General features: G+C 47.2%; 2 protein-coding genes across 9 annotated transcripts; one reads left to right on the top strand and one right to left on the bottom strand.

Annotated features, from left to right (window-relative positions):
• The first annotated feature begins 27,546 nt into the window (after nt 1–27,546).
• CCNI (cyclin I) lies at nt 27,547–46,781 on the top strand. Its single transcript, XM_004617861.2, has 7 exons — nt 27,547–28,024; nt 33,642–33,798; nt 41,465–41,593; nt 42,808–42,882; nt 43,018–43,158; nt 43,421–43,651; nt 45,256–46,781. The coding sequence occupies exons 2-7, from the start codon at nt 33,685–33,687 to the stop codon at nt 45,700–45,702; spliced, it is 1,137 nt and encodes a 378-aa protein (XP_004617918.1). The 5' UTR covers nt 27,547–28,024; nt 33,642–33,684; the 3' UTR covers nt 45,703–46,781.
• Nucleotides 46,782–49,211: 2,430 nt separating this feature from the next.
• On the bottom strand, nt 49,212–138,905 carry SEPTIN11 (septin 11). Of its 8 annotated transcripts, none has more exons than XM_055139539.1 (11): nt 138,781–138,905; nt 87,741–87,855; nt 79,359–79,554; nt 70,379–70,565; nt 67,803–67,964; nt 65,700–65,796; nt 65,053–65,221; nt 62,478–62,610; nt 59,028–59,215; nt 52,859–52,926; nt 49,212–50,156 (listed from the first exon to the last, which is right to left on the bottom strand). In XM_055139539.1, exons 1-10 carry the CDS (start codon nt 138,805–138,807, stop codon nt 52,902–52,904), a joined length of 1,299 nt encoding a protein of 432 aa, XP_054995514.1. In that variant the 5' UTR covers nt 138,808–138,905; the 3' UTR covers nt 49,212–50,156; nt 52,859–52,901. The 8 variants fall into 8 exon arrangements, with proteins under 8 accessions (XP_054995514.1, XP_054995517.1, XP_054995516.1 ...); XM_055139542.1 differs by having other exon boundaries at nt 52,859–52,923; XM_055139541.1 differs by lacking the exon at nt 49,212–50,156 and adding an exon at nt 50,166–50,813 and having other exon boundaries at nt 52,859–52,923.
• Nucleotides 138,906–144,179: the final 5,274 nt, after the last annotated feature.

The following is a 144,179-nucleotide window of genomic DNA, read 5'->3' as shown; positions in this document are numbered from 1 at the left end:
AAAAAGGAAAAAGCAGTGGGGCTACATATCTCTTCATTCTCAGCAATGGAAAATTAATTATCAAATGCTTCCTTGGTAGTAGGGCTGTCTTTCTTGGGTGGAAACTCCAACAACAATAGTGAGTTCTGTGTTGAAATATGGAACGTAATCAAGGTAAAGAGAAAATGAAATGAAATTCATCAGTTATACAGTCGAGGGTGGGGGGTGGGGGCAGGGAATATACTGGGTTTTTTGGTGGTGGAATATGGGCACTGGTGAAGGGATGGGTGTTTGAATATTGTATAACTGAGACATAAACTTGAGAACTTTGTAACTTTCCACATGGTGATTCAATAAAAAGTTTGAATTAAAAACTTTTTACACATGTCTTTATATATTTTAAATGTCTTTTTAAATTTGTTAGCCCTAATTTATTGTGGTATTCATAAAATCATTAAACATTCAAAGTATATGATATGAGTATTTGACTTATACATGCATTGTCACAAATTCCCACAATTGAGTTCACAACACACACAATTACCTTTCTGTGTGTGCATGTAAACAATTAAGTTCCATGCTTAGAAAATTCCAATTACACAGTACAGTATTACTCAATGTATTAAGCATTATGTCCTCAAACTTATTCTATTTTGTTTTGTTATGTTTTGAGGTGACATCCAGCAGTGCTCAGGGTTTACTCCTGGCTGTCCGCTCAGGGGTCACTCCTGGTGGTGCTTGGGGGACCATATGAGATGACAAGGAACAAGCCACTACCTGCTCTGGATACTATACTTATTCATCCTAAATACTATACTTATTCATCCTAAATGTAAAAGTTTTTACCTTTTCACAGACTTCTTCCCATTCCCCTCCCCCACCACATACACACAAACACATACAAACATCATCCAGACTCCAGAAATCATCAACTTTTATTCTATTTTTTGTTTGTTTGTTTAACTTTTTTAGGATTCTATATATAAGTGACACCATTTGTTCATTTGTTTGTTTATTTCTTTGGCCGGCCATACCTGGTGATGCTCAGGGGTTACTCCTGGTTCTGCACTCAGGTATTACTTCAGGGTTGGGGGTGGGGCCATGAGGGTTGGGGGTGGGGCCATGTGGGATGCAAGGATGGAGCTCATGTGGACCATGCACAAGGCAAGTGTCCTTCCAGCTATACTATGTTTCCCTCCCCAAAGTGATGCCATTCTTATTCTGGCTTTATTTCACTTAGCACTTTATTCTTCGCGTTTGTCCATTTGTTATAAAGGACAGGATATTCTTCCATTTCAAGGCTGATGATATTTCTTTTTTTTTTCTTTTTGGGTCACACCCAACAATGCACAGGGGTTACTCCTGGCTCTGCACTCAGGAATTACTCCTGGCAGTGATGGTGCTCAGGGGACCATATAGGATTCTGGGAATCAAACCTGGGTCGGCCACATGCAAGGCAAACGCCCTACCCGCTGTACTATCCTCCAGCCCCTGAATAATATTTCAATGTGTACTATTTGGACTACATTTTATTTGTCTGTTAATAGACACTTAGTTTCCATATGACTGTGAATAAAATTGCTACAAATACGGGAGTACACAATCTTGTTTATTTTTTTCAGAGAATCAGCCTTTTGGTTTCATTGATCATTTGAATTATTTTTTGGGATTCCAGAAAATTCCTTCCTTCCTTCCTTCCTTCCTTCCTTCCTTCCTTCCTTCCTTCCTTCCTTCCTTCCTTCCTTCCTTCCTTCCTTCCTTCCTTCCTTCCTTCTTTCCTTCCTTCCTTCCTTCCTTCTTTCCTTCCTTCCTTCCTATCACTGTGAGATACACAATTACAAAGCTTTCATGATCAGGTTTCAGTCATACAATGTTCCAACACCCATCCCTCCATCAGTGTACATTTCCTACCACCAATGTCCCCAGTATCCCTCCCACTGTCAGCCCTGCCCCAGCCTGCCTCTATGGCAGACACTTTCCTTCTTTCTCTCTCCTCTCCCCACCACCCCACCATCCTTTTGGGCGTTATGGTTTGCAGTACAGATGCTGAGAGGCCATCATGTCTGGCTCTTTACCCACGTTCAGCACACACCTCCCATTCTGAGTGATCCCTTCCAACCATCATTGTCACAGTGGTGCCATTTCTATCCCAAGGGTCCCTTCTCCCTAGCCCTTGAGGCAAGCTTCCAACCATGAACCAATTCTCCTGGCCCTTGTTTTTATTGTCCTTGGGCCTTAGGTTCATACTATGTTTTTTATATATCCCACAAATGAGTTCAGTCATTCTATGTCTGTCCCTCTCCTTCTGACTCATTTCACTGTCCATCCAAGACCGCTTACAATGAAAGAGAGAGAGAACCCTAATAAATTGAATCAGAAACGAAAGAGAGGACATCACAACAGAAACCACAGAAATTCAAAGGCTCTTCAGAGATTGCTTTGAGAATCTTTACGTGACAAAACAAGAGAACCTGGAAGAAATGGATAAATTCTCTGATTCCTATAATCTTTTAAGGGTGAACCAAGACTTGGAATACCTGAACAGAAGGAAAGGAGAGAGAGAGAGAGAGAGAGAGAGAGAGAGAGAGAGAGAGAGAGAGAGAGAGAGAGAGAACCTGCCCCAGAGGCAGGGAGGGGGTGGGTGAGGGGACATCGGTGGTTTGTGAAGGGATGGGTGTTGGAAAAATAAATAAATAAAATAAATTTGAAAAAAATAAATGGGAGTATATGGATCTGTTAGAAGCAATGATTTCTTTTCTATTTTTTTTATTAATACCCCAGAAGTGGTACTGCTGTATCATACAACAGATCTATTTTGGTTTTTTGGGTCACACCTGGTGATGCACAGGGGTTACTCCTGGCTCATGCACTCAGGAATTACCCCTGGCGGTGCTCAGGGAACCATATGGAATGCTGGGAATAGAACCCGGGTCGGACGCATGCAAGGCAAACGCCCTCCCCACTGTGCTATCGCTCCAGTCCCCCAACAGATCTATTTTAATTTCTTTTTTTTTAAATTTTTTTCTGGGGCTGGAGTGATAGCACAGTGGGTAGGGCGTTTGCCTTGTACACGGCCGACCTGGGTTCGATTCCCAGCATCCCATATGGACCCCTGAGCACTGCCAGGGGTGGTTCCTGAGTGCAGAGACAGGAGTGACCCCTGTGCATCGCCAGGTGTGACCCAAAAAGCAAAAAAACAAACAAACATTTTTTTACTAAAATACAGAAATCCAAAACTATGCTGCTGCTAGTGCGGCCTCCTGACTTCATATCTCTTCATTCTCAGCCATGGAAAACAAATTACCAAATGCTTTCTTTTCAGCAGATCGACTTTAGGGGGGAGAAACTCCAAATCAATAATAGTTAATTTTTTGTTGAAATATTGAATGTAATCAAAGTAAAGTGAAAGTAGAGTGAAATTTACCAGTTACACATGCGGGGTGGGGGGCTGGGGAGGTGGGGGGAAGCAGGGAGGTATATCATGATTCTTGGTGGTGGAATATGTGCACTGGTGAAGGGATGGGTGTTTGAGCATTGTATAACTGAGACTTAAACCTGAAAGCTTTGTAACTTTCCACATGGTGAATCAATAAAAGAATTAAAAAATAAAATAAAATAAAATAAAATAAAATAAAATCATCGATAATCACCTTGAAAAAAAAACATTTTTTTTCTTCACTCCCTCCACTTCATGCCACTCTTGCCAGGGGTAGAACCCAGAGCCTCATACATACAAGGCGATTGCCCAGTTGCTGAGTCACATGCCTAAGCCCTGTTTTCATGTCTTGAGGAAACTCAACAAACACTACTGTTTTCAATAGTGGCTGAGCCAGTCTACATTCCACCAACAGGCTACTGGGATTCCTTTTTCTCTGCTTCTTACCGGCATGTTGTTTCACTTTTTAGATAACAGATATCCTATCGAGTGAGAGGTAGTATCTCATTGTGATGTTTGATTTGCATGTCGCTGCTGATAGCAAGGTTGAACATTAATCATATACTTTTCATGTACCCGTTGGCCAACGGGGGGAGACGGTTATTTAAAGCCTCTGCTCAATTTAATTTATTTTTAATTTTTTAATTATAGTTTAGGCTATGTGCTTACAATAAATCTTGAAATTTATGGCCTAGTGTACACAGTTCTACCTCATAATTACTTCAGCACCACCAAAGTGCCCAAGACACGCCCCCCCAGCCCACCTCAATGCTCCAGAATCCCATCCCAACCACCTACTCCTCTTAATCTGCTATTCAAAAACTTCACTCTAAATGGCACACATCCAAAAGAACAAAAGCAACGCTGTTGGAGAGGATGTGGGGAGAAAGGGACCCTTCTATACGGCTGGTGGGAATGCCGACTGGTCCAGCCCCTTTGGAAAACAATATGGAAGCTTCTCAAAAAATTAGAAATTGAGCTTCCATTTGATCCAGCAATAGCACTTCTGGAAATATGTCCTGGAGAAACAAAAAAGGATAGTCAAAATGACATCTGCACTTACATGTTCATCGAGGCACTGTTTACAATAGCCAGAACCTGGAAAACACCGGAGTGCCCCAGAACAGATGACTGGTTAAAGAAACTTTGGTACATCTATATAATGGAATGCTATGCAGCTGTTAGAAAAGATGAAGTCATGAACTTTGCATATTAGTGGATCAACATGGAAAGTATCATGCTAAATGAAATGAGCCAGAAAGAGAGGGACAGACATAGAAAGATTGCACTCATCTGTGGAATATAAAATAACAGAGTAGGAGACTAACACCCAAGAATAGTAGTATATAATACCAGGAGGTTGACTCCATGGCTTGGAAGCTGGCCTAACATGCTGGGGGAAAGACATCCCAGATAGAGAAGGGAACACCAAGTAAAATGTTATTGGAGATCCCGCTCGGGAAGGGAGATGCGTGCTGAAAGTAGACTAGAGACTGAACATGATGGCCACTCAATACCCCTATTGCAAACCACAACACCCAAAAGGTGAGAGAGAGAGAACAAATTGGAATGCCCTGCCACAGAGGCGGGGTGGGGTGGGGGCATGGGATTGGGGGGTGGGAGGGATACTGGGTTCATTGGTGGTGGAGAATGGACACTGGTGGAGGGATGGGCTCTCGAACATTGCATGAGGGAAATACAAGCATGAAAATATGTAACTGTACCCTCACAGTGACTCACTAATTAAAAAATAAATAATTTTTTTAAAAAACCACTCTAGAATCCTAGGTTAGTTTTCAGTATGTATTGTCTTTAACCTTGTTTTGTGTCCCTAACCACTACAGTTATGTGACGTCATCGGTGTTTGTCCCCTGACTCGTTTCACTTCACACAATGCCCTCCAGTCCCATCCAAATTCCAGTAAAATGCATGATTTCGTTTTCCTTGTGGCCACATAGTATTCAACTGCATGATATTACCACAAGTTCTTTCTCCATTCTGTTGTCGAAATTCGGTGTTTCCATATTCTGGCTTATAGCACTGAGAGCGGCAGTGGGCACCAGTTTTGTGCCGATATCTTTTCTGATCAGTGTTTAAAGGTAGATGGCAAGCAGTTAGTAGATGGGTCATAAAGAAGCTTTATACTTGCTTTTTTGAGAAACTTCCATATTGCTTTCCATAAAAGGCTGAACCAGACAACATTCCTACTATCAGTGAACAAAAATTCCTTTTTTGTTTGTCTGGGATTTTTTTGGTTTTGAGCCACACCCAGTGGTGCAAAGGGTTACTCCCGGCTCTGTGCTAAGGGATCACTCTAGGCAAGCTCAGGGAACCTCATGGGATGCCAAACTAAGGTTGGCCGTGTGCAAGGCAAATGCCCTATCTGCTGTACTATCGCTCTGGCTCCAAGAATAGCTTTTTCATCTCATCGCACTAACACTATTATTTCCAGTATCTTTGATGTAAGCCATTCTCACTGGTGTAAGATGATACCTTGTTGTTTTGAATTACATTTCCCTGATAATAAATAATGATCAACTCTGCCCATTTTTATATTGGGATATTTGTTGTGTTTTTATTTGCTACAGAGTTGTTTAAATACCTTGTATGCTGTACATACAAGCTCCTTATTGCATATGTGTTTTGAAAATGTTCTCTTCCATGTCATACATAAGGTAATTCTGTTTTTAATATTTATATTTGAAAAGTTTACATACTATATTTATAGAGACTGAATCAGACAGCATTCCTACCAACAGTGAATATGGGTTCATTTCTTATCACATTTTTAAAATACTCTGAACTTTTTGATATATGCCATTCTCATTGGTATGAGGTGATATCTCATAGTTGAGAAAAGTTTTGGAGGACTTTGTTTTTGTATTATTATTTTGAGCCTGAGTATCAGGAATCAAACCCAGGACCTCACACCTGTCAGAAAAGTATTCTACTTCTGTGCTATATCCCTAGCATTTCTTTTGCTGTATAGTTTTTTAGTTTGATGTATTCTCATTTGTTTATTTTTGCTTTTGTACCTTTACTTATGGTGTTAAGTTGGAAAAATCATCTCCTAGACCAATGCCAAGAAATTTCTGCCTAGGGTCATCAGTACAGCAGGTAGGTAGAGCATTAGCCTTACATGTGACCTGCCTGAGTTTGATACCTGGGAGATAGTTTCCCAGGAGAGACCTCTGAGTGCAGAGCTAGGAATAAGCGCTAAGTACTGCCACCAGGGGTTCCCCAAAAACAAACGAAAAATGCCAACAACAGCAACAAAAGAAGTTTCTGCCTTATGCTTTCTTGTTACTACTTTTTTTTATTTCTGGGCTAAGATTCAGATCCTTAACTCATTTTGAGTTCATTATTATGTATGGAATAGGATAGTGATCTAGTTTTATTCTTTTGAAGATGGCTATTCAGTTTTTATTTATTGACAAGACTATCTTCTCCCCACTGACATTCTTGGTTCTCTTATCAAATATTAATTAATTAGGTAGAAAATGTCTATTTCTTTTTTTTTTTTTTTGCTTTTTGGGTCACACCCGGCAATGCACAGAGCTTACTCCTGGCTCTGCACTCAGGAATCACCCAGGCAGTGCTCAGGGGACCATATGGGATGCTGGGAATCGAACCCGGATCGGCCGCGTGCAAGGCAAACGCCCTACTTGCTGTGCTATTGCTCCAGCCCCAGAAAATGTCTATTTCTGAGCTTTCTATTTTGTTCTATTCAGCCATGAGTCTGAATGGGGGTATGAGGACAGGGGACCTAGGCTATATTTAGCAGTGCTCATTGATTACTCCTGGCTCTGTGCTCAGGGATCACTCCTGGCAGGGCTTGGGGGACCATATGTGGTACTGTGGCTAGAATCCAGATTCATGGCTTACAAGGCAATTGCTTTATGCCCTGTAGCCTACAGGGCACATCTCTCTGTACCATCTCTCTGACCCACCGTGAGTCTTTGTATCAATACCATACTGTTTTGATTATAATAGCTAAATAATTCAGTTTAAAGTCAGGAGATGTGTGATGCCTCTAAAATTGTTTTTGTTACTTATGGTCTTTTGGAGTTCCATAGATATTTCAGAATATGTTTTTTCTGTGAAAAAAAAAAGCTACTGGAATTTTGATAGGGCCTACATTAAATTTGCATATCACTTTGAGCAGTTTGGACATCTGATTTTATTTATTTTGGAGGTTTCTGAACCACAATCGGTAATTCTCAGGTGTTGCTCCTGGCTCTGAACTCAGGAATCACTCCTGGTAAGCTCTGGGTACCATATGGGATGTCAGGGATTGAACCCGGGTTGGCTGCATGGCATCAGGCAAGCATCTTACCTGCTGTACTATCTCCTCTGCCCTGTTTGGACATTTTAACAATATTAACTCCTCCTAGAGAATATCTTTTCACCTATTTGTGATTTCTTCTATTTATCACATTAATATCTTACAGTTTTAGTGTACAGATCGTTTACTTTCTTCACTGTATCACTGTATCGCTGTCACCCGATTTGCTCAAGCAGGTGCCAGTAATGTCTCCATTCGTCCCAGCCCTGAGATTTTTACCTTACTCGTTACTCTCCTTACTCATTCTTACAAAAGGTCCAGTATTGGAGGCTCTTTCAGGGTCAGGAGAATGAGACCCATTATTGTTACTGTATTTGGCATATCGAATACGCCATGGGGAGCTTGCCAGGCTCTCCCGTGCGGGTGGGATACTCTCAGTAGCTTGCCAGGCTTTCCCAGAGGGACGGAGAATGTATATAAGAGAATAGTTTACTTCCTTAGTTTATTTTATTTCTAAGCATTTCGTTGTTTTCTTTGGAAGGGTGGTGTCGTGCACAACTAGCTGCACTCTGGGGTTACCACCTGCTCAGTGCTTGGAGCTTTGCTTTTGGTGGTGTTTGAGGACCTTGTGTTGAGGATCAAATCCAGAAGCGTGTTCTTCGACGCCTTAGGCTAGCTCTCTAAATTTTCCTTCATGGCAATTCATTGCTCAGATATAAAAATAAATTATATATCTGTTTCACTCAAATACAATATATTTGTATGTTATTTTTTTTCTAGTTTACCACGTTTATGAATTCTAACAGGTTTTTTTTTTGGGGGGGGAAGGAGGGTCTTTAGAATTTTCTATATGTGTATTGTGCACACAGGCCATTTTCTATCTTTCTAATCTGAGTGCCTGCCTTTCTTTCTTTCTTTCTTTCTTTCTTTCTTTCTTTCTTTCTTTCTTTCTTTCTTTCTTTCTTTCTTTCTTTCTTTCTTTCTTTCTTTCTTTCATTTCTTTCTTCGTTTCTTCCTTTCTCTACTTGCCTATGTTGAATAAACATGTAAGGAAGGGCATTTTTGACCAGGAACCCCTACTTTATTAAGAAGTGCTTATTACTTTTATGTCTCACAAAGTTTCAAAACCAAATATTAAAAATAATAACTTGTAATTCTTTTACTTCAGTCTAAAGTATTTTGTGTTCTGTTTTAGTTAACTTAGAAGCACAGCTTCTCCCATTCCCTACCCTTCCCTCTGTTGCTGTGTGCGTGGTTGATTACACACACACACTTGATGGGCTGCTCCCACATTTGCCTGTGGTTTTGCTAGCAATCCAACCTTTACCTATGCTACTGAGCACATGTGGTGCTGGTGTGGCTGGAAATAACTTGCAGCAATGCGGATGGTAAAAGCAGGGTTGTCAGAGCACGTTCAGCTCATTTATGGGGCACTGGGAATTAAACTCATGGCCTCATGCCTGCAAGACAATGATTTAGTCAATGATCCATGTCCCAGGTAACTGAGCTTCTTTTCTATGCGAAGTCATCCCGTTATTCATTGATTTGCTCGAGCAGGCACCAGTAACATCTCCATTGTGAGATTTGTTGCTACTGTAGAGAATTCCTTTCATACCTAATTCAGTCTTTATGATTATATGTATGTGTGTCTATATATATATGATATACATATCATATATATATATATATATATATATATATATTTGGGCCACATCCAGCATTGCTCAGGTTTTATTCTTGCCACTCCTGGAGCCTCAAGGGACCATACATGGCATCAGGGATCAAACCCAGATCACCACTTGCAAAGCAAGCGCATTGCCACTATATTATTTCTCCCCTCCCTCCTAAAAATAGTCAATATCCTCCCTGTGCAGAGCTGAGCTGAGAGGGGTTTCTGTTCCCATCAGCAGAGATCTCTCCTCAAGACAATGGCGTACTTATCAGCCACAGTTTTCAGAGGCGTTCAGGAAGGAAGCACACATCCTGTGGAATGTGCTAAGTCTGCAGGGCTTCCTGTGGGAAACATACAAGCAGGCTGCTGAAGTTCAGCTTAGTGGACATCAAAGACACAGGAGGCTAAGGGGTCAACGGGCAGGCAGCGAGGTCATTGATGCCCAAGCAGGTAAGTTCGCTCCCTCCTAAGAGAAAAGTGTTGGGCATTCACAAGTACTGTGATTTTTAGCAGCATAGGAAATGGGTACATTCTGCTTCCTTTAGGCTTACATGCATGGCTATATCACAATATGTTTCTTTAACAAGCAGTGATCTAAGGATCTAACTCTGCCTCTGAGTGCAGAGGGCACATTTCTTGTGGTCAGCAGGGGGACACTGCTGCACGCTTCACTAAGAGCAGATCAGAAAAGGTTTCTTGACTGCTTCTTACCAGCTCTACCCCCTGTTCTAAACACGAGTCAGGATGTTTGGAAGGGAGCTAGAAGGGATGCATTTGCCAAAGCACCAGCTGCTAGGGGTAGTGTTCTTATTTTTTGCTTTTTAAGAGATCTGGATCATTTCAATGTCTGTCAGACCTTCATCTCCCGGATAAAGGAGATCAACCTGAATCTGACCTTTATCTCCTATGCTAATAACCGATTACACTAAATCCAAGTATTGCTAAGGACTTGGAATAGGTGGATATGAGCAGCCATAATATAAGCAAATTACATCTGGGGCAGGTGCTTCCTTCACCCTTTTCCCATACAGTGGGCTTGAATTAGCATGTGGTGGTTGAGTCATGTTTAGGCAGAAACCTAGGATGGAAAAACAAGGAGATGGACAGAGCTGAATTCTCCATTACAGAGTCACCTTGGTATTTTAAGTCTCTAGCCAGCTGTAAAGAAAGTCACCCTTGGGCTGACACTTTGGATGATTCTTCCCACATATACTGGCATCTGACAGGAATTTAGAGCAGAAAACATATTTAGAAAAATGATAGGTCTATTGATGCACAGGAAACCTAGATCAGGGGAAATAAGACAAATTCTGGGAAATGAGACATTCCCACTAAGATTTTTATAGGGACGGAAGGATTGGCGAGTGCTCAGTAAGTGTGAGGTCACGAGTTCAGTCCCTGGTACCACCCCACATGGCGAGGGCAATCTCTTTGGCACTGCCATCTGGGGTCCCTGGAGTATGTGATCTCTGGCAACCGCAACCAAGTGTGTCTGAGCGCTAAGTATACAAGTGCTCCAACTAAGTGTGCAAACCCTAGCAAGCACTGCAACCAATCGCTATAACCCCACACCAGTACTGAATCCAAAAGTGGGCAAGCACTGCAGTTGACTGTTTGTGACCCTGGCTGGGTCAGTACAACAATATCAGCAAAAAGTGGGATGCGGGGGGGTTGGGAGGGAGAAGAAGGGGGAGAAGAGATGAGGAGAAAAGGTCTTAAAAGGATTTTAGAATAAACAATAGTTCTTTAGACTATTTGGGAAGGTAGCAACTCTAAGTATACCCTAAATATACTTAGGAATGTGTGAGACGTACAGTTGTAAGTAGGTCCTCTGTAAGTGGAAATAAAGAGAATAAAAGATAAAAGGAGGGGCTGGAGCAATAGCACAGCGGGTAGGGTGTTTGCCTTGCACGTGGCTGACCCGGGTTCGATTCCCAGCATTCCATATGGTCCTCTGAGCACCGCCAGGAATAATTCCTGAGTGCAGAGCCAGGAGTAACCCCTGTGCATCTCCAGGTGTGACCCAAAAAGCAAAAAAAAAAAAAAAAAGATAAAAGGAAACGGTGGTGGTGTTTTGATTTTTCTCTTGGGGAAGAACAAAATTGGAGTCTCTAAATAATGTGAAGCCTAATAAACCCTAAAGGTCAAGGTGCAAGCTACTAGGAAAGCAGGAGGAAGTATTTGTTCTGTCCATGCCAATGAATCTGGGGGCCATTTGCTTCCTTCCTATGGCCTCGTCAGGCCGAGAGAATATTAAGTCTAAGTTCCACCCAACATTGGAATAGACCAAAATGTCCTCTGGATTAAGAGCTCTATGACTTCACAGATAATTTTATTCCACAAATAGTTCACAGAAATTTCTAGATTTGTTACACAAAATATTTTCATCATTGTTCCAAATTTTCCTTTGAAATTATGATCACTGTGTGTATCGCAGCTTGCAGACCAGCTCCTGTTTGTAACATAGGTCCTGGTTTCGTAGTCAGCTTGATATTTTAATTTAGTCCAAGGTCTTGATCTTTCTATTTAGTCAAAGCTGGAATCACAGTCTCACATAATTCCCACATTCACTAGTAAATGTGGCTTGCAAGATCAACTGATATTAGCATCAGACAGCACCACACAAAGTATAATGTTATGTTTTTATGTGCCTTGGAGAGAAATTTAGAGTGCCTTGAGTTTTAAATAAATTGAAAAGCAGTTAAAATTACTTCTTAAAATATCAACTATTGAAATAAAAAGAAAAAGAACTGTACTATTAAACCATTACATCATCAGTGTACTGACAAATACCAACTTGGAATGATGTTGCACTCTTCAGGAAACTTCACCCCAGGAAATAACTCCTCCAGCAACTTCTCAGAGACTCCTGAAAAGATCTGATTTTTTTTTAATTTTTTTTGGGGGGGTCACAACCAGCGATGCTCAGGAGTTACTCCTGACTTTGCACTCAGGAATTCAGGAATTACTCTGGCTTGGGGGAGCATATGGGATGCTGGGGATCGAACCCGGGTCGACCATGTGCAAGGCAAATGCCCTACCCGCTGTGCTATCACTCCAGCCCAAGATCTGATTTTTAAAAGCCCTTGAATGATGGTGAATAATAGTCACAAAAACCAGTTAACTCTAAAGAACTGAGTTGGTATGTATGTATGTGTATATATACATACATACATACAAATACATACATACCAATATATATACACACACACACATATATATACATATATATATATATATATATAGGCTTTTGGGGTCATACTTGGCAATGCTTGGGGGTTACTCCTGGCTCTGCACTCAGGAATCACTCCTGGCATTGCTCAGGAGACCATATGGGGATGGTGGGGATCCCGGCTTGGCTACGTGCTTGGCTACATGCAAGACAAATGCCCTCCCCGCTGTCACTCCAGCACCCCTCCCCAAAATTTCTGATACAAAAAGTAAAACTTAGAAAGTGATTTCTTCTGTAATAACATGTTAGTAATCTCTTACACAAGAACTTAATGTCTCCAGGGTGAGACCCAACAATCTTCACACACTTTTTTCCAAGGGAACTTTTTGGGAAATTTTTTAGCAGATTGTTCATACCAAGCAATACAAAATAAATTATTTAGGGGGCTGGAGTAATAGCACAGCAGGTAGGATGTTTGCCTTGCACGTGGCCGACCTGGGTCCGATTCCCAGCATCCCACATGGTCCCCCGAGCACTGCCAGGAGTAATTCCTGAGGGCAGAGCCAGGAGTAAACTCTGTGCATCGCCGGGTGTGACCCCCCAAAAAATTATTTAGGATCTGCTTTTAGGGTAGGTTTGGGTGGTGGTAAGAAAATTCAAAATAATGCTGGTAGGAAGGTGTAATGGTGGTGGGAATTGTGTTGGAACATTGAAATGTAATAAATTATTATAAAGAACTTTATCATCATCGTCATCATCATCATCATCATATCCCGTTGATCATCGAATTTCTCGAGCGGTCTCAGTAACGTCTCCATTCGTACTAACCCTGAGATTTTAGAAGCCTCTCTCTACTCGTCCTTCCCAACGATGCTGCATTGGAGGCTCTTTCAGGGTCAGGGGAATGAGTCCCAGCTTGTTATTGGTTTGGCATATTAATACACCATGGGGACCTTTCGAGGCTCTCCCATGTGGGCAGGAAACTCCTGGTAGTTTGCCAGGTTCTCCCAGAGGGAGAAGTAGACTAAAGAACTTTATAAAATTAAAAAAATTTAAATGTAGTATATCTATTTTTTAATTAACCAATATTAAAATATATTCGTCCTTATTTTTAAAGTGGTGCTTAGAGATTCCCAGGAGTACAGCACAGCAGTTGGCTGGTGGTTTGCTAGCAGTTAGTTCAGTGTGAGGGCTGTGGGGAACTGGGGTTACCAGGGAAATTACTGCAGTGCTTTCTGTAGCCCCTGTGCTAACTTCTCCATCTTATTGGATACTTAATTTTGATAATGATTAACTTCAATAAAATCCTAACTGCAAAAAAAAAAACGTGGTTTATAACATATTTCTGATTTCAAATATAACTTTCAGTTTTAATGTTTTTCCTTATCTTTTAACTAACCACAAAATCAGAAAAGCATCATATTATTATGTATATAACTAATTCTATTAATAAAAAGTGTCAGCCATTGTAAGCAGAATTTTCTATTTATACTTCTTTATTGACAGAAAGTAAATTTTTTTCCCTTAAAGAAGTAAAAATTTCAGGGGCTGGAGTGATAATACAGTTGGTAGGGCATTTGCCTTGCACACAGCTGAACTGTGAACCGGGTTTTATTCGTAGCATCCCATCTGGTCTCCCAAGTGCCACCTGGAGTCATTCTTGAATACAAAGAGCATCATCATGTGTGGCTCCCAAATAAAAAACAAAACAAAACAAGGAAAAATTTGAGAGCAAGGAGAAGTAGTACAGCACCTGCGTCCCATCCCTGATCTGGGTTCAATCCTGGCACCACATATGGAGCTCTGAATCCAGGGCAGAGAATGAATGAACCCAGAACAGAGAGCCAGGAGGAAGCCCTGAGCATCTCCAGGTGCCTCCCCCCTCTTCCCCCCACTCCATCTCCAAAAAAGGGTTCATTTAGCATGAGGCTTTACTATGTGTTTTTAGAAAGTAGAGGCAATAGACACAGGACACCAGAAGTTCAAATGGGTTCTTCAGAGAGAGGGGGCGGAGGACTCCTGGGTAGAGGGAGCACTGTCCTGCTGAGTCACAGCAGTTTTCATAGGAGTGGGGCTGCCCCTTAATTTAGAGGGAATGGCCGGGAGCCTTGCATATATATCAAACTTAGGAAGAAACCTCAAACTGAGGCCGGGAACTGTGCTCAGTGACAGAGAGCAGGGTTTACATGTGAGGCCCTGGGTTCAAGCCCTGGCACGAAAACACAAACAAAACAAAATAAACTACAATGTGCTTTGCAATATTTTACAAATTCAACTTGAATCCGGTGGCCCATTTGGAATATAGATAAGTAGTTCAAGTCTGTAGGAGCTAGAAAGTAGTATAGGAGTTAAGGTGTTTGCCTTGCATACACCCCACCTGTTTTGATCCCTGGCAAACATGGTCCCTTGAGCACTGTAGTCCTGGGGACCGCAAGGCCTGGACATGGAACTGCCAAGTTGGCTGAGAATCTCTGGGAGGCATCCAACTTGGCCTCGTGAGCACCAAGCATCTCCCGGGAGACAGAGAAGTTGACTAGAGCATGAGTTAAGCACCCAAAGGTGGGGCTGGAACCATAGTATAGAGAGAAGGGTGTTTGCCTTGTATGCGGCCAACCCAGGTTCGATCCCTGGCATCCCATATGGTCCCCTGAGCACCGCCAACACTAATTCCTGAGTGTATGAGCCAGGAGTGACCCCTGAGCAACGCTGGGTGTGATCCCCCAAAAAAAAGAACCCAAAGGAAACGTGACCCTGCAGAGGCAAATGCTGTGAGCTCTCTACGAATAGCAAGCAAGAGCAGCGTGTGTAGAAATCCACTGAAAGCTCCGCCACGCCAGCAGGACGTCGCTGCCACTCCACTGCACCTCGAAGACAACACAGACATTTCTACCAGGGGCCTAAAGCAACCTTGGCAGCAGGGAGCTGTGTGATGACTGGTGGGTGCTTGCTGTGAGGTGGTGTCACCAAAGTGCCATGTCTGGGCCAGGAAACTCTGAAGAGTGCCAGCCACCAGTGCCACCAGGTTCTTGTAATAGCCCACCAGGGCTTTTCAGAGATCAAGGAAAGACAGAACAAAGGACTGGGTCAAAAGGGCCAACACTGTCCCAGATGGGTGCAGAGCCAGGAACGTCCTAATATTTACCTCTTGGTTTGAATCCCGCCCTCGAGTTGCAGTAAGAAGAGGCGATGGATTGGTTATCGCAAACCTAGCACTGCGTTTTTAAAAAATTTAAATCGGCCCTCAAAATTTGCTCATTTAATTTTGAGGGGTTGCTCTTTTTTGCTTTGGGGGAGAACCACTTAGGGCTCAGGGGCTTTTCCTGGCTTTGTGTTCCAGGTGGTGCTCAGGGGACCTGTGGAACCCAGCCTCCAGCGTGCACTGTCTACACTCAATCCGCTGAGTTATATCTCTGGCTGCCTTTCGCGTTTATTTTTAAAGATTTTATTTGGTGTCACTACATATGTTTCCCCCCTCCCCTCCCTTTTGTTTTGCTATTGTTGCGATGACTGGGGGTTGGGGGGAGGGTCATGTACACATGACTGTGCTGCTCAGACTATGGTGCTCACCAGGGGACACACATTTCCCTGGTGGCACTTGAGCCTCTGTGCTCTGCTCGGGCGCTCATTCTGGGATGGTACTTGTGCACATTCTGTTTGAAAAGGTCTCAGGGCTCAGGGGGGTGCGGCCTTTGTACACATGCGTTTGTATACATGCACACCAGAGGTCGTATTCTTGGCGGAGGGGCTGGCACATCTTTCAGCTGCAGAGCTTGCTGGGGTGTGCACGAGTTGCACATTTGAGTTCGGGGCTCTGTGCCAGCCCACACTTCCTGTGGCAGCGCCAGGGTCCCGGATGACGAAACCGGCAGTGCATGTGGGCAGCATGGAGGAGTCGACTCTCAGCCCTCCTGCTTGCAAGCTGCTCAGTTTTAGCTCCCGAGCCGTCTAGGACTCTCAAGTTTCGTTTTTTAAACATTTTTTGAGGAGGGTCTGATTTGGACCATCCCCGGCAGTGCTCTGGGCTTATTCCTGCCTCTGCGCTCAGGGAGCACTCCTGGCAGTGCTCAGGGACCATATGTGGTGCCAGGGATATGATCAAATCTGGGCCATTTTTGTGCAACCCTACACTATCTCTGCGTCCCTCTTTGCTTTCTTTGTTTTAAACTGTAGGTCAGGTAGCATGATTATAAACTTTCCTGGTTTTGATGCACAAAGTTACTGCACCTTCATCACTGTTCTTAGTTCCCTCTGGGCTGGGTCCACACGTCCTCTGCCCTCCCCGCAACTCCTTGGTAACCTCAGTTCTTCAAAGTCTGAGGGTTTGTCATCTTTCAGTCCTCTTTTGCTTATTTTGTCTCTCTCTAAACCACCACTGACTGAGATCACCTGGAATTTGTCTTTCCCCCTCCCACTTGCTTCACCTTTCTATGATGATGGTTCTTCAGTTTTAAGAAGTCCCTCTGCTCAATTCCTTCTAAAAAAAAAAAATCTAGCCTAGTGTTAACTTTTACTCTACTGTAACTACTAACATTAGGAACAATTTTAGTATCATGATAAATGAGCCTAGCTATGTAGCATAGGAAATTACATTTTGTCTTGGGTCTTTTGTTTAATACACATAAACTGTTTTGTTTGGTTTAGTTTTTCTTTTAGGCCATGCTCAGCAGTGCTCAGGAAGTCCTGCAGTGCCGGGCACAACCACCAACGCTACCCACTGCACTATCTCTCCAGGTCCTCTCAGACTTTTTTTTTTAATTGTATGCCTTACCTTCACAGGTTTTATTTTTTTAATTTTTATTTTATAAGATAGTTCACAATATTTGATTATACCTAGTGTTTTTACAGAGAAGCAGTTCAACTCTCTCTAGCGTGCACTGTCTCTCCCTGTCTCAACTCTCTTTCGCACGCGCTGTCTCTCTCTGTCTCTCTCCTCTCTCTCCTTGATACATCTACAGTCAGCACCAAGTCAAACACCAATCCCACCATCATTACACCTTCCCACCACTATATTTGGGATGCTTCTATCCCAAACTCCAACCCCTGTCCCAAAGCAGGGGTTGTATTGTTTGTATTATTTTGTTTGTTATGAAAAACCGCTGAAAATGCTACAAAAAAGTATCCATAGAGGAAAGACTGTGAAAATTGCTCTATTTTGGCAGGGCCATTAAGACAGTCTAGAAGATATCACTAACATGTTGTTAAAGGTTGAGCCTTGTGAACTTACGTCTATATATCTGTAAATATATAGCACTGTAGTACTGTTGTCCTGCTGTTCATTGATTTGCTCGAGTAGGCACCAGTAATGTCTCCATTGTGAGACTTGTTGTTCCTGTTTTTGGCATATCAAATATGTCACAGTAGTTGCCAGGCTCTGCCGTGCAGGCGGGATACTCTCAGTAGCTTGCCAGGCTCCCTGACAGGGATGGAGGAATCAAACCTGGGTTGGCCACATGCAAGCAAACGCCCTACCCTCTATGCTATCACTCCAGTCCTCTATGATTGGTTGGTTGCCTACTATTTGAACCCCATCAAATGTGATGCAGTACTCTCGGGGTATGGGTAGGGTGTGTCTTATGATGTGTCTCTCAACCAGGAATAGGTTCATTCATGCCTAGCAGAGGGGTTCTCGGCCGGGTCCTTGAGGAAGCAGCCCCCGTTCCTCACCTGATCTGTGCTGGGCTGGCAACTTGTTTCTGTTCATTCTACGCATACCTGCATCCACAATCCACACTCTCACATCCGAGCCACACTCCCTGGGGGTCGCTGCCAGACCAGGGGGTACCTCTCAGCTTCTGCCCCCTACTAGAGCTTTGGGGCCTGGCGTACTCGATATGCCAAAAACAGTAACGACAGGTCTCATTCCCCTGACCCTGAAAGAGCCTCCAATCATTGCGAAAGACGAATAAGGAGAGGCTGCTATAATCTCAGGGCTGAGAGGAATAGAGACATTACTGGTGCCCGCTTTAGTAAATCGATGAACAACGGGATGACAGTGATACAGTGATACGTGATATTTTTTTAATTCATCTATTGTCGAGACCACTAATTGTCATAAGCGTCGTTATGAGCGCTAGAGAGATAGCACAGTGGGTAGGGCACTTGTCTTTCACACAGCTGGCCTCAGTTCAATCCCTGGTACTTCATACGGTCCCAGAGCCCTGCCACATGTGATCCCCTGAGCACATGAGCACCTGCAGGTGTGACCAAAACGCAAAACCAAATAAAGCCTTGGTGTGAGGGAAATCGTATCTCCCATAGAACTTTCGGAAGCTTCCTCACAAACACACTGCTGGTATTGTTGTGTTGGACGCCTCTGGATCCCCTGGGGGGGGGTGTGCCACGGAGGCCACAAATGGTGGTGCCACCGATGGCAGTCCCTCGCTGGGGCTGCACGCAGCATGTGCGAGATTGGGGCTCAGTCTCCTGGTCTCAGCCTCTGTAGCGGGTGCCCCGCCACCGAGCTGTTCCTGAGCCTGTGACGGGTAGGTCGAAACTCAAAACTTTTGTCATGCTGCTCTTGAGAGGAAAGCCGGGGTTGGCTCACACCTGCCCAACAGGGCCTGCGCTGGCCTGAACTTGACTCTACATCTAGTTCCGCTTTCCCTTCTAGCCTTTTGCATCCTCTGCTCTATTGTTTTCTAGAGGGTTTATTATTATTATTATTATTATTATTATTATTATTTCTTTCATTGCTCTCTCCCGGCAGGGCACATCGATAGATCTCTAACCCAGGTCCTTTTCAAGTGGGCTCACAACACTCTCTAGCCTACAATCTATCTGCACTGACCTTAAATGGGGATCCATGTGAAAAAAGAGGGGGGGGCTGGAGCAATAGCACAGTGGGTAGGGTGTTTGCCTTGCACGCGGCTGACCTGGGTTCGATTCCCAGCATCCCATATGGTCCCCTGAGCACCGCCAGGAGTGATTCCTGAGTGCAGAGCCAGGAGCAACCCCTGTGCATCGCCAGGTGTGACTCAAAAAGCAAAAAAAGAAAGGGGATCCTTGTGGAGTGGGGCAAAAGAGGAGGCTGAGGCCCACTGTAACTTGACAATTCTGAGACCTCGAGAAAAATGTCTTTTCCTGCTCTATTGTGGCTATAAAGAAATATCTCCCGCAGCAAAACCGAAGCAGCTTTTCTTTTGTGGGCTGTCTGCAAAGTGATTTTTGGATACCCATGGAATCACCTGTCTTCTTGGCCTATAAACGGGATTCTTGCATTTCCACCCGCATTTCAGTTTCCCTAATTTCACATTTCACTCTGGTAGGGGACAGGATTAGAAAGGAGTCTTGGGCTAAGGCATCAGAGAAAAGTGAAAAGTTCAAATAGGGCAGTATAACTAATAACAATATTTTTGAAATAAAAGTCTTTGTTCTGAGATGTTTATTCATGCTAATATTATATATTAAAAGCAAATTATTAAAAATATGTACACTAAAAAGGGAAAGTAGTAAAAAGAGAAAAAACAATGTTAACAAATTAGACTTGCCACTTGACAAAACAGAAGTGGAGACTGATATGCCAAGCTGTATTTCCTAAGAGAATGATGATATTCTATGGGACTGTCTCTGCCCACCCCAAAGTGCTTCCACTTTTGTCAAATGATCATAAGAGAGTCACTGTTTAATTTCCACAAGTTCAACCAACTGCCAAGGGACCTCTGCAATCTGAACTCCCTCTGACTTGTCACTGCTAGATAGAGTAGCCTGATGGTTGATTTTATGCCCTCTCGGTCAGGCCACAGTACCCAGATAGTTGGTCGGTAAAATTTTGGGTGTCCACATCAAGGTGTTTTTTGAATAGGATCATAATGAAAATTGTGGACTCTGAGTAAAGCACAGGGTGGGTCTCAGACCATCAGCTGAAGGCCTGGATAGAACAACACCTGAGCTCCTCTAAGCAAGAAGAGGTATGCCTACACATGCTTTTGCTGCTGAACTGAAACTCACCTCTGAGGCTGCTGTAGGCCAGTCTACCATGCAGACTGTGGATGTGGATGTATCAAGGAGAGAGAGAGACAGAGACAGAGACAGAGACAGAGAGAGACAGAGAGACAGACAGAGACAGAGAGAGACAGACAGAGAGACAGACAGACAGAGAGAGTTGAATCTGCTTCTCTGTAAAAACACGAATTAATGCAATTAATGATTAGATCATTAACTGTCTGATATAACATATGGGTTCAGGGCCTGACCTTGACATTTATTAACCATGAAGTATATTGCGCATAAGGGGCTCCCAAGCGCTGCTTAGGGCACCCGGGTCATTCCCAGCAATACTCAGCTCACTGGGATGATGGCTCAGTGCTAAGGTCCAAGGATGTGGTGTTGCTCAGGCGAGGCCCTGGGGACCACCAGGATCTCCCCACTGGTGCTCAGGGGTCTACACCCGGAGATGCTCTGGAGGCCGTGTGGTGCCAGGGAGTGAAGCTGGGTTGGGCACATATATTATCTCCCAGGCCCAACCTTTCAAGCCCGTCTGTCATCTTTAAAAGGAATAACAATAACCCCCCTCAATTCCCCAGCCATGCTAGACTGTATGTGACGCCGTCTGATGTCTTTCTTTCTTTGCTTCTGTACTTCTTGCTGTGATATAATTTGTTCCTGCTGACTAAGCTAAACCTCGTTTTTTCTTCTACCTACCATATAGGCTACACTTGGTGAGTTGCTTCTAGTGGATAAAATAAAGCAGGAATAATAGCAGTTACTTGGCAGGGTAAGTCGATCCTCCCCTCTCCTCCCCTCGCTTTCCCTCCTCTCCCCGTCGTCCCTCTCTTCGTCTCCCACTCCCTACCCGCACAATGCAGGTGCTCTACCGCGGAGCTGCATCCCGGCCTGGCCCAGTGTGTGGGACAGAAGCCTGCTGCCCACCGCTCAAGGACGCATCTGGGAGCAGATTCTCCAGTCCCTTGTTACACTCAGCCCCGGCCGAGGGCTCGCTGCCTCCTCCTGTGAGACCCTGAAGTAGAAACACTCAGCTAAGTTCCCTCACTGTTCTTGACCTTCAGGAACTGAGAGAGAATACTTGTTTTCCACAGCACGGCTTTGAGATGATTTGTTACAAGGCAAATAATACCAATTCAACTCAAGTATAAAAGAAAGCCTTCCCGGCCCAACCTACAGGATTTCTCTTTTCTAAGGCACTCTGGACACAGCTATTATACCTTTCCTGTGAGAGTAACAAGGTTTGTTTTTGCGTTTGTCCCTTGCAAGGCTGGTTGCTGCTTGAACCAAACCGAGTGAGAAAATCATATTTAAGCCTGGTTCATAAAAGAGTCCACTCACAATAGTTAAGTTGACAATTAGAGTTTTTTATGTGTCATATGCTGGTCTAAGCCTTTGCAAATCTTATCCCATTTAATCCTTATAAAAACCTATGAGATATATTATTATCCTCATTTATAGATGAACATATGGAGGTCAACTTTTAGAGAAGTTGAGCAACTTGCTTAAGGTCACAAAACTAGGGATTGTAATTGAATTCAAGAATAAATTTCTCAAGGCTGGAGCAATAGCGCAGCGGGTAGGGCGTTTGCATTGCACGCGGCTGACCCGGGTTCAATTCCCAGCATCCCATAGGGTCCCCTGAGCACCGAGAGGAGTAATTCCTGAGTGCAAAGCCAGGAAGTAACCCCTGTGCATTGACAGTGTGACCCAAAAAGAAAAAAAAAAAAGAATGAATTTCTTGGGCCAGGGTGATATACAGCAGGTAAGGCTCTTGCCTTGCATGCAGCTGACCCAGTTTTGATCCCCCACACCCCATATGGTCCCCCTAGCACTGCCAGGAGTAATTCCTGAGCGCAGAATCAGGAGTACCATTGCCAGGTGTGGTCCCATAACAAAACACAAACAAACCAAGAAAACAGAATCGTATTTAAGAAAACCTAAAATCTCCTAGTGTCTAACTATCTCACTGTCAATGTGGGACTCCCGTATTTGCTAAAGCACTGTGTGATAATAAAAGCAGTTCAGGTATGCGAGAAACACTGATTGTGAGCAATTTAAAGTGATTCCCCAAATGCCTTTTCTTTACTGCTATGAAAAAGAGAATTACAGTAAACATATGTTGCGATGAGACCAAAAATAAACACTGGAAGATGTTCTTCCCTCAACACCTCCTCCATAAAACAAGGGGGGGGGAAAGTGTTGGTAGTTTGATTACATAAGTTAGATTTTAAAAGCTTTTTCCCCCAAATATATTAAATTTGGTGGTTACGGATTCAAAAAAGTTTATGAAGGAGAAAAATATTATTTTAATGATGCATTTTTAAAATTTAACATGCTTGGGTTTTGTTATTTATTGTTGTATTTCTGGGGTCTATTTGTTTGTTTGTTTGGTTTTGGGGTATTTTGGGGTCACACTAGGCGGTGCTCAGTGGTTACTCCTGACTGTGCTCAGGAGTCACTCCTGGTTGTGCTTGGGGAACCATCTGAGACACCAGGGATCAAGCCGGGGTCGGCGGCACACAGGGCAAACACCCGACCCACTGTGCTCCAGCTAGTGTTGACTTCTATTAGAGTTTTCCCAACAATAAAAGTAAATTCTATTGAAGCCTTTTTGCTTTACAAATTTCAAATAGGTGGGTATTGTCTGAACTTTGGGGCAACCTGTGATTCTCTTGGTGAAATCTTCCTAAATCAGAGGTTCCCAAATTTATCTGGTCTGTCACTCCATTTGAAGAACAAAAGTCACAAAGTGCTAGCTGGGAGCCGCATTCCTTAAGAGAGCAAACAGAAAGCTCCCTCTAGCTTCACACAGGATGGCTCTGCTTTAGCCTGACTCTGTTCAGTATCTAGCAGTGAAGGGTGCAGGGGGTGGGATGAGGTGTTTGGGGTTCTGAATTAATTCCAAACTATGAAAAACCTGAAGCAGTTTATATTCAGGGTCGGTGGAAGCATCTTCAGGCTTCCTATTTTAGAACTGATGACTTCTCTCTGAGCCCTTCCTTCCCATTAATCACAAGTAGGTCTTTATATTATTTGGTGAATAGGGACTCTTTCTTCATGTAATTTGGAAGGTTTACTTTCTTACACTCTGTCTCAATAGAGAATTAGGAAAACAGATATTTTGGAAGAATCCTTAACTTGAGGCAGATGCTAAAAATAAGTGACTTTAATGACATTAAATCACTTCCTTTATTCCTGTAGGCCTTCGTATTTCCCCTACCAGATAGTTATCTTCATTGTCTGCTTAGATCATTACCCTAAAACTCTCATTTAAGGCAAATGAGACTAGAAATTTCTGTCATTAAAAGATTAAATAGCCTTCTGTACTCCTGACAATACAAAGAGTGTGTTTCTGTTTGTCTTGCTGGATGAAATAGGGCCGGCCACTTTGTTTAGTCAACTCAGTAACTCCCTTCAGTTGTCCTAGAGGCTGGTGGGGGTCTGCCCTTCTCCTGCTTCGCATTTCAGAACAGCCTTTATTATGACACAGTTTCCCAGGTGCCTCCTTCCCCGACTCCTCTACACTTGAAATAAGACATGTTCATTTCAAGACTCAATATGCCAAATAAAGCCAGTTTAAGAAAAATGGAATAACACCTATTCAAGGGAACCTGAGCTCCACAGAAAGTGCTTAATATTTTTGTTCTCAGATTAATGGCAATCCCCAAATAACCATAAGGTGAGAAGTTTTGTTTGAAGGTTTAATGCAAGTCAGAAAGAGCCACCCCGGGGGGCAAGGTGGTCAGCTGAAAGGCTGTGGCTCAAAGCACGAAGGTCTCTAGAATCAGAGCTGGGCTTGAATCCTGCTCCTGTCTCTTCAGACTGTAGGGATTTACTTTCCCTCTTTATCTCTTTTGATAATCTTTCTGCAGAAGAGGATGACAGAAATAACTACAGGGGGGCGCGGGGAGGTGTAAAAATGAGAGAATGCATGGCTTAGTGCGGCGTCTGGGACACAGTAACCAACATATCTCAGTTATTATTAATCTCACATATGGTTCAGTGGGAGTCTATTTTTACAAAAGCCAAATAGTCCTAAAACTTTTTAAAATTAAAAATAGGAATTCCTTACAATACATTTATATTAACTTTTTTTTTTTAAATGTAGGAGTACTGCTATTTATTCAGCCACTGAAAAGCTGACTGGAGATGGCACAACATGTTTTCTTTATAGTCTTATTTTCTCAGGGAATTTCCAAGGCTTTCTATTTCTTACAATTGCATTTTACTATAAAAAAAATCTTAGACTTGTAAATAAAACTTGCAATATCCCTGTCATCTGAGATTGACAGAGACAAAGGGAATAGGCTGGGCCAGATTAGGAGTCCAGCCCCAAGCAATGGAATTATCAGCAGGGACGGTCAGAGGGTGGGCCTTGGTCATCCGATAACCTGGACGACCACCCCACAAGATAATCATTTCAACTCCCACCCCTGTTTTACCAGCCCACCTACTTGAAATTCAGTGAAAAAATGCTCACCATCTACCCTCTGCTAAAAAGGTATAATAAACTGTCACTGTCATCCCGTTACTCATCGATTTGTTCGAGCGGGCACCAGTAAGGGCTCTCAATGTGAGACTTATTGTTACTGTTTTTGGCATATCGAATACACCATGGGTAGCTTGCCAGGCTCTGCCATGCGCGCGATACTCTCGGTAGCTCGCCAGGCTCTCCAAGAGGGGTGGAGGAATCGAACACAGGTCGGCCGCGTGAAAGGCGAATGCCCTACCGCTGTGCTATCACTCCAGCCCCAAAAGGTCTAAAACTGTCATGAATTCAGTAAGCCAGGCAAAATATACACTATCGTACACAATTTCATATTATACCTTAAGAATAGGGTTTTTTTTTTGGTTGCATTTGTATTTTGTTAAGTTGATTGAAATGGTCTATAATGAAATGTTCTCAACTATGCGCAGTGTGCAAATGGCTGCACATCCTCCTACAGGTTTCATAAATTAAGGGGGAAATCTCCCTGTAGATTAACTACAGATGGGGCATCTGAAAAGTAATGATTTGAAATGTCAGGTACTGACATCTATCTGTTTGCATATGTGCACCTAAAAACATTGCAACAGGCCATCTTAAATAATTCTATAAAAATTTTTAAATGTAAAAATTTTTAAATAATAATAATTTTTAAAAAAGGTATAAAAGGATAAAAGTTTCTGCCTTTCTCAGGAATCCTGTGTAAGGAGACCCCTCCCATAACCCTGGAGCTTCCTTACCTTCTTCCCTATACATCTTTCCTGAATCCACCCTATCTCTGGTCTTTTTCTTTTTTCTTTTCTTTTCTTTTCTTTTTTGTTTCGTTTTGTTTTTGCTTTTTGGGGGTCACACCCGGCACTGCTCAGGGGGTTATTCCTGGTGGTGCTCGCGGGACCATATGATGCTGGGGATTGAACCACGGTGAGCCGCATGCAAGGCAAACGCCCTCCCCACTGTACTATTGCTCTGGCCTGCTTGCTTTCTATTTATTTATTGATTGATTGATTGATTGATTGATTGCTTTTTGGGTCACACCTGGCGATGCACAAGGGTTACTCCTGGCGGTGCTCAGGGGACCATATGGGATGCTGGGAATCGAACCCCGGGTGGGCCGCGTGCAAGGCAAACGCCCTACCCGCTGCGCTATCGCTCCAGCCCCTTTGCTTTCTATTTTTGACTGCTTGAAGACAAGAAATTGAGATTCCTGTGCACTGTATACCAAGACTTGATAGCCTGGGGAAGGAATACAAAGTAAAAATGAAGAAATCCATCACTGGGCAATTTTCCTGTGATAACTTCGCTCCAAGAGATCCTCTGTCTTTGCACTGCAAACTTAGATGAGGGCAAGAGCTAGCTAGTTCCACCAGGGTAGCACCAGTTTGTCAAGGTTCTGCATCGGATCGGACCTGCACAGGAAGCTCAACACAAACATTTTAATGGTCTTTACAGCTAGGAATATAAAAGAAAAACAAAAACTACTTCGGTAAATAGATGGTTGAGGGTTTTTCTTTTTTCTTTTTCTTTCCAAATATTCTGTAAGTCTCCACATTCTTTTAATTCCTTTTAGGATAATACTGATCAAAAACATCACCAGGAATGAATAAAATAACCCCACACAAAACATTTATCTATATGTCATCACAACTCTCTAAGGATTTGATGCCAAAACTTATTCTGAAATGATCAAATGTCAGCGAAGTGCATAGAATTCTCTCGGCGAATTAGGTGGGCACCAAAAGTATCGAGTTTTAAAAGGGGTGTTTAAGGATGTCATCTTGCAAATTTCCAAAGGACTTGAGAATTTCCCTTCATCTCTAACGTGACAGCGGGGTATGAGGTGGTGGGGGGGGGGGAAGGAAGGGAACAGCAATCATATTTAGACGTCAATGTCATTAGCACGATATATAATGTTTTTTATTAAGTTATTTTTCGAAGTCAACAAAGAACGTAGGCTCTTTGAGCAGCAGCAGATCTGCACCGCCTTCCTAACAGATCCTTGCACAGTCCACGGAGACCAATCAGGTGAGACAAAACCAGGTAGCTCCAGGTCCAGGCAGAGGAACGAGCACACAGCACCCGATCCGCAGGCACAGCGCCCGCTGCCGCTCGGCGCTCTCCTTTCTTCCGCGGGGCGCATGCGCAGCGCGCTCTCTCTCGCCTCCTCCCGCGAGGCGGCGCTTACGTCACCGTGCGGGCGGCAGGGGCCTGGCCGGGCAGCTGCGCTCTGTACAAAAAAGGAGTCCGGCACCTTTGCTGTTTCGTAGCCCAGGAGAAAACAGCTACCTTCTTTCCGCCATGATACCAAAGGCTACCCCAAATCCTTTCGAGAGACCCAGCTTTGGGGCGCATCTCTCTGCCCGTTTAGTCGGAATTGGGGGGGGGGGCACACCGGCAGAGGGAAGGGGGCGGGGAAGCAGGTCCGTGTTGTTTACCGGGAGCGAGCGCGCGTCGGGATCCGTCCGCGGGGGCGGAGCCGGTGAGCCGGCACTTCTTGCGCTCCTCCCCTCCCTCCCCTGCCTTTCCCGCGGGCGGACGCGGCAGCGCCTGTGTCTCGCCTTTTCTTATTTTTCCCCCCCTCCCCCCCTTTTTTAATTTTTTTTCTTTTTTTTCTCCCTTCCCCCCCCTCACCATTTCCCCTCGGAGGCGCTTCCCCCGGGCAGGGGCAGAGCCGGTCTCCACCCCCGCCTCTCCCCGGCCCCCGCCGCCCTATGGCGATTGGGAGCCCCCTCCCCACCCGGGCACTCGCGGCGGCGGCGGTGGCGGCGGCGGCGGCGGCCTCAGGTCCGGGGGCATCATGGAACTAGTTCGCTGAGCTGCCCCGGGTGGCGGCCGTGCGACCCCCGCCGAGCGCCAGCTCCCGCTCCCGGCGGCCGGGCGCCCCCTCTTCTCCCTCCCCGTCGGGCCCCCGCCTCGTCCCGCGCGCCCCGCCGCCGCGCGCCGAGCAGGATGAGGTGGTAACGGGCCCCCGGATGACCCGGCGTCGCCACTTGGAAGCCTACAGCTCTGCCGGGGAGGAGGAGGAGGAGGAGGAGGAAGAGGAGGAGGAGAAGGTGAGGGGCTGGGGGGCTCCCCCTGCAGGACCCCCTCGCCGCTGCGGGGCGCGAATGCAGGTGCCAGGCGCCGCCGCGCGCCCTCCCGCCCTGCAGGACCGCCAGGCGCGCTCGGGACCCGTTTGAGCCAGTTTTTCTGGCCCCGAGTAACTTTTTCTACTCCCCTTTCACGGTCACCGCGGCCAACAGCCTGCTCCCGTGCGGTTCTCAGCCGGCCGAGCTGAGCGACACAAAGAAGGGGACCCCCCACCCCCACCCCCTGCCTCCCGGGCTCCACCGCGCCTGCAGGAGCCCGGCTCGGAGCGATCCTGTGCGTGGCAAAGCAGAGCGAGCCTCGACGTCGGGGTGGGCAGGGCACCACGGCACCGCGGGTCCAGGGGGGCGGCGGCTCTGAAGTTGCGGCGAGGTTTTTGCAAAGCCCGGCCTGCGGGACTCGAGCCGAGTTGCAACCCCTTCGGCCGGGCCTGAACCGGGCGCGGAGTGCGTGCAAGGTGCCCCCCGGGAAGCAGGGTGGAACGAGGCGGAGTAGCTAGCACCGCCCCGGCCGGGAGTTAGTTGAGCTTTTCCCACTTGATGAGGTGCCCGTTGGAAGCGGCAGTGGTGGAAGTTTAAAATGTTGATGCCAGCGGGCACTTGTTGCCGCCGCTCCCCCCCCTCCCCCGTTCCCAGCAGAGCGATAGAGCCTCATTTTACAGAGCAGGGAAACTGAGGTCTCCCCTCCAGGGTCCCAGGAACCGGGGGCCAAGTTCTGCTTCTGCTCTTGAGTCTCGTCTATAAAAGCGTTGCTTTTCGGATGCACAAGAGTGCGCGGTGCGCTTGGCTTACTCGCCTGGTCGGCTCTCTTGGGACAGAAGGAGGAAAGGGACAAATGGAATAAGGAGGAATGGGCGGAATTGAGAACCGCTGGTCCCCGGGGCCACGAGTGGGCCGAGCTTCGCGCAGTGCACAGCAGGCAGGCAGCGGGGCAGGCAGCGGGGCACGGGTGTAGGGACGGTGCTGTATGATTTGCGGTTACAGGTGTGTTCTGAGGCTGCCCTAGTGGAGAAAGAACGGAAATGTTTGTGTGCGCTCAGGTTTCGTTCTGATTGTGATAACGTTTTTGTTTTTTTCTGGTTTGGGGGGATTGGGGGCCACACCTGGCAGTGCTCTGGGATTCCTGGAGAAGTGTGCAGGAGGGGTCATGCCGGGCACGGGGTCCCTCATGCCGCAGCCCTTGGAGCGCTCTCCATCCCCCTGGCATAGACTTTCGTCTTGGTTTGGGGCCACACCCGGTGATGCTCAGGGGTTACTTTCTGGCTCTGCACTCAGAAATCACCCGTGGTGGTGCCCAGGTACCCCATGGGATGCGAGGGATCAAACCCCTGTCAGCTGCGGGCAAGACAAACCCACTGTATTTTCGCTCTGTCCCTGTCATACGCTTTTAAGTGGAAAGCATTCACTTCTCTGTCCGTGTTTTTACTTTAGAATGGTCATAATCACAGTGTCAGTTTATTACAGGTGGGGTCTAGTACTGTTGTTTCATCGATGAGAGAGCTCATGGAGAGTGTGCGCTCTCAAGGAACCGGGGTTAGTAGAGGGAGGAGGCAGTCTGCAGGTAATTATCAGAGATCTCATAAAAATGGAGCAGAACGGGGTCCACAATACAGATGGAGAAGGAAGGTGTTCTGTTCACAGGTGATGCAAGTGACAACTGTCGGAGGGTGGGGTATGAACTAGAGGAGGGTGTTGATAGAGACTCTCATTCCAGAAAAAAACAAACAAACAACTTTTTGGTTTGGAATTACAAAGTACCTGTAGTTCTTTTTATGTTGGCATAAAGTCCAGGCAGTGACAGTGTAAATGAGAATCTTGTGTGATCCTGTGATGCATTCCCTCTGTTTAGAAGAGGAACCGGAATCCAGAAGTCAGCCAGCACCAGCGCAGTATTAATGAACTTGGTGTTTTGAAGAAAATATTCCATAACTAGTGAATTTGTTTCTGTTGTGTACCCAAAGTGTACTGCACTGCTTTTCCTCAGAAGAACAGGACTACCTGTATACAAAACAGATACAGTTTATGCTGCCCAATAAGCATTTTATCAACTTCCCGCAGATGTTAAGCTGTTTGATAAGTCTGGAGGAAGAAGCTGAAGAGATAGTTTGAAAGAGGAGAAATGTGAAACAATCAGAAGTGTGCGGAATTTGCCAGTTGAAATACTTACAATCTTGGTCTTTACTCCTGGTGTGTTTGTCTGAGCTTTCAGAATTCTGGATATACACATTACAAATAATTTATGACGTTCTGTTCACTTGAAACGGTAAAGTTGCTAACTTAAGTATTTGTGCCTGACTCCTTAGCAGGGCTGTTAATGTCCCTCTGTCTCTTACACACACTGGAAAACGGGCTTGTGTGCTCTCTCTCTCAGTAAACGTAGTAACCCTCCAGCCAGTACACTCCACATCCAGTGCATGAGTCACGAAAAGGGATTTTTAAAAATATCCTAGTAGCATAGCATTTTCATAGATTGTCTTGTTTTTCTGCATTCTTAGTTTCAGCACTGTAGCACTGTCGCACTGTCGTCGTTCATTGATTTGCTCGAGTGGGCACCAGTAATGTCTCCATTGTGAGACTTGTTACTGTTTTTGACATACCGAATACGCCACGGGGAGCTTGCCAGGCCCTGCCGGGCTGGCGGGATATTCTCCGTAGCTTTCTGAGAGGGATGAAAAAATTGAACCCGGGTCGGCCGTGTGCAAGGCAAACACCCTACCTGCTGTGCTATTGCTCCAGTCCTATTTTTTCCTATCTAGTAATATTTTTTTTTAGTAATAATTATTGTTATAATTTTTTCCTGTCTAATAAGAACAAGACTTTTACTGATTTCTGGGTGATTTTCTTTTCTTTTAAATGGATTTATAGTATCTAGTGTTAATTGACTAGATACTGTAATAATCTTACCAGTTTATTATTTAGAATTTATTTATTTAGTGTGGGCAGACTTTTTGAGGAATTCGGCATGTCTTTAGAAAAAGTGATATTGGTCAGTTATTTTTTTAATTCTGTCTTTGGTTTTGGTAGCAGAGTAATTGGCTCATTAAATGAGTTGAAATGTGCTGATGTTTGCATTTCGAAAGTTTGTGAAGAATATGTATTTTTCTATAAATGTAGAATTCACTGTTGTATTATTTGAACATCAGCTTGCCTTTGACTATAGATTATTTACTAATTCAGCCTTTAAAACATGGCTCTTAAGGTTTTCTGTTTCTAGGCGTTTGTTTCATATGTTACTGGCTTTACTGGTGTATAGTTTATAATATTTCTTTATAATTTTTTTCATTCCCATAACTTTATTTCTGATTTCAGTTTATTGGGGTTTTTTTTTTGGTATGGTTTTTGAGTCTAAAAATTTGCCAAGTTGTCAGTCGTTTAAAGATCTAACTTTGTTCCTTTCTTCAACTCTTCTCTAGTCTTTGGTTTGTCAGTGTTCCCTCTAAGAGCGTTTTCTTCACTGACTCTGCTCTTCCCCGCTCCTGTCCTTTTTTCCTGGGGTGGTGTTGGAGCCGGAACCCAGGTGCTCACACTTGCTGGCCAGTGCTGTGCCACTGAGCTGTATCCCCAGTCCCTCCAGTAATTTTCTCTGGGCTCTGCACCCAGGAATTACTCTGGCGGTACTGGGGGTGGGGGGTGGGGAACATATGCGATGTTGGGGCTTGAACCCGGGTTGCCTCTGGGTCGCCCCAGGCATGGCAAGCACCACCTGCTGTATGACACTCTAGCCCCTGGGTGGGCAGTTGGGGGAACTGTGTCTAAGCTCCAGAGAGAGGAAAGTGGGTGAAGACCCTTGCCAGTTGCATGCTGCCAACCTGTGTTGAACCCTGGGACCGCGTAGGGCCCTCGGGCACCGCCAGTGTGATCTTTGAGCACTGGTTTAGGAATAACTGGATACAGCCCAAAGAACAAAGGGTCTAGTTTAAGTTCTGTATAAGTTAATGGCAACCTTCAAATATGTCAGGAGAGGAATTATGCATAAGGCCTTGGGTTTAGTACTGAGCAGCCCTGCCCCCCCCCCCTTAAAACCCATTAGAAGAGGAACAACTGGGTTAGATTAGCTATGCAAGAATTTGTGGAAATTACCTTTGAAATGGGCCTTTTTGTATTCTCATTTCTTTTCTTTTCCCTCGTTAGTTCCTTTTTTTTTTTAATAATGCAGAGTACTTAATGCTTATTAAGGGAACTTGCAAAAAAACCCTAAGGACATAAAGATTCAAAAAGAATAATTCATAATCCAATTAACCAGATGTAGTATATATTAGATTGATTAGAAAATAGATGAGGGGCTGGAGCGATAGCACAGCGGGTAGGGCGTTTGCCTTGCATGCGGCCGACCCGGGTTCAATCCCCGGCATCCCATGTGGTCCCCCAAGCACTGCCAGGAGTAATTCCTGAGTGCAGAACCAGGAGTAACCCCTGAGCATTGCTGGGTGTGACCCAAAAAGCAAAAAAAAAAAAAAAGAAAGAAAAAGAAAGAAAATAGATGAGGAAATTTAATAAGAAAACGTAGTTGCAGAACTTGGAGAGAAATCTGGATTTGAAGACGAGGAATAGATTTGGAATTTTGTTCAAAAATTTAGACTTTCTGTGACAATTGTAGATCTTAAATTTTTAGTTCTGTTAATCTGAACATATGTCGAATACTATTCATAATTAAAGAAAATGAAGTGACTATATGAGGGTTGAGCGATAGCACAGTGGGTAGGCCGACCCAGGTTGTACACAGTCGACCCAGGTTTGATTCCTCTGTCCCTTTCGGAGAGAGCCCAGCAAGCTACCGAGAGCATCTCACCCGCATGGCAGAGCCTGGCAAGCTCCCTGTGGCGTATTCAATATGCCAAAAACAGTGACAAGTCTCACAATGGAGACGTTACTGGTGCCCGCTCAAGCAAATCGATGAGCAATGGGATGACAGTGATAGGAGGCTTATAAACAAAATTAGTTTTTTTCTGCTGCAGTATCTTATTTAATTTCCTTATTTGGGGGCCACATTTGGTAGTGTCAGGATCACTCCTGGCAGGGCTGGAGATCGACCCGGAGTTGGCAACTTTCAGTTTTAATTTTGCGTGGTTTCGGGGCCGCACATGGTGGTGTTCAGGGCTGACTCCTGATTCTGTGCTCAGGGTGCCAGGGATTGAACCCAGGTTGGCCACATGCAAGGCAGACGCCCTGTCTGTGGTACTATCAGTCCAGCCCTCACACAGCTTTTTTAATGAAGAAGTTTAGTGATTCTACCTGATTACTCTTTCAAAGGGAATATTTGGGAAAATGAAGAATTCCTAGAATGGAAGAAATTAAAATGACTTAAAAAGTTGTAAATGACTCATGACTTAATTTTTTTTGACATTAATAATGTTAAGTTTTGATCAGAGGCTGAAAATGAGAGCAATATGGTCACGTTTAAGTATTTTTTCAGAAGTGTTTTAGGTAACTGTTAAAAACATTTTTTATATTTTTAAAGAGATAAATTCAGTACTGCCTCATAACATTCTCGTTTGTTTTATGAATGACTTAATAAGTACCGACATATTTATATAATGCTATACTTACTCTGTAATTAAAGAACACTGTTTATTTGATTTTATAGGTAGCTACATCAGGCCGGGTAGCAGGCAGACCCAAAGGATATCATGAAGTTTCCGGGGCCTTTGGAAAACCAGAGATTGTCTTTCCTGTTGGAAAAGGCGATCTCTAGGGAAGCGCAGATGTGGAAGGTGAACGTGCCCAAGATGCCCACAAATCAGGTAATGGGTTTTCTCTTCGCTGTGCATAGGTGACTTGGAGTTGAAATAAATGGACTGATGTCTTATGCAGTAGAAGTTTTACATTGATTTGGAGAAATGTGTACAATAAGTACATTTGCTCTTTTGTTTGAAAAGCATTTGCTTCATTCTGAAATGAAGAATTGACTTTGCCGGGGCTGGAGCGATAGCACAGTGGGTAGGGCGTTTGCCTTGCATGTGGCTGACCCGGGTTCGATTCCCAACATCCCATATGATTCCCCACACACCACCAGGAGTAAACCCTAAGCATCGCCAGGTGTGACCCAAAAAAAGAAAAAAATATATAAATAAGAATTAACTTTGTCTACCTGTTTAACTTAGTCACAACTTTAGAAAGATATCTGTGTCCATTCTCTTTCCTTATAGTCCAATAAAAGTTGAACTTCTTTAGATAAAATGGAACCCAAATATATTCAGATCATTGTTTTTAGTTTGAAAAAACTGTTCTCAGACACTTAGTTAAAAGAATGAGTCAGATAATGGCAGTACAGTGGGTGAGGCGCTGGCCTTGCCCGTGGACGACCTGATTTCGGCCCTCAGCATCCCACATAGCCCCCCAGGCATCACTGGGAGCAATTCATGAACTGCAGGGCAGGAGTAATGCCTGAGCACCGCTGGGCATGGCCCAAAAAACAAAAATAATAAAGAGCTATTAAAAATAACAAAATAAAAGGTAATGCTAGTATTGAGGCTTCTAGGGAGACGTTCAGTGGCCTCTGACCTGCTGCTGTTTTTAAGATACGGTGCTCCGTAGGCCTTGGATTGCCAGACCACAAGCGCCACACCGCGCAGCTCTTGGAGACCCCCAGGGAGAGCTCGGGACATTACACCGCCGTGAGGCTTGAGCCAGGTTCCCAGCATGCAAAACCTGACTCTGGTGCTGTCTCCCAATATTCCTTCTTTTCAAATTTTTAAAAATATTTTTGTTTGCGGGCTGGGGGGGCTGCACCTGGCAGTGCTCAGGGTTGAACCTTGGGCCGACCATGGGCAGGGCAGACGCCCTACCTGCTGGGCTGTTGTTCCAGCCTCCATACATTCCTTTTCTTTCAGAAATGGTCACACTTCTGCCATATCCTAGAGTTTCTCAAAATAAAGTTTATCCACTCCCAAAGTTCACTGTGTAAAGTGTTGTCTCCCGGGCGTGGCATGGTGATGCTCACGGGTGACACCTGGCTCTGCACTCAGGAATTGGTCTTGGAGTTAGTGGTGGTGCTCGAGGGACCATATGGGATGCTGGAGATCAAGTGTGGATTGGCCTAGCGCAAGGCAACGCCTTGTTGATTGTGCTGTCGCACGGGCCCTGCACATCTTTTTATCCCTCGTACTCATGGCATCAGGCTTGATAAAGAATCGTGGCCAAGAAATTCTGATAGCGGTCTGTGAATAAATAGAAATATTTAAATTCTTTTTGTGTTGGTATTAAAAATATTGCTCATATTTTTAAATCGGTATGAAGCCCAAAATAATTCAGTCACTTTCCCGTAAGCTGAAAATTTATGTTTTGTTTTTATGCACTGTTGTATCATTTAGTGAATTGAAAATACGTTAACTTACAGACCTTTTAGGCTAGTATTCATGAGTGCTATCACGCAGTTCTCATGCTATCCTTGATGTGGCAGTTCCAGTTTTCATTTTATTTTAATTTTTATTCAATGTCCGTGAGATTGACCAAGCTATTCCTGATTGGGTTTCAGTCATACAGCTCCAATGCCCATCCCTCCACCATTGTAATTTCCCACCACCAGTGTCCCTGTTTCTCTCCCACCATCCTCCAGCACCCCCTCCCGGCCTTTCTTCTTTCTCTTGTTTTGTGCATTATGGTTTGCAGTACAGGTACTAAGAGGTCATGGTGTTTGTTTGGGGCGTTCAGTAGTTTTTGTTAACTGGGTGGCAGCTTTGGGGTGTAGACGTGACTACCAAAGCTTCTGGAAGTACAGGGAGGTAGGGGGAGGTAGCCCATCCCAACCAGGAGAAGGCCTGGAGATTTCAGTCACAAAACCTGCATATTCGAATTTTCAGCAGGTTAATATCTCTGTGAGGTCCATCCAGAGATGGTGGAGTCGGGCTGCAATTATGGATTCTGAGAACAAGTGGCTGCCTGGGGCTCTGCCTGAGGGAGCCCCAGGCTGACCGGCCCTGCTCCAGTTTACCCTGGTTTGTTCAGCCTTTCGTGGGTCTGAGATTAACTGCTGCTTTTGATCTCTTTCGAGATTTATTTGTGGGTCTGAGAAGCAAGGCTTATAGCGCTGAGCCGGAGGTGGTTTGTGGGTGTGGCTCCCACATACCTAACTTTTGGCTGTTTGATTTCTCAAGAAATTTGAGTTGTTGGGTTTGGACCAGAGGCACAGCGGCAATTTTGGGTGAAGCAGGAAGCCTGAAGGCACCATCAGACTGCTGATGCCCTCGCCCTGTGGGTACAGGTCCACCTGCTGCAGCACTGCACCCCGAGTTCCAGTTTCCTTAAGTCCAGCTACTAACGTGGAAGTTTTCACTCGAATTTGAGTCAGTTTTCTATACTCACTCTCTCTCTCTCTCTCTCTCTCTCTCTCCCTCCCTCTCCCTCTCCCTCTCCTTCCCCCTCCCTCCTCTCTCTCCCTTCTCTCTCTTAGAATTTTAGAAAGCTTAGGAATTTAGCCAGTAAATATTTCATATTTGCTACATTTGAGATAGCTGTAAGTTGTTCTGTTACATTCTCTTCACTTGTGTGTGTGTTTTTTTAAAGTATATCACATATTAGTGAGATGATTTGGTACATCTTTTGTTGTCGGGTTTATTTTGGTTAGCATAATTACCTTCTCCGATCCAATTTTTAACAAATGGCAAATTCTGCCTTTTTAAAAATAGTTTTTAAATAGTATGTATGCCACAACTTTAGTTAGTCCTGGGTTAAAGAATAATGGAGGTTGCTTTTATATCTTGTTCATTGTGAATAATGCTGTAATGAAATCAGATAGCATTTTCACAAATTAGTATTTTTAAGAAAAATCTTACTGATTTAGAGTACCATAGAATTCCAGGATATAAGCACTCAACTGCTTCTTGATTCAAACATCTACGAATGAGCATTTAGATTTTGTGTTTTAGATATTACGAATGTTTCTGTGAACATAGGGGTGCAGACATTTTTGAATTCATGCTTTCATGTAATTTGGATAAATGCCTAGGAGTAGGATTGCTTGATCACATGTTCCGAGTTAAGAGAACTAGAACGTTTCCAAAGGGGATGTACCAATTTACATACCCACCAACAATGGACAACAGTACATTTTTTTCTCCGTATCATTGCCAACACTTGTTTGCAAGTGGTCAGATGCTTTATAATTCTGGTCTTGATTCATATTTCCCTAAGAATAAGTGGTAGGGAACATTTTTTTTAATGTGCTCCCAGGCCATCTGCCATCTTTAGTATTTGAGTCTTGCCTATTTTTAATTGGGTTTTTGTTGAGTTGTGAGGTCAAAATTTTTTAAAATTAGAGTTTAGGTAACATAGTAGTGTTAATGGCACTGATGTACAAAGATTCTGTGCCCCACTAAATGAGTTCTTTGCGTTGAATATCAACCCATTATATGTATGACACAAATCTTTTTCCAATTTGTTGGTTGCCTTTTTGTTTTTGTGCTAATTTCTTTTGCTGTGTAAAGCTTTTTAGTTATTTGTCTGTGCATATTTACTTTTGTTCACACTGCCATTGGAATTGAGGCTCCAAGTACACCTTGAGTCTCTAGAAGTGTACCCCTTGTTTTCTTATTTGTATTTTATGATTTCTGATAATTGTTTTTAAAATTGCTGTCCTTTAAAAGAAAAATACACCTAATTTAAGGTAATGGAATTTTCTTTTGGAAACTTGATTGTTTTTCATATTCAGATATATATTCCAGTAAGAGTTTGTCGTGGTATGAAGAGTAGGAATCAGGAATCTTTTTTTGTAAACGTAATCAGAAGGCCAGAGAGATAGTACAAGGATTAAGGGTTTTTGCTTGCATCTGGCCAACCCGTGTTCTGTTGGTCACTACATGTGGTCCCTCAAGACATGAGCAGTGAGCCCTGCGCACAGCCAGTGTTGCTACACATGCCTCCCCCCCCCCCACTCCCCAAAAGTCAGTTCCATTTGTTAACACATTTTCTCTTCACTGCCTTACAGTGTACTTTTGTTTTGAATCTAGTGATAACCACTAGATTATATGTATAGCTATATTGTGGGTGTATTTTTTGCCTCTTTTCTCCTGGTTTGTTTGCCTGAGTTAATACTGTACTACCTTATGTGTAGTGTAAGTGATGGCAAATCATCCCAAGATTGTCTTGACTATTCTTAGCTCTTTACTTTTCCATATGTATTTCCAACTATGCTTGTCAGTTTTTTTAAAAAATATTAAATTGTGGCAGTTTTGGAGAAATAACTTATAATAGGAATCTTGAAAGCCTTGTCTGCCTTTTTCTAAGACTCCCTAAAACTGTTGATTTCTGGCCCATTCTCGCTCAGCCTGTTGGAATTCACATGGAATCGGTTAATGCCCTGGAGAAAAAGCTGCTGCTGAATATTAACTACTTTTTATTACTTACTCTCCAGAATCTGCTCCTGGAGACCTGGTTTTCCTAGCAGTTCTGAAGCCTTTAAAACAGGTTTTTGTATTAATAATAGCTTTTTTTCTCTCAGCTGGAATGTATATTTGCTGTTACCTACTCTATTATAGCCAAGGGCTATAACATTTAAACTTTTGTTTTGTTTTGTTTTTGCTTTTTGGGTCACACCAGGTGATGCACAGGGGTTCCTCCTGGCTCTGCGCTCAGTAATTTCTCCTGGCAGTGCTCTGGGGACCATTATGGGATGCTGGGAATCCAACCCGGGTCGGCTGTGTACAAGGCAAACACCCTATCTGCTGTACTATGGCTCCAGCCTCTAAACTTTTTTAATAAAAACATTTTTTTTTTAAGAGAGAATTTAATAGGTGTGACAGGACGCGGCTGGCAACACCGGGAGGTTCTGAGCTCAGTTTGAGGCCTCAGAGAAAGTGCCAAGTGACCGCTTACAGTGGGAGAGGGAGGTGTCCGTCGGCAGGAGCCAGGAAGGACTGTGGGTGTGAGTCTGCTCCACTAGTGTGCGGTTGGAGGGTAGGGTGGGAGGTGAGTGAGCGTGGAGAGGTGCGCGTGCCCGGGGTAGGACGAGAAGCCTTCCGAGATTGAAGCCGCTAAGGTTCTGCTCTAATGACGGGAAGCAGGTAGCACAGACTCTGCTTTTCGCTGTCGAATCAGTCGGTTCCAAGTAGTGCGTGTTAAGCTGTTCCGTTCCCCATAACCCTCTTTGAGCAGGCCTGGAAAGAGAAAACAGGTCCTGCTCTGAAGCCAGCAAGTGCAGAAGGGAGGCTGGCCAGCCCTTTTTTTGTGGTGCTGGGGGCTTCCTCCTGCCTCTGCTCAAGAATTAGTCCTGGTGGGCTCGGGGAACCGTGTGGGGCGCCGTGGGTTGAGGCCGGGTCGCCCTGCCACTGCACTGTCTCCGGCCCCCTGGCCAGCCCTTTTTCCTCCTCCTCCTCTTCCTGCTTTTCTTTCCTTCAGGATTTGATTGGGCACAGAAAAGTGGGGGTTTGGTGCAGGGTTTGGTGGGCCACATGAGGTGCCATGAGCTGGGCCCCGGCGAGTCTCTTGCATGCCAAGGGCCACCTGCCGTCCATCCTCTGACACTCCAGGCCGGTCAGCTGTGCTGCCGTAGCGCCTCGTCAGCTTCATCAGGTTAAACCGTCTTTGCTGTGAGACTTATTTCTAGCCGTTGATTTGTTTGGATGAGTTAGTATTATTTGTTTTTGTGTTTTAGATAAAAGTTCCGTCTTTACGGGTATTTAAATTCTTCTTGAATGGTTAACTCCTCATCTAGAGTCCTGACTGCCTCCATCTGGTTCCCCGACCATCGGGATGGGGCCACAGGGCCCTCCCTAGGGCTGAACTAGATCCGAAAATAGCCCCTCGGGACTGTGGGAAGTACGGAATGTTGTAGAACCGGTAACCAGGCCACAGCTGCTTGACTCAGGGCCTCACTGCAGAGCCTTGGCCGCCCCCTTCGTCTTTTGAGTAGATGCTTTGCTGGCTTCTGAGCCGCATCCTGTCACCGGGGGCTACTCCTGACGTGGTGCTGGAGATGGTTCTTTGAGCCATCGCCCCGGCCTCTTCTTAAAGCAGCGCCTCATGCTGTTTCATGTATATGTAAAACAGTACGTAACAGTCTTGTCATTGGGGACATTATATTTGCAGTGCTGCTACACCAGGACGCCAGGAGCCCCCAACTTTATCCAGGTGCCCCCTCCCCCACGGTTTATTGACCACGTGCATCTTAGGGTCTGTTACCGCCAAGGATGGTCTGATCCCTTGAAAAGCACTCCTTTAATGCTCACCGTAGCTTACTTGACTTTCTTATTTTTCTGCCTTTGAGACTTTACTTTTTGAAGTTGAACAGAGAACTTTTCACTATCTTTTGTTTTCCTAGGAATTATCGTATTAAAGACACTTAAAGTTTTATTAATTCGAACCGAATTATTTCTCTTGGTTTTCAGATGTTTTTGGATTATTACTCATAGTCTTTAACATCAGATTGATGGTGATGTTTTAATAGAGAGAGATTGTAAGCCATCTTTATCTCATTTTCTTGCCACTGTTTCTTGTGTAGTATGTTGGTCCATCTTTGACAAAAGGAATTGACCACAAGGTGATGTATAGCATGAACCTGCTCAAGTTCAATTAGAATTGAGTTTGCAGCTAGATATAAAGTTATGTGTATGATTAGTCGATTTGGCCAACCACACTTCACTTGTGTCAAAGCTGGCAAATGATAAAAAGATGTTGGAATTACAAAAGAGCAGGTAAGTAGCAGATAGAGTGGCAAGGATTATAATGAGCGTTACGTGGTGAGAGGAAAACTTGGAGGAGGAACGGAATTCCAACTGAAACACCTGTTTGAGAGGCTACAGTATTGTAATATATAACTTTATATTAATAGCTATGAGTCTCTTTCCTTCTGGGAAACAGATTTTCATTTTTTTAAAAAAACGCTTGTGTTGATATAACATGCCTTCATGTATGAGACCTGATATTTCATCCCTGGTGTTGAAAAAAAGGGTTATACTCAGGGGCTGGAGCAATAGCATAGCACAGCGGGTATGGCGTTTGCCTTGCACGTGGCCGACCCGGGTTCGATTCCCAGCATCCCATATGGTTCCCCGAACACCGCCAGGAGTAATTCCTCAGTGCAAAGCCAGGAGTAACACCCCTGTGCATCGCCGGGTGTGACCCAAAAAAGCAAAAAAAAAGGTTATACTCAGTACTTAGATTAACTCAGTGGTTTTCAGCCATCAGTCTGCAGAGTAGAAAGGCTGAAAACCGTGGTCTACCACAGTACTGGGGTGGAACTGGGGGTATCATGTTAAGTCAGAAGGACAATATGGGAGAGAATGTTGGATATTTGTATTAAATGCTGTAATCAATACAAAAGTTTATCTTTATTTTCTTTGATAGATTTTGAAAAACCATTTTCAACATTGACTTTTGTAGCGTTTACTACTAGCCTTCCGTAAAATTCTAAACATAATCTTGATAACATGAAACTTAATCGTTTATTTTCATTTTTTAATTGTTCCCTTACAGAATGTTTCTCCATCCCAGAGAGATGAAGTAATTCAGTGGTTGGCCAAACTAAAGTACCAATTCAACCTGTACCCTGAAACATTTGCTCTGGCCAGCAGCCTTTTGGACAGGTTTTTAGCTACTGTAAAGGTAAGTATTTGAGGAAAACTAAGATACAGCTTCTGATTCATATTCATGTTTATTTTAAAATACTGGTAGTATTGAGGATCGTAAAGATTTCCAGACAAGTATGCCTTCCTACACTAGAGGTCACTGATGTATTTGTAATATGTTAATCTTTCATGCCATACTCTTTGGTACCAGAAACTTCCATAACTTCACGGGATTATAATATTTAAGATAAATGTTGGAGCAGAGTTTACAGTTTTCTTTGTTTTATGACTTGCTTTGATGCCATTCAGTATACTTAGAGCTAAATTGTTAGGATTGGTATTGAATGGGCAAAACAAATTGTACTAGTTAGGAAAACGGACAAATTAATTCTTTATGTGGGTAGCAAGTCCCGAAAAGATCTTTTCTCTTGCCAGTCAATTTTGTATTTGGTCACTTTTTATTCTTAGCCTATGACTAGAAAATATGTATGTATATCTATGTATATTATATGTAACTTTTAATTGGGCTGGAGCGATAGCACAGTGCATAGGGTGTTTGCCTTCCGCGCGTTCAACCCGGGTTCGATTTCTCCATCCCTCTCGGAGAGCCTGGCAAGCTCCCTGTGACGTATTCGATGTGCCAAAAACAGTAAGAAGTCTCACAGTGGAAACATTACTGGTGCCCACTCGAGCAAATCGATGAGCAGTGGGACAACAGTGCTTTTATTAATTTGAGGAATTTTGTTAAATAATTAACTTCCAAAATCATGATCTCTTCAGTTGGCTAGAAATAACTTGGGCTAAAGGGCTTTGGTTGACTTTTCAATAATGGACTAATCTTACATAGAATATTACATGGCTAAAGTTAAAATTATTTAAAAAATCCTAATCTTGAAAAGCTGTTGTGGGTACCAAATTGAATCTTGTAAAATTGTGAGGGGCTGGAGTGATAGCACAGCGGTAGCCTTGCACGAGGCTAACCTGGGTTCTATTCTTACGTCCCTCTCGGAGAGCCCGGCAAGCTACCGAGATTATCTCGCCCGCACGGCAGAGCCTGGCAAGCTACCCGTGGCATATTCAATATGCCAAAAACAGTAACTTACTGGTGCCCGCTCGAGCAAATTGATGAGTAACGGGATGACAGTGATACAGTGAAAATTGTGTGCATGATTATCTCACTTCAATATCTAAAAAAAAACTTAAAAAAATTTTAATAATCAATAAAGTTGTTTTTCCTCTTCAAAATTTTAGGCTCACCCAAAATACTTGAGTTGTATTGCAATCAGCTGTTTTTTCCTAGCTGCCAAGACCATTGAGGAAGATGAGGTAAATATTTTTCTTTAAAGATTAGTTATGCCTCGTGAAAATTTTCATATTGTTAACATAATTCAGTTTGCCAAATCAAAAGTTGAAAATGTTCATTTTCCTCTTCTTCTGCCCATTGCCTTTTGTTTTGAATAGAGGATTCCAGTACTGAAGGTGTTGGCAAGAGACAGTTTCTGTGGGTGCTCTTCATCTGAAATTCTGAGGATGGAGAGAATCATTCTGGATAAGTTGAACTGGGATCTTCACACAGCCACACCATTGGATTTTCTTCACATTGTAAATATACCTAATATCTTCTAATTTCTTATTTGATTACTTCTATCTCAGGTACTTGAAAAGTGCATTTCCCACTCATTTGTTTTTGTCTGATTTGGGGGAAATGACTAATTATTGAACTAAGTTAGGGGGAAAAAAACTCAGGAAATATGTCAAATCCCTGAAGCCAAAATTGCAAACTCAGAAAGCGAGTAATGAGTTTATAAGAGATGTAAATATTTAGGTACCTACAGTGATGTCCGTGTGTGCTTTCCCCCTTCAGTTCCATGCCATTGCAGTGTCCACTAGGCCTCAGCTGCTTTTTAACTTGCCCAAACTGAGCCCATCTCAGCACCTGACGGTCCTGACCAAGCAGCTCCTGCAGTGTGTGGCCTGCAGCCAGTTCCTGCAGTTCAAGGGCTCCATGCTGGCTCTGGCGGTGGTCAGCCTGGAGATGGAGAAACTCATTCCTGACTGGCTCTCGCTCACGATTGACCTGCTTCAGAAAGCACAGGTGGGTGCCCCTCACATTGAGCGTTCGTTTCTCTCTCACTGGGGTCCGTGGGGTTAACCGTGCCAGACGGTCATGAAACAGTCATTTCTAACCTTGTCGTGGCAAGCCACTTGGTTTTGTATTGGGGCCACATGTGGCAGTGCTCAGGGCTTACTCCTGTCTCCGCACTCAGGGCTCAAACCCGGGTCTGCGGGCACCCCCTCCTCCCCCCCCTCGCACGCTCACTTTGGCCCTGAGAGTCCTTGGGAAGCAGCGTGGCCGGTCAGCCAGCTCGGCGGCCCAGAGCTCGGATTCCCCAGGACTCGATTGTCCCGCTGCTGGACTCACTTCAGATTCTGGGGCCAGTGCATTTGCCTTGCACGTGGCCAACCTGGGGTTGATCGCTGGCACCCCACGTGACCCCTGAGCGCCACGGGAAGTGGCCCAGAAACCAGAGGGGAAAAAAGAAATGGCGGATTGAGTATCCTCGTAAACAGGCCTGTGACGAGGCCATGGCAGTGTCGGGGAGTCCTCCTAGTGTTCTGGTCTCGCTTAGAAAAACCTCCTGTCAGACTGCCGACATTGTGACAGGATACCTTGTGGAGAAAACAGGGGTCTTGGCGGAGGGCCCTTGTCACCAGCTTTGCTTCTGTTCCCTTCGGAGTTGGGACAGCCGGTGTTCCCTGGTTTGAAAGGCAATTTCTCTTGGTTTTCTAAGCTCTGGTGCTACAATTTAGTCACCATTCTCAGCTAACCCTCTCCTGCTCCATTGTCCTCCTCCCAGGGGACCCCTCTGTCTGGGGTCTAGCGTTACTGTCCCGGGGTTGTCCACTCAAGGCGTGCGGGAAGGGGGCGTTAGAGCCCTGTTGAGACCAGACCAGACCAAGGAGGTTGGCCCTGGTTTTGGTAGGTAGTGGGACACCACTGGACAAATAGTGAAGAGGAGAAACCAGTTGGTTCCTTGAGGAAGATTTAGCGTAGGCACAGTATGGCAGAGGTAAGTGTGACTACAGGTTGGATTTGAAGGTTCCACGTTGTGCTAGAGAAGGTAGGAATGAGTAGGATACAGTGGGATCCTACAGTCGGTGGCTTGAAGGATTCAGTAGATTATAGAGATCGTTGCAGGCAAGGCTCCAGCTCGGGTTTGGTCCGCAGCATTGCCTGGTCTCCCGGCACCGCCAGGAATGATTGCTGGGTAGACCTGAACCCTGGGCACCGCTGGGCACGACTCCTCTAGCAAGACCGAATCTCAGTTTGCAGAGAAAGAGCAAGAGTAAGGCACTTGCCCTGGCGTGTGGCCGACTTGGGTTCTATCCCTGGCACCACTGGGAGTGATCTCCGAGCACTGCCAGGGATAGACCCAGTGCCAAAATAAAACAAACATTAATTGAAATATAGAATCCAAGTTCCAGAGAGGTTTACAGCAGAAAAAGATGCTTGGACATGACATTAGCAGTAGCTAAGGGCTCGATGGGGAGACCGGGGGAAGTCTGACAGTGGAAGACTAGGGACGGAAAGCGGGCGAGCTGGGGCTCCGGAGGAGGGGGGCGGGGGGCGGGCAGAGGGGCCTGGCGGAAGGGAGCAGCCCGAGCGGGTTGGGCGCTGACTTGTTCTCTCTCTGCCAGATGGACAGCTCCCAGCTGATCCATTGCCGGGAGCTGGTGGCCCACCACCTCTCCACGCTGCAGTCTTCCCTGCCTCTCAATTCCGTTTATGTCTACCGGCCCCTCAAGCACACCCTGGCGACCTGTGACCGAGGAGTGTTCAGGTTTCAGCCCTCCTCTGCCCCAGGCCCAGACTTCTCCAAGGACAGCAGCAAACCAGAAGTGCCAGCCAGAGGTGCCGCAGCCTTCTACCACCGCCGCCCGGCGGCCAGTGGCGGGTGCAAGCACACCTCTGCCAAACGCAAGGTGGAGGCCATGGAGGTGGATGACTTCTACGACGGGATCAAGCGGCTCTACAATGAAGACAGCGCCGCCGACAGCGCGGGCTGTGTGTGTGGCGCTGATCTCTCGAGGCAGGAGGGGCACCCCTCCCCCTGCCCGCCCTTGCAGCCTGTTTCTGTCATGTAGTTTCCGACGTTACCTTCAAGTGCAAACCAAGGTAGACTATTCTGGGAATGGGAGTATGGAAGATCAGGGAAGGCTATCTACACATTTAAATTCACGAAAGGCTGGTTTAGAGCTAGCCAGAAAAAAAAAAAATTTCCTCTGTGGCGAATCTAATTTAACATTATTTAAGCACTTATGGTGTGAAATTCAGAAGACCCCCAGAAATTTCAAGATTAAAAAAAAATTATTGTATTTGTCATTTCCTCCCATTTCTCTAAAATGTAATATAGATTGCCCCTGTGTCAAAAATCCACATTAAATGTTCTTTTTGAATTTCAAAAATGCATAGCTAGCAATCCCTGTCCCGATTTAATTTCCCTCTTGCTTGCTTTATTAAAATTTTAATGAATTTTAATGCATGTTGACCTATAGTCTGGCTTCCACTGATTAGGAAACCCCAAAATTATTTTTTAGCAATTTTGTGAACAATGATTTCAGTGTGACAGTCATATTTGATTCATGATTTGAATTCAAATTTCCTGAATAAGGGTATTTTGAAATTGTCCCCTATGAATCAGAGGTGGTAACAGAAAAAAGGACTCACGACCACATTGATTTTTGTTGTCGTCTCATAAGTTTCTAGAGTTTGGAAGCGACAGTTTTTTCATTTTTGTTTATTTTAAAAGTGAATCTTAAAAGTGGCATGTAATTAGGACACTCATTTGTTGAAAGCATTTTGACATTTGTATAAAATAATTCGATAAAGTTAATATATCCAGGTGCTCACCAAAGAAACATGTAATAATTAAAATAGGTTTTGTTTGTATCTTGTTTCAGTCATAAAATCAGCAGGAGAGACTGTCTGGATGTTGGGACAGCTCTGATTTGGCTCCGTAACATAATAACTGAACTCGGTGTCCTTTATGTTAAGCTATTAGGATTTTCTCCATGAAAGTTATTCCCCGTGACTCCTTGGCCTACCTGTATTTCTCTTAATGACTTGGATCCTGACCTCCTCCCGTGCAGTCTGAAGAAGGTATTACAGTTCAAACCATGTACCGCTGAAAAAGCCTCTGGTAGCAATAAAAAGTTGTCCATCACCTCTGGCTGTCTGAGTGTTTTCTGCCTCCGAAGAGGTGCAGTTTGTTAGCCATTTTCAGCTAAGGAAGATGATCAAGGTGCTGAGACTGTGCTTCACAAAACATTCTGAAGGGGATTTAGCCTAAGAACTTAATTTCGTCACCAGTGGACTCAACCTGCCATGTAGCAAATTCTCATCTTTATGGCTACTTTTTTTTTTTTCTTGCAATACTCAGGGGTTACTCCTGATCCTGTGCTCAGGAATCATTCCTGGCAGTGCTCAGAAGCCCATATGGGATGCTGGGGATACAGAACCGGGGTCGGCCACATGCAAGGCAAACACCCTACTATCTCTCCGGCCATGGATACTGGCATATCTAGAAAATGTGTTCTTTCTGCACATGTTTTATTTAGATTTAGATGAGCAACAGTATGTGTTGTAGGTTAATGTTTTCTTTTGTAGGATTGGTTTTGTACCTACAGAAAATCTAATAGAAACATTAGAAACACCAAGAGGGGCGAAGGCAGTCCCTTCTAAATAGCTAAGAAATTATTATGTTGACGTCAAGTGATGAAAAATTTAAGGTCAGATTCTTTCATTTGTAGCCCAGTAATTACAATTTAAGAGGACAAGATTTTGTTTATACCTGATCTTAGGGGCTATGGTGCCACCTGGTGGTTAAAACGATGATTACGCCATGAGGTCTTTATAGGCACAGGCATAAAACTTGACGGTATATGTTACTCTAATCCTTCAGGAAAAGTGAAAGTATATGCTCTATCTCTTGATTATCAGATTAGAAGATGGTAATATCCACAAGGTTGCCGGGAAGTTATCTTAAAACCCTCCTGTTAAAGAATTCACATTGAGGGCTCCCCCCCACCCCCCAGGGTTTTACTCCTGCTGGAACCAACTGCTTGTGTGTCTTACTTATATACGTGGATTTTCAGGCTTCCTAACTTACTTATTCTGGAGTTCTGAAATAAGTGCGCTCCAGCCTTATTTCCCAAAGAACCATGTCCTTGTACCTGTGTCCCTAAGGCCCTCCAGTGCTTGGCCAACATGCTAGGGAGCTTATCTCCAGCCTGGAGTTTGTACGTCTTCATCCAGGAGGAGATGTTTTCAGCTGGCGATGTCTTAGAGTTTAAAAAGAAAACCTGTAAATTAAAAACCTGAGTTTTTGGTCTAGTTCTGGAAAGCAAGCTAGAAATGAAGTTTAGATTTTCAAAATAGCCAATTATGCACAACCTTCCTAACGGGCAAAACGCCAGAATTGTTGACCTCATTGTGTTACCTTGTTTACAGCAGCAGAGTATTTTGAATGCTTTTCCTAGATCCTTGCCTGATTTTTCAGAAACAGCCAATTTTGTTAGAGAGGAAGCTACTGTATTGCTACAGCAAAGAGTTGGGAGGGGGCTTTTTCTTTTCAAAGTACAAATTTGAGTAGTTACGTATTAAGGGCCTTTTATTTTTTACTGCAGAATTTTGCTGTACTTCCAAGGCGTATGGAGAGACACACTAATCACTAGTGTGGTTTCTAGTGCCGGCTGTACCCCCAGCAGCTAACGATTGATGCAGCGCAGTATACTAAGCTCTACAAATACTGTTTGCAAAGAAGGAAGGGATGGGGAAGCAGAGAATATTCCAGTAAAGGAACCGGGGCTAGCTTGTCACGAGAGCTTCTGTGTCCTGTCTCAGCCACCATCCTGTGTGCGATCACACTGGAAGCTTCCACAACGAGGGCCGGCCAGAGAGGAGAGCGGGGAGGGCGTTTCCTTACACGCGGCGACCTGGGTTTGAGTGCCAGCATGACCGCCGCTCAGCCTGCTCTCCTAGTCTCAGGATGGAAGCTAAGCCCACTGTGACAGGGCCTGCCTTACCCTGGAAGGGTTGCTTGTCGCATGCCACCTACTGGCCATCAAGGGGATAGCAATGGCACGTTACTCATGTCTATGCTTAAAACTCTTAAAAATCATCTTTACAACATGACGAAGAATTTGCTTTTAAAATGAATGACAAGTTGATGCTGAAATACTTTAAATTGTCAAGGAGTTTAAGCATACCATCCTGTTACGGTACTTAGTTATTACAGTGATTACACACAAATATGTTTAACTCACACAACTAAGTCCCACTGCCAGAGCATTAGGGGCGGGGAGCCAGGGGTGCTTCACTCATCGCCATCACCTAAAGGCGCAGAAAAATCTGCCTGTTACTAATGCTGAGGAAAAAAACCTGCCAGCAAGCTCACTCAATTGCTTTCAATAATCCCTTCCCAGCAATCGGTGATTTGAAAGGGCTGATTGCCTTAGACTTTCATCTTTCAGCAAGGGTGTGTATTACTGTCATTAAGCGGGGGGACACATTGAGCTCTTCCCCGAGTAGAATTCATGCCCTCGGTAGGTTGCACAGGGAAGATGACAGGAATGAGGAGACTAGAGACAAGTAGTGAAATTAAGGTAGGATGCATATTCATGCTCTGAAGAGAAGTGAGACATTGGCCCGTGTTATGAACTGGCTTTAAGAGTTGACTACTGAAAAAGTAACATCCCCAAGTCTAGTCAAATCTAGTTCTACATAAGCAGGTCTTAGAAATTAGATTCATTTGGCAGGTAAGTTGTGTGTGTGCGTACATGTGTATACGTACAGGAGTCTTGTTTGTCAAGGAAGTCCCACCGAGTGCAGCGTGGGGACCGCCGTGAGTTGGGAATGCTGTGTGGGGGTTGAATTTTGAGCCTCACCTGTCAGGCAGTTGCTCTGTCCCGAGTCATATCCTGGCCTGTAAGAAGAGTGTGTGTGGAGTGGAAGCAGCCTCTGGGAGCAGAACAATGTAGCCCAGAAACTGGTCAGGGAAAGAATATGTGCTTATTTGGGATTTGTTTCACATCTCATGGTCCACGACCCAGGAACTCAGGACACAGGGCAAAAAAAAAAAAAAAATTCTCACAAAAAATAAAAAGGCAGGATGGGCCGAAAAGTTCTTTTGGAGACATTTTAAATATAAACAGAGCCCCAGCGGGAGGAAAGTTACCTAACACCGGCACATTTTAGACATGAGATCCCTGTGACATCAATGGGATATTTTGTCTTTGAGATAAGAACATCTTAAACAGAGTTTTGTGACTGAAACTTCACTTAATTTTCCCTTGAGTTTAAAACTCACATCATCTTGATACCAAGACTAAGTTTATCCAGTACATAAAGTGGAACTGGCTAACTGAAAAAAAAAAAAAAATCCCCACCCCCAGCCCCACCCTCAAACAATCCCAAACTCCAAAACAAATTGTATATAAGGGATGCAGATAACAGAAAAAGAATCAAGTGAAACGATAACGGTTCCTGAATTTTAAGGAAGGATGCCCACTTCTCTCTCTCTCAAGAGGCAGATGGTCAGCTGAAAAATAAAAACATGGTATCAATAGAACACTCCAAATAAAAAAGATGCAGCCATCTCTGTTCATGCAATATCAAATGTTTTTTTTTTTATAAAAAGAAAAAAGGAAAAAAACCCAGTCAAACGCCAACTCAACCCATAAAACACAAGGAGAAACGTGATTGGTGGCTGACAGTCCCCAGGGCGTGTTGAGACTCCCGCTGCCCGGGCGGAGAGGTCTGGAGTTAGCATGTGACCGGCTTAAGGGGACCACCTGAGATTAGGGCTGTGCTATCTTCAGTCCGTGCGTTCCCGGGCCAACAGCTTCAAGAGCACTGACCGCGAAACCAGAGGGTCCCAATCCGTGGGCACCTTGGCGGGGGGCTGGCCCAAGTCCTCGGGTTCATTTCCACTTAAGTTGTAGTGTGAAGGGCTACTGCGGGGGGGCAGTGACAAGTCCCCTTAGACGTCACTATGGGCAGTGGTTTGCAAACAGACATGGACAGGTACAAACAGCAGTGCGATCTTTGACCCCGACTCAAGAGAATAGGAGGCGATGGTGGAAATGAGGTAACTCTTCCCCAACACGTGTGAACAGACAGTTCCTGCTCTTCTAATGCTCTATGTCCATTAGGAGAGAGTAGAGCTTGTCAACGGGATGGTTACATAAAGAAGAAGCTACAGAAGAGAAAAAAGAAAGGTTCAGATTTTAAATTTGATTCTTAAAAGTCTTTAAAAAAAAAAAAGGTGGGGGGGCCGGGGACTCCCCTAGAGCAAAGAGCAGCAGCGTGGTAGTTAAAGGCCGATTTCCAGGTGTGAAGCTTGGGTGAGCAGCGGCCAGGGTGCTGGCACCAGGCGCCAGGAAGAAGAGAAAGCTGCAGCAGGATCTAGGGGTGCGGGCAGGGGGGCGGGGGCACAAACCAGGCAAAAGGGGCCGGGGAGGAAACAGTGGCGGAGTTGCTAGGTGCAAAGTCCAGGGAACCATGTGGCAAGTATCTTGGAGAAGTTGGTGCTGCCCAGATAGCGGCACTGGAAACCCAGCAGGCACCACCGGGAGCCCTGAGACGTTCACCCCTGTTCGATCCCGTACCACAAGCAGTGTACGTAGGCAACCAAGCTGTGACTGCAAAGAACTCACAAAAGGGCACGCAGTGTTTGGGTAAAAATATATTTCCCCCACGTTAGGTCTTGGCACTAGTGATATATATATGCATAGATATCTGCCCAGCACGCCTACCTTACAGACACCACAGGTCCAGCACGTGTGTTAAGTGATTACTTTCATACTTGGTAACATGTTACACTTCACATCGATACAATTATTTCAGCTTGTAAAAGACAAGTGTCTAACATGCAGCTTACATATATGACAATTCTGCATCAACACCAAAAGTAGATTACACAACAGTTTTAGAAACACACTGGTTATTTTTTAAACAGCAAAAAATGACAATGAATCTATAACTATAGTTTAAGGCATATCAGCATATTTTAAAATTAAGAAATAGACAAACTTCTAATGCTGTTCACAGCTTAATTTTCAATTTATTTTTTTTAAAGAGGTCCTTCATACCTACATACAATCTAGAGTCTGTATGCTATAATTCCCACTAAAAGAGTTGTCACATGTGTCCCGTTAATGGAACCAGGAATCCTGGAAGCTGAGACTTGACAATTTCAGACACTTGAAAAACGACAAAGCAAAGAGGTCTGAATGGACAGCTTTGGTGGAACTACACAGAGAATGGCATGGGCTGGTAACAGTGAAAATCTGACCGCGGTGTGAATGGGAAACACTCATGAGCATGCCACGGAGAAAGTGAGACCAGTCTATTCATTGGAGGTGAACAAGATAGAAGAGCGTTACTGCTGGTGAGATTACACACCCCAAACGAAGACAACCAGTGACCCACTCCCACAGCTGTACCAGCTGCTCCCCTGGCTAAGATGCCTTTCCTCCTTAAGACGGACACATTTTCAAGCGCCAGTATGGGAAAACAGTCTGCACTGCCTGTGGTTCTCATGAACGCTTTTGTGTCACATCATTCCCCCTCTGACAGCTGTTACGGCTACCCACTGTCTTCAAGGAACAAAAGGTGGTCCCTAGGGGTGAATAACAGATGTGGGGAGAGGCCTGCTGGAGCTGGTGGGGGCGAGGATAAAGGGAGACCCCTGTCAGTCGGGAGCGGAAGGGAGAGACCCCCAAACCAGAATCATCCAAACTGGAAGCAGTCAGAGATAGGCTGGCATCAACCCTTCACTCGGGTCGGGATAGGGCTCAGTCGTCGAGCATGTGTGTGTGTGCTTATGCACATGTTGTGTGCCTGCGTGTGTGTGAGGCCCTGGGTTTGATCTCCAGCACCACAAAAAAAACCTTTTCCCTGTCAATTCTCTGCAGCGAGAGGGAGGCTTCATTCTAGTCCGATGCCATCCAAAAGGACATCCATGTCCAAAAGGACATGCCCCCGGCGCTGTATGGAACACGGGCTAGGGTTAGCAATTTCTGACTTCCATACTGCTAAGTTTTCTGATTTTCTGGGGAAAAAAAGATATAAATGTGGCCATTTATATCTTTATATATACGTATGTGTGTATATATATACACACACAAAGGATAAACCATAGCCTCCCTAGAATCCCCTCCAAAAAAGAAAAAAATATCATCTGTCCCATTTCTTTTAAAAGTCAAAAAGATCTCAAAAGTTTCTTACTATCGTACTTACATGCAAAGGCGAAAGCACATCCAATTAGATTTGAGGATATCATTTATTCCGTGCAGAGCCAAGGACTACTGTGGAAAAAGGCATAGATACAGAAAGAAAAGAGAAAAGCAGCAATAACAAACCAAACAAGGCTGGGGCAAAAGTGGTAGAAAAAAAGGTTCAGAAGCAACAGTTTTTCTTAAAAGCTCCTGTATATTTGACTTTTTATTCCCTGACGCTCCATGTTCTGTTTTAACGTGAAAGTGTAATGGAAAAAAAAAAAAAATCAACCCACCAATCAATAATCTTGGAATCAAAAAGTCAGCTGGGTGCCTCTCAGTGAGCTTCACTTTAAACCAGGCATTAGTGATTCGGCCCAAACGATGAGCTTCAAGTGATAGTTTTAGAATTGAAAATATTTTCTGTTACAAGGCACAAGAATGCTCACACAAGCGGTGTTTGGAACAAGCACACATGACAAGTACTCAAGCTTTTGTCGGATGCACAGCGTATGGGCGCGTTCAGCCCCGTCAGCCTCAGCATGCCAGCTACGGGTTGGCTGCCCCAGCAAGCCTCAGACGCAAATCATTAAACGCAGGTGGGAGGGAGCCAAAGCAAAAACCCTGGTTCGAGAGCTCTAAGCCTGTCTTTGGGATGTGTGTGTGTGTGTGTGTGTGTGTGTGTGTGTGTGTGTGTGTGTGTGTGTGGTGGGGGGGCGGGGGGGGCCGGGAAGGCGGGGGATGTTTTTGCGCCAATCCAGGGGTGCTTCGGGGCTATTTCCAGCAGTCTTGTGGGGGGGCAGAGCCTGGCCTATATGCTGAGCATGTGCCCTCTGGCCCGTCTCCCCAGCCCCAAGCTGGTCTACACGCCACTGTGACTGGGACCGCTGCTGTCCTTCAGTTTCTATCCCTGATGAATTCGGGCCTCCACGAAACTGGCTTCCGTGCAACTGAATTCCATGAAACGTCAGTGAAACAGGCTTTCGCTGTCTAATTAAATCAGCTCGCAGAAGACCATTCCTGCCTTCTCTTAATATGGCTGAGGACAGAGAGAAGGGGGGGGGGGAAGAGTCAAGTAGAGACATGCTACTAATGAAAAGGGTGGGTGGGCCCTGGGGGCAGTGCCCTCCGTCACGCTGCCTCCATGCGTGGCCCATGAAGGAAAACCAAGAGGAGAAAGGTCCGAGTCTGTTCTTTCAAGTGAGAGGCGAGATCCTCGGCAGCGAGCACCCTGGGAGAATCCTGCCAGGAGTGGCGGGGAACTGGAGGAGATGCAAGAGCTGAAGCCTCGGCAAGGTCCCGGGAAGACACTGGCTCTGGCCGGAGAGCGGCCTGCAGAGAGGGCGCGTTCCTTATCTCTGTTGCTCGGGGGGGGGGGGGGGGGGGGGAGGGGGGCGCAGACCTACAGCACAGGCCGGTTGAGGCCACTTGCTGAGTGTCAAGTGGGGAAAACCCCACTGAGCAACTGCCCTGCGGCTGGTCCCTCAGTGCCGCATGCTGAAGGGACATGCTGCCAGGAAGCGCAGGTGGAGCTGAACACACGTGAAGCTTCCTGCCGGGGTCCGCCCTGGGGCCGGGTGCTGGAGCCAGGCCTTGCTCACCCTCAGCCGTGCCTGGCCTGACCGTCTACTCGCTCCGCTCCTGGGGTTTGGCTCCTGGGGCCTCTCATCTCCCCCTGAACTGACACGGGCCCTCGGGTGACACCCAAAGGGACGCTACACCCAAACATTTCCCTATTTGGCGTCTCCCTGGAAAGGATTTTTCATGCACGGTGACCGGGAAAATGCCCGTAGAAGCACCGATGTCCTGTCAGCCAGACCTCTCCCGCCAGCGCCCCGAGATCAAGCTGGGGTGTGCCGGCCCCGGGAGGAACCACCCACCTGCCTCGGGAGAAGATGCTTTCAACTAAGCCATGCCCGAGGGTCACACCTGTGAGCGGCTGGGAAGGGACCACGCCACGATCACGCTGGTCTCAGCAGTCTGACGGGGCCAGCCCTGGTGAGCTGCAGGTTCAGACACGGGCGACGGCTGCTCTGAACATTCTCAGTCCAGGCCAAACCGTGTTAAGGGATTACGATAAACCTCCCTGCAAGCATCAAGCATCACATCCTGTCTGCCTCCCCACCACTCTGCCTAGGGACCGAGGCACCTCGTGTGGGGCCAGTGTGGAGCAGATGACGAGGGGGAATTCAGGACCTCTGCCATCCTAGAGGTGAGTGAGTGGGATTTTTGGGTATTTTATTTTTGTTTTTTGGTTTTGGGGTCACACCCGGCGATGCACAGGGGTTACTCCTGGCTTTTCACTCAGGAATTACCCCTGGCGGTGCTCAGGGGACCATATGGGATGCTGGGATTAGAACCCGGGTCGGCCGCGTGCAAGGCAAATGCCCTACCCGCTGTGCTATCGCTCCAGCCCCGGGTATTTTATTTTTTAAGGCAGGTTGTTGTCATGACTATTCAGGTTTCTAGTTCAGCTGTGGAGATGATGAAGTTTCCTGTCAGCCGTACATGAAGCGTTTCCCTTCGTCCCTTTGTCCAAAGCCACATACAAGTCACAGGCATGCTTCCTGCTGCCCCCCTCACAGGCACAAACAGCAAATCATTGACTTTCCACAAACACAGTCCAGCCGCATTGTTCCCTGGTTCTGTCATTTTCCACCACCCAACAACATTCAGCAAAATGAGTTAATAGTTACTGGTATTTGGGGAAGGGCATATATATATATATGCATATATATAATAAAAAAAAAGACACAGATGGCAGAGATACAATATTACTGCAAAAGCAGGTGAATGCGGGACCATCCTTGGCTTGCCAGGCTTTATGTGAAGCTTGCACTGCAAGTTAAAAAACAAAACAAAAAAGTTAGAAATAATAATAAAAAGGAAAGGAAAATTAGGAGCGCCAGCACCAGCATTTGGTGATGGTGAATGCTCATGCAATGATCATGGAACTGACAGAAATTAAAACCAAAACCTCGGGTAAGCGATTCCACATGACAAGCAAAAGCAAAATTCTAATATTAAAGAACACACGGTTAGTTTCCATTTGCATGTAACTGAGAATTCACACATGACTTCTTGAGACCACTACTTGATCTTGTGGGAGAATTCAAAGTGTACTCCCACCCCCCCACAATCCCCCCCACCTCACCAAATAACCCAAAACCATTATCTATTTGGTTTGGACCATCGAATCAGTAGTGAGTGACAGCGTCATCGTCCATTTCTGAACTGCTGGAATCAGAGAATAAAAATGCAATAAATGTCTCTGTACAACGAACTTGAGGATTGGGATATCATGGATGGACGACATGCTATTAATCGACTTGGGAAGGAAAAAAAAATTAAAAGGTGACCATTCTATGGTAACAGCAGCAGCGATGCTAGGAGCTCCCCCACTCGTGTAGGGACAAAGGGAGGCTAAATCCAAGAGCCACGCAGCTAATTTGAGGCAAGTCCAAAACATGCACCTTCATTCCTTAGCAACACTTGAAAAAATAATAATAATAATATTTGTTTTAAAAGGTGAGTGGATGATGATGTAAACTGTAGTTACTGGATGCCGGGGATAGTTTTAAAATGATGCATTTTAAAACCGACTCGGGGGATGGATGCATCCTAACCAGCCCATGTGGTTGCCGATTGTGCACCGTTTTCAGGAGAGCTGAGCACTGTCTGCGGATCACTTACCGGGCAGTCCCACCACTGAGGGGTCGCTGCAAACAGGGACGGGGGACGTGGGGTCCAGCTACTGGCAGGGCCAGGGTTAGTTCTACTTTGTACTCTTAGGAAATGTTATGTGCTCTCATGCCACTAGAGGTCAAGGAGAAGTATAAAGCCTTACCTACGTTAGGAAGGGAGCGTGTCATTAGAATGGAAAAAAAACAGAATTTAAAACTATTAGAAGTAAGAAATAAAGCGCATCTCACTCTCTCCCTCTCTCTCTTTTTTTTTTGCTTTCTCCCGAGAACAAAGCCAGCCCTCCCGCTAAACCGGGAGGGAAGGGAGAGTCTCTTTCCAAAGTGCTGCGGCTGTCCCCAGGCGAGCCCTCCCCCAGGCAGGGCTGTGAGAAGAGCAATTTGGTTTAAATTGTTTTTGAGGTTCACAGGTCAGGCCTCTGGCTGACCCTGTGCTCGCTGTCCCAATGCGGGTGTGTGCAAAAGCCACCAAAAAACGATGTGCCTTTGTCGGGTGACTGTTGGGCACCAAATGAAGCCCAGTTCCATTAATAATAGCCGAGAACACAGAAATAAGGCTAAGGTAGCCTTCGCATGCGCTTCCTGTAAACCTGAAAAGACTCTGCTACGTCCCACGGAAAGGAAATAAACGCAATGTGTTCACGAGGGCCGGGAGGGCCTCCCGGCGGAGGGCTAGACGAACGTTTGTTCCCATGGAGGCACAACGCCGATCAGCTCTTGGAATTCTTATTGCTTAAAGGCACATCCAGAATGCGTGCAGGACCCGTGGGGCACGGCTGGTCTTTGTACGCGTGTTTTTAGTTTTAAAACATGGTCTTTTGTGCACATTTGTGCTTCGATGTCAGAAAAACTCTTGACTTTGGGTTTCCTAAGCTGTGAGCAGCGTCTCTGTTTCATTCGCTCCTATAAATGTAGAAACACACGCACACACACGCACGCACGCGCACACACACACACGCGCGCACGCACACTTTTTTCTTGGGGTAGTGTGGACCAAGAAGCTTAGGGTGCTAATCGGCTGTCCGTTCACTGTCACGCAGCAGTCACGGCATCTCTGCTTCTCTAAACGGGGACCACGAGTCACCTTGACTCTCCCAGGGTCACCGCCACCCGGCGTTTTCTTGGTCTGGGTTCTACTCTAGGCACCTGTCACTCTCGGTGGCTCCAGCGCACGTGCAGTGTGGGCCCTCGGAGCCTCAGGCCACGTGGGTGTGTCCCAGCCCTGTGGCAATCACAGCCCCTCTCTGTCAACTACTTCCTGCTGCTTCCTGCTCCTCCTGGCTCTCTTGGCACATCATCACCCGCGGCCTGGGCACTGACAGAGTCTGCGTTGGGAAGGGGTGGGGCCACCCTCCACGTGGCACCGCAGGCAGCAGCGAGTCTTGATTTCTCCTGCAGGCATGGCATCAAGATTCCTGGGGGGGAGAATGCATCTCCCCCCTAGGCGGAGTGAGCACTCTCAAGGGAGTCCTTCTCAAGACGGGCCTTCCTGACCAGGCAGGCCCAATCCTATGTACTCTCTCCTTTTTTTTTTTTTAGGACTGTAATTCTTAGCCTGCCTGAGGACCGACACTCTGGCTTACCTGCCGGCCAACCTTAGCATCTAAGGACGAGGAGCGGGAGCCCTCGAGTGCACCCTGAGCTGCCCTATCACCTTCCTCAGGGCACCACCGCGTGTCACATGGACAGAGGAGGGGCCGCCCAGGGGCTGACCGTGAGCCCTGGCTCCGACTGCTCTCTGGGGCTCGCTGTCAGACCAACAGTGACCGCCCTGGCTCTGCCCTCTCCAGCCCTGACCTGCCTGGGCAGAGACTGCAGGTCACTGCTGACCTTCAAAGGACGTCCCGAACCTCCCTCTGAATTCGGGCAAACTGCTAGTGCCCAGGGCAGGGCCCGAGCCCTGCGCTGAAAGGCTGCGCGTGAGGCTACAGGAGCGGCTGGAGGACCCGAGGAGGGTTCTGACGGACAGGCGGGTTGTTCCCCTGCTCACAAGGAAACACATCTCTCATCCCGCTGGACTTGGAGGAAAACTAGTGACCACTAGCGCTTCGTCCCAGTCTTCCGTTTTAGAGCAAGACCTTCGGTGGTGGGCTTATCAGAGGTGGCAGAAAAATCCTTTGCAGCCAGGACTTGGCGGTGCTCCTCTCGGGAGCGGCGAGGGCCGTCTCCGGGGGTGGGGGGGGGGTGGTGGTGGCGATGAGAAACTGGCTGGCTCGCCACAGTGCTAGTGTCGCTGTGGAGACGCTAAGGGGGACCACCGCCTGCTGCAGTCCTGACCGCGCGATGGTCTGGTCAGGCGGGTCAATGAATGGTGTGTGCCCTTTAGAGATCGGTGACCACCGTTCCCACCTTCCCCACACTGGAGAAAAGATGTGCCTTTCACCTGCCTGGCCACAGAACAGGTTCCAGTCTGCAAACGCACAAGGAGAGACATGCAAAGAGGAACAGACCGTGAGAGGGCCCCGGCGCCGGGGGGTGGCCCCTGCTTACTTTTTCTTATCCTTGTCTTTCTTGGTCTGCTGCGCCCCAGACTGCTGCGCCTGGGACTGCAGGAGCTGCGCGGCCGCCTTCTTCTTCTGGAACGTGTTCACCTCCTCCTCCAGCTCCTTCTTCTTGTCTTCCACCTTCTTCTTCTCTTCTTGGTGTGTCCGCTTGAGGAGGTCAAACTTCTCGTGGAGCTGCAGGGAGGAGGAGCACAGGCTCGGTGACGGGAAGGGAGGGAGAGTGGCCCTGCGCCCAGCACCCGCCCGCGCACACTGCCCGCACCGCCCCCCACACCCCCACGCCCTCACAGAGCTGGGCTGCTGTTTGCGCTTGTGCGGACCCCCTGGGCTAGCCGCAGTGCCCTGGGGGGGCCCAGGCCGGGTGCTCGAGGCAATCCTTGTGGGTTTAGTTCCCGATAAAGAATCCACTGTGGGACCGCCTCTGGCGCCACGGAAGCTCAGGAACCCGCCTTGGTCCAGAGATCTCGAAAGAGATGGCAAGCTGCAGAGATGCCTCCAGACCCCACGCCAGGGGTGTCGTTTCTGGAGCATCCCAGAGTGGGGCTGAGTCCCTCCACCTGCCCCAAAGAGCCCTGGCAGCTGAAAACCTCCACAACCCCATCAACGCCACGCTCTCGGCTGGATGCTTCTGGACCCCAAATTCACCACCCAGTTAAAGATTTAACTCCAGCTGTGTCACCCCATCAACAGTTTGGAATTCCTGGAGTGACATCTCAAACTCTAGACCACTGACGTACCGGGAGTGGCACGCGCTGGATGGGATGTCAAGTAGGAGGCACCCCATCTCGGGTAAGAAAACACTGACACCCAAGGCTTACCCTGTGACAACATGTTACTAATCTCTTCTACGAGGGTTTAATGGCTCCAGGGTGAGATACTACAATCTTCACATATTTTCTTCTAGGGAAATCTTTTTTGATCATTTTTAGCAAATTAGTTATAACAAGCAATACAAAATAACTCATTTAGGGCCGCTCTTGGCTTGGGTGGTGGTTGGGAAATTTGGAAATAATGATGGTGGGATTGCTGTTGGGATATTGAATGTAATAACTCATAAACAACTTTCTAAAAAACTTTTTAAAAAATATAAAAAAAGAATTCACTGTAACTGTGCTGCAGTGGAATATAACTCTGGTGTAACGAAAGATGAAAACATGAAATTTGCTGCTACATGGATGGAACCGAAAGGTATTGGGATGAACACGAATCTAGTCAGAGGGAGAGGGACAGACTCGGAGTGATCACTTGCGTGTGTGGGATATAAAGAAGGAAGTAGCAAATGGCAAAGGCAATAGAACTTGAGAACTTTCTAGACCTGAGCTGACCAAGGATCAGAGGGGCTGGGGTAGTGGCAGAATAGGGCGTGAAAGGAAGTGACACTGGTGTGGAATGGGGCCCACGAAACCCTGTCAGGACAGTACTACATCACGAACAGCATCACAGTGCCTCGAAGGGGAAAAATTCATTGTGAAAAACATAAAGAACACAGATTACCTATGATCCCCAAAGAAAGAGTCTTAGGAATGAAAGGAGCTCTATTTCTCCTTCTTTTTCAAAATGTGTGATATACACTAACTTAATGACATACTATAGATATATCTCTGTCTTAAAAAGAGAAAGGACATTTAAGGGGCTAGAGCGATAGAACAGCAGAGAGGGTGTTTGCCTTGCATGCAGCCAACCCAGGTTCGATCCCTGGCATCCCATATGGTCTCCGAGCACTGCCAGGAGTAATTCCTGAGTGCAGAGCCAGGAGTAAGCCCTGTGCATCACTGAGTGATGATGACCCAAAGAGAAACAAACAAACAAAAAACACAGAAAGGACATTTAAATAAAAAAGAAGTATCTGGCTCTTGACAAAGTGAACTAACAGAAAAAGAATCACAGAGCCAGAGCGATAGTGCAGAGGTTCAAGTGTTTGCTTTGCAGGGGCCAAGTCTGGTCTGATCTCCAGCACCATATATGGTGCCCCAAGTTCTCCTGCAGCACAAAGCCAGGAGGAAGCCCTGAGCACTGCCGGGTGTGGTCCCCTCCCCAGAACAACAAAACCACAATGCAGGAACTAAAGCAGGAAAGAAGAGAGAAAATAGGCAAGGAGGGGAAAATTCTGACTAGATAATCCTAGATTTTTACCCAGGATCCAGGCGGTATTGAAGCTAAGAGCAAAGCAGAGTTGATGTTCTTTGTTCCTCCCTGCTTAGCAAAACTAAGCCAAGCACTTGGCTATTTAAGTAAGCGCCATGATTCCTAGTCTTTACAAAGATCAATTACCAAGGGGCGATAAAGACAAGTCTTGGGCGATACTGTGAGGAAATGCATGGCCCGAGGCTGAGCACTCGAGACACTCCTTATCTGCTGTCATATTTTCTTTCTCTCCCCCTCACCGGTCATTAGTCCCAAGTCCTCCAACAGGGTGATGAGAGCAAAAGCAGAAATGCATGTTCCTGGGCCTGGGGAGAGGGAACGAGGTGGGTCTGCAGCTCGCTGGGGCAGGGAGCGCCTGGCTGGCAAAAAGGGGAAACCACAAGGAGACAGAAGCCACCGCCCTCAGGGAGAGTTCCAGAACCCGCCTAGTAGACCAATCGGGCCTCAGAATCCCCAATTACAGTCCAGCACTGGTGAACTGAGGGCATCAGAGCTACAAAGAACATGGGGCTAAGTCCAGAGACTTGAGAGTTCAATCTTGTCTTTGCTACTAAGTCCGTAACTGCATAAGCCAATTAATATAGCTCCAGGGAGTGTGGACTGGTAGCCCCGAGCACCACCAGGCTTGGCCCTCATGGGAGCACTGAACTCTCAGCCTGCATCACTAGGGGTGCACTGTGGAGCAGTTCTGCCCCCAGCACCCCCAGGCCTCATCATCAAGGACTGCGGCTCCTATTTTTTTTAAATGTAAATTTTCATTTAATTATATAAACTGTGAGAATTTTTTTTTACAATAAACAACACTTCTAAGTCTTCAAAAGAAATTTACATAAATGAAGTGTATACTTGTTTATCTTTTATCCAAAAAGAGGGTAGCATAGCAGGAGAATAATACTTCACTCATTTTCTCACTACATGCTTTGCATTTAACATTATATAATTTTAAAAAAAAATTTTCTATCTTTTTTAGTGAATCACCATGAGGTGCAGTTATAGACTTACAAACTTTCATGCTTACGTTTCAGTCATACAATAATCGAGTATCCATCCCTCCACCAGTGTGCGGCTCCTATTTTTTTGAAAAGAGATCTGACCTGTTTTTTCACATCAGGTTAGTAAGACCCTCAAGGGACAAAATGCATATCGGAGGGCCAGAAAACCAAAACCAAAAACCAAAAAAAAAAAAAAAAATGCATGTGGCAAGTGCTTAGAGCAGCATAAGATTCTATGAAATATGAAATATTAATAAAAACGCCCCGGAATGTTCCTCCCTACGGACTGAGGGACTTACCTCTTTCTCAGCCTCTTTGAGTTCAGCTTCTTTCTCCTTCACTCTCATAACAAACATCTGTCGCATTTCTTCTTCTTTTTTCTGAAGCTCACCCAAGAATTCATTCCTTTTGGCTTCATATGTCTCCTGAAGGCTAGTCAAAGGTCACAAACCAAGGATGATGTTAGGATGTTCGGTGCATAATAAGAAATTTCAGTTCAGGGGGCTGGAGCGATAGCATAACGGGTAGGGAGTTTGCCTTGCATGCAGCCAACCCGAGTTCGAATCCCAGCATCCCATATGGTCCCCTGAGCACTGCCAGGAGTAATTCCTGAGTGCAAAACCAGGAGTAACCCCTGTGCATTTCCGGGTGTAACCCAAAAAGAAAAAAAAAAAAAAAGAAATTTCAGTTCCGATCCTTCCAACCCATCCACTTACAAACATTAGCTAAAGCTGCCGCAGACCAAAGAACAGACTGAAGGGCACAGAGTCGCCCCGCTATTCAGCTAGTTTGGTGCCCATCAGACGAGACCCCAAGAGCGAGCCAGAGGTCAGTCAGCAAACACAGTGCAGCAGTAGCGGTCTGTCTGGGGAAATACGGGATGCTGGGAATCAAACCCGGGTCAGCCGCGTGCAAGGCAAATGCCCTACCTGCTGTGCTATGGCTCCAGCCCCTGGACCAGGCCCTTCTGCAGAAGCCACCACACCTCCTCCCAGCGGGCTCCAAGGAAATGATTCATCACAAGCCTCAGAAAGTCCTCACCCTCCCGGGGCTTCCCAAGGACCCCGAGGATCGCCCTCTGTGGGGCTGACGGGGTATAGCAACATCACAGCGCCAACAGGTACAGATGTGGGGAGGCGGAATCTGACTATCAGGGCAGGCGACTTTTCTCTGGCTGACGCGCACGGGCACTCGGGCATCTGCGGTCCGAGCTGGGAGAGGGGCTGGCGGATGAAAGCCTGCGGCTGTCCCGCTGCCGGAACACACGGCCAGGCCCCTGTGCCAGGGGAGACCGAGTACTTCTGAGAGCGACCACACGGCCGGCAGAGCCAAAGATACTGGCGCTCTGGCCCGTTACACAAAAAGGGCTTTGACTGGGGCTGCCGGTCCCTGAACCAGAGCGGCTCTTTACTTCACAGAGGAGGAAAGCGAGTCGCATTTTATGGCGAGTGCCTTTAGTTCTCTGTCTGTGCATGAAAGGAACAGAAAGAACAAAGAGCCTCTCTCGGACCCCAAAACCATTTCCAGCAGGTTTACGCGCCCTAGGGACCGTGTGTTTTGTAGGGACTACTTCTCGGCCACTATCTCGCAGGGCCAGCTAACCTCATGCAGCCCCAGAGGGGCCGGGCCTCAGAGCCGCATCTCCTGCGCCCGAGCAGGGGCCTGCTGGATGAGCACCCGGGCAGGACTGAAAGATGGGAAAATGCGAGGGAAGTCAGTTTCTGGGTTAGAAGCTTTGGGGTTGGAGGGGGCGGAGCGTTAGTACAGCGGGTAGGGCGTTTGCCCTGCACGCAGCCGACCCAGGTTCGATTCCCAGCATCCCATATGGTCTCCCAAGCACTGCCAGGAGTAACTCCTGAGTGCAGAGCCAGGAGTAACCCCTGTGCATTGATGGTGTGACCCAAAAAGAAAAAAAAAAAAAAGCAGCAGCTTTGGGTTTGGGGGTCCCCCGTGTGCTCACAGCAGCAGCACACCAGCGGGCGAGTCCAGATTCTAACCAATTCTAGCTCTAAAGCAGCGCCAAGGGAGTAACAGCCTCCCCGGCAGCTCGGGTCGAGGGCCGCCGGGGGCCCCAGTCTGCAGACCACCTCAGGCACTGCGGCCACCTGGCTCCCACCCACGCAGACACAGAAAGGACGGCGCAGCCACTTCCAAGCAGCGTGGCCCCGGGCCCAGAGCACCCCACACCATGAGCTCACTGCAGGGGTTCACCCCGGCTGAGTCGGTCTCCTCTGCACCTGCTCCCGCCACCAGGCCACTGTCCTCCGCCCCGCCAGCTCTGCCAGCCCACGCCATCGACTCTGACGCTCCCCCTCTGCCCCTGGCGTCTGCTTCATCGCCTTCAGTCATCCTCAGTGGGAGAAAGTCCCACGGGATTGTCTTTACGTGACTTTCCCCGCCCTGCCCCTGCTACCTAGACCCGGCCGGGGCCCGAGAGTTAAAAACGCCTCCGGGGAAGTGGACGCTGCCCAGCCCGGGCGCTGCTTGCACCCGTGTGTCGCCCCATCTCCCCTCTTGAGATGATGTGGACTTTCACGCTTTCCTGGCAAATGCTGGGGTGTGCGTAGGGGCTCTCTCTGCCCTTGAAGAAGCCCGGGTGCTCGCGAGCACTTTACTCTCCGCTCTCTCCCTCTTTCCCTTGGAAACCTCCAAATAAAACATTTACTTAAAAAAAAAAACAAAAAACAATAAAACGCCTCCAAAGCAAGAGGCTTAGGACGCCAAGCGAGAGGGAAGGGCGCACCCAAGGAGCTGAGACCCAAGGAGGGAGTCTGGGTGGCTTTGGCCTTGGGGACGGCGCCGGACACGGGCGAGCGTGTGAGAGGCTGAGGGTGACACCTGGCGGTCAGGACGGCCAGCCGCCCCCTCCCTCACCTGAAGGGCTTGCTGTCGGGGTCGGTGTCCTTGAAGCCCATCTCCTCCAGCTTGCAGCGCCGGTACAGCTCGTAGTGGCGCGTGTGCGTCTGCTCCCGCAGATCCTCCATGTTCACCCGGATCAGCATCTCCCGCAGCTTCACGAAGTCGCAGTGGTTCTCGTTCTCGACTGCGGGAGACGGGGGAGAGGCAGCCACGCGCTCAGCACCGCTGGGACCCAGTGCCGGGGCTGACGCTTCCAGGAACGGCCGCCACCGTTCCCGTCCCAGCCCTCAAAGCCCGCGGAGATGCTCTATGCGATCCACCGGACGTTCCTCATGAAGAGGCAACTTCTGATCAAGCGGAGCGGAGCACTCAGGGCCCAGTACCCCGGCCAGAGGAATCCTGCTTGATGGGTGCAGAAACACAGCTGGGAGAAGCAGGCGGGCCCCGGGACAGAGCAGCAGCTGTACTCAACCCCAGAGCGCAGCCAGCGTCCCTGCCCATGCGCTCTGGACACTGGGCAGGCGACCTCACAATACCACCTCCCGGACACGCTCCAACACTCCCGGGAGAAAGGGCTCCTGCGGCAGTGACACCGGCAAGCTTCACGGAAAATCAAACACCTCCCCCAGAGTGCAGAGGCCACTGCCCGCGGCCACGCTTACCCTGAACCACGCCCCAGGGGTACTGCCTGGCCTTCGCCATCTTGTTGCCAATCTTCACTTCCTCGGTGCTGCCGACCACTGCAAACGGGAGGTGGACCTGCAAGGGCACGGGGGTGAGCGGGGCTCTAGGACCAGACGCACTTCACTGACTCTTCATTTCCACTTAAGAAATGAAAGCAGCATCAAGTTAAGTATATACAACTTATACACAGCACTGTCGGCCCGCTGTTCATCGATTTGCTCGAGCGGGCACCAGTAACGTCTCCATTATGAGACTTGTTACTGTTCTTGCCATATTGAATATGCCACGGGTAGCTTGCCAGGCTTTGCCGTGCGGGCAGGTAGCTTGCCGGGCTCTCCAAGAGAAACAGAGGAATCGAACCCGGGTCATCCGCGTGCAAGTCAAACTCCCTACCCACTGTGTTATACCTATGTGCACAACTTATATATACTTAGCTATACATTTTTTATAACGTGTCTAGCTTTTTTTGGTTTGTTTTGGTTTGGGGGCCACATGTGGCTCAGGGGTCATTCCTGACACGGCTGGGGTCCCTACATGATGCCAGTACATGCCAGGTAAGAGTCTCTCCGGCCCCTAACTTCACTGTGTTCGTAGAATTCCTTTGTGTGAAACTATTTTTATCAACCTTTGCTGCCATGTCGAGTCACTCACCGATACCCGTAACTAGAGACGACATTTCTGGGTGAGAGAGATCTGGCCTGTTATCTGGCTGGGTCCTGCACACAAATGCGCTCGACACAGTTTCCTCTAAGTGAGCCGACACAGAATCTGCTGGCACTGACGGCTGGCGGGAGGGGAGCACTGACTGAGGGAGCCCCACTCAGCTGTCGTCTGCGTGGCTCCGGGCCCCGACTGCAGCATTCGGGGCCTGCCGGGCCCAAACCTCACAGCTCCTTCTGCCCCTGCATCTGGGTTCTGTCTTCTGAACACACAGGGCCACCCTTCCTCTCCATAGTGATGACCCTATTTTCACAGCCCCGCCGTGACGACTTTCCCGGGAGAGTCTGTTCTTCGGTTTCCTCCCGGGATCCCAGGCCCTTCGTTTCCCATGGAACATGCCACCAAGCCTATCTGTCACAGTGAGTCATGCGAGATGGAAGTGACCAGACTGGGCCGGAGAGGACAGGGACTCTCTCCCCGTGAGTGCGATCTCTTCGTGTTCCATTTACAAGGCGATAGAAAAGTTGTTGTCGAAGCTGACACTTGCTTCCAAATGCCCAATCACGCCGGGAATGATTTCAGGAAGAATTTCCTCCCTAAAGGACAACCACCCTTTATGGAAAAGCCCCTGGGCTGACCTGAAGAAACAAGAATTCGTTTTGTGCAATGACTCTGACCCCCTCCCAGGCTCTCAGGATGGCAAACTACACAAGAACGGCTTCAGCGCTCCTGCTAACTAGATGGCCTTGATCAGGCCATTTAATTATCAGGAGCCTCGGAATGACTTCCTTGTTATGCAATGTCCAGAACAGGCAAATTTATGTAGGCAAGAAAGTGATTTCCCATGGCTGGGATAATTAAATCTACGGCTACAAAGGGACATGGTTTCCTTCAGAGGTGATGAAAGCGGTCTACAATGGATTCTGGCAAAGGCGGAATAATTTTGTGAGTAGAATGAACATCACTGGGAACCTCAAATGAGAGGGCTGCACAGCACATTCATTCTTATTGCAATAAAACTGCCAGCATAAGAAAGAAAGCCTTAAACGCGTTTAATAATGACAGGACAGGCCCCTTTCATGATCAGGTCTAAGGGAGCAGATTGTATCTTAACCTACCACAAATTATGACATCTAGACTCACTTCCACTGCCACGAGCACGTCCTTGTGAATCAATTTTTTAAACCCAGCATTCAGGGGAAGGCCAAGCCAGCTTCCAGTTGCATTTCACTGAAGCAACCCTACAACTACGAACCTGGACCTGAAACTCGGCCATCTTCAGGGACATCCACCTCCCCCCCCCCACTCCCTGCATGTCCTGACATCCTGTCCCTCCCCACCTCAGTTTCTCCATCTACCAAATGGGAGACTGAGGCCGGAAGAGCTACGGCCGCTCGCTCCCTTCCCCCAGGGAGACTCACGCTCATGGTTGCATTGATCTCTGCCACCGTTTCCTCATCTGTGGGGAACTGATAGATCTGGACGCCATTGCTGACCAGTTCACTCATGATCTTACTCTTGAATTTGTGCAATTCGTTCTTGGCAATCGTGTCGGCTTTTGCAATGATCGGGATGATGTTCACCTGGGGAGTAAACAGATGCGATTTTACACCACTGCCGCGTGCGCGAAGGACAGCAGATGAGTAACACACAGCAAACCTACAAGCTGTGAAGCCCAACTTAAGAAACTAGAGATACTGAAATAGATAAAATTAGATACTGAGCCTGGACCGCCCACCTGGTGCCCAATTCAGCAGATATGGGACAATCTTATAGTTTCATCGCCAAATACTTCTACTTCCTCCCACCCTGCATAGAAAGCAGGTGTGTCATTTCCCCTACAGAGAAAAAGGAAGCGATACTCTCCGACCAACAGCGGTAACAAAGAAGCCTATTCTCTGAAGAAGCAGCCACTCCCTCAGACCCTCCCAGCTCCCTGAGTTTGATTCTTGCCTGTTCCCAACAGTGGCGTGACAAAGTCGGCCTCAGAAAGGAAGAACATTCAGCTCCGTGAATGGTGTGTCAGATCCTTTCTTTTCGCTAACGTTCTAAACTCTGCTAGGAGAGAACCACAACAAAAGTGGCTTCGCCTACTTTGAAAATTTTCAAAATCACACCAATGAATTCCTTTGAAAACCAGCTTGCGGCACATTTCTCCTGAGTGCCAGGCGAGACAGAACCTAAGGCGGCACTCGCTTTCAGAGGATCCGTCAGAAAGCAAGGGGAAGGCGGGTCTGACAAGGAAGGCAGAAAAACCCACAACTACAGATGACGACAGGCCCCTGTAGTGAAGCTACAAGTCCAAGGTGAAACATTTTTCTTCCAACCAACCTTCCTCCTACAGCTGACTAATCACAGGGCATTAAAAAAAAATCAGACCTGACAATTTTTTTCCAAAATAATTTGTGTTGAAATTTAGATTCTCTCTCCTCTTTCTCGCTCTCTCTCTCCTCCCTCTCTCTCCTCCCTCTCCCTCTCTCTCCGCCCGCCCCCCCACTCTCTCTCACACTCTGCCGTGTGGGCGGGATACTCTCTGTAGCTTGCTGGGCTCTCCGAGAGGGACGGAGGAATCAAACCCAGGTCAGCCGCATGCAAGTCAAACACCGTACCCACTGTGCTATCGCTCCAGTCCAACAAATGTAGTATTTAAAAAAAAAAAAATATATATATATATATATATATATATGTGCCTGAGAAACTCGAATGAGTCAACAAGTTGGGGGGCAAACCTATTTTCCAGCGTCTCGGACCCACACCCAGTCTCTTCCCGGAGGAGGAGAATGCTGGCGAGGGCCCGGAGGGACAAAGGAACAAAACCTCCTCAGCTGCTTTGACTCCGCGTGCACATTCGGCAGACAGTGACTTCAAGAGGGATAAAACGTCAGCGGCTCAAAGTCTCCTCACCAATTTGGTCCGCCAGACCATGCAATTTAAATTGTTTTAGGAAAAAAAAAAATCCTTTTTTTTCCGCAGCAAAGGCCTCGGCATCATTTCCCAAACGGTGGGCTCGCTCTGCGCCAGGGCGCCTGGGCCCGCTGGCATGGCCTGGGCCGGTACCATGCTCGGCTGCTCCCTGAAAGCCGGCTGAGCGGCCGTGGCACGCTTGGTGCTTTCTCGGGGGCTGTATCTGTGTGGCTTTGTTTCCTTCGCCTTTTCAAGGTCAGCAGGGCTGGGCACTCCGCAGACACGCGGCCAGCCCAGGTTTGACCCCTGGCCCCCTGAGCCCGCTAGGAGTGACGGCCCCCAGCTCACGTGCAGTCGGAAGTAACTGCTGAGCATCGCTGGGTGTGTGCCCCCTCCCGCCCCCCGAAATCAAGTCTCCTAAGTCCACTGCTGCCTTGGGGCTGGCTGGGGAAGGGGTGCAGGGGTGCAGACTCCGCCTTGGGCAGGGGCGCGCTTTCCTGCGCGCCTTCCCGGACCTGCGCCCAAGCCCCCAGCGCAGGGCTCCGTGTCCCTGTGCAGGGCATGGAGCCTCCCGGGACACTGCGGCTCAACCCAGTGTGGCTCTGGCCACACTCCTGGCCTTGGGGGGAACAGCCGAGGCTGTCAGAGTCTGTTTCTTCAAAGCAGTGTTGGGGGGAGCCCCAGGCGCCGGCCTGTGCCTCTGCGGGCTGGTCTCACGGGCACTTTCCCCTCAGGACTCTGTCCCTCGGGACAAAGTGTCTGTGAACACTGTGGTTAAGTCCAAAGAGTGGCACCCAGGAAAGCCCTCGGAGCACGGGAGACTTTCCGGCAGGCTCTGAGGGGTGTGGTGGGGGCTGCCATCTGCTGCCGTCCCATCTCACCATGGCAAGAGTCCTCGTAGCAGACGTCCCTCTGGGGAGGCCCCTGGCCCGTGCAGACACAGAGCGTGCCCGGGGCGTCTCCATCCTCTCCTCTGCACCTGAGCGTGGACTGTCTAACCAAAGCCAAGCAAAGCCCAGCTCACACGGAACACAGGGACCCATCGGGCCTTTGGATACAGACGATCTGAAAGAAGAGGGGGGGCGGGGTGTACCTTACTGTCCAGCTTCTTCATGGTGACCAGATCCAGGGACTTCAGGGAATGCCCCGTGGGGGCGATGAAGTAGAGGCACGCGTGGATCCTCGTGTCGTGGTAGTTGAAGAGGGACCGTTTGATCTTCAGCTCCTCCTGCAGGTAGGCCTCAAACTGGGCGTCGATATATTCCACGATTGGCTTATAGCTAGAACGCAAGAGAACAGCTGCTGAAAAACACACGTGGGGGGGGGGGGGCGGTGGGAAGAAGAAATAAGACAGGGACAGGGGGAGCAAAGTCAAGGGTATGTGAGCGCAGCGGTGGTGTGGACAGGCCGCATGGCTGAATCTCCAAACCACAGACCTCAGCGCCGAACACAAGAGACCCGAACTTCAACAACCAACTTAAAAAAGGGCCTGTTAAGGTGCAGGCTGGGGGAAGGGGGGGCGGGGGGGGACAGACCGGGAATCTGCTAGAAAGCAGAAGACGCAGAGGGTGGGGCTGGTGCTGGCACCGATGCCTAAGGCCCACCTACGAATACCTTTGTGAATCACGGAGCTTTGACAAAATTTTGAAATAAATCAAAATACAAATAGAAAACAACTTTGGAACCTGCATAATTCTAGCCTCAAACCTCTCTTACGCCGGCCTCAGTCCCTTCCGGAATGTTTCGCCCTCGTCCTGGCACCCCGAAGCCCGGGGTCCTCACCGCGCTACGGCAGGCCCTCGCCACCTGGTCCCCGAGCCGCTCTGCCAGCTCCTTCCACCCCTTCCCTGCCCGGCTCCATCCTTTCTGTCGCCCCAACGGAGCAGCGCCCACAATCCAAGCTCCCCCCGCTCCTATCCCTTGGCTGGCGCGGCCCCTCTCTCTGACGCTTCTCGGCGACACCATCTTCTCAATCTTCTGGTCATTTTTGCTTCAAAGCAGAGATTTTAAATGTGTGGGACATGCTGTCGCCGCCTGGTACCCAGGACTACACTGCCGGTCAGGCTAACCCTGAGCCTCAAAAGCCGTCCCATTCAAGTGATGCGACAGGGGCCGGAGTGATAGCACAGCAGGTAGGGCGTTTGCCTTGCACGCGGCCGACCCGGGTTCGATTCCCACCATCTCCCATATAGTCCCCCAAGCACTGCCAGGAGTAACTCTTGAGTGCACAGCCAGGAGGAGCCCCTGAGCATTGCTGGGTGGGTTGGGAGGGAGGGAGGGAGGGAGGAAGGAGGGAAGGAAGGAAGGAGGGAAGGAAGGAAGGAAGGAAGGAAGAAAGGAAGGAAGGAAGGAAGGAAGGAAGGAAGGAAGGAAGGAAGGAAGGAAGGAAGGAAGGAAGGAAGGAAGGAAGGAAGGGAGGGAGGGAGGGAGGGAGGGAGGGAGGGAGGGAGGGAAGGAGGGAAGGAACGAAGGAGGGAGGGAAGGAGGGAAGGAGGGAAGGAGGGAAGGAGGGAAGGAAGGAGGGAAGGAAGGAGGGAAGGAGGGAAGGAGGGAAGGAGGGAAGGAGGGAGGGAGGGAAGGAGGGAGGGAGGGAGGGAGGGAGGGAGGGAGGGAGGGAGGGAGGAAGGAAGGAAGGAAGGAAGGAAGGAAATGTGACGGTCTCGCCCCGCTGGCTGGCCAGGGGCCTGTGATCCCTGCAACCAGCATCTCTCCCCGGGCAGCGCTTCCCTGGTCCTCTGGTCATTCCTCTAGCGATGAGCGTCCCAGGGGCCAAGCCCTGTGCACGGCCCACCCCTCCATCCACAAACCGAGTGCCTGGGCTACAATGTTCCTCAAGCTCCTTTCCAACTCTAAGATTTGAAGATTTAAAAGTAAGTTTTGGAACCTCATCTCACCAGACCACAGTTCAAATAGGTCTTGGACGACGGTGCATGATTCAATTAGCTGACCACAAGCACGACCATGAACAGCAGACAGGGAATAGAGACTCAATAAATTACATGTTCCCCAGGGACACGGGAGGTTGCTGCGGAAATGCCATGAACGCTTGCAGGTTTCCCGAGGGGTTCGCTCCAAAGTTAGGGTCAGCCACAAAGAGGCTGGTCTATTAGGATTAGAGGGCACTAATTCTTCCCCAAACTTATAACTTAATCTCTAAGAAAAACAAAACCTTTCAACATTCAAATTCCACCTCATAAATGGGGCTTTAGTCCTTAAGAGAGAACTATAAATCTTTTGCAAGTGAAGATGATAGCAGATACTGTAAGAGAAAAAACAAGGGGGAACAAAGGGATGACTAAAACTGAAACCATCATAAAAAAGAAAAAAAAAACTCGACATTTTTCATTGGTTATTTATCATATCCATTGGTTCGATCTGAACAGACAAAATCTCTAGAGGTGTACCAGCAATACTAATGTTCTAAATCATGACAAGCAAAATTTCAGTAGAATGAGCAAATGGTATGATTCTTCTGTTTTCCAGTTTTAAAATAGAGTAGGGATTACATAACAGCATTAATAATCATTATTATTTTAGGACAGCTGTATTAGATGGTGGTTAGAAGCACAGATTTAAGCCAGAGAGATCACCTAAGATCAAAATCCAGCTGCAAGGTTGGAGAAATAGACACATCTGCCGTTTAGAAATAGAAATAGAGGTTTCTATTTCTAGCCCAAACCCCAGGTTGGGTTTGATCCTTGGCACATCTGGCCCCTAAGCCCCACCAGGAGCGATCTCTGAGCTAAGAGCCAGGAATAAGCCCTGAGCACTGCTGGGTGTGGCCCCCGAACCAAACAACACCCAACAGGATCCACCTAGCTGCAGCGCTTGCGAGATGTACCACCCTGGCTAGGTTACTGAACGTGTCTTAATTCCTTCACTCACAAATCAAGAATTAAATGACTATGTAGAGGACTACTGTGACGAGTAAAGGGACGCCACGTAAAATTCAGGGGAAATAAGAGAAACAAAGCACACATGAGAGAAAAGACGCGCTTTTAATAAAAAGAAAAAAACGGCACCTCGACTCAGGGGCACCACAGCAACTGTCCTCCTGGAGGCATGCATCTGGGGACACCCCCGGGCCCGTGAGAGTGCCCCGCTCCTGCCCCCAAGGTCCCAGGCTCATCAGCACCTCCTCCCCCAAAGAAGTCCAGATGTGCTCCTGGTTTCAACGGATTCCCCTTCCCACTTCTGGGTTTGAACCTGATCCTCAAGAGACTATGGGAAGCCTTAGATCTGAGCGCGCCAGTGAAGGGCGCTTCCAGCCCTGCATTCACGGGATCTAAGGAAAGCCTTCATAACCTCAGGCCTCCTTCTGTCTTTCTGTCAGGAAGCCCTGGTCAACCTTTCCATTTCCTTCTTTCATTTTTACTCTGTTTCTCTTACCATCTCCCCAGCGATGATTCAAAAACCTCTATTTCTAGCCCAATTCTTTCACTTACGCTCCAGACCCATGCAATCAACTTTTTTTTTTTTTTGCTTTTTGGGTCACACCTGGTGATGCACTGGGGTTACTCCTGGCTCTGCACTCAGGAATCACCCCTGGAGGTGCTCAGGGGACCATATGGGATGCTGGGAATCGAACCCGGGCTGGCCGCGTGCAAGGCAAACGCCCTACCCCCTGTGCTATTGCTCCAGCCCCCCATGCAATCAACTTTTACCAGATGTCGCCATCTCCTCTTTCGTGTCCAGAATCTCTCTGTTCCCACACCTTTCTATTCATGAGCACAGTGCGGGTACCTCTGTCTCTAGACCGGTGGAGTCAAACTGGCGGAGCCAAGCATGGCTACTGCACAGTCAAATACTGGTGGGGCCACACGATGCCACCCCTCTGCTCTACCTCCTCACATGACCAAATACAAATGTCCCACTGTTTTTTTTTTTGCCTTCAAAGAGCATAGTAAGGGGATGGAGCGACAGCACAGCGGGTAGGACATTTGCCTTGCACACGGCTGACCCGGGTTCGATTCCCAGCATCCCATATGGTCCCCCATGCACTGCCAGGAGTAATTCCTGAGTGTAAAGCCAGGAGTAACCCCTGTGCATCTCCAGGTGCGACCCAAAAAGCAAAAAAAAAAAAAAAAAAAGAGCATAGTAAACAAATTTAAGAAATGTACTAAGGAGTATGATTTCCCCAAATCTCTCTTGCCTCTGTTGAAGATTAAGTTATGTTGGTGAAGTTTCTGCTCGGTATGTGACAAGCTGGCCAAGAGGTTTTTATTCACTATCCTTCACTATTCTTATAAGTTTGATCCCAACTGCAAACTTCCTACTTGCAAACTTCTATTCTTACAGGAAGGAATTGACTCTGTTTAACCAATTCAAACTTCTCTGGATCAAATCAGAGGAAGAGAAGTAAGGAATTCAAATCTTATATTGTCACATAATTTTCTTTCAAGGCAAGGCCAATTTCTTTCTACTAACCACTTATCCCATACACTTCAACCATCAAAGACAATAAATGACACCAAAACTGGTGGAAAAATCTTCTACATTTTCTGTCCATTCAGTTGTCCATTGGTAATCCTTATAAAATAGCTATTGCTACTGTGACTGCTTCTCTATTTTATATGTGATCAGACACCTACCATGTATTTTTATCGATCTGCTGTTAGCTAGTTACTCTCTTTTTATTCCTTTTTGGGGGACAGTGGGATATATCTAGTGATGCTTAGGGGCCATCGGGGTCCTACCTAGCAGTGGTCATGGGGACATGAGGTGCCAAGGATTGCATGCAAAGCACGTGATGGACCACTCGAGCCACATCCATGGTCAAAGTCAGTTGTTCTTATCTCTCAACAACCACTATCAGAAAGTGTGAAAAAAAAAAAAAACACCAGAATTTCGAAGCTAGCCAATATGTACTTCCCTAACATCTTATAAGCGATGAAGATGTGGCAAGTTTGAGGAGTCACTCACTCCTCGGAATTCAACTCTTGATGCTTTTCAGGAGTTACTTCCGCTTTAGTTCATGATGTGCCACGGGCATTCTATTTCCCATCACTCACATGTGAAGCCGACAAATGTTTCTATTCCTGTTCATCTCCGTTTCCTTTCTGCCCCAGACCCCCTTCTCCTTCACTGAAAAGTACAGATGTCAGGACAAGAAAGTCCCCCAACCCTGAGGCGTTATTCCTGCTATTAAACAGAACAGGAAACCTTCCCAGACCTCTCTTCCTGTCTCCTTCTAGCTAGCCTGGTCCCAGGCAGATAATAACGCAGGAATGCTGAATAAACAAACGGGGACATTCTGCAGGTCCTGCACGGGTGGCAGGAAGGCTTGCCTAACCCCCGAAGTGGGAGAAGCGATTGTGGGTTTGGAGAAATAGCACGTTCCTTTCTATCGGGTCACAGATCCGTGTAGAATGTGTTCTGATGGAAGCACAGTCTGTGTGGAAAACTATTTTTAAACAATAGCCGTTGGCTTCCCAGCCAGCCGTGCCAACAGTGCCTACTAGGGCACAGAGTTCCCCGTGCCACGTGAAGGGGTTAAGCAACGGCTGTCAAGACATTTCAGAAGAAGAAAAAATATTTGGTATCTAGGTTAGTATCATACTTCCTCTCTTTAAATCTCCCTGGAAACTAATAGATGACCCAAATGAGTCAGCCAGTTTCTTAAAGAGGCCTCCGGCTGCAGACCGCGGGCTTTCCCGGGGCACTGGCTACTTGCTCCACCCTTCGGCCCAGGGAAAGGCCCCAGCTAGCAGAGAAGCAAAGCTGTAGTGGCCGCCCTCGGGCCACGAGTCTGCGCGGGAACGTGTGGGATCCTGAGAGCAAGATGCTGGCGAGCCAGCCTCCTTCCTGCAGGATGGGACCCTGCAATCGCTCCTCTTCTATCTCAGGCATTCTTGAAGCCTGGGTAGGGGAGTGGGGGGAGGGGGAACCTGTGTGGGGAGGAGGGAGGCAGTAGCCATGCTCCGAGCGTGCACTGGGACCTCACAGGGAACGGGTGGCTCCCTGGCGCCAAGGCACCTGTGCTCGTTCTCTTGTCAATAAGGTTCTCTCTGCATCTGTTCCACGTGGCCTTACAAACGGCCCTCGGGCAGGAATCTCTCTCTCCATCGCTCCGTGGCATGGAGGGCATACATGAGCGCATAAAGGCTCAGCTGCGGAGTTCGGGCAGAGCTGCCCTCCACCGTACAGACAGTACGTCTGACCCAGATGCAAGGGAAAAACCTCCCACCCTATCTAACAAATGCTCCTGTTATGACCGGACAGTGCTTATTGAAAACGCATATAAACTGCTCTATACATAAACTAGAGCTCCGTGATCAACTAGAGAATGAATTAATTACTTGTTATGACTATGTGCTTTTATACAGATACATATATATATATATATATATATATATATATATATATATATATATATATATGGATAGCTAAAATGTGCTGAGGCAGTACACATTTCTAGAAAAAAACTAGTTCAGCTTTCCTAAACATAGGCAGATGTTTAGGAAAGCTGAACTCACATTATATGTCAGGAAGCCCCAGAAACTGGGGTCACTCCCAGCGACGTGGGCAGCTCTAACTCCCCCAAACATCCCTTGGAAATGAAGGCGGTATTTTTAAGTTGCTATGAGGCATTTGCTCAAGACAGATGAAGAGGATAATCTCGAGAAAGGAGCGTGAACCATGTCCTTTGTGTTTGTGTGGATAATATTCTGGGGTGAAAGCTTAACACCATGTTGCATACACGGACGGTGCAGAGATCAACAGCTTCCCCTCGGAAGACGCAAAGCAGCACTGAGAACAGAGTCCTGAACAGCTCAGCTTTATGAACTGAGTTTGCATGTTTGATAAAGGGAAAGCCTCACTCTCATGATTGGCTTATGTAAGTCAGGTCTTCCTGGTTTCTCCCTGGAGGGGGCCACACACAGCCGTTCAGGGGAGTGGGGGGTGGCGGCAGCAGAGTTGGGGGGAAAACCCTGAGCCTCCAGCTTGCAAAGCACATGCTCAGCCCTGTGGGCGCTCTCTGCCCGTGGGAGCCAGTCTGAATATGTAAATACCCTCAGACTGACTCTGCCTGGTACCTCTTATCTCTACATAAGCCACTAGATGCCCCTCTCCTCATTTTTTTTTCCTATCTGGGGGGCCTCAAGGGGCCCAGGGGCCAATCTCAGTAATACGCCAACTAGGTCAGAAGGTCCCAGGCTGAACCAGGTGTGGTTGCTCAGGTCCAGTGCTGCGGGCCACCAGGGCTGACCCCGTGGCTGGGACAGACTCAGGCCCTGACATGCAGGCCCGGCCCTCACTCCTGACTCCCAGAGCCCAAGACAAAAAACAATTTTTTTTTTTTTTGGCTTTTTGGGTCACACCTGGCGATGCAACAGGGGTTACTCCTGGCTCATGCACTCAGGAATCACTCCTGGCGGTGCTCAGGGGATCATATGGGATGCTGGGATTCGAACCCGGCTTGGCCGCGTGCACGGCAAACGCGCTACCCACTGTGCTCTCTCTCCAGCCCCCCAGAACAAAAATTCTTTTAGAAATTTGTTGTTTTGTTTTTTTGCACCACACTCGGCTGTGCTCAGGGATCACTCCTGGCAGGGCTCAGGGAACTATATACACTGCCAGGGATCAAACCCGGGAGAGCTGCTGCAAAGCAAATGCTCTAGCTGGTGGACTTCATGGCCAGCCCCCTGAAAGTATTTTTTTAAAACAGATTAAATGTTCCTTCTTTCACCCCCACCCCTTGGCCCAGTCATTTAGAATATATTCCCTCCCTCTCTCTCATTTTTTACCTTTGGGTCACCCGGCACTGCTCAGGGGTTACTCCTGGCTCTGCACTCAGGAATTACTCCTGGCAGTGCTCGGGGGACCACATGGGGTGCGGGAACTCTACCTGCTGTGCTACCGTTACAGCCCCACATCTAGGAGATTCTGAAATATTCACAAAGACTTTCTTTTCTCTAGAACTGTGCCACACAAATTATACTTTTTAAAAGTTGTTTAAATCATTTCATGGTATGAAATTTATTCCCTACCAGCCTTATCTCCCTGCCCACCATACCTTTCTCTCGGGCAGCTCTAGTTCAGATAGAACTTTGTTTCTATTATCACTGTGCACCAGTTTATCATTATATTCATTTATTTTTTTTAAGTTTTGGGGTCACACTTGGCAATGCTCAGAGATTATTGTGGCTCTGCACTCAGGAATTACCCCTGGCAGTGCTCAGGGGGACCATATGGGATTCCAGGAATGAAACCCGGGTCAGCCAGCTGTGTGCAAGGCGAACTCCTTACCTGCTATATGATCTCTCCAGCCCCATATACCAGTTTATCATTTTATTTTGTCTGTTTATTGATTTTTTTTCTCAGTTTTTCAGGGTGGGGGACACATTCAGCACTAGCTCTGGACTCAGGAATTACTCTCAACAGTGCTTAGGGGACCATATGGGATGCCAGGGACTGAACTCAGGCCAGCCGTGTGCAAGGCAGGACTGTGCCGGTCCCTCTCTATCAATTTTCGTTTTTTTCTGTCTCTCTATCAATTTTCTCTCCTTATGTTACACACAGGTGAACAATCCAATCCCTATTTTTTTTTCCTTCTGACTTATTTCGCATGATTCTTGAGTTCCTTTCATTTTGTTGCTAAAAGCAAACTTTCATCCCTTTTTATAGCTAAATAATCTCTTGTGGAGATGTACCACCTCTTTATCCAATCTCCGACGGGCTGGCCCTGTCGCTGCTTTCACAGTTGGGCCCCTTAAGTAAGGATGCAGATCCCCACTGCGGTGGGTGTGACTTTCTGTGTGGACGCGTCCGTCAGGGAGGGAAACCTTCGCCCGGGCGGGCCCGAATGCCTCCTTTGGCGTGTCGGAAACCACACGGAGACTCAACCCCGGCTGCACCAAGTCTGAGCAGCCACAGGAAAACCCAGAGACGTCAGAGCAGAACCACAGTGCCTGTTCCCGGGGACCAGGGAGGACTCGGGGCCAAACACCCACCAAGCGCAATCCCAGAGCTGCCACATGTGCCTGGCAGGAAGCAGGGGCTGCCGGCGCCACGACAGAAGGTCCTACTACTTCCCCCAGTTACTCTGTCTCCCACAGGACCCCGAGATGTACCTGTCATCCTTGTTTATCTGATCTCCGAATCCCACAGTGTCAACAATGGTCAACTTCAGCCGTACGTTGCTTTCCTGAAGCTCGTAACTTCTGGCTTTTAACCGGACCCCGGGTTCGTTGTGAGTGGCTGGATCACTTTCAAATTTGGTGTTGAATAGAGTATCCATCAAGGTGGATTTGCCGATGCCCGTCTCACCTGCACAAGCACAAAGGAGAAATCAGAAACTGTCAGTATGCCTCGACACGAGATAAAGTTCAAGAAATCCCACCACAAGGACATGGCTCTTTCCCTGTGTGATCTGTGTCCTTTCTCCCTGGAAATGCCTGTATAAGCTTCAAATTATTGAGCAGAAAAGATTTCGACACTGCTCAAAATGTTCTTCTTTAGATCTAGATTAAAAAAATCACAACCTAAAAGCTTTCACTGGTACATTCAAGGACATGAACTGTATCACTCCCTCCCCTAATTGTTAGCATGTAAAACTATATTAGCTAAAATTGGTAAATTGCTGAATCTGTGTCACTAAGGCAAAAGGATATCACACTGAGAGCAAATTATCTGACACCATCTAATGATGTCAAGATAAATCTTTCTGGGGCTGGAGTGATAGCACAGCGGGTAGGGCGTTTGCCTTGCACTCGGTCGACCCGGGTTCGAATCCCAGCATCCCATATGGTCCCCTGAGCACCGCCAGGAGTAATTCCTGAGTGTAGAACCAGGAGTAACCCCTGTGCATTGCCCCGGGTGTGACCAAAAAAAAAAAAAAAAAGCAAAAAAAAAAAAAAAGATAAATCTTTCTGAGCAACAACGTCTGACAATAACTTAAACCTGGACGAGTTTAGTGAGCATTTACTTTGTGTTAAGTTCTGTGGCAACACCTCCCAATGCATCATCTTCTTCCCATTAGTTCTTCACAGATGGGGCTTTAGGATTTAGATAAGGTTCAAGTAACCTTGCCTGAAATCACACAGTTCACTGACAGAGCCAGAGTTCTGCCCGGGTGTGTGTGGCTCTCTGGCCTACACTCACTACCACAGCAGCCGGACTCTGCCATCTCGGAGGAAACTGTTTGCCTCATGTTTTCCAGTTGTAAGTATGAATCTGTAGAAGTCTACCATATCCTCTTCATTTGCTCTTTTTGTTCTCCTAGAACAAAAACATCAAATGTGTTTGTTTTCCCCCTGTCAGGGTGACATCTATATCAGTGAAGTTGAATAATGTTAAGTGACATGCAAAAAAAAAATGGTCCTTTAGTGTCACATTGATAATCCAAGCCAGTGTTTCCTGAAGACTTGGATGTGTGTGCAGCAGAGGGTGGCAATGGAGCCACAAGAACATTTAGCTTAACTATAAAAATGTGGTTTTAAAAAAAAAAGTCCCTCGTTGTTACTGCTTCTGTTATCTCGAGTTGGCAGTGAAAGAATGCACTCTTGTCCTCGGCGGTGGTAGTGGTGATTGAGAATGTCATGGCAGAAAGAGGGAAGTAGAAAATCAAAGAATCTTATTCAAAAGAGTGTCTTTTTCCATGTTTTGTTTTTGTTTGGGGGCCACACGTGCTGATGCTCAGGGCTTACTCCTGGCTCTGCACTCAGGGATCACTGTTGGGGCTCAGGGGACCATGAGGGATGCCAGAGATGGAACCTGGGTCTACATGTGCAAACCTGCTGTACTCTCACTCCAGTCCCAGAAATGTCTTTTTTATTTATTTTTATTTTGGAAACCTTTTCAATTAGATTTCCAACTCAATTTAGCTTGCCATTAGTGTTTGGCCTTTTAGAGGAACAAATCCCAGTCCTCAGTGCTCCCAGGAACACCTCTCCTGATGTATCGCTGTAATGATTTTGACGATGCTAACAATTCCACGTGGGAAACTAAGCAGAGCTCTGGGATGTGGAGCCTGAGGATACGTCAACCACCTGAGTGATGAAATCCACTTGCAGGTTCCATATTACTCACTGCTTCCCAACTTAACACAAACTCGAAGCTGAATGGAGTCTTTCTGCACTTGAACTTTCTCTAATTAGAACCCTTATGTGGTCTGTTGTGACCACAGTACTTTACTTAGTGGGTAAAATATGCATTGGCCTTACCTTTCCCACTGTGCCCCTGACACATCTAAGATCAATTAACTCCCTCCTCCATCAGCTGACAGCCAGCCAGCCAGTATTTTTCCAGAGTCTCTTATATATCAAACTCTGGGCCCGATTTTGATACGAACTAACCCACTAAGGTGCTCTCACACAACTTACAATCAGCCTCCAAGCATGATTGAATACTAAACTCTTATTTATATGGGAGCAATGTTCTAAGTGTCTGCCACAAACATAATATTCCTCCTATGAGCAAGGCATGCTTTATACCTGTAAGTATGCCCTGAGTGTAGGCACCCCGACAGAGGGCTCTACCCTGGGCAGTGAGTTACCTATCTAACCAATCAGAGCTTCTCTCTTCGGAAGAGGGAATAAGGGATTACCATGAACATAAGGTGATGACATAAAAAAGGAAGAAACAGAGAGAAGTGAACGAAGTCATGAGACAGCAGATTTCCCTGTCTGGTCCTTACATTCCTGAATGTTCTTACCAAAAACACTCACCAAAAACATGTAAAACATAAACTGATCTGTTCTAATTAATTTCATAGAATTCAAGCACTTCATATCCATGATTCAACATATAAATAGAACTGAATTTAAGAAACATATTATATATGGGTACAGAAGTAAAACAGAGTTTTCATGTTAAAGGTATTTCAAATCTGGTCAACAATTCAACATTACAGGTACTGAACTTAGTTGGAGGTCAGGTGCCATAACTGCTTACTCAACTCAGGTGCTCAGGAATCACTCCTGGCAGGGTTCTGGAGACCCTCAGATGCCAGGAATGGAACTGAGGTTGGCTGCATGCAAGGCAACACACTTCACTAGCTGTACTCTCTCTCTCTCTCTCTCTCTCTCTCTCTCTCTCTCTCTGACCTAATTGAACTCACTTTAAATACCTGTTCCCCGGGTAACTTTGCCAAGTGCAGTAAATTTCTTTTTAGGATTGGCCTAGTTTCAGGACACAGACAAAGGGACCACGATCAAACTCCCTTACAAAGCTCTATCTAGGCCAGAGTTTTCCACAGGAAAAAAGGCATCTACAATGCCCCGCGCCCACATCTAAGAACAGCAATGAAGACGTCAACATACAAGGATTCTGGGATATCTGGACAAGACTGAAACTACTGTCTCATCTTAGCAGATTGCAAATTATTTGAGCGAAGGTATCAGGAACATCCCACTAGTTTTGGATTTTGTTTCTGGGGGCAACATCACTTAAATTTATCATTTCTAGGAAGATGGGTTATTATGAACAATCAGCATCGCAGGCCCTACTTACAGCCTCAGGTTAATCAATGGGCTGGAAAAAGACACCCATTCCTTGCAATTCGGGAGCGCTCTGCTTTCCATTTCGATGTTTCTGTTAAAAGCCTTAATTAGACACAACTATTCTGGCCTCAGAGGATGCACCGAAGGCAGTGCAGTAAGATGTGACAGCTTTGGGGGGTTCTCCAGTGTCTTAGCTGCTGAGGGCCCAGCTAGTCCCAGACACACACTGTGTTCTGTAGTGCTGAGAACCCTCAATACAGAAAAGCTTCTTTCTAACTGCCTAACTGAAAGTCTACATCCCAATGCCAAACAAACAGCCAAGACAGTATTTTGATAAAATGAATGACTAACATGAACTTTGATGCACTATAGGAAAAAAAAGATGGAACGGGAGCAATAGTAGGGTGGGTAGGGTGTTTGCCTTGCATGCAGCCGACCTAAGTTTGATCCCTGGCATCCCATTTGGTCCCTCTAGCACCGCCAGGAGTAATTTCTGAGTGCAGAGCCGGGAGTAGGTCCTGAGCATCGCCAGGTGTGACACAAAATTTTTGAAAAATCAGAGAAAAAGAAAAAGAATGGATGGAAGGAAGGAAGGAAGGAAGGAAGGAAGGAAGGAAGGAAGGAAGGAAGGAAGGAAGGAAGGAAGGAAGGAAGAGACACAAGCTATTAACTTGTCAATAGAGCAATTTGTTTTCTCCTTTTAAATTCCTAGATCCTTACTCACCTTAAAAAGTCATCCTGAATTAGCATGAATCACAATATTTATATGGCAAATAGTAAAATCACTGTATTATCTTTCCAATAATCTTGAGACATAGTCTAATGTGCATTTGATGAATATTTCAAATATAAACTGATAGTGGGGCTGGAGGTATAGCACAGCGTAATTTGCTTTTCATGTGGCTAATCCGGGTTCGATTCTTCCACCCCTCTCAGAGAGCCCGGCAAGCTATCAAGAGTATCTCACCCGCACAGCAGAGCCTGGCAGGCTCCCCGTGGTGTATTTGATATGTTAAAAACAGTAACAGCAAGTCTCACAATGAACACGTTACTGGTGCCCGCTCGAACAAATTGATGAGCAATGGGATGACAGTGACAGTGACAAACTGATATTATGATGCTTAAATAAAAGACTATCATTTCATAGTCAATGGGAATTTAAAAAAACCTCCTGCTGGATTATCTAACACAGGATAGGCATTTGTTAAAAGTCAACTGGAAATAAATCATCATGTTGATCATTAGAGAAATTTGCCACTTTAGGGGAGACGTTTCAGAGTTATTTGTTTTAAACGTCTCTGCCCGAGCACGCGGTTGTTGGAATAATTAGAGCTTCGCTCCTGAAGCGCGGTCTGCGGCTTCTGTTTTTCCTGCTCCTGCCAATGCTGGCGAATCTGACACCCACAGCCCAGCGGAGAGCAGTTGCCCCCCCCCCCCCATGCCAGTCTCCGGCTGACTGAAAACCCCAGGTTCTAAATTGGCCATTTCAGAAGAAAGGAAGAAAACAAACTCCTGAGGTATTATTCATTAGAAGGCAACTGAAGTCTGATCCAAGAGCCGACCTATGACTCAGCGTCCTTCTCTCTGCCCCGGCTCCACGCGATTACGCAGCCAAGTTGAAGTGGGCTAGATTATCTTCTGGGGGCGAGTCAGAGCATCCAAGTGCTCCACAACTCATTCTCTGTTGCTTTGAGGCCTCGGGAATCGCCTTTGATGAAAGGTGCCCTGGAGGCCCCCCGTCAGCTCGAGGCCCAGAACCCCAGCACCCCCAGCCCGCACTGCCCAGGGGTGCCGAGTGGGGAAACCCCTGAACCGAGGCTAGAGGGGGGTGGGCATCACATCTCCTTTCTGGAAATTGATGGGAGAGATATTTTTATGTAAAATCAGAGGAATGTGTCCATGCAAACCTGTGAGCAACTGCTTTGCTTTTCAGGATGCCATACACCTGTTCAACCTGAAGCCTCTGCTCAGCCCTAATATATGTTCAGCCCGAGTCTGTCACATGCATGAACACTGTTACCCCTGGGCATCGCGTGTGCACTGCTCAGGTGCAGTTCCTTCTGTTCTTTGGGCCCCACGCAGTTGGGACCAGGGATTACTCCTGGTGGACTCAGGGGGCCATCTGGGCCCCGGGATCGAATCCGGCTTGGCCATGTGCAGGCTATGCTATGTCTCCGGCCCTGATCTCCGCACTACATCTCCTCTGTAGAACTCCACAGAAACTGGTCCAAAGAGAAGACGTTTAATTCAGTGCCCACTGCAGACCGTGCTCAGGAGTGAGCCCTCAGCGTGGCAGGGCGTGGCCCGAGAAACAAAAGAAGCCAACAAAAAAATAGTCCAGAGCAATAGCACGGTGGGCAGGGTGCTTCCCTGGCTTTGATCCCCAGCACCCCGTAGACCCGCCACCCCCGCCAAGCACGGCCAGGAGTAATCCCTGAGCACTGCTGATGGAACCCCAAAACCAAACGGTAAAAAAGTTTAAAAATAAAATAAAATGGGTCTCTGCTCATCTTTGTGGAAAAAGAGAGAGGGGGAGTGGGAGAGGAAGTGGGGCTAGCGGAGGGAGGGGACCTCACTGGTGAGCCCCCTGAGCATGGCAGTGAGGCCACACACGCCAACACACACAGCACACAGGTCAAGCCAGGGCCTTCCAGCTTTGCCCTACTTGTGGGAGCGCAGGGTGGGAAGGCTGGGAGAGGAGGGGAGAGGAAAACGGGGAGCGGGAGAAGAAGAGGGAGAGAGAGGGCGGAGAGGGGCAGAGAATGGGGGGAGAGAGACAGAGGGGGAGAGAGAGAGACACAGACAGAGGAAGGGAGACCCCCAGCCAAGAATGCAGGCGGCTTCTGGGGGGTGGGAAAGGGAAGGACACACTCTCCCCACCCCACCCCTTCCCCAGAGGTTCTGGGAAGAAAAGCCGCCCTGCGGGTGCTTTGATTTCAGCTGGTGAGACATGTGGGGCTACAGAAGACCAGAAAATTGGGGGGTTGACATCCACAAAAATCATCCCCAAGTCCCGAAACACACTAGAAAAGAAAAAGTTTCCAGCGGGTTTCACTGAGCCCCTCCCGGGGCAGAGCTGGAGGGTGGGAACGGAGAGGGGCCAGAGGACTGCGGGCAGCTGCAAAACAACACAGGGTCCGACTCTAGCCGCTTGGGCAGCTTTCTAAACATGTGTTTCGGGCTGAACTGTGGGTAACAAGGGGCTGGAGCAATTGCACAGCGGGGAGGGTGTTTGCCTTGCACTCGGCCAACCGGGGTTCAATCCCCAGCATCCCATATGGTCCCCCGCAGTGCAGAATCAGGAGTAACCCCTGAGCATCACTGGATATGAACCAAAAAGCGAAAAAAAAAAAAACCAAATAAATGAATAAATAAATAGAAAATTCAAAATAAACCAAAGGTGAAATGGGGGTTAAAAAAAAAAAGAAGCCACGGTGTCATCAGCCTCACAGAGCAGCGGCTCAGAAGTGCTGTACGAGGTACGGCCGTGCGCCCACCTGAGGGGCAGCGCCAGCCTGTCCTCCCTGGCATGCGCATAAGGTGGGCTCGTCCCACCGCAAAGCTACCCCTTACAGGGGCTGCGATATATTCTCAGGCCCATCCTGGGGGCAAGGCTGGGAGAGAGGCCTGGGGAGAGAGGCCGGAATGGAAACCGGCCGACAACTCAGCACACTCCTGAGAGAAGAACCAACCAACTGCCAATGAAGACAACTCGCTGATGCTACTCGGGGAGCCTGCTGTCCATCGGGGTGGGGGAGGGGACGGAGAGGAGAGAGTCTAAGCTGGGGAATTTCTGCTTCAAAGAAGTGAGAGATTTATACTTCCATTCAGCGATTTATACTTCCATTCCCCTGTTTCGCCCCCTTCTTTTCCACCCTTCCTCCTCTCAGATTTATTTATCAGTTCGGTTCTGTTTTTCTGGGTCCCACTGGAGATGCTCAGGGCTTCCTCTGACTCTGCACTCAGGGATCACTCCTGGTGGTGCCTGTACCGGGGACGGACCGAGGGTCAGCTGTGTGCAAGGACAGTGCCCTCCCGCCTTGGGGTTTTATAAGGATAAACTTAGAGAAGAAAAAGGACCACGGGCAGAGGCCTACCGTCTCATGTCAAACCGACATGAATAAAATATATGAAGCTGCAAAGAAGTCAGATCTTTTGACCTTTTCCATTTATCTACCAAGAATAAACTGAGATCAATTTGAGAGTCAAGTCTAAGGACTATAGGTTAATTTAATAATTCAGGCAGAAAATTTACTTCAGTTATAAAACGGAATCTTAAATTGCCATTTGCTCTAGAAGCAAACACTGTCAACACCAGAGGTCTGTTGAAGTCAGCAGAGTGAGATTTTTCCTATTACAAGTAGCATGTCTTTAAAAAAGACGTCAATGGAGATGACCATGACACAGAAGTAAGTGACCCTCAAAACAACTATCTTCCAATGCCTCTGAATAAGCTTAGGCTGTATATACATCTGTTTCTTCTCTGTACTCCTTAGAGTCTAGTTAGGGTCTACATCCTCCCTCTATCCTCCTTCCCCTCCCCAAATCTTTTAATCTTATTTATTTTGGTTTTGGGTTCACACTTGGTGGTGCTCAGAGCTTACTTTACTCCTGACTGTGCACTCAGGTCACTCGTGGCAGACCTGGGGGACCATATGTGGTGCCAAGGAACTGAACCGGGTTTGCCGCATGCAAGGCAAGCACTCTACCCTCTCGTACTACCTCTCTGGCCCCTAAAATCTATTTTCATCACAATATTAAACCAACCACTTGACAGTATGGCAAAAATATCAACAACTCGGGTAACACCCCAAAGTGGGGCATTTACCCAACACATTTTCAGTCTCTGTAATTGTGTGATTAAAAAAAAAAAAGTGATAATTACTGTCCTGGTTTGTTTTTTTTTTTTTTAAAAAAAAGGTAAAAATATCACTTCCCTGGTTCCCCAAACTGCATCCCTCGGACAGCCACCTGCCAGCCCCCTCATTCGGCGGTGGGCGCGGAGTCACTCACCCACACACAGGATGTTGAAGCAGAAGCCTTGGGACGTGGACTTGTTGACCAGCTGGTCAGGGAGACTGTCGAACCCAACATGGCCGGAGAGGGACAGGTTTCGGAGCTCTTCATTCTGGAATGTCAAAAGAAATGTCTGAGCATTCCTGGACTTCGCCCATTCCAGACGCTCCTTCCACCCCCCCTTGTCAACATGTGCGGGCAGAGGGGCTTTGTCCCGGACCCTCGCCCACCCTGCCGCTGCTAACAGCCCCCAAGCCTTGAGACACCTCCCGAAGACAGTGTCCCCACACGCTCCCATTCCCTGATACAAGGTCCAGGGAACCTTGAGTTCCTAGCGGAGACGATTTCGGGGACGCACTAAGTGACATGGAAGACAAACAAACCAGCAACAACATACTTCAACCGTTTTGATAGTTTTCAGCTTGAGAAGAACTTTCAATCTCTGTGACTCTGCCTTTTCTGTTTGGGTGGAGGCGCTGTATTAGGGGACGAACCCCAGCTCCCTGTAAGTCCTCAGCGACTGAGAACTATCTCCCAATCAGCCCAGAACTCTAAAATTCTTTGGATTCATAAAGGAATTTTGAGAACTGGAGGACACATACTTGCTACAATTATGGAGAGATCTGTACCTACCCTAATGTACCCAGCATAGACGTCACCCCTGCCCTTCCCCTCTATCAGCCTGACACGCTTCCTAGGGCCTCTCCGAACAATTATTAATACAGGCTCTGCTCCCCCCAGATCTACCAGAATGAGACCTCCTTGCTGATGGAGACTGGGGCAAGGGAGTTACCATGTACACTTAAAAGGTAGGTAGCCAACCTTCCTTCCTTCCTTCCTTCCTTCCTTCCTTCCTTCCTTCCTTCCTTCCTTCCTTCCTTCCTTCCTTCCTTCCTTCCTCCCTCCCTCCCTCCCTCCCTCCCTCCCTCCCTCCCTCCCTCCCCTTCCTCCCTCCCTTTCCTTCCTTCCCTCCCTCGCTCCCACCCTCCTCCCACCCTCCCTCCCTCCCTTCCTCCCTCCCTCCCTTCCTCCCCTTCCTTCCTTCCTTCCTTCCTTCCTTCCTTCCTTCCTTCCTTCCTTCCTTCCTTCCTTCCTTCCTTCCTCCCTCCCTTTCCTTCCTCCCTCCCTCCCCTTCCTCCCTCCCTTTCCTTCCTTCCCTTCTTTTCCTTCCTTTCCTCCCTCGCTCCCACCCTCCTCCCACCCTCCCTCCCTTCCTCCTTCCTCCCTCCCTTCCTCCCTCCCCTTCCTTCCTTCCTTCCTCCCTCCCTCCCTCCCTCCCTCCCTTCCTCCCTCCCTTCCTCCTCTGGCTCTGCGCTCACTCTTTATGGTGCTTGGGGGACCCTATGAGGTGCCATAATTCAAACCTGGGTTGGCTTATGCAAGGCCAGTGCCTTATCCACTACACTGTCTCTCCAGTCCAGATTTATTCTGTCTTCTCAGATGGTACCACCTGCCTCCAAGACTCTGAATGCACCTCAGGGAAAAACTGTAAAGGCTTTATTCCCCAAAAAAGCTGTCTCTGACCTTCAATGACAATACTTTGGCTTTCATTTGAAACTTCAGAAACTAGATATCAAAAGCCTTCAGGAAGACAAGCCTCCCCATGTCGTCTAGCTGTGCTGACAAGAAAGTTTCTATGTAAAATCCTATAATTTGGGTAAGACATGAGTCTCAAAGTTCTCATTATTTATCAAAAAAAAAAATTGCCCAGTATCTCTTAGAATTTCTCAAAAGCCGGTTTTCTCTCTTACTGGTGTTGCATAACGATGAGAGTGATTTCTATTAATAACCCGGCTCTGCGCTTCCATCCTATATGGACAGAGAGACGTGATTCTCTACACGCCAGCACCTTTACAGCAACGTTCTGTGAACAATGGGAGGTCGAAGGCCCTTGCCAGCTCTAAAGCCCCGATTCTGTAAAATAAGACTAAACATCCCTTCCTGCACTCCACGGCGGCAGCTGCAGGTTCGAGGTCAAGGGGACAGAGAACAGATGCTGCGTCTATGAATAGTTCCCTAGAAACCTGCCAACACTGACTATGAAGCTCAGAGGGAGCACTTGGCCTTGGGCAGCCTGGCACAGCTGCGCTCCCTGCCCAGCCCTGGGTGTGCCCGAGAGGGGAGCGAGCCAGGCCCGAGGTTCTGGTGGCCGGTCCCTTCCTCCTCAGATACCTCCAAGGTTCTAGCGACAGGTATTTTTAGTACTTTCGGGTGTTTACCACATCCGCCAAGACAAGGCGAGGGCTGGGGGGAGTGAGATGTGCAGTGAGTCTGGTTTATATTTAGAATTTTCCATCCCAGCTGTGCGCCGGCGGCCGTGTGTCAGGCGAGGAGAAGCCACCAACCAGCCGCCTTTCCTGTGGCATCGCTGGCGTGAGAGACAAAGCCAGGAGGAGCCTCGTCTGCACGCCCTCAGCCCTGACCCACGCGGCGTTCTTGCCCTTCCAGCCCCGCCAGCCGGTCAGCGGGAGAGAGGGAAGGTAGCGGACAGCGGCCCAGCACTCTGGATGCCGCATCTCCGGGCGTCCAATTCAAAGACCCGTGCGTGCGTCAACGCGGTGAAAGACTCGGAATTCGCTGCGTCTCGCTCCCATCCCTGAGTCCCACGCTCCGCGTCGCCCGGCCTCACCATTTCCAAAACACAAGGAACCTCCCACACGCCCACTGAGTATTTTTATACCCACTGAAAGCCACAGACAAAATGAGGGGTTAGACAACCGTTTGGGTCTTGAAATTTGTGTGTGTGTGTGTGTGTGTGTGTGTGTGTGTGCATTTTGTTTTTAAAGTTTTGTCTTAGGAGTCTCTAGCTTCCAACTTTGCGATACGTGAGTCTGCTGGTGTCGTTTTTAAATACCCGAACTGAAGCCTAACTACCTGTCCCGAACGAGGGAAACCCCAAGAGTGACTGCGATGGGGTCATGGGAAACAAGAGGCTCCTCCTCCAATCCCTGCTCAAACACTGGCATGTGCTGTAGGAACATAAAGCGGCTCATAGACACGTGGCTCGTGGCACACATGGCTCCTGGCATACGTGGCTCGTGGCACACGGCGGCACAGAGTCCCAGCATGCCAACATCTACCTTCTGCTTTGGCTCCTCGGGCCTTTCTGTATATTCTCAATTCTCCCCATGATCACACACATGCGGAAAGGACTCTTAGGAAGTGAGTTTCTAATTCTGAACTCCGAGTTGCTGAACTGAATTTCGATCAAAAGAAAAATGCTCTTGGGTTGCAGGGTGAAGATGATCATACCTTCCAAATCCAAGCCCCCCGCCCCACCCCCATGGAGGAAGAGTCCTTTTCTGCTCAAGCACGCCCCTCACTCCCCTCTGCCGAGACCACCGCCCAGTGGCAACCCCGGCCTCCTGGCGGCCCCTGGCCACTGCTTCACTCCACAGCTTCGGGACTGTCTCTCAGCCTCACCCGCTTCCTTCTTCCTCTTCCTCTTCCTACCTGGCCGCCATGGTGATCAACATTCAAACACTCGACCCACATGCTTCGGTGAGTCATCTCGGGGACAGTCCCAAAGCTCCTCCTTCCGCTGAGACCCACTCACCCCAGGGGGCATCTCACATGGCATGAATGAGGCCAGGCTGAAATACAACGTTTCATTCAGCCTGGTCTTGTTAATAACACAGATGCCTTAAAAAAAAAAATTACCCAATCAACTTTGAATGAAACATCACTCAAGGGCCTGGTCAGGTTCTTTGGCTTTCAAGTTGCAGTTCTGACAACCTTTGACAAAACGGGTAAGGATTTCTGGGACTACCCCAGGTTTTTCTCCATCAGTTTCCTTGCACGATTTTCTCTATCTGAAAGGGTCTTTTAGCCAGTGTTGACACACCCACTGAGAGTGTGTCCCCACCCTTGTTTTTACTCTGAGATCTCAGCATTACTCTCAGGAAAGAACGCTCGATAAGGCAACTCTGTGATCATCATCATACAAGCTAACATTCGTTGATCCTTTCCAATAATTCAGAAATGCCCCTTCAAAAAATTAGAAATTGAGTTTCCATTTGACCCAGCTATACCACTTCTGGGAATATATCCCAGAGAGGCAAAAAAGTATAGTCAAAATGACATCTGCACTTATATGTTCCTCACAGCACTGTTTATAAAAGCCAGAATCTGGAATAAACCCGAGTGCCCGAGAACAGAGGACTGGTTAAAGAAACTTTGTTGCATCTACACAAAGGAATACTATGCAGCTGTTAGAAAAGATGAAGTCATGAACTTTCCATTTAAGTGGATCAACATGGAAAGTACCATGCTAAGTGAAATGAGTCAGAAAGAGAGAGACAGACACAGAAAGATTGCACTCATCTATGGAATATAAAATAACAGAATGGGAGACTAACACCCAAGAATAGTAGAAATAAGTACCAAGATGTTGGCTCCATGGCTTGGAAGCCGGCCCCACATGCTGGGGGAAAAGGCAGCTCAGATAGAGAAGGGAACACCCGTAAACTATGGTTGGAGGACCCACTTGGAATGTGCTGAAAGTAGACTATAGATTGAACAGGATGGCCACTCAATACCTCTATTGCAAATCACAACACCCAGAAGGAGAGAGAACAAAAGGGAATGCCCTGCCACAGAGGTGGGGTGGGGGGTGGGGAGAGGAGGCGGGGAGGGATACTGAGATCATCGGTGGTGGAGAATGGGCACTGGTGGAGGGATAGGTTGCACATTGTATGACTAAAACACAAACACAAAAATATGCAAATCTGTAACTGTACCCTCACGGTGATTCACTAATAAAAAAATAATAAATTTAAAAAAGAAAAAGAAAGGCCCCAAAAGTAAACAAGTCAGGAGTGTTTTAAAAAAAAAAAAATCTTAAGACAATTTTATGAGCTATTATTACTATTATTACCCAGCCTCAACTACACGTGAGAAAAAGGAGACATAGTATTGAGTCATTTGTCTTGAGAAAAAGGAGACACGGAATTTTAGTAATCTGTCTCATCGTATCAAACCATTAGTCCCGTGAGAAGCTGCAATTTGAACCCAGGAAAGCCGGCTCCAGAGTCCAGAGTCCTCAGACGAGGTCGCTCCTGTCTCCTGAGGCCCTGAGTCCCCAGGGAACCCAAACCCCGCAGGCAATCCTGCCGCTGTAAACGCGGTAACGTGCTGGGCAGCGCTAGTACGGCAAGCAGGGGCTGTGTCTGGCACACGGCTGGCCCAGGTTCCATCTCTGGTACCCGGCATGTTCTCCCGAGCCCCACCGGGAGTGATCCCTGCGTGCAGAGCCAGGAGCAAGTCCTGAGCCCCCAAACCAAATAAATAAATAAATAAATAAATAAATAAAATATCTTCTGTTAACATGGGGGAGGGGGTGCGGGGAGGGAGTCTTCCAAAAGTTTAATTCTTTGGAAACTATAGAGGTATGAGCTGAAAAAAACAGAATTGACAAAGTAACTATGTTATCAGTTCCGGCAATGCCAAAGTGAAATTGATTGATTGACTGATTGAGTTTTGTAGCTGTGGCCTATGATGCCGGTAATTTGGCTTAGTTCTGACAGCTGCTGAAATAAAAGTGCCACGGAAGGGCCACAACATACAATACAGCTACAGAGATGAACTTGAGGCAGTCCTCCCCTTGTTACTCCATACAGGGCGGGTTTGTACCGAGACACTTCCCTGGCCCACCCCGACCTACAAATAAATTATGATGCAACTTTATGGTACAAAATCAGATTGCAAAACTTTATTGACTTGACAACCTTATTTTTCTCTTTTGGAAAGATCGCCATAATTGTATGCCTGTTCATTCAAAACACTCACTCAAAAGAACTAAGGAAACAAAAACATTACTTTGTTCTTATTGATAACATCCAGTCAGGGTTTTAAAGGTTCTACAATGTAGCAGTGGAATCCAAACTCACTTAAGTAAATGTACTACTATGGAAGATAAATGTAATAAAACCATGGGGCCAGAGAAATAGCAGTGGGTACGATGCTTGCCTTGCAGCTGGCTGACCTGGGCTCAATTCCCAACATCCCAGATGGCCCCCTGAACCTGCCATGAATGATTTCTGAGCACTGTGCCAAGAGTAATCCCTAAGCACAGAGCCAGGAGTAAACTCGAAGCACCCTCAGGTGTGGGTCCAAAACAAACTAACAACAAAAACTAATAAAACCAGTGACTAACAGTTTGGGCGATACGGAGTGAAGAGGCAGGGCAAGAGATGTGACTTTTCACTCGGCAAGTCAGGGGATATATTTTAGGAAGGTTTTAGGGAAGAACAATGTTCTCCAGATGAAAAGGAAATCTAAAGTGCAACTTGTAAAATAAATGCCTTTCAAATAAGGGTTAACTACGCCCATGGAAATATACACCTCAAAGTTTATAGTCAACAAGTTTTTAAAAGGACAGACCAACATCTACATTCTGGGGGTCCCACAATACCAAATCTTGCTTATCCCGAAGGGCAGTAAAATGTCTGCGATGGGACAGTCATGGGTCCCAATTCCATTTCTCTGTCCAAATGCCTTAATCTCCACCCCCCTGCCCCACCCCATCAGTGAAAAACTTTGCGGGGCAGGGTGGTTGGGAGCCGCCGAGGAAATGGCACAGGTGAGAATCCCTGCCCTTCACAGGACTCAGGGAACGGGTGTCCTTTCCCTTAAGCCCGGTGGGGGGACAAGATGGTTTCAAGGGTCACATACGCAGTGAATCAGGCGAAGTTCTGCTGGGTTTGCCAGTAGAAGCTGTTCTCAGCAGGGCTCTCGGATTAAGCAAGACAGAAAAAATCACAACAGGAGCTAGAGTGAGCAAAAATAAATAAATAAGTGGAAGAGATGAAGCGGCCTCTACGATAAAAGAAAATCCTCCCTAAATAAGCAAGGCACGGACACAGCTGGGGCAAGCCAGAGAACTACATTCTTGTCTGCACGGCTGGAAACCATTCGAGATGTTCAACCGCCACTTTTCAACTATAACCCAACCCGGGGCCTCCTGAGCTGAGCCAGGTCTGCACAGATGGGTTTCATTCAACGTGCGCAAGGGGAAGAGTCATCCACCTCTTGGCTTTGACAACCAAATGCTTCCTAGCTACGTAGGGCTAGAGCTGGTCCTTATCAAAGGAAGGAACAAAAAAGGTTGTAGAGGATGGGTATTTTAATGTATACTGAAACAAGTTTCCGTTTCACCCGAAAAAGCAGATGTTATATTTTTGGTTTAGAAATATTGTGCCACTTTAAAATTTAAATTCTTTAGGGGGGGAGAGATGGGGGATGTTGGGGCCTCTTCCAGCATTGCTCAGGCAACTCCTGACTCGGGTCACTCACTTTTTGTGGCGCTCGGGGTCCCTACATGGTGCCAAAGAGCAAAATCCAGGGTCATACAAGGTAAGCGCCTTAAGCCATGTACTATCTCCCCAGCCTCTAAAATTGAAATCTTCTTTCATCTTAGAGGGAACTTCTTTCATGTGGTCATTGAGTGCTGGACTTTGTTTATAAAAAGTAGTAATGACATTCTTTGCAGAGCCTCAGTTTATGAACAATAATTATATTTATTAGTATAAGTCACTTAATCGCTAAGGTGATGTTTCCTCATCTGTAAAACGAGATTTAACCAAATCACCTCAAGCAAAGTATTTCATGCTAATTCTATAGCTTCTCAAGTTAAGAAACTGGAGATGCGTAAGTGCAATTCTGTCATTTTACTTGAGGAAAGCCAGTCCAGGGTGAAAAATCCTTGGTGGTATATTTTCCCTTGCCAGATTAGAATGGCTCAATTTATAAATGATCTTTGAAAGGGGCCTTTCTATCAGGTATCCTGTGAAACTCTAAGAAACTCTAAACCTTACAGTAATCTGCATGCATTTTCTACCTGAGCTTTTCATTTATGCTTAACTGCATAACTTGGATTTGCTTGTCTTATTTTTCAGTAAAAGTTATGCACCCACCCTTTACAATCATCTTGCTTAAAGTCGATGTTTCTCTGTCGACTCTATTTGCAATCTTCCAGAAGATATTTGAAAAGATTTATAAGCTTAAAACAAAACATAGGAAATAACTCCTCCCTGTAAGTTCACTGCCTGTCTTCAAAAATAAATCTTGAATCATGCTTCTATTTACCCCACAAATATTCAACATGTGTCCTTGATACTTTGCTGAAAGACAGTTGTTTCTCCTCTCCTTAGACCAGTAGCGGAAGAAAACAAGCATCACAAACTTAGTCTGGTGGGCTAGTCAGATTTTAATCAAACAGCCAGAAAGCACCAGGTGCCACGTAACCTTAGAACTCATGCGACTGTTATTCTCCAGTGAATCCACCAAACTAGAGAACTTGATTCAAACACAGTTGATTCATCCGCAGGACTGTCAGACTAAATTCAGTGGATCGCTCCTGTGTAAAGCTGACATGTGTGTGTTTTATGTACTTACACGAAAATAAAGAGTCTCTCAGAGGAGCCTGAGGGGACGGAGCAGTAATGACTAAGACTCACTCCTTAAGAAAAAAGGTCCAATCTGAACGGGACTGATGTCGCGTCCTGAGCTAAGCCCCCGCCGCCCTCTCCCCCTGGAGATGGACATTTGGAGCACCGCGGAGACATGGACCACCCCTTCCTGCATCTTAGGTTGTGTCTTTATTTTAAGGTCCTGTTTCAGTCGGGCAGATGATGAGAGAGGCCAAGGGCAGAACGTGCATCTTCGCGCATGAAGCCAGGGGCTGACCATGGAGGAATCCCGACCTCATAAACTAGCCACGCAGTCTCCTCAGTGCCGACTGCTCTCGGCTGTGGATGCACACGCTCCTCTACATCCTACGGAGCGCGGGGCTGGCGCCGAGTTCTCTTTGAAAGAAAGGAAAAGTTGGAGGGAGATGGAAAACGCCCTTGTTTCCCATGCAAAAGGAAAAAAGAAATGCAAAGTATGGAATGCAAAGTATTAACTCAAACCACAACTATGAAGTTTGCAACCAGGATGTTTTCAAGGCGAGGCATAGCTGCTGTGGTGACTTCCAGTGCAAAATTCCCGAAGCATCTGTCTGTGGGGACCGCGTTCCTGAAGGCTGACTAGGGCAACATTTGCCACTCCGCCTGACCTCTATACCATCAAGTCCTAAGGCTGGAGCCAAGAAAACCCCCCACGGAGAATGACTCACACAGGCCACCGGACAGGAAGCCAGGAAGAGAGGAAGGGCTAGGGAGAAAACTACAAACTGTTGAGCAAAGAACCTGAGAGCTTCCCACTGCTGGAAGAGGTCTGAGCGGGTGGGGAGCAGGCCCCAAATCAAAGCCAGGTATCTGCTCTGCCCAAACTGGGGGCACCCCAAAAACATCACCCCAAACAGAAACATTTGGATTGACTGCATGTTCCCAATTCAAGGACTCAAATAATTCTCTCGAAAGACTCTCAGAAACCTTTGCAGATTCTTGCAAAAACTTTGTGATTACATGGGGCTGGAGCGACAGCACAGCGGGTAGGGTGCTTGCTTGCCTTGCATAGCGCAGACCCGGGTTGATCCCAGGCACCCCAGTGATCCCTGATTGCAGAGTCTAGAGCGAGTTCTGAGCACTGCTGGGTGTGACCCAAAAAGAAAAAAAGGATTGTGGTTACAGGGGTTCTTGGAGGGGGGGGAGTGCTAGCAGGAATAAAGGGATAATTTTAACTCCTAAATGAGTTTGCCTGTGTATGCTTAATTACTACCCCAAAACTTCTCTCACATATGTATATTTAAAATTTTTTAAATCAGTGTTCTAAATGTTTCTCAATAAAATTAAAAATCTCTTCAAAGGAGGTTAAAACTTCCATTTTGATTACAGTGAATAGGTTGGAGACAGGATGAAATCTATAAGGACTTCATTGTCCTAATGACAGAATCACGCCTCCCGGAAAGGGGAGGCAGAAAGCAGAGGGGATGTCTTACACACAAAAGCCGCAGACGCAGGGCAAACTCTGCCAGTGCTCCCGGCAGGCCTCGGGGAAGCCATGCAACGTCTCATCCTCAGTTTCATATCTCACAGACCCACTGCAAGAATTAATTAACACAACTCTCTAGCCGCAACTCATATTACACATTTGCTGGATGACCTCATCCTTGCCCACTGCCTTAGGGACCGACTCAGGGCACACCTCCCAAGACCTAGCCCCAGCCCCAGCTCTGTGGGTACAGGCGTGGACAGGCCCAGGCTGGCCCAAGTCCACAATCCCAAATGGGGCTCATCCTCCGGCCACCCCTTACTCAGTTCCAACCTGTCCTTCCTCCTGATGAACAAAGGCCCGGTGGGAACACAACAAATTTGATGGGAAAACTGCACAGAAGCCCAGCAAGCTCCGTGCGTGGAAACAAGGACACAAAAGGCTCAACTGGCACCACCCAGCATGGGGACCCGACAGACACAGAAAGATTGCACTCATCTGTGGAATATAAAATAACATAGTGGGAGACTAACACCCAAGACTTGTAGAGATAAGGATTAGGAGGTTTGCCCCACAGCTTGGAAACTGGCCTCACATGCTGGGGGAAAAGGCAGCTCAGATAGAAAAGGGAACACCAAGTAGAGGCTGTTGGGAGGACCCATTCGGGTTGGAAGATGCGAGCTGAAAGTAGACTATAGACTGAACATGAAGGCCACTCAATACCTCTATTGCAAACTACAACACCCCAAAGGAGAGAAAGCAAAGGGGAAGGCCCTGCCGCAGAGGCAGAGTGGGGTGGTGGGGGGTGGGGTGGGGGTGGTGAGAGGGATACTGGGATCACTGGTGGAGAATGGGTACTGGTGGAGGGATGGGTAAACGATCACTGTATGAGTGAAATGCAAACACAAAAGTTCATAAGTTTGTAACAGTGCATCACAGTGACTCTCTAATAATTTTTTAAAATGAAATTAAAAAAAATAAATTAAAAAAATAAAGAGCAGTATTAAGTAAATTTGTTTGTCCCTGCCAAGGGGCCAGGTCTGTGGGGGCACTGGTCACAATGGTGGCGGGATCGATGGTGCTGGAACATTACCTGCCTGGAACATCTATTATAAACAACTCTGTAAATCAGGGTGGTTTACATGTTTGAAAAATAGCAAAGAAACGAAACAAACAAGCAAACAAAATGAATGGCCAGCTGAGAGAAATGTCCGTGAGCAGAGGCCCGGGTTGATCCCCAACACGACCGGTCCTCCGTGTACCACCAGGAGCCACCCCCAAGCACTGAGTTGGGAATAGCCCGTGAGCACCCCAGGTGGAGCCCCCAAACTGAAACCAAGCCAAAGCCAGCGCCCAGCCAGGGTACTGCCTAGCATCTGAGCACTGGTCTGGGATGCGTGAGGCCCAGGGTGTGCTCCCTGGCGTCACAAGGCTTAGAAACACTCCTCGTCACAATGAAATTCCGTAAAAGACAGTGCCGAGAGGGAGGGAGTGAAGCGAAGAGATTCCCCAGAAGATGCCCACAGGCCTGGCCCCGGAGGGGGTGAGCTGGGGTGGGGAGAGGGAGTGAAGGGAACAGTAGCTCTGTCACTGAGTCACCGAGTGTGACAGCCCAAAACTTGTAAAACACAGGAGCACTTTCCCCCCTCCCCCTTTCAGGCAACATTTTTTGGGGGGGTGCCACACTCAGTGATGCTCAGGAATTACTCCTGGCACGCTTAGGGGACCATATGGGATGCTGGGGACCAAACCCGGTCGACCATGCAAGACAAATGCCCTCCCTCCCGCCGGACTATCATTCCAACCCCAACATATGTGTGCGTGTGCGTGTGCGTGTGCGTGTGTGTGTGTGTGTGTGTGTATACACACAAAGTCTACTTAAACTGTGGCAGCTTAAGTCTCCCTGATACCACATCTAACAACAAAAGAATTTCCCCGAAGCTTCTCAGGGCCAGTCTCTCTTTCCAAGTCCAAGTGATGAAGGCCTGTAGCAGCCGAACGCTGTGAAGTGCTGACGGGGAGGAAGCCTCACGTTGGGGGATGACAAGGCCCACATGTGCATTCCAGGGGCTCGGACGCAGCTTGCAGGGCTCAGGGGAGGACAGGGTGGGAGGAAAGCAATGTGACAAATGGGCGAAAAGTATTCCGAACGGCAGGATGGAATGAGAAACACATGCTCCCGCCGCGCTCTCCCTCCGCTCCACGTCGCAGACGCGTCGAGAAGCCCCTCCACGGCGACCCACCGAGGACGGCGACCGGGAAACCCAGCGGGGAGGGTCCCTCGCCACTCCCAAGCCTTCTGGCTTCCCGCCGGGCTCCCAAGTAACCCAACCTCATTCCAGACACACCCCCCACCTCGCAGGGGACAAGACACCCGACTGTCTCCCAGTGAGCTGCTCTGAGGGTCACCCTGGTCCTCCTGCCTTGCCTTCCCCACACGGTCTCCCCATCAGGCAAGCTCTGCACAAACAGCCATGAACAGGAATCCGGTGACAGCGCAACCTCAGCGGTGGGAAGTTTATTTTTCTTTACATTTTTGATTCCATTTACATGGTGATGTACAAAGTCATTCAAAGTTGAGTTTTAGGCACCCTGTGCTCAGGCTCCAATCACAGCCCGAGGGCCAACTTCCCCCCCCCCAACACCCCCAACCCCCCACCCCCCCAGCCAGGCATGTTCTTCAGTTCAGCTGTGGCTTGGATCTCCTGCCTCAGGGTGTTAACTGCAGTGTGGGTAACTACCACCGCGAGACACCACCGTGCACCCAAGGCCCTGCCCTGCCCCCTCACCCCATCCTCCCCCTCTTACTACCATCAGTTACAAGATTTATCTTAACTGTTTTTCCCTTCTTCTATAGAGTTCCTGATCAAATCCAGGGCCATATGCGAGCAAGGCACGTGCTCTACCCACTGAGCTACACCCCCGGACCCTCCCTCTTCTCAACCTTTTCCGTACACTTCAAACTCAATGCCTCAGTGTTGTGTATTTGAAAAATACCATGGTTTGGTTCTTCTATTTCTAGTCACTGAATGCATTCATCAGCAAATAGTAAAATATGGACGGGACACTTCCTTCCCTGGGCCTCCATTTCTGTCACCAGATATAAATTAGTGACTTCCGTTGGGGAAGATATCACTTATTTTTGTTTCTTTCCGACAATGGAAGGAGTTTTCGGTTACGGCAATGGCCGTGTATTTAAGGGTAGGAACTGAGAAAGAAGAAAAAAAAGGAAAAAAATCCAAACCAACCCAAAGGCAGTCACAAACGAAACAACACAAAGGCTATTTCAGTCACAAGCTGGACTCTTTATGCCTCAGTGCAGCCTCCGTTCCCAAGTCAGCCCAACCTAGAACGCCTCTGAGGGCTGATCTACTTCTGGTTCCTAAAAAACTTAAGACTCCCCAAAATGAACAAGCCCAAGGTAAATCTATTTGGGGTGGACATACGCACAAATTTCAACATTTAATTTCATTCTGCAACATTATTAAATAGTCCTGGCCAAAATCCCAAAGCATTCCTAAATTGTGTCAAGCTGCATCTCACGCTGAACCTGGCTGAAACAGCAGCCGGAAGGCAGAGGGTGTTTAGGTAAGGTCGGGGCAAGCATCTCCTCGCCCTGTACCACACTGCTGCAAACACGGTGGCATGACATGACACCTACTTATTCGCTCTGGCTCCTAGAGGTCAGAGGCTGGGTGTGACTGAGCTGGTTCCTCCGCTCAGGATATGACAACACTGAAATTGAGGCACTATCTCGGCTGAATTCTCCGCCTGGTAGCCCTGGGTGATGAAGTCCACAAAAGAGTTCATTCAGAGAGCTGAGAGTTCAATTCCTGCCAGTGGAGGGGCGCGGTCCTCTCTCCTCCTCAGTGGCTGTCACTCAGGGGCTGCACAACGTTTAAAATACTCCCCCAAAGTTACTAAGACACTTTCCCCCTTTGTTTGGGGCCACGCCCAGCAGTGCTCAGCACTTACTCTTAGCTCCGTGCTTAGGAGTCATTCCAGGCAGGGTCTGGGGACCATATGGGGCACCGGGGATTGAACCCAAGTTGGCCGTTGGCAAGGAAAGTGCCAAACCCACCGTAGTTACTATTCTCCAGGCCCGGCCACTTCTTTCAAGCCCCAACACAGAATTCTCCCCGGCCAGCTAAGAGGGCAAGTCTCCTTCAAGAAGGTCCAACCCCTCGACAGGAACTGACAGTGTCCATCCGTCCCACACAGGATAACCTTATCTAAAGTCAGCTATTTCATAATGTAATCAGGAGTCTTGTTTATACATATGCTTATAGAATGATTTTATATATATTTGTTTTCTATATTTATATTATATATGAGATACATTGATGTGATGCCCTTATGTTTCGCTCATGTGATTTTAGAACAGACTAAGTAAACATGATCCTCAAAGAAACCATACCTATATCACCAGGGGGCAAAGGACACAAACTCATGAATGCAGAGTTAGACTGGGTCTCTCCCAAATGTGGTACTGTAACTAGCCAGAAAGTCCACTTACAGGCTAAAATCATTCTATAATGAAAGTAACTTTACAAGTATTTAAATACAGATGACCACAATAGCAGAAGGATTGCAAGGGCTACCCAGGAAACATATGTCTCGTTAGGGAGGCGAGTGAGGAGAGAAAACAGGCCAACTGTACCGTATTTCCTGATGAAATGCACCGACCGTATTTCCTGATGAAATACACCGCCTCGCTTACCAGCGTGAGAGCGAGAAGGTTAATAAAAAGCAAGGCTTTCTTAGAAAAGGTCAGCTGGGGCTTAGTCACGATCAGGTCATTTAAGATTTGGGGAGCGGCAGAAAAGGAGCCGTGGAGACGGGAGGAAGCAAGCCAGCCTGCCCAGGGAGGGAACGGGCACGGAGACCAATGACCTGGGAAAACTCAGGAATCCTTCAGAGTAAAGGACTTTTCACGGTGGTTCACATTTCAGTTTGCTGGAACTCCTTCTTAAAGTCAGGAAGACACATACAAGCAACACATAACTCAACACTTACATGTCCAGGATCTGACACGGGGGCATTCAAATCTGGAGGGGGGCAGAGGCCCAAACAGGACGCAGCCACGTTCTGAAAAAGCTTTCTGTGTCCTCCCACCCAAACTTACAAACATCTTCCCCGCACACCACAGGATCTTGAGTTACAGAACTGCCTTTTAGCCAAGGTTTTTATACAGATTATCATTTTGGCACACTTCCAAATGGCAAGACCAGCTATTGGCTACAAGTCTCCTTCAGGGCTCTTTAAAAATAATGCCCTATCTTGCAAAGGACCCAGGCTGACAGTCAGGGCTACAATTCCTGCTGGTCTCATCAAGCTGAAGCTTTCTTATTTCTTCCTTACTGTGTTCTTCGCCCAAAATAGCACTGTAGCACTGTCATTCCATTGTTCATCAATTTGCTCAAGTGGGCACCAGTAACGTCTCCATTGTGAGACTTGCTGTTACTGTTTTTGGCATATCGAATACACCACGGGGAGCTTGTCAGGCCCTGCCGTGCGAGCGGGATACTCTCTCTCGGTAACTTGCCAGGCTCTCCGAGAGGGACGGAGGAATCGAACCCGGGTTAGCTGCGTGCAAGGCAAACACCCTACCCGCTGTGCTATCTCTCCAGGAGAGCCAATGAACCCCTGAAAATATACGTACTCTCACTAGCAGATCAGACTCCGTTCTGCCTTACCACGTCAACTGCACATCCTAAAAGCATCATCTCAATGTAGCAGAAAGTTCACTCAGGGATTTTTCTCAGACATGCTGGTGTGCTTAGGAAAGCAGACCCAGGAGGTTACATTACAATGTTCCTCCGCTCGCAAATGTTTCCTATTGATGGATGGTTTTAGAGGCGGGCTTACTCGCCTCAACCAGCTAATGCAAAACAAACCTTCTTTTCACATGCTGCCACAGGAGAAGGTTCCCACAGTCCCCTCCACTCCTGCCATTGTTTCTTAAAGGGGCACCTTCATTGGCATGATTATGTTATTGCTGAATAATCAGGTGGGACTCAACTAGGACCCTGGGAAACTGCTAAGACATGCAACAGTCTGTTATAAAATCCCATCAACCCTCAAAATAAATGACAAAATATGTGAACTAGCAGAGGCTACGTTCTCCTGCACACTGTTCACACCGACACAAAAGGAAGCCTGACCAGCGGCCAGACGGCTCAGCCACGGCTCCGGTTCCACTTCACTGCTCCCAGATTAACAGATTAAGAGTTAGGGGCTGCGTGGACGGGAACACATTTCTGACCGTCTTTGAGAGCACGATTGCAGGGAGGCGTTAGGCTGGAATCAAACCTTGAAAGATTATAGCGTGGCAAATGACCCTTGCTGTTAATTCACATCTACCGTAGAAAGGAGACACTGAGACCGTTCACGGAGACCCAGGGTGAAAGAAAGAACAGAATTAGCCAAGTTCGGGCCCTGATCCAAGGAGCTGCCACTAAACTCTTCCAGAGCCTAATGGGTCATTAGAATAATTATTATTCATGGAATGAAAATGAAAGGCAGGCAAGGGGAAATAAATGATAATGACACTGGCAAAAACAAGAACAATTTTGGCCATTTGGAGCCGAGGACAATCCTGGCCTCTGTCCCTTCCATATGGAGAGGGTCAAAGCCTCTATCTTTTGTCATCGTGGCTTTGCAGAGTCAAACCCCTCTTACCACAACTGCACCAACTCCGTGTACGTAGACTGGTCATTGCCAAGAGGGGGTTTACTGCAGAATGGCAGCTGCAACCACCAATCAGGAACGAGGCCTGGCAGCTGTCCCCGGGGGTCCTTCTCAGGCCAGCTTCCTACCCACCCTTCAGGTCAGGTACTAAAGATTCAGAAGACAGCGGCACAGCACAAGCCATGAGGCTGCCTGCAGGCAGATTCGCAGACGATCCCTCTAAAGCCAGGACCCCTGAGGGCAGAGAGGCCCGGCGCCTCAGCCCCCAGGACAGGAGGTCTCCCCTGCCACCGCAGTCCACAGCAAGGTGGAGGAAAGTGGACTGACAGCTTTGAAAACCAAATCCCTGAAGAATCAAGTTGAAAATATTCAGAGAAGGAAAAAGTGGAAACGGGCTCTAATTCTCTTAACCAGAAAACCAGAAAGAGGGGCTGGAATATTTCCCTTGATCCTCAGTCAAAATATAATCTGAGCACTTATGCCAAGATCATCCCTCGACTTCCAGGCAAAATAATCTCTTCTTCAGTAAGCCTTTCCGAGACCTTTAAATAAGACACTGGTGCTCTGGGTCAGAGACAGTACAGGACACTTGCCCTGCACGCTGCTGGCCCGGGCTCGACCCCCAGCATCCCATACAGTTCCCAGCACGGCCAGGAGTGATCCCTAAATTCAGAACCAGGAGTTAGCCCTGAGCAGTGCACAGTATAGCCAAAAAAAAAATTTTTTTTTTTTGCTTTTTGGGTCATACCCAGCGATGCTCAGGGGTTACTCCTGGCAGTGCTTGGGGGACCATATGGGATGCCGGGGATCGAACCCGGGTCGGCCTCATGCAAGGCAAACGCCCTACCCACTGTGCTATCGCTCCGGCCCCATGGCCAAAAATTTTAAAAAAGGAAAAAGCTACTATTGCTCTCTATTTTACCACGCTTGACTGTATTTCAGCCTCCAGTCACTTCCGTCCCTAACAGGATGCTTCATTGCCACTGATGAGTAGCCCCAGATAATGTCAGCTTCTGAGGACAGGAGCCCTTCCCCACACCTGGCTCTCATCCTCCCCTGCCAGTCACTGGTAGCCAGTGGGCTATGCTTCAAAGGCAGTCTCCGTTTTCTCAGCTTTAACGTCCCTCCCCCAGACAACTGTCACAGCACTCGCCGTGGGCTCGAAAGCCAGGGTGTGTCAGATACAGGTGAGGTTTAAGAAGGCTCTTGGCACATAGACAGGAAGACACGCAGGCTCCGGCTACATGCCTCAGTGTGGACCCTTGCCAATGCTTAGTGGCAACTGTGCCTCGCTGGCGGTCAAACCCAACGGCACATGGGACCCAGTCTGCGAGAGCTGAAGTATTTATACAGCACTTTATACTACCGCCATCACTACTACGCGCGCACGCACAGACAGACACACGCAGACACACACGCCAAACAGCATCCTATTTTACACTGAGCAGTTTTATAAACTTTTGTGTTAAAATGTGCATGCATGCACGCACACACACACACACACACACACACTCACACTCACAAACCCCACGCTCTCCTGGACACTTTCCATTGATTTCCGTCATCTTTCCCAATTCCCTGTGAGTCCGTACTACTTCATTCCCTTAACCTTGTGGAGGCAGCTGGGGGCACTGGTGGGTCCCCAGGGCTGAGGCAGCCAACAGCCGGCTGCCCTGGCCACAAGGTGAGTCAGGCTGAGAGTCTCGAGGAGCTGCTTCCGCTCAACCTTCTACAACCGACAGCCCTTAGTAGGCGTCAGAGCCTCCAAGAGGATACTCGAGTCCACTCTCAGGTGAGAAACAGTAGCAGAGGCAGCCTTGGCCCAAGCCACCACTGGGAGCATGAATGGCCAGTGGAAGCTTAAGGGAAGAGGGACAACTGAAGCCACACACAACTGAGATAGAGTGCGTGCGTGTCCAACACCAATTGCTGAAATGTGTTTTTTGTTTGTTTGTTTGGAGGCCACACCCGGGGACGCACAGGGGTTACTCCTGGCTCTGCACTCAGGAATTACTCCTGGTGGTGCTCAGGAGACCATCTAGGATGCCGGGGATCAAACCCGGGTTGGCAACATGCAAAGGAAATACCCTACCCACTATACTATTGCTTAGGCCCTAAAATGCATTTTAACATTAGTTAATCCTGAAGATTATAAATCTGAGCAATGTACAGCAACCACATATTCTCATTGATCCAAAAAGCAAAGATTTTTCTTATTTTTCTCTGACAATGCTAAAAAAAAAAAATAAAAACAGTTACAGAGAAAAAGTCAACTGGTGCTTGTGAGAGAAGACGCAAAGAAAGTGTCAGCGCTGAGACAACAGAGATGTGCGACAGGACCAGGTGGCAGCACTGACTGGAACCACACGCTAACTGCAGAAATTCTCATCCCCAAACTGCGGCCTTGCCTGGGACGGGCTGTGGGCCACATGGAGGGTGCGGTGGTGTCACATGACCCGAAGGCAAGGACAACTTTCCCAAATCCACCCAAGCCAACTAATTCTGAGCCAGTATTTCCCAGTTCAACACTGTTGGTGGGAAATGTCCACTACACTGGTGAAGAGAAGGGTCTGGAACACCGTATGACCAGAGTCCAATCATGAACAACTTTGTACCTATATCTCACACTGTTTTAATAATAACCACACACACCCACCCACACACACACACACCCACACACACACACCCACACACACACCCACACACACACACACACACACAAGCCCCAAAAAAAGAAATTCCTATAGCTTCCTCCTCAGTGTCCCACAGATCTGGGCTTCTTTTTTCAACTTTTTCCACCACGACCTGGTGTACGTAAGTATAGAAAATGGGCAGACCAACAGAGACTGGCACACATCCAAAAGAACAAAAGCAACCGCTGTTGGAGAGGATGTGGGGAGAAAGGGACCCTTCTACACTGCTGGTGGGAATGCCGGCTAGTTCAGCCCTTTTGGAAAACAGTATGGACGACTCTCAGAAAACTAGAGGTTGAGCTCCCATTTGACCCAGCAATACCACTGCTGGGAATATATCCCAGAGAGGCAAAAAAGTACAATCGAAACAACATCTGCCCATGTATGTTCATCGCAGCACTGTTTACAATAGCCAGAATCTGGAAAAAACCCGAATGCCCCAAAACGGATGACTGGTTGAGGAAACTTTGGTACATCTATACAATGGAATACTATGCAGCTGTTAGAAAAAAGGAAGTCAAGAATTTTGTAGTTAAGTGGATGGGCATGAAAAGTTTCATGCTGAGTGAAATGAGTCAGAAAGAGAGAGACAGACATAGAAAGACTGCACTCATCTATGGTATATAGAATATCAGAGTGGGAGACTAATACCCAAGAACCGTAGAAATAAGTACCAGGAGGTTGACCCCATGGCTTCGCGGCTGGCCTCACGTTCCGGGGAAAGGGCAACTCAGAGAAGCGATCACCAACTACATTGTAGTTGAAGGCCATGTGGGGGAAAGGAGTTGCGGGCTGAATGAGGGCTAGAGACTGAACACAGCGGCCACTCAACACCTTTATTGCAAACCACAACAGCTAATTAGAGAGAGAGAACAGAAGGGAATGCCCTGCCACAGTGGCAGGGTGCGGTGGGGGGGAAATGGGAGTGGGGAGGGTGGGAGGGACGCCGGGTTTACGGGTGGTGGAGAATGGGCACTGGTGAAGGGATGGGTTCCCGAACTTTGTATGAGGGAAGTATAAGCACAAAAGTGTATAAATCTGTAACTGTACCCTCACGGTGATTCTCTAATTAAAAATAAATAAATTATAAAAAAAAAAAAAAAGAAAATGGGCAGACCAGTCAAACTCTGACTAATAATAAATTATAGAAGTATTTCTTTAAAAACAAATTTCTGTAAAGTTATATGACCACATACGGGGGGTTGTGGGGGGTACTTAATCCAGTTTAAGAAACTAGAACCACTGAGCTGCAAATACACACAAATGGTTGTGTTGCCACAAACAGAACACTTTTGGAATCGTAGCGGCTAGAGAGATTATCTGTATCTCTAACCTATTGTGTGCAATGACGAGTAAACCACGTTGTTGGCTTAGCTCTCATTAAAATAGTGACGCTTAGGGCCATCCCCCATCCAATCTAGACAAAAATGGCCAAAAGGACTCATCACCAGGTGTAGGATATTTAATATTACATGAATTTAATATTTAATATTATATGAAAAAATAAGCACACATCTTATTTATATACCATGACACATGTCTGAGCTATTAAAAAAAAACCTTTTAAAACTAGTTGTATTTTACCTGTAGGAAGAGCAACACTCACCGAGATGGACATTAGTTAGCAATTTCACCGTGAAATATTAACTTAGATGTCCATGCACTATAAATGCATGCACACATCTTTATACGGACTTCTTGTGGCTTACAATTTGAAACAAAAATGTGCAAATTCCCTAAGCACTGTAGCATCAACACAGAGTACCTGGTTTTTATTTTCCTAACAATCCACCGAGTAAACACAAATAGTTTACTCAGACCCCAAAGAACATATTTCACATATGTGCTTCTTATGTGCCACAAATGACAAAGCATTCTATAATCATACTTTAAAATCACTAATTTCTAATGTCACTTTCTCCCTTTCCAACAAAAGTAGGTAGTCGCTCTTCTCTCCACTTCACTCCATATTTTATTGCACAGTGGTACTTATAGAACCAACCTTATAGTTTGGCAGTTATACTCCATAGCTAAAAAAATCTTGTGGAGTTTCATCCTTTTGTCCAGCAAAGGTTCGTTTTATGTGACATGGGCTACATCCTCTAGGCTTTCATTTCACCGCCTCTCACATGGATGAGCCGAGAGGGTTGCTGAGGAAGAGGATGTGATCTCTAGCTCTGAAAATTGAGGTCTATCACCCACGAAGCCTACATTTCAGACGGCTGTTGGGCTTCACATAAGACCTTGCCGGAAAGCCACAGCGACAGCTCAGAAGGCAGGAACCCCACCTGGCACGGCACGGAGCACCCCCAGGGAGCACTCCCACAGCAGGACACACAGGACCCAAGTGCAAGCAAACAGAAGGTTCCCCTCTGGAGAAGCACGAGCATGGTATGGGGAAGAAGCCACGAAAGCAGCCTACCTTCCAGCCCAGAGATGTCGTGGGCCCGGGACAAGGTGCCACAGCAGGCTGGGGCAGAAGGGAATCCCGGTGCCAGCCCAAGCTCACACCAATGAGTCTCGGGATGCCAGCCCCACACTTGAGCTTGAGACTCTCCAATTCTGTTGACTCAAGCTCTTATCACCGGCCTTATCTCTCGGTGCACACAGAGACAGACGCTGAAGGACTTAGTGGGTACAGTCCTTACTCATGTATCCAAATCACGGCCTGACAGACCTAGAAAAGACCCCAGAGTGCGAAGGAAGGAAAGAAGGAAGACAGGCAGGCAGGCAGAAGGAAAACCTGAATGAGAAAAAACAAACTATTTATACTTTTCCTAATTCAGCTGATTTTTTTCCCTTGTATTATTTTGGCTAGGAATGCTTTCATCTTTCTAGGGCTGAAGATCACCTGTTCGAATTCTTTGTTTCTCCAAGGACTGGAGCCCAGAGCGCTGATGAAATATGAGTGACTGTGACTTTTACCATGTAAGAGAAACAACAGAATTACCTCCGGACCCGGGGCCCCATCTAAGACACGGAACACGCCCAACGCTGAAGCCAACGCAGCTGCTTCTCAGCCTTCCTCTGACGTGGCCCCCGTCCAATCTTGCTCCCGGGGGGCCCCCATCGGACACGTGCTGCCCCCACCCGTCTCCTGCTGCGGCCGTCTAGTTATATGATTTTCACTCTGCTTCCCCTAATACGCTGAGGACCCTTGGGGGGCCATGTGGCCCCTGACTGGGAAACACTGTCCCTCAGACCTTGCCCCCCCCACCGCCCCAGGCCAGCATTACCCTGAATTCTCACTAGATAGGGTGCCGTGTGCATCACCAGCACTCCACAATCCAAGAGCCTCAACTTCACAAGCGCCCACTCCCTTCCCACTGTCACAGCTGGGAGTGGCACGGTGAGGAGCACGCCTCAGAGTGGGACACAGGCTCCCTGGGGCCCCCCAGGGCCCCAGCGAGGGGTGTACAAGTCCCTCCTTCTCCAGGCCCTGCTGTGTAAGGCCGCCTGGCTCCTGAACTCCGCAGCCCGAACAGCATCCCGCCCCGGGGAGTCAGCAGCAGAGCTGGGGCCCGGCTGTCTCCTCTTACGGGAGGCGCTGAAGAGGCTGGGCCAAGTTTCAACGCTGCATCTCGTCCACTTTTTCGCTTGAAAGAAATGAACACCTTCTTGGATAAAGATATAATAAGATCATTGTGACTTTTTTACGAGTTGGTGAGTAAATAAATTTTTTTTTAAGTAGATTGAAGTTGAAGTTCAAAAAAAAAAACAAAACAAAACCCTGGGAATAGATACAGGAAGTACTTAATTTTGGTAAGTATGTCAGCTCACCAGAAATGCAGACCATCTGGCTGCCAGGGTAAGCACTATGGGACGGGAGAGAGAGTTTTTGAACGTAATCCTGTGCTGTCTGTGAGACACAGCTTATTCTCTAGTCTTATTCTCTGGGTTGGGGTGAACAAATGCAGCACCCACAGGGCCCCCAGGCTGCGTTATGTAAGCCTTTTTACAAGGACTTACATTTTTTTCACAAAGGGAAGTTCACCAGAAACATCCAGCTGCACTGAAGTCCTAAGTTCAACTTAATTCATTCCATCTGCAGCCCAGTGCCAGAACTGTGAAAGTTTGGATCAGCATAAACTCGTGACCAAGTCATAAACACAAGAGAAGTAGAAGTTGGGGTTCCCCTCACCCTGGGCACTGCAGAACCAGCTGAGAATCTGCACACAGTTACCTACGTAGAAAATCACAGCGGTACTGTCCTTGGGTTTCTAGTACAGGCGAAAGTCTGCCATTTGGCTCCAGAGCTGAGACTGGGGCCCTAATCAGGTCACTGACTCTCCTGGGTCTCAGCTTCCTCCTCTTCAAAGAGAAGAGCTGGATGAGATGCTTTCTTTAAACCCCAGGGCAGCCAGGAATGCGGCTCAGGACCAAGTACAGGCCTGGCAGGCGTGAGGCCTTGGGTTAGATTCCTGGCCCCACAGGCACCGTGGAAAGTGCCAGGTATGTATCCCCCACCCCACCCCACCCCACCCCCGCAAAAAAAAAAAAAAAAAAGGCAGTGCTCAGGGATCACTCCTGGTGGGGCTTGGAACACCCTATGCTGTGCCAAGAATTGAACCTGGCTCGGCTCTGTGCAAGGCAAGTGCCTGACTCAATGGACTCTCTCTCTGGCTAACATTTTTTTTTTTTTTGCTTTTCGGGTCACACCCGGCGATGCACAGGGGTTACTCCTGGCAGTGCTTGGGGACCGTATGGGATGCCGGGAATCAGACCCGGCCGACCACATGCAAGGCAAACGCGGTATCCACTGTGCTACTGCTCCAGCCCCCTCTAGTCAACATTCGTAAGAGCAACAAACTCAGTCACCACGGCAGACGCACGAGAGGGCCTGAGTTCCACCCAGAACAGGAATTAATCTCTAACTTCAGGGACTCGTCACTTGACATTTTCACAAATAGGTGTTTCGAGTGTGTGACAGTGTCATTTAGACAGTGTGGGGGTTGGACAGAACTGAGTTAGAATCCTGGCACCACTTACATCCGGACTCGGACTGTGGAGAAGTGATTTGCTCTTCTGGAGTCAGTTTTCTCCTCCATAAAATGGCATAACAGCACCTACTCAGATGTCTGGTGCTTGACTGAACAAGGTGATGCTTGGAACTGGCAGAGTGCCACGCCTCTGGCACCAGCAGTGCGGAATAGTCTTCTTTCGCATTCTCACGGAGAGAACTTGACTTTGCTCTATAAACCTAGAAGTCGCCGAGCTGAAAGGCGTGTTCAAATGGGATCTCTCTCAGAACAACCAGTTTCTGTGAGGAAACTCAAGGGCTCCTGTGCTCATCCTCCATGGAGTTCAGCGTGCTCTCAATAGCTAATTACAAGTTAGGAATTAATTGTCTCATAAAAGTCATTCAAATCACAGAGCAGTGAGCGCCCGCGCTCCCCTACAAGGGCTGGATTCTTGAGTCCTCCTCCTTTTCATGTCCTGGCTTCCAAGCTTTCCCAGTTCTGCCTTCTCTTTTCAAGTTTCTCCTAATTTATTCGTGCCGGGTGAATCTCTCGCTGGCTGAATGGACCCGGCTTCTGAACAGTTGTGGCATTCTTGTTCCCTCCAAGCCACTGTGCAAGAGACAAACTGGTTCTTACATATAATGAACTTCTGTGAAGAGTGAAGTAGATTTCTCCAACAAGACACCAACACACAAATGGAAAAGACGACGGCATATTTAGAGCGTCTTTATAACAAGACGGCGCTGCTGCGACAGTAGAGCAGGTAAGGCCCTCACCTTGCATGCAGCTGACGGGCTTTGATCCCCAGCACCCTGTAAGGTCCCGCGAGCACCGCTACGAGTCACCCCTGAATACAGAGCCAGGAGTAACCCCTGGGAACTGCCAGGTATGGCAGCAAATCTAAACCAAAACAAACAAATCAAGGCAACAACCAGAAAAGTAAAATGACATAGCAGACTTGGAGATTAATTGCACACATTGAAAAAAAGAATCAGGGGCCGGAGCGATAGCACAGCGGGTAGGGCATTTGCCTTGCACGCGGCCGACCCGGGTTCGATCCATATGGTCCCCCAAGCACTGCCAGGAGCAATTCCTGAGTGCAAAGCCAGGAGTGACCCCTGAGCATCGCTGGGTGTGACCCAAAAAGCAAAAAAAAAAAAAATGTCAGTAAGATAGAAATAGCCCAATTGGGGGCTAGAGAGATATTGCACAGCAGGTAAGGGGCTTGCCTTGTGCACGGTCAACTCAGTTGGATCCCTGACATCCCATATGATCAGCTAAGCACCGCCAGGAGTGATCCCTGAGTACAGAGCCAGGAGTGATCCCTGAGCTTTCCCTGGTGTGGCCTAAACCCCCAACCCCCTCTCCCCTCGAAAAAAAAAAGCTCAACTGGGGGAGGTGGGGAAAAGTGGAATGGGGAACAGGGGTGCAAAGAAGTTCTCAGAGAAATACAGGTGGGTAATGAAAATATGAAAATATGCCCAGCCTCACCGTCATCACATTGCTGGATGCCACAGCCACCGGGAGGTTTCTGTCTAGGAACCACAGGCTGTCCGGCCAGCAGAGCTGCTTTGGGAAAGCACTTGTACACCTGCGTTTTCTAAGGCCTGTACTTTACAGGATGGTGCAGAGCTGTACAGAAGAGAGGCAACTGTGACCAGCACCCGGCACTTCCTGCCCAGGGCATCTCTCACACTGCTGGCGTATTCAATCTTCTTTTACGGAGATGAGAGTGCCACTAAACAGCTTCATGACGATTTCCTTCTCTCCAAATTCCCAAGCAAATCTCCATGATTACTTTTTTTTTTTTTTTGGCTTTTTGGGTCACATCTGGCGATGCTCAGGGATTACTTCTACCTCTGCACTCAGGAATTACTCCTGGCAGTGCTCGGGGGTCAGATGGGATGCCAGGGATCAAAATCGAGTTGGCCACGTGCAAAGCAAGTAGCCTTCCCCCTGTACTATCTCTCTAGCTCAGATTACTCTTCTAAAGCTCATAAAAACTGTGGCAGATTCATAAGCATTGCGCTACACCCAGATAAGAATCAAAGATCATAATCAAGAAATCTTTCGTTAAAATGGCCACTCTGATAATCTATTCCAGAACAATACGTGAAAGGATATAAATTTCTAAAATAACGCTAGTCAGAAATAGAAATTTCTGGCTTTTTGGCCCAACAGTGATCTCAAGCAGATCTGTAAAAAGTCTGTAGCGCCATCTAAAATTTTAAGTATCAACAAATAACATTTTTTTTTTTGGTTTGAGGGTCATTCCCATAAAGCTAGAAGCGACTCCTGGCTCTGTGCTCAGGGGGTCATGCAAGGTCAAGGGTCTCACTGGGGTTGGCCATGTGCAAGGCAAATGTTTTAACCCCCATACGGTCTCTCTGGCTCAAGTATCAATAACTGATAGGCTTGAAAAAAATACAAAAAATAAGCAGCAGGGAACAGTTTTATGAGAACATGATGCAGGTCACCCAAGAGCAAGAATTCCAATTCTGGGCCACAGCGATAGCATAGCGGGCAGGGCATTTGCCTTGCACGCAGACAACCTGGGTTCGATCCTCAGTATCCTATATGATCCCCAAAGCACCGCCTGGAGTAATTCCTGAGTGCAGAGCCAGGAGTAACCCCTGAGCATCACCTGGGATAACCCAAAAAGAAAAAAAAAATTAAAATTTTTAAAAAATTTAAAAAAAAAAGAATTCCAATTCTGCCATGGCCCCTTTTGATGCCATGATTTGGGGAAGGTTACAAAGCCTCTTTTCTTAAATTTATTAAATGTAAGTATTATCTATATTATAGGTTTGTTATAGTTTGACTGAGATTATGGAAATTACCAGCTACAGACCTGCCCATGTTATGCAATTTCACAGTACACAACATGTTTTTCTCTATGTATTTGGTATTAATTCTGCTAGCCACTAAGTATGTCTTTAGAAGATAGACATCAGAATGCATATAAACTTTTAAAAATGTATATTCTTATTTCTCCTATAGTCCTGTATCCTCACTTCTGCAAAATAATGACATATAATCTCTTACACTATTTCTATAAATTCTCTTTCTAGCCAGCTCTGTGGAAGGTAAGCTAAAAGCAGCTCATTAATTTCTACATCACTGCTATACATATAATTTTAATAATTGGAAGATGAAGCCCTGGGGAAGGCCCTGAATACAACATCAAAGCGGTTACTATACCCTTGACTTAGGCCGTCTAACCCAGTTACTCTACAACACTTTCTCGTGGGCAGAAGTTGACTATATTACAATTTGTCAATTCAACCAGTATGATCTGAGAAAGATTCGTCTAAGAAAAGAGAAAGGGTAAAGACAAACCAAAACCTTCAGCCTATTGCATTTGTGTTCATGTTCAGCCTACAAAAACTCCCTCTAACCGGGCACTCAACCATTAAATAATGCTAAGGGAGCAAATTCCTGGGGAAAGTCTTCAGACTGACCAAGCCTTTGTTCCATAACCTCCGCCTAGGATGTTAGGCTGCAGTAGTTTTTACTGACAAAGTCATCCTACAGAGGCAGAAACTTGGATCTGCTACTGCAGTTATTTGTAAAGCACTTACTGAAGGCTCCTTTGTGTCAGCATTGCTCAACGTTGTATTTAAAATGCAAAATAAAATGAACAGGGCATGAAGACTATTGTGGGACAGAACTCAATAGTTTTTAAAAGCTCAATACGGGAGCCTTCATACAGCAAAATGAATATTCACAAAAAAAAAGTCAACCTACCTCTGCTGGGGTGAGGGGAAAGCTGAGAGGGTAAGTAGGTGTAGGTGTGGGAAGACATTAGAGACTTGAAACGACATGTAAAGACAGAGGAAGAGGGGCTGGAGTGATAGCACAGCAGGTAGGGTGTTTGCCTTGCATGCGGCCGACCCGGGTTCAATTCCCAGCATCCCATAGGGTCCCCCAAGCATCACCGAGCAATTTCTGAGTTCGGAGCCAGGAGCAACCCCTGTGCATCGCCAGGTGTGACCCAAAAAGCAAGAAAAAAAAAAGACAGAGAAAAGACTCCACACCCAAGGCTGAGCGAAGAGGAAGGGTGAGAGGGCTGCCACCCTGCTGCGGACCATGGGGACCCCAGGAGAACAGAGTGTGGGCGGGTGTTCCGAAACATTAAGAGGGCGCAAAACCAGCTTCGCTCACTCTACCACCTTTTCCCTTTGGAAACTCTTCTAAGAAAGGGACCTATAAGTTCTACCGTTTGCATGCAAGTACAACACAATGCTTTTAATGACGTGGAATGAAGCACTCTAAGTTTTAAGTAGTGGTCAAAGGAGGCCCAAAATGTTGGAAGGTGATTTCTAGCTCTCTGGTTCAAAGCAGTCCCAAGAAATGGCCACTTCCAGGGCCGGAGCGATAGCACAGCGGGTAGGGCGTTTGCCTTGCACGCGGCCGACCCGGGTTAGATCCCTGGCATCCCATATGGTTCCCCAAGCACTGCCAGAAGTAATTCCTGAGTGCAGAGCCAGGAGTAAACCCTGAGCATTGCTGGGTGTGACCCAAAAAGAAAAAAAAAAAAAAAAGAAATGGCCACTTCCAAGTTGCTGTTTGTGCCGTCTCTCCAGTTTTATTTGTTCAGCTGCGGTACACTCTGATCCTTATGAACCATGAAGTGGCTAGGTTGGCTTTCTGCTCTTTATTAGATTTGGGATGGATTTCCTTTTTTCCCCCAGTTTCTTAAATCATGCACACTTATTATTATCCCCATGATGCCTAAAGATAACATATTTCTTTTATTTGGTTATAGGTCTGAAATGTGATGCAGAGGTTATAACATCTCAAGAAAAAAAAAGTTCCTATCAGATTTAAGCTCAAAGGCTTTATTTATGCTAGTTTTTTTTTTTATAATCTCCAAAATGCTTTTGAAAAATTCCACTTATTTTACAAACGTTGGCTTGACAAACCCAAAAGTCAGGGGATCGGACTTAGCTAGCCAAAAAAAAAAAAAAAAAAGGTCTAAAGTTTATCACTGCTTTGCATGGGCTCATCAGCTCTACCGCCCTCACTACTATCAAATCAGAAATTAGGATTCAGTTCTAAGAGGGCTAAGTATCCAGAGACTTGAATTCTCTCTACGAGATATAATAAAAATGGAACTGCACATCATATGATCGCGCTATTGACCAAGACTTCCATCCCAGCTTGCTTCTGTTGGCCTAAAAACTTGCAAGCCTGTTCAGAATCTGCCTTTGAGTAGTCTTTTTCTTCAAGGCAAGGGAGACTTTTTAAGCCAACTATAACATGTGGATGTAAGACTATTCCATGTGTACACAAGGAGCTTTCAATTCCACAATTTTCAGTGAGAGTGCTGAACAGAACAGTTTGTGAGCAGTAAAAACTGGAAAGGACTCGGTGGCCAAAGGCCATCAGGAATGTCTTTATTGTTTGAACAATATTCCTTGTTACCTTTTGTTTGAGCTACTATCTTGAATCATGAACCAACCATTTCATTGTAGCTCAGAAACAGCTGAAATAAACTATTTTGTGTGATTCAATCTACCGGGAGGAAATGCCACAGAACTAAAGGGAATTTTGCCACACTTCCCTGGGGATTATTTGCTTCTTTGCTTTCTAAAAACGCAGGAGAGCAAGTGGACTTTTGGAAAGAAGGGGTACTGAAACATACCCAAAACTAATAGAAATGGCAGCAACAAGAATTACAAAGACAAGCTAAGTCAACTTCCTAGATGTTTTTTGAATACTCTGCTTATTAAAGACATACTTTTAATTTTTGTCTAAAACCCTCAAATCTTCCCAAATAGTTCCTGCAAGATACTCCCTCCTCACCCCCCCAAAAAAAGCAAGACAGGAAAAAAAAGAAAAATGTTGGGTTCCTGCTGGACAGTGAAGGGTTAATGAGACATTTCAGACTCCCCTGAACTCCCCAGGTCTGTTTCCTCATCTTAAAAGAAGGCCCCAGCTTAGGTGGCCTCTAAAAGTCCATCTTGGCACTAGCACTAATAATATATTGGGATTTGCTAGCAAATTCTACCTATTTCCAATTGCATTTTACCTCATCCTGCTGCCAAACACATAAATAATTTCACATCCTATATGAAACAGCCATTAACTGTCATTGGACCGCAACCAAAAATTAAAATCTAACCCCATCCACTATAGACAGGGAATGTTTCTGCGAAGGGACACTTGCATCAGACCCACATACTCAAGAATCCCGCCCACTCTGCTAGGGGTCGAAGTGCCCACCCAGCATCCGGTTTGCTTCCGCTTCCCATTTGATCTCCTCCGGCTCCAACCTGCCGGGAGGTATCTTGCTAAAGAACAACTTAAATGTTCTGAGGATGTCCCCAGACAACCTACACACTTCCATGTCAGAGGTTCAAGCAATTGCTTCACTTTTTCTACTGAATCATCTAGAGATACATAGTTACAAAGCTGTTCGTGATTGGGTCTTAATCATCCAATGTTCCAACACCCATCTCTTCACTAGTGTACATTTCCCACCACCAATGTCTCCAGTTTCCCTCCCACCACAGCTTGCCTCTAGGGCAGACACTTTTGGTGTTTTTTGGGGTTTTTTGTTTTTAAAGGCACATTTCCCACAAAAGTTGTTCAACTGCTAAAGCATTCTAAAAAAGGGAATATCAAAACAGAAAAAAAAATTCTAATGGTTTATTTATTCAAATGCAAGGGAAAAAGTGGATTCTTTCCAATGGAAATCAGATTGCAAACTGGCAGTTTCAACCCACAAGCAGTGGTTATGGGGCCCACACAGTATTTTAAAAATATTTCCTTTTGGTGCCAACATTTTTTTATGGAGAAACTTCACCTCAAAATTTTTTGCTCTAAAAATTGTTTTGTTTTTTGAGGTTTTTTTTTCGGGGGTGCCACCCCCGACGGTCCTGGCTCTGCACTTAGAGATCAATCCTGCTGAAGGGTTTGGGGGACCATCTGGGGTGCCATGGGTGGAATCAGGCCACCCATACGCGAGGCTCTACACCCATGTACACTCTACCCACTGTGCTATCTCTCTGGTCCCTTTTTAAAAAATTTTAAACTATACCAGTAATACTCTCATTTTACCAACCAGAGTTAAAAGATAGCATAATCTTGCCCATTCATAGCACTTCAACTAAAGAGCCCTTTTGTAATCTAAAGTACATGAATTTTTAATTTTTCTTTTCAAGATGTGTTACTGTTAGATTTCAATTTGGCCTATTAAAAATTAAAATCTATAATTTTAATAGATCTTTAAGAACTGCTATTCGTACTAATCTTACAGCCTTTTTTTTTTTTATGAAAATAGCAGCTATGTTTTCCTAATTAGATCACAGTCACTTAAAAGACCTTGCTAGGATCTTGTCCTGTATGAACAGGATAATATAACTGATTTAACAGTTTATCTTTAGCACAACTGATTTGACAATGTTAAATCTTGTTATTGCCCTACTATAATTCATATATCCCTCATCAAGTGCAGATAAAGCTGCTGAGAGAGAGAGAGAGAGAGAGAGAGAGAGAGAGAGAGAGAGAGAGAGAGAAAAGAGAGAGAAAGAAGAAAAAAAGAGGCAGGGGAAGGAAGCAGGAAGGAAACTGGGGACATTGGTGGTGGGAAAGAACATTGTATGACTGAAACCCAATCATCAACAACTTTGTAATGTGTATCTCACAGTGATTAAATGTAAACAATAAATAAAATAAAATAAAGCAGCTCACTTCACTTGATTTATGCCATTTTTGCACATAATCTTCCTGAGGCAAGGTACCACATAAATTAGGCACTAACCAACTATTGTGAACTTCCCGAACCAGTAAATAAAAGCAAACTGAACTAAGCAGCAGAGATGAGCGGAGAAACTTCTCTTCTCCGCTCACCTCTCTCCAGGAAAGTGATTAGCTAAAGAGCTGAGAATTTGGGCAGGGTCCCCGGAAGACTTGGCCGCCGCCTGTTGCAACAGTCGGTTTGCGCTTGTTCAGAATGTTGCTGGAATTCCGAATAGCTCGTCTAAAGCACATTACCTCTGCCCATCAATAGGACAGCTGAGCCTGAGAGCATTTCTGATGACACAAGATCCTTTTACCAGCACAAATTCATTCCTCTTAAATCCTGAGATCCTAAGTATAGGGGTCCAAATTTAGAATGTACATATTCTGCATTATCATGAGGAGGAAAATCATTATTAGCTTCTCAACTCAACTCCAAAAGCACAGCAACCATTCTTGCTTTGTGTTGCAGAAGAAGAACACACTTTTAAGGATCTTTGATGCCAGTCAAAGTGTGCACTCAATCAAATGAGCTTGCGTCAGGGTTTCTTTTAGAAACAGCGGTCATTTCATAGAACGGTCCCCCCCAAATTCTCAGCCCAAGGGGGAGGGTGGGAAGGGGGGTATACTGGGGACATTGGTGGTGGAAAATGTGCACTGGTGGAGGGATGGGTGTTTGATCATTGTATGACTGAGAAAATTTTGTAACTATCTCATGGTGATTCAATGACAAAAAAAAACAAACAATTTTTTTTAAAATTTCAACCCACTACATAAAATTTCCTAAGTCACTTCTTATAATGGCACATGACATAAACATTTCTCACCAACAAGAATAGTTACAACATCACAAGTAGAATTCAAAATATTAACTCTGCTCTAAAAGAGGCCTTTAAAAGCAAGGTGGGAATGACCTACTACTGCAAGCTTTAACTCAGCAAATCACTTCATCTAGCAAGTGTGATGTGACAAAACCAATGGGTCAATCAATGGGAGCTGAAATCAACCTCCTACTTTGAGTCTGTGTTCCAAGGAAACTGGATTGAAAATGGGGTCAGAGCGATAGTACAGAAGCAAGGGCATCTGCCTTGCATGAAGCTGACCCCGGTTCAATCCCCAGCATCCCAATGTTCCCCCACCACCAGTGGGCACCGCCGGCTCCATGGCCGCCCCCCCTCCCCCCGGTGTGCAAGCACTACCAAGTGTGATTCCTGAGTGCAGAACAGAGCCAGGAGTAAGCCCTAAGCACTGCTGGGTGTGGCCCACAAAACAAAACAAAATAAAAACTGGACTAAACATTTTAAATGATCATTAGCAAGCCTTCCACCTTTTAAAGGTCCTATAGCTAAAAGCCAGACGGCATTCAATAAAACTCAATGATAAATATTATATAGGAATAGCTTAAATTATCCATAAACCCAAAGTTCCATGTAAGCACCAGTAAGAGAGGCTTGGCACTGGGTGACTGGTGCATCTCTGGGCTCAAGCCTAACTTTAGATAGAATGATAATGATGGTGGTGGTAAATGTTTCAAGCACAGAGTATCACACAACTATTCAGTTGACTGACTCCTAGACAATTAAAAATCTGAGTATGACTTCTAGCTCCCCACAAAACATAACCTAATAAGCTATCACTAATCAAGAGTCTTACCAATAACATAGATAAATTATGCAAATTTTGTATGTTATAGGTAGGATGTACTACATTTTTACAATAAAGATAAGTTTCACATAATCATAAGGAAAAAGTATGTAATACTATATTGCATATATCAATAGTCTGAGTACAATTTAAACTTTCTGTTTTCAAGGGCCAAATGAATACTCATTACATTTATGAACCATAAACTTTATCTTCTATATGTAAACCTTCCTGACCTTAGAATAGCCTTCCCTAGCTAAAAATAATATAAACTGAAATGTATTCAATGTAAATTACAAAAAAAAATAGTTTAACTTACAGGTAGACAAAATCATCTATCACAAAATCATCTATTGGAAGTTTTCATGTTATTTTCATAGAGGTACCATGATTTACATAGTATGAATATTTATACTTTATAGAGATAGTGTTACTGCATCACACCCATCACCAGAATGCCAATATCCCCCATCATTATCCCAAGGTTCCTTCTCGTTGGCCCCTGTGCTCCTGAGCAGACTGTAGAATCTCAGGGCTTGTTTCCATGTGTATTTCCTTGCTTTAAACTCACATATGACTGGAATCATCTGGTATTTGTCCGTCTTCTTCTGATTCACTTCATTTAACATAACACCTTCCAGTTCCATCTCAAGTTGTAGCAAAATGCAAAATGTCATCCCTTTTTTGTTTCTTCCTCCATTCATCTGTTGCTGGGCACTTGGGTTGCTTTCTGGATCTCGCTATTGTAAATAGTGCTATGATAAACATAGCTGTGCACATATATTTTCAAATTGATGATTTTGTGTTCTTGGGCTAGGAGCCAAACAATGAATCACATTTTAGAAACAGTAATAAGTCACCATGCTATGTTCCCAAAAATCTAACCCCATCGAATCCCACGCCCAGTGAATGAGCGCGGCTTTTTGCTTTTTCACCACATCCGCTCGAGCATCCGTTGTTTCTGGCCTTATGACTCTGGCAATCTCGCTGGTTGTGAGGTCCCTTTGATTTGCATTTCCTTGCTGATAAGCAGTGCTAAACCTTTTTTTTGGTTTTGTTTGTTTGTTTGTTTTTGGGTCACACCCAGCGATGCACAGGGGTTACTCCTGTCTCTGCACTCAGGAATTACTCCTGGCGGTACTCGGGGGAGCATATGGGATGCTGGGAATCGAACCCGGGTTGGCCGCGTGCAAGGCAAACACCCTACCTGCTGTGCTATCGCTCCAGCCCAGTGCTAAACCTTTTTTCAGGTCTGCTGGCCCTCTACATGTCTTCTTTAGAGAAGTGTCTGTTGAGCTCACTTTTTGATGGGGTAGTTTCATTTCTCGGTTTGAACTCCCTGAGTGCCTTCTCTCTCTTTTGTCACAGTGAGCAAATATGTTCTCCATTCAATGGGCTGTCCTTATTTCAACCAACATTTCTTTCAGTGCAGAAACTTTTTAGTTTAATGAAGTCCCATTTGTTTGCTTTTAACTTTGTCAATAGAGCTGAATCTTTGAAGATACCTCTAAAGTCAGTATAATGGAGAGTTCTGCTTATGTTTTCCCCACTTGATTTTTATGGACTCTGGTCTAATATACAGAACATTAACCTGCTTTTTAATTAATGCTAATGTCCAGTGCGAGATAAATAAAAATGAAATGAAACCCTTATTTTTATATTTCTTTGTTTTTTTGGAACAGCCACACCCAGCTGTTCTTAGGGCACTCCTGGCTCTACATTCAGGGATCACTCCTGGTGATGCTTGGAGCACCATAAGGAGTACCAGGGATTGAACATATGCAAGGCAAGTGTCCTACCCACTGTACTATCTCTCTAGCCTCTGATTCCTTTTTTTTTTTTTTTTTTTGCTTTTTGGGTCACACCCAGCGATGCTCAGGGGTTACTCCTGGCTTTGCACTCAGGAATTACTCCTGGCGGTGCTTGGGAGACCATATGGGATGCCGGGGATCGAACCCGGGTCGGCCGCGTGCAAGGCAAACGCCCTACCCGCTGTGCTATCGCTCTGGCCCCTCTGATTCCATTTTTAATGTGACTAACCAGTTTTCCCAGCACCATTTGTTGGAGAGATTTTCCTCCCTCTAAGAGTGCCAAGCTCCCTGGTAATGATTTATCTTGATGAATATAGTCATTATACCATAGATCAGTACCTTGTGGTCATAAAAAGATCTTTCAAATATAAAAGGCATGGTTATTAAGTACTGAATATTATAAGAGTTAAAAACCAGACGTGATGGATGTGAAAACACAAAACCCACTCAGTACCCGGCGTCAGGAGAGAGTACTGCACAGTATATCACTAGGGCAAGAAAAGACCAAAGTTCAGAATAGAAGTAGTCTCTACTGAAGTCAATGCTTTTGCACCATCACAAAGTCATAAATTTATAGATAGCTTTTTTTGTTTATTTTCTATCATAAATATACTTGAAGATCCCTAAGTACCTTTCCTGGATGTCATTCCTATTCTTCTAGCTCGCAAGTTTAGCTCTTAAGGTAAAATGAGATCAGATTGTGCCTGGGATTTACTTCAAAATAAGTCGGGGTGGGGGTGAGGGGACCTGAGGAAAAGAGTGCATAGGAAAGGCTGGTGACTGGGGCAGCAGTGATAGTACAATGAGTAAGGGAGTTTGCCTTGCATGTGGCTCACCAGGTTTCAATCCCCAGCATCCCATATGGTCCCCTGAGCACCACCAGGTATAATTCCTGAGTGCAGAGTCAGAAGTAACCCCTGAGCACTGCCCTGTGTGACCTAAAAAGCAAAAAAAAAAAAAAAAGAAAGAAAGAAAAGAAAAGTTGATCAATAGCCATATATGGCTAGTTTCGACCTTAGCAGAATATTTCCATCACCACAGGAAGTCCCAAAAGTACCGTTCGGCAGCCTGAGATGGTCTCTGCACTGGGTAAGAGGAGAAGGTAACGAGAGTCAGAGCCTGGCCTGGCTATCATCACTGTTTATCTTAGGCAAGTCCCGATCCATCAACAGGCCCAAAGGAGGTTACGTCAAGAGTAATGTCAAATCAACCTACCTTAAAACACTTCTGTGGACATCAACTTTTACCCACTGACATCCTACCACAGTGAAAAAAAATGCTGGATTGCACAACTTAAGGGAAGCCCTAACTCATGTCCTAATCGGAGAGATGGCTGCACTGTGCAGCGACTAGCAACAAAGCATCAGTGCAAAGTAGCAACAACATGACAAATGTAGATTTAAAGCCCCTCCCCCCAAAAAAAGCCCAGCAAAATGAACTAGCTCCAACCTGAGAAATGGAACTAGCACACATTTCAGCTTCCAATGTGTTGAGCTTTCTCCTCCCACACCCTTTATTTTGGAATTGAAGGATAACTTTCTGCTTGATGTTTTTACTGTGCAATTTTACCCAGGGTTGAGATTAAAAATCCAACCAAATTGATGCCAGAAGATTCAGAAGATTACACCCAAGGACAGCTGGAAAATCATTTGGACCAGATAGTAAGTAAACCTGAATGAACGCGAAAGTGAAGAATATGAAGACTGGAATCCAAACTTTCATCTGCGTAGGAGACAGCTTCTCCTTCCCAGACAAACCAAGTGCACCCTTGGATACGTACATACTCCATGACATGCATGTAATGTACATCTGCATGTGTATCTTAAATAGAGAATTTAAACTAAGATTATTAAAGTAACCTTGCCTTTCCAAAATGAGATGATTTTATTACCAAAGTCATATTTCTTATTATTCTGGACCAACCTAAAAGAAATTGAAGAAAACAACAGAAAAACTGAAAATGACATCCAAGGGTAAAAGAAGCTCAATGCCAAATGAGTTAACTCTCCTAGAGACACTGCATCTCAGCTGAGACCAACTAGTAATTTCCAAACTTTTCCCATTCATCAACTCGTTTAGGGAAAGTTCCAGCCACACAATGATCCTCTACCAGGGGGCATATGTGATAAAATAGGGGGCTGGGTCGGGGGGAGTCAGAAATTGAGAGAACAATTGTTCTCTCATATACAAGTACCTTTGTCCAGGGTTATTAGGAGCACGGGTTAGGAGATGTATATCTTTGGGGGAAGGGTACTTTAGTCAATAAGTTTATTATCATCTTAAACTGAGAAACCTTCATAGAAAGCTATGACTTGATTTATTAGTTGAGACCTGTTCCTGAATTCTAAGAAAGTTTGTGTTCCATTGAGTTACTCAGTTCTCTTTTCTAGGCAAACGATATTTGGGAACATTTCCACCTCTTCTTTTTAATTTCTTACTTAATTTCTCCTAGACTGAACTCTTCATATAATAACATGAGTTTTCTCATGCATCTCCATGACGGCGAGTCATGCTGCTTTTCATGGAGAGAATTGTTTCTTTTTAAGAATCTTCATCTTTTGGGGCTGGAGCGATAGCACAGCGGGTAGGGCGTTTACCTTGCATACGGCCCACCCAGGTTCAATTCCCAGCATCCTATATGGTCCCCCGAGCACTGCCAGGAGTAATTCCTGAGTGCAGACACAGGAATAACCCCTGAGCATTGCCAGGTGTCCCCCCCGCCCCCGCAAAAAAAAAAAAGAATCTTCATCTTTTCCCATTAAGCAAGTCATCTGTAACGTAACGTTCTGACTCACGATGAAGTCCACTGTATCTCTGTATTGAATTCCCTGCTGTCTGAATTACAACCAGGGAATCGATCACCGGGTTCTGTGATGGAGACAAGCCTCGAACCACAGTTCTCTTCAGGATTCCCAAAGCTTCAAGTGTAACTTTGCCTCCGCTTGATTCCAGAAGGCATCAGGCTGAACTGCACAACTTAATTGAAACCCTAACTTACGTCCTAATCGGAGATGCTTTATTTCACCTCCAGTTACTTCCACTTGACCTTCAATGACCTTGCCCAGCCAAACCTACTTTGAAACCTGTGGGCCAGCAGCAGATCTGAATGAGATGCTGACGCACTTGGCCAACCTTCACGCCACACTGAGGAGAACAGACGCATGAGTGGCGTGAATGAATGCACACGGCCAGAAGCAAACTGACCGATGGTACCTGATGGCTTCATCCAGGCCTTCTGTAGTTGGCTGTTTCCTGGTTATCAAGTACTTCCCAGTAGAGTAACCAGTTTTACTCTTTTGTCTTCTGATTCTCACTTGGTATCTTTTGAAGTAGCCCTTATTCGAGACAAACCTGAACAACCTTCACAGTGGGTCACAGAGAGGCAGGTCCAGCTTAGACAATTTATTTTAAAAATCATTCAAGGATGAATTTTTAAGTAAGTTCACTATCACTGTCATTCCGTTGCTCATCGATTTGTTCGAGTGGGCACCAGTAACGTCTCTCATTGACATATTATTTTTATTGTTGTTGTTACTGTTTTTGGCATATCCAATACGCACGGGTAGCTTGCCAGGGTCTGCCAGTCTGCCATGTGGGCGAAATACTCTTGGTAGCTTGCTGGGCTCTCCAAGAGGGGCGGAGGAATCGAACTCGGGTCGGCCACGTGAAAGGTGAACACCCAACCGCTGTGCTATCGCTCCAGCCAAGTAAGTTATAACCCAAATTTTTTTTTTTTTTTTTTTTGGTTTTTGGGTCACACCTGGCTATGCACAGGAGTTACTCCTGGCTCTGCACTCAGGAATCACCCCTGGCGGTGCTCAGGGGAACATATGGGATGCTGGGAATTGAATCTGGGTCGGCCGCATGCAAGGCAAACGCCCTACCCGCTGTGCTATTGCTCCAGCCCCAACCCAAATATTTAATTTTACATGTAGACAAATAACATTTACCAACTTTGGCAGATGGCTGAGTTTTCTTTTCATCATTATGGGCCAGAGAAATTTTAATTAGCAGTTTACTTCCAGTATATACCTACAGGCATCACCTATTACTTTTTGTTTGTTTCTTTCAAATGGAGTCAGAATTTTTAAGCACTTTCAAAGCAATCTGAGCACAGATTTTTTTTTGGGGGGGGACTCTTAAGAATTTTCCTCCAACTTTTGATAACTGTCTTAACCATATTAAACTCAGAGCACTTTGATTATGGTAAAATTATCACCTTGAGTAAATCTTTCCAAAGGATCTAATTTAGAAGCAACTCTAGTTTTGTACTTTTATCTCAGAGATTCACAAAATATCAATTAAACTGTGCGATTATGATGGCTGCTACAGCGGGCACCAGCAGGTTTTTAGAAACAGGTCGACCCAGCAAGGGGTGGTACCAGCTCACACAGCAGTAGCAATGTGGATACAGAATTCACGTAGGCCCCAGAACAGAATACTAGTCTAGAGGTCAAGAACATTGGCCATGCTGTGTGCAGCCTACTCGAATGATACTCACCTATTAATCTGTCCAATTTTTTGAAAACATTATCTCCAGAATCTGGAACCACTTTCCAATTCCCTTTATATACCTGCCTTTGGGGCTGGAGCCATAGCACAGCGGGTAGGGCATTTGCCTTGCATGTGGCCAACCCAGGTTCAATTCCCAGCATCCCATATGGTCCCTTGAGCACCGCCAGGGGTAATTCCTCAGTAGCATCACCAGGTGTGACCCAAAAAGAAGAAAAAAAAAAAATTTTTTTAAATATATATACCTGCCTTAAATCAAAAGAGAAAATTTCTAATGGTAGCTGAGAAAGAGAGAAAATTTGAGGTTATTTTTCCTAGCAGTCCTGAAAATATACTGTAGGAAGGGAACAGAAGGGAAATCAATGGACCCTATCTTTCTGAGTGCTGAAACAAGTTCTTAGTGAAAAGGGGAGGGTTGGCAAGGTCCTGCCACCATGAAAGTCGAGTATTACCCAAGTCTTAGCCTTTTTCCTTCAGTTATAGGCTTCCTGCGAGCCTGGGTTAGAGCTGAAATATTTCAAACACCATGAGGCACTGGACTAGAAACACCAACGATCCTCAATCATCCGACCGGCGACAAGGCACCCTGTGAGTGAGGCTGCTAGTTGATGAGGTGAGAATGACACGCCCTGGACACTCATCCTCGAATTCTTATCCCAAGATTCTGATCCATTTGCCCAAAACAGATTTTTATTCTGATTTTGTTTGGTAGCAGAATAAAGATATGGTGCTTGAAATGTTCATTCATCCGTTGACACCATATGGCACTTGAGATCTTCACTCATAAATGCCGCTGGCGATGGGGGTCAGTGTTCGTTAATTCAATGGATGGAAAATAGGAAAAGATTCTGAGGAATGAGAATGTAAGTCCTTCCGAAAGAACACCCAGAGATAGCAATGCCCCAGCCTACAACATTCCCCTGTACATATCCAGTACACCAAGTCCTGAGCGTCCCGTTACCCTCAACCTTCATTGCGTTATAAAACGCCAGTTAGACTTGGGTTTCTCCCCTCTTAAAAACCACCTTTGGGACAGCAGTTTGTTTATTAACAACTTACTTATTAGTTATTTCGATAACTGAAATCTTATTTTAATTTTTTGTCTTAAGTACATTAAATGACTTAGGATTTTGGTTTCCAAAGCAGGGAAATTTGATTTCATATCCCAGCGACTTCCTTGAGGGCTCAGAGGTCAAGCTGATCTCCAAGCCAACATCCGCCAGGGGGGAAGGGGCCGGGGTTGAGTAAGGATTGGAGAAGGCTTGGAAACACAGAGGAATGCAAGAGATAAACAATCAAATCATTTCTCAGGCAAAGGCCGCCTTGGGTATCCCACCCACACGAAGAGTCAAATGGCACCTCCCAGAGTGGAGCAAAGGTGACAGATATCTCTGTCAGGAGAGAACCTGGGAAGGAACTGGTTTGGTCCTGCAGTTTCAAAGGCCTCTGGGCCAGACAGAATGTGGAGGGAAGATTCGCCCAAGAAGAACTCTGAGGCAGACACCTAAACGGATCTGGGTCTTTAAAAGTCATTACTCAATAAAAGGTCATTTCAAAAATTTTTATCTTATTTACCCAGTTCGCAGATAGTCTAAGTTTAAAATTCTATTTTTTTTTTGTTTTCAAAATAGTTGTTTGAAATTTGGGCCCCAGGTCATAGCCGGAATCAAGAACACCTCCACTCCCCCTACCCCCAATCACTTTTATCTAGTTTCTGGTCTATAAAAACTGACTTGAAACGGGAAAGTTACAGTGCTGCACTCAGCAATAAGTACCTTCATTCTGAGAGCATGAGAGCTGCATTCTAAGGCAGCAGAAATTAAGACTGTACAAAAGTTTTGATGAGATATGCAGGTTTTCTTCTTCTCTGACTCTCGTTTTTTGGGGTGTTTTTTGTTTGTTTGTTCATAAGTCTGAGGTCTGTTTTCCTACAGTAGTAAAACCTGATCAGAAAGATTGGTCTGGGGCTGGAACAATAGTACAGCCAAACCAATCTTTCTAATCAGGTGGGCATTTGCCCTGCACACAACCAATCTACGTTCAATCTCTGGCACGACATATGGTCCACCAAGCAGTCTGCCAGGAGTGATCTCTGAGTGCCGAGCTAGAAGTAAGCCCTAAGCACTATTGGATATGACCCAAAAAAAAAAAAAACCTATCTATGTGTATACTTTTTTTCGATGCTAAGAATCAAACTTATGGCCTCATACATGTCAAGCATGCACTCTACAACTGCATCATATCCTTCATCCCTTGAACATAGATGCATAACGCCCCATGTAATTTAATATTTTTCTAAAGTAATATTTATGGTCCTCCTTTTGCCTAAAGCAAAGGAACACATATATATGTATACACATATATGTATATATGTATATATAGGTATATATATGTGTGTGTATACATATATATATACTTTTTTTTTAAAGCACTTTGACCTACTTCCTTAAAGTTCAAGAATATGAAACAGAATTTGAGACAAGCTAAAACGCTTGCAGATATTTGGGAAAGGGACCCAGAACGTGTGGAGATCAGGTATACGGAAATAAGAAAGGAGAGTGAAGCAGCCTAAGGGTGTAGGTACAGAGCTAATCACCATGAGGACTAGGGCAGGGACCAGTTGCTCAGAACTGTTCAATCCGGCAATAAGAGCAAAGTATGTTTCAAGCAGCTCCCAGGCCCGTCAGCCAAGCGCTGGCCCCTGGGATGGTAAATCCCTTGGAGCTCCTGACATTCTAGGTAGAAGAGCAACATAGAACCCAAAGGGGAACCACAGAGAAGCAGGGGCAGGACGTGAGCGATAAGGAAGTCGACACCTGCCTTAAGTTCACACAGACATAGATGGAATAAGGCAGGATGTGAGTCAAAGTCATAACCAAGCCCCATCCAACTCATTCAAAGGACTGGTTTTTACCCCTTCTTCCATCAACTATTTCTTAATGTCAGGGGAGTGAAGGTGGGAAGGACAACACAGCCCCTTCCTAAGGTGAGCTACAAGTTAAGAAGAAGGGGCAGAGGCGACTAGAGTGATGGCCTGACAGATACGGAGAATATTCTGAATGCAGCCAACCGGGGTTCAATTCTTGGCACCCAGCACTGTCTGTGGCTCCAAACTCCACGGCCCCCACCTACCACAACAAAAACAAAAGAGAAAAGAAGTGTTGCAGGCAATCCACACTATACGAATTTTAGGATGGAAAAGTCCCCGGCACCTGGGCCAGTGAGTGAAGACTCTGAGAAGAGCACGCGTGCAGCCAGTGTGTGCTCTAGCTAGAAAAAGGAAGCCCGCCTGCTTCCGCTGTGCAGACTCCTGGGGGGTGTTGGCAGTTCTGGTTCGATCACAGACAATGGTCTAAAGCCGAGAACCAACATTGCACGCATCGTTGCAAGCCCTTGTGTGTACAAACTCATTTAATCCCACAGATCTCTGCGGAAGGCCTTGTTACTCTTTCACAGGTGAGCTGCACGGCACACAGGTGAGTACATGGCCGACAGTCACAGATGTGAAAAAAATAGCAGGGCCAGAGAAACCTCGCAGGCTGAGCCCACAGTCCATGGGCCTGACCCGGACTTCACAGAGACGGTGACCCTTTTACATCAGCTCTCACACACAACGTTAAAACAAAACCAGCATCCACTCCCCACTTTCCCCGAGAGAAAACACAGCGAGGAGAAGAAGCCTGCCCCCTGACGTGTGTCCGCAGTGACGAGTAAGGGTGCCGAGAGAGAACTGAGTTGGAAGCATCCCAAGGGAAATAATCCTGTCATGCAGCAGGAGGTCCTAATGGCCTCAAAACCAACTCTCCGAGGGAACAGTCCAGAAGCTGCGCCACCGGAGAGCTGCTCAGAGGTCAAAACCCGCCACTTACAAGGCGATGAAGCTACCGGAAGTTCGTTGTGAGTGGACACTAGAAATGCCCACACTCTGCTTGGATCCATGGGGGCTGCTTTCTGCTCACATTCTCAACACCCAGCTACATGCAGCTGCAATAAAACTTGGGTAAGTGGAGTGGGAGAATCACTCTAGGCCGGAGGGGATTAAAAAAAAAAAAGACAACACGGTCTCACGGCAAGTAGGTTCCGCGCCTACTAAAGGGCGGTAACTCTCACTATTCTCACCAGCCCCTGCCCTGCAGGGAAGTTACCTCCCCACCCCCGGGCCTTCTCCCCTTGGCCAGGGGACAGAGTGCCCACGACAGAAGGATCCTGCCGAGTGCAGGAGTGACCGCGTGCTCTGCCCAGTGGAGTTCGCCTAGAAGTAAGCGTGTAGTGTGGGAAAGTCAGCATGGGGTTAGCATCTCTCCTTCCTCTGCCACCAGAGCAGCAACGCTCAGTTAGGTTCGGTTAGAGAAGACTCCTCGGCCTGGGTCCTGGAGCGGATCTCAGAGGATGGAGCCAATAAGGACCGTGAGTGAGAAATAAACCGTCCCAGTGGAAATCACGGACACTCTTTCCTCGGCCACCACACAGGCGATCTCTGTTGTTTGCTTGGGGCCCACACCCAGCAATGCTCAGGGCTCACTCCTGGCTCTGCACTCAGAAGGATTCCTCCTAGCAGTGCTCTGGGGACCACGTGGGATGCTGGAGATTGAACCTGGGTTGGCTGCTTGCAAGGCAAACGCCCTGCCCACCGTCCTATTCCTCAGCCCAATCATCTCCTTCTTGTTCTGTCCTTTCTTTCAGGACCTATTCTGAAAGGTTTCCACCTCCCCTGTTCTTTCAGGACCCATTTCAGTTAAAGCCAGGAATGAACTTCTCCCCTCTGCTGTACTGAATCCTGAAAAACCACCACTGCAGGGTTTTGCCAATTTCAAGAATCTGAGATAGCTAAACGGAAGGGCAAGGGGAGAGAGCACACAAAGCTTTAAAGTGCTCATATCTCGAGGGACACACCTGGTCTCTTCCCACCCTCCCTGTTTCATCCGTTTCCTTTCTCCCTACCCCCAACACTAGCGTCCAGCTGTTACCCGAGTCTCTGTAGGGGGTTCTGACTCACTTTCTGAGCAGCACACTGGCTATTCCTTCCAGACACTGCCCTTGCTTCCCATGCTCACCCATCCATTACCCAAGTTTGATGCGGGCAGCAGGGATGGCCAGTGAGTACTCAGAATCCCAACCTCACACCTGCACAGACAAAACAAATCACGGGTGGATTCAGAAGCCAAGAATGACCACTGATGTGATAGAATTAAAGGAGGTTCCAGTTTGTTGTTTCTAACCTTTTTGCTAACAGAACATTGGGCATCTACTTCTATAAGAAGGAGGGTGGGGGGGCAGCAGAGCGATAACTCAATGGGTAGGGGACTAGCTTGCACCTGGCTGACCTGGTTTCAATCCCTGGCACCCTGTATCATCCCCTCAGCACACTGCCCCCTCAAAACAAGCAAACAAAAGAAACACTTGAATTCTTCTCAAAGGAAAGTCAATTTATCAAAATCAGGCCATGTGTTTTGCCATGTATATTTTTACGAGCATTTATCAAAATGAGGCAGAAAACAAAGTTCCTGCTAGTCAGGTACTAAAGACCAACCCAGAGCATGGAGCCTCTGTCCCCTCCGTCAACACAGCCTGCTCTGTTCCGCAGTCTCAGCTCAGCAGTGAAGGATGCGGATCCAGATGAGCGATAAGGCAGTTGCCTTGTACACAGCCAACCTGGGTTCAATCCTGTACGCCCATATGGTCCCCTGAGTCACGCCAGGAGCATCCCTCAGCACAAAACCAGGAGTAAGACCTAAGCACAACTGGGTGTGGGCCCTTCCACCAACAAATAAGCATGCAAATCTGCAACTCAACATCCTACATCTTTTGACTTCAGAAAGAAAGAGAGAGAAAGAGAAAAAAAAAATGAAAATGCATTACTAGCTCCGGCCCCAATGCTATAGTTTCTTTTCCATATCAGGAAACAGACTCCTGATTTCTACCCCAGGCCAGATCTGAAACACTGTAAATTGTGTTCGATCACAAAGCAAATTCTTTTTTAGAAGACTGTCCATTCCATCTTACCTCGTCTTGTTATAATGCTCACATAGGCTGGACAGATGCGATGCCAGGGAGCCGGAGAGGGTCAGAAGTATCGTTTAGCAGTAAGACGGTTTTCTGTACATGTGGGTTTTTTGTTCAAGGGGAGAGAGAGGGATCTCCATTATACTGTAAAGCAGGACTCCTCGGGAAATGAGCAACGGCCTAGAGCTGCGAGGTCTGTTCGAACCATCGTGCAGCTTCACCGCCCCAGCTGAAAAGAGTTCAGCCAGGCCCAGCTGAAAAGGAAGCTCCAAGGCAGCCCTTTCCCCGCAACCGAGTTTCTGGAGCTATAAAGAGAAACAGACACGGGAGCCTCTCGCTGCGGAAGAAGCCGAAACCCAGACACCAGTATCATCCGAGGCATCCTCAGAACGTGTAAACACGGGTCCCGCTGCCATCAGTCACAGAGGCCCCCGGCGCTGCAGTCACTCCTCTGTTTATCTGAGCAGCACAAGGCGGGCCCTTCCCACACCAAGCAGCTGTTTCCTCGGGCACGTGACTGTCCCGATAGTGAGACGAGGTCCAGTCAGGTACTCTGTCTGATCCTAAATAGTAAGTTAAGGGAGGGGGGTTAGGGCTATGGATGAGAACCTCAAAAAGCTCATGAAGATATACTAGTAACCCAAGGCTCATCAGGAAGGTCAGATCTGGGTAGCTCTGTTCTTCAATCAACTACTTGTATCTGTTGGGGCTGAAGAGAAAGTGCAGCAGTTAAGGCTCTTGTCTTGCACGCAGCTGACCTGGGTTCAATCCCCAGCACCCTATGATCCCCTGAGCACCACCAGGAGTAACTCCTGAACATCACCAGGTATGATCCACAAATAAACAAACAAAACTCTTACTTACATCTACTTTTCATTATAGTGTAGACACAGGATTTTTAAAGAAAAGATTTAAAAAAAAAAAATTGATCTACAGGGCCAGGAAGATTGCTCCAAGGCTTGGCACACACAAGGCCCCAAGTTTGATCCCTGGCACCACCAGAGTAGCCCTGATTGCCATCAGAACCATGAGGCCCCAAGCTACACCACGTGACTAAGGTCAAGCACCCACTGAACCATCCAGCCCACATAGCCAGGCTGAGTATAACCATAAGTAGCCCCTGAGCACAGTTTGGGAGCCCCGCACTCTTAAAATTAATCTACATCTGAGAAGATTTAAAAAGATTGCTGTCCTTCAAACACCCCTTATATCCCTTAATAACTGCTTATAGAACCTCATCATGCATGACTTAGATCACTGACTAAACAGCTTAACGTTTTCACACTGCTCTCTCCCCTGCCCCACACAAATGACACCCCTTTGTCATTCAGAACTTCATCCCCCACTTTCTTGCTCCATTCACCTTTCTCCAAGTAAAACAGACCGCCTGAGCCCTCTGTCTGCTGCCACATCCCCAGATCCCCACAAAGGCAGTTTTAGAACAAGGGGTGTCAGCTTTTTCTGGTCAGTCCTCACCCTCTGCTAAAATGATCCTGAGAGAAGCTAAAATGACCCTCAGAGAAGATCTTCACATGCGTCACACTGGCTGGGGGAGCCATAAGCACAACTTACTCTAGCTGACTACACTGCAGTGTGTTGCTTTAATGCACTAAATCTCTCGAAAATAAAACCACCAGGCGAGTAGGAACGTTCTCACTTGGGCACAAATGGCACTTGGTACAGAGAGGGTGCCCCAGAAGAGTGAAAGAATAACCTTGGTTTTCCGTTTCTTTCCTGAAGGAGATCACAGAAGGTTCTCCAGCCCTGACGAAAGCATAAACAGATTATCTCTGTCAAGAGTGAAGAAAGGAATATTTCTGCATTGGGGAGGAAGCTGAACCAAATGATCACTAAAGTTCCTTTCAACTCCAAGATGCTAAGACTTGAAGAACACCACACCAGAAGAGTCAGCAGCACGAAGAGCCTGACTCGCAGGGAGAGTAAATTACAGTGCTCTGATTAAAATAATAATAATAATAGCTTCCTGGGACAGGGCCGTAAAACATCCTAACATCCAAAATGTGGACGCTTCCCCAGGGGAGAAATCATCAGTTACATGCAGGGCAAACAGCAGATTAAATCGCAGATGTGTTTCAAGGTCTCTTCAGAGTCAAGTCTCAGAACCATCAGCAAGAAAATGAAGAAGCGAGGGGTCAACATTGAAGCGGCACTAAAGGAACAGTACCGCCACCAAACTGAAGCTTTCATTTTCCAATCTACAACAAAATCCCTTTAAGCGAGGTTTAAATTTAGCTTTGAGGTTAACTAAGTATAACTTCTTCATAATGAAAGAAGTTTTTATACCTACTATTAAGGATTTTGCCCAGGAAATGTAGCATTTACCTGGAATAACATACTAGAATGTTCAAACTCAACTGAAGTCTCAAAGTGAAGGCAAGTTATTCTGATGGAAGTTTCTTCCAATGTGGCATTTTGCAAGGGAAAGGAGATAAGTTCATGTTTTGCTAAAGAACTTACTGTTGAGATCTTAATACGTGTATTGGAAAGCCAGGTTTTATGAAAGAGAACAGAAAGGTCACCTATCTTTGACCAAAACTAAACTTCTAAAAAATTAAGATCAATACTCGAGTCCAGAGAGATCGTACAGCATATGGGGGCTTTCCTTGCATGCAGCCAAGCCAGATTTGACTTCTGGCACCTCATATGGTCTCCTGTGCACCGCTAGGAGTAAGCCTTGATCACTGCTACTTATGTTCTTTCCAACTGTCACTGTCATGTCATCCTGTGGTTCATCGATCTGCTCCTTCCAAAAAAAAAAAAAAATTTACTCCAAAGGAGTAACCAGGAAAACTCCATTCATGGGGGAGGGGGGGCGAGGAAAAAAATCAATTCTGGAGCGATTCTTTTCCCTTAACACACCCTTCCTTTCTTTTGTTCAAATGAGCAAAGAAAGGGGGAGGACCTGGAACAGAATCCGAAAGTAAGAGAGGTGGCCGGGAGCTCCGGAGAATTCACTTGCACTGCAGCTGTTGAACTGCAGAAAACTCTAGAACCACTTACTGACCGGCAGAGCCAATAGCTCAGTCATTCCTTGGAAATGCATGAAAAGACTTTTCAACTTTGTAGTCAACTCTTGATCACCCCTACCACATCTTGGCCCAAAGGGTAACAGGGTCTCCAGTTTTTAAACAAAGTAACTTCATCTCAATGCTGGCTACAACAGGGAACGTTAGGGCAGGCGGTTCCCGCCTTGGCAGACACTTCTCAATTTCTATTATTTAAATGAGACAGGTTGGTTTTGTTTTTTTAATGAGACAGGTCTTACACAAGAATCCTGGGGGATTATTTTCACATCTGGTTGGCAGACCTGGTGTGGGATAGGATTGTGGCCACACAAACTAAATCTTAAAATCCACATGCTGTTCCTATTTAACTGACACATACAAATGAATTTACAGAAAATGTGCAGCAAATTATTTTTTCCACCCTGCTCCTATCCTCAAGAAGACAGCAGCAAATAGGTGTTACGGGGAAAAGCTACCCCCCCCCTCCTCGAAGTGCCTCACCCCTCCATTCAAACTCCTCGAAGCTTTTCCATGCTCTAGGGCTGGCATTGTATGTAGTTCGCCGAGTCTGAGCCCCAGAAATAAGCACCGCGAGGGAGTGGGGTGGGGCGGGCAATTCAGTCCGTGAAAAACTTCACCCCTTTGGACCTTAACTTCCTCCCGAGGAAAGTAAAGGGATCAATCTAGAGATTACACAAATTTCCTCCGTAAGGACAGCCTTTGACCACCAATTAGCAGGCGCGCGGCCGGCGTGCCGGAGCCCGGGGTTCTTCCGAGTCTGTCCCCAAGTATTAGAACTCGAACGCCCCAAAGACCCACATTTGCACTTCAATGCGACCGCGGCGCGTTTTCTGAAAGCAGTGAACGCCTTTGAAGGCAAACGTGGCAGCAGCCGCCCCGCCTCGCAAACCGAATCGGAACCCACAGAACCCCTCCCCCCCAGCCCCCACCCCGGACCCACTTCCCGGGCGGGGCAGTGCCGGGGGCCAGGGGCGAGGGCCCCGCGCGTGGGAGAAGACGCCCGTCCCCGGCCAGAGAAGCTCCGAGCACCACCTGCAGCTGCGCGCTGGGAAGTGGAAGGCGGCAAAAGAGAAAGGTGGGAGCAGGGCGCGAAGAACCTCGCCCGATGCTCCCCCGCCGCCCCCCAAACGCTAGCGGGGGACGAGCGGGCTTCCAACGTCCACAAAGAAACGGGGCAGGAGAGGGAGCTCCGCCTTCCTCCCCGCGCCGGGTCCCTCGAGCGGGAGCGAAAGGCCGCCGCCGCCCCGTCCCCTTGGCCTTCGGCCACGGGATGCTGAGCCCGCGCCGGGCACCCCGGGGGAGCTGGGACGGGACCCGCCCGGCCAAACCCCTTCCCCACCCCACCCCCACGTCCTTCCCTCGCGCAGACGCCCCGGGCCGCGGGGCGCCCGCTCCTCCACGCGCCCGCACCCCCTGCTTCCAGCCCGCCGCCCCCAGACTCCTAGCAGCCGCGCCACCCCGACCCGGCGGCCTCGGGAAAACTTTGTGTGTGTGTGTGTGTGTGTATGTGTGTGTATGTGTGTGTGTGTGCTTGCAGCTGTGTGTGTGCATCTGTGTGTGTGTGCATGTGTGTGTGTGCGCGTGTGAGCGCGCGCCCAGGGCTTTTGTCCATATCCTGGGTAGGGCCCGGCAGCCGGGTGGGGGCCTCGGGGTGGCCAGGATTTCAGAATGCACGCGCGCGCACACACACACACACACACGCACATGCACACATACACGCACACAGCCCAGAATGCACACACACACACACACATACACACCCCGCGGAAACCCTAGCGCTTTCTCCCGACCCCTTTCGGCGGGCGAGTGGCACAGGGCGCTCCCGCGATCCCTGCCCCTGCCCGGGCGCGCGGGGGACAGCCCCGCAGCCGGCGCCGCTCAGCGTCACGCGGGACACGGCGCGCCCGGGAACACCCCGGCCCGGGGCTCCTCTTCCCCGGGAAAACGGGCGCGGGCTCCGGCTCCCGCCCAGCCCCGCGCCGCGCCGCGCGCGGCGGACACACTGTTGCATCGCCCAGTGGCCCGCACGCCCCCGCGCCCGACGCCCCGGCACTCACGGACGGTCTCCCCACGGCCACGGCCATCGCGCCGGCTCGCTCCCCCGCGCTCCCGGCGGCTGCGCCTGCTCGCGCCCGGCTCCCGCCCCGGCCAGTGCGCCCCCCGCCGCCGCCCCTCGGCTTTATCCCGGCAACATGGCCACCCGCCTGGACGCGACCATTCGCTTCCCGGGCAGGGGGGGCGGCCGGGCGGGGGGCGGCGGGGCGCGCGGCGGGCGGCGGGCGCGGGGCCCTGGGAGCGGACTGGGGGCGCGACCCCGCGCGGAGGCTACCGTGCGCCCCGAAACGGCCCTCCCGGGAGCCGCAGGGACGACCCCGGCCCGGGCGCCGCCCGTCCCCCCCCGCCCCGGCGCCGCCACGTGCGGGAGTCCATGTAAAAAGCCGGGGCGCCCGGGCTCCTGCCCCCGGGCCCGCCGCGCCTTGGGCCGGGCTGGCCGCGAGGGCCGCTGCGGGATTGGATCGGGCACCGGGACACCGGCCCGGAGGAAGCCGCGGGAAGAGGCCGCTGGGGAGAGGGGCGAGCGGGAGCAGCGCGGTGCACGGTGCCCGCCCGACTCAGGGAGCGGCTGGCGCTGGCTGCAGGGACCCCGCTGCAGAGAGGCTGCAAGGGGAGCTGCTGCGGGCCACGGGTCTTCGAGGGGGACGCCCCGGCGGGGGGAATCCCACCCCCGCGGGACCCCGCGCTCCCCAGAGCCGCGTAGGAAACCGACCCGCCGACCTCGGGGGACGCGCACGCCGCTCGGGCCGCGGGGCGGGCGTCTCCGGAGTAGGGGGCGATGCCGGGCGCCTGGGGAGGGGTCTCCTCCGCCTTGGGCAGGGATGCCCCCCTGCAGATGTTGGGGGCGTTACCGCGTGTGTGTGGTGCGCAGAATGGCTGAGGGAGGAGAGGCTGGGCGGGGAGGGGTGTCGGAGGTAACGTAGGGGCCTGTGGCCCCTAGAGGAGGGATCGAGGCGGACCGGCCTCCCAAGGCCATTGAAGGGAGCGACCTCTGGGGGTGGGACTGGCGGGGAACCTTCTGGGTGCAAGCAAAAGTGGTGATGGGTGAATAGCCGTCTTTCACCCCCGGGGCGACTTGGTCCCGTCGAAAGACTAACGGTCTCTTTATTCCGGGGCGCCTCACAGCCTGACCTACACCTCTGACCCCAACTTTCACGGGACCCTGCAGTAACCTGCCTGGGGTGAGTCGGGGTGGGTGGGTGCGAGCGCCCCAGCGCCGCGGTGGGCTAAGGGTGAGTGGCCTCGCGCGCACATCCGGCTTTTGCGGGGGGCCGAAAGTGGGTTGCTCTGGGAGGAACACCAGGGCTCAAGGCCACCCAGACTACATTTCCTGCAGAATTAGCGGTGTAGGGTGGGGAGAGAGGACGGTGACGCTCCAGGGATGGTATGCAAATAATAAGGGGCCCTTCAGGGGGCCGCGTCGGTGTGTGGATGGACCCCAGACTTGCAGGGCGCGAGCCCCCTTAGCTTCTACCGGTTTTTGCCTCCTAGATATCAAATCCTTTCAGGACAGGGTCCACGGTTTCCTGTCAAGCAGACTAAGTGCAGGGTAAGTGTTGCATTCAGACTACCACGTGGCTGGGTGCGGTGCCATCCTAGTGGGGAGAAGGACTTTGACAGGCATGTCACAGTACGGGGACGTTTAGTTCCGTCGCCCATAGGGAGGATCCCGTAAACCCAGTGACGGACAACGGCAGAGCAGCGGACCCGATGGCCAGTGCAATCCAAGCAAACTCCATTTTGTGCCACACCGATCAGACCAATGAGCGGAATTCCGTTGGTTTTGATTTTTTTTTTTTGCTTGTTTGGTTTTGTAAATGTTTTCTATTGTAAACAGCTGAGCATGATTAGAGTTTGCACACCCTGCATTTGTGGGTAATCTCCTGAGCTTAAGATCCGATCCGTATTGGGGCTGGAGAGATAAGATTGCAGGTAAATGGCTCAGCCCCGCAAGCAGCTGAGCTGGGTTTGATCCCAGCACCACCAAGAGTGATCCCTGAGCACAGCCAGGTAAATGGCTCAAAAGGCTGGAGGTATTTGCACCTGCTAAGCCTCAAGGTTCAATTCACACTACCACAGAGTCCCCCAAATAATGCTGGAAATGGTCCCTCAGGGTTTCTTGGTACGCCCACCCCTCCCCCATAAAACAAGATAACAGATGCAAATGTCTTATCTGTTTCAGAAAACACTTAGGAGAACGTCTAGAATGGTTTATGCAGCTTGTGCCAGGGTGCTTCTTTTTTCCCATCACCAGAAGCAATGCCTCAAATTCCGCTGCCTGATTCTGGCAGGTAAATAAATAAATTCAGCAAAATACAGTTGAATTGCTTTTGGCCAGGAAAGCTATTTCTAGAAGCTCCAGTCTCATTGTGAAGTTATTTGTTCCACAGCCAGAATATCTAGATTCAAAATCCTGGCTTTGGGGCCAGGGAAATAGTTGAAGTGAGCGAGCACACCCTCTAGTATGTTCCAGGCTCTGCATCTGATCCCTGGCACGGCTCACCTGCCGCCTCGCTTTGCCCGTGTCACCTGGTGGCCCTGGCAGGGCTGGGTAGAGACCCACGTGGCCATGGCGCACAGCCAGGCTGGATGAGGGTGACAGCCAAGTTACTCAACATTTCTGTGCTTTAATTTACTCATCTTTAAAATCTGTCTAATAACAGTTTCTTCTTAATAGGACCCCTAAGGGATGAAATTGTGCATTTTAAATTGTCCCTATGCACCATAATGCCCATAAGTAGAGAGTAAGTGGGGACTTGTCTGCCATAAAGGCGGGGGGGGGGGGATGGGGACATTGGTGGTGGAAAGTTCGCACTGGTGGAGGAATAGGTGTTCGATCATTGTATGACTGAAACTCAATCATGGAAACTGTACGTATAGCTCACAGTGACTCAATAAATAAATAAATTGTGCCTATGCTATTTTATATTTTGTTTTGTTTTAGTTATGGGGTGGAAGGAGTGTCAATTTTTTTCATTTGTTTGGTTTTAGTTTGGGACCACCCTCTCTGATGCTTAAGACTTATTCCTGGGGGGCTGGAGCAATAGCACAGCGGGTAGGGCATTTGCCTTGCACGTGGCCGACCCGGGTTCGATTCCCAGCATCCCATATTGTCCCCTGAGCACTGCCAGGGATAATTCCTGAGTGCAGAGCGAGGAGTAGCCCCTGAGTATCTCAGGGTGTGACTCAAAAAGCAAAAAAAAAAATTCCTGGCCCTGTGCCGAGTCTCTCCACAGCTCTGGAAGACCACACAGTGCCAGGGATTGAATCTGGCTCCTGTGTGCAAAACATCCACTCTGCCCACTGAGGCGTCTCTCCTCTGAAACAGGACACTTTTGTGTTTGTATCTGTGGAACTCTGAACCTCACATATGACAGGAATATGCAGCTAGGGCATTTACCTTGCACAAGGTAGACCCAGATTTGATCCCTGGCACCATATACAGAACCCAAGCCCTGGCAGGAGCGATCCCTGAGCACAGAGCTGAGAGTGAGCCCTGAGCACCACAAGATGTGACCAAAAGAACAAACAGTTTCAGATTAGCCATTCTGATTTTCACAATGATAGTCTTCCTAAAATCCCTTTGAAAATATATATATTTGTAAATACATCCATCTAGATTAAAACTACTTTCCAACTGACAAGGACCCCACTCACCACTGACTTTTTGTACACATTTACTTATTTTATGCTTGTACAAAAGCACACCTTTTGTCAACAAAGCAAAATTGAAAGAGAAACTTAAGATTCTCAAATGAACTTCCATCAAGTTGTCAAAAGAAAATCACAATAGTCAAGACGTTTTAGAGCAAATTTTGCTTTCTAAAAGCATACTTAGAAACTGAAATCCAACCTCTACATTGCCATCAGAATAAACATACAAAGCCCTAGGAAAGAGAACGTATTTCATTTGCAGAATATTTGTGATCTAGAAAATATTGCTTGCCTTTAAATAACAGACAACTGAAAGAAAGGTAATTTTTAAAGATGGCCATTAGGGGCCAGCCTAATAGTACAGTGGGTGGGGCATTTGCCTTGCATGCAGTTGACCCGGGTTGATCCCTTTCCTCTCATCCCCGAGCACTGCTAGGGAGTAACTACTGAGGGCAGAGTGAGGATAACTCCTAAGCATCTCCTGCTGTGGCCCCAAAATACAAAAATAAATAAAGATGGTCATTTCATACTGAACAGAATATTGACATGTAAGTAATGATGTGAAAATATGAGTAAGCTGCAAAATAGCTAGCTCCAAAGGTGCTTGCACAGGTTTATAACAGAGCAGGTGACTTCCAATCCTCTCCCAGTGTTTAGTTATAAAAATACAAAAAGAACCTCAGCTGACGGGAATTTCACTGAGCTGAATCCATGACGAGCAGCCAGCAAAAAAAACATAGTATAGTTAGACCCTTGGCATATTGTTGCAAGCAAACCCATTCTGTTGAACAACCTAAAACGTTCCCATTTGGAAAAAAAAACCTCAGAATTATCAACTACTTCTAATAGAAAGGAGCGGGGGAAAGTAATGTAAATTCCATAAATTCCATTATAGACTTAGGACCTGTTCAGTTCTAACAGCTCTCTTGGGAGCCTAAAGGTAAGTACTGTGCGCTGTGTTCAGCCTTACTTTCCGTCAATGCAAATTGCGTTACCTGGACTCCCCCCTTTTTTTTCTTAATCTACTTTATACTCACAATGTATGATTTGTATGATTGTTTTCTCAATCTACCTCTTCTTTGGGGTTTTTATTGTCTCTGGTATCCATGGAGAACACTTTTGGCACCAGCTTTAACTTTCAAGTATCTTGGAGCAGCTCTGGCCTTTTCTCTTCTACACAATTTGAGATCCTAATACACTAATACAGTTACAGTAGGAGGTAAACAATGTATCCAAGTAAGCTCCTTCCCATGCAGAGATGAGGCCATAAGGCCGTAAAGGCATGGACACAGATTCTGGTTCAATTTCAGCTCTGCTTAGAGAGATTGCCTAAGGACAGAGCCAGAAATAAAACCTGAGCACCGCTGGGTATCGCCCAACAACAAGCAAACACAAGTCAGAACTTTAGATACTGTCCTAAAGCCTTTTCTTTTTTAAAAATTAGATCAGTAAAGTCATGTGACTACATTTAAAATGTCTACATTAAAAATGCAATAGGTAGGGCTGGAACAATAGTACAATGGGGGTAGGACTTATCCCCAGCACCACATATGGTGCCCCAGGGACCTACCAGGAATGATCCCTGTACATTATGTATGTGTATCCATATATACACACACATATATATGTATATAATGGGTTGGCGCAATAGCACAGCAGGTAGGGCGTTTGCCTTGCACATGGCCGACCCAGGTTCGAGTCCTCCGTCCCTCTCAGAGAACCCGGCAAACTACTGAAAGTATCCTGC

Source organism: Sorex araneus, chromosome 5 (genome assembly GCF_027595985.1).
Source record: "Sorex araneus isolate mSorAra2 chromosome 5, mSorAra2.pri, whole genome shotgun sequence".
In the NCBI taxonomy this organism is placed as follows: domain Eukaryota; kingdom Metazoa; phylum Chordata; class Mammalia; order Eulipotyphla; family Soricidae; genus Sorex; species Sorex araneus.
This window is presented reverse-complemented; position numbering and strand designations above follow the sequence as displayed.

Coding starts and splice junctions, on each gene's coding strand:
- CCNI (XM_004617861.2), top strand. CDS start 33,685: ATGAAGTTTCCGGGGCCTTTGGAAAACCAGAGATTGTCTTTCCTGTTG. Junction 43,159..43,420: donor CATTGGATTTTCTTCACATT/GTAAATATACCT, acceptor TTCCCCCTTCAG/TTCCATGCCATTGCAGTGTC. Junction 43,652..45,255: donor ACCTGCTTCAGAAAGCACAG/GTGGGTGCCCCT, acceptor TCTCTCTGCCAG/ATGGACAGCTCCCAGCTGAT.
- SEPTIN11 (XM_055139539.1), bottom strand. CDS start 138,807: ATGGCCGTGGCCGTGGGGAGACCGTCC. Junction 67,965..70,378: donor TGAAGAAGCTGGACAGTAAG/GTACACCCCGCC, acceptor TTTACTCCCCAG/GTGAACATCATCCCGATCAT. Junction 65,222..65,699: donor CCCCTGGGGCGTGGTTCAGG/GTAAGCGTGGCC, acceptor CGTCTCCCGCAG/TCGAGAACGAGAACCACTGC.